At 45.2% G+C, this 142,445-nt stretch overlaps 8 protein-coding genes across 27 annotated transcripts; 4 read left to right on the top strand and 4 right to left on the bottom strand.

Moving 5' to 3' along the window:
* Window positions 1-269: 269 nt before the first annotated feature.
* Window positions 270-8,925, bottom strand: LOC135502654 (uncharacterized). The gene is made up of 9 exons (XM_064795610.1): window positions 8,711-8,925; window positions 8,104-8,295; window positions 6,401-7,638; window positions 5,700-5,867; window positions 4,091-5,295; window positions 3,478-3,745; window positions 3,060-3,160; window positions 1,602-2,552; window positions 270-959 (listed from the first exon to the last, which is right to left on the bottom strand). Exons 4-8 carry the CDS (start codon window positions 5,833-5,835, stop codon window positions 2,331-2,333), a joined length of 1,932 nt encoding a protein of 643 aa, XP_064651680.1. The 5' UTR covers window positions 5,836-5,867; window positions 6,401-7,638; window positions 8,104-8,295; window positions 8,711-8,925; the 3' UTR covers window positions 270-959; window positions 1,602-2,330.
* A 490-nt stretch (window positions 8,926-9,415) lies between these two features.
* On the bottom strand, window positions 9,416-18,498 carry LOC135502502 (ammonium transporter Rh type A-like). 3 transcript variants are annotated; one of them, XM_064795402.1, is made up of 10 exons: window positions 18,305-18,498; window positions 15,799-16,018; window positions 12,972-13,155; window positions 12,546-12,696; window positions 12,209-12,353; window positions 11,853-12,013; window positions 11,326-11,463; window positions 11,044-11,177; window positions 10,425-10,603; window positions 9,416-10,181 (listed from the first exon to the last, which is right to left on the bottom strand). In XM_064795402.1, exons 1-10 carry the CDS (start codon window positions 18,323-18,325, stop codon window positions 10,006-10,008), a joined length of 1,509 nt encoding a protein of 502 aa, XP_064651472.1. In that variant the 5' UTR covers window positions 18,326-18,498; the 3' UTR covers window positions 9,416-10,005. The 3 variants fall into 3 exon arrangements, with proteins under 3 accessions (XP_064651472.1, XP_064651473.1, XP_064651474.1); XM_064795403.1 differs by lacking the exon at window positions 18,305-18,498 and adding an exon at window positions 16,553-16,811; XM_064795404.1 differs by lacking the exon at window positions 18,305-18,498 and adding an exon at window positions 16,339-16,358.
* Window positions 17,549-26,432, top strand: LOC135502501 (ammonium transporter Rh type B-like). Its single transcript, XM_064795401.1, has 10 exons — window positions 17,549-17,889; window positions 20,659-20,842; window positions 21,087-21,237; window positions 22,287-22,431; window positions 22,644-22,807; window positions 23,659-23,796; window positions 24,317-24,450; window positions 24,935-25,116; window positions 25,318-25,555; window positions 26,160-26,432. The coding sequence occupies exons 1-10, from the start codon at window positions 17,688-17,690 to the stop codon at window positions 26,179-26,181; spliced, it is 1,560 nt and encodes a 519-aa protein (XP_064651471.1). The 5' UTR covers window positions 17,549-17,687; the 3' UTR covers window positions 26,182-26,432.
* A 1,902-nt stretch (window positions 26,433-28,334) lies between these two features.
* Window positions 28,335-32,510, top strand: LOC135502503 (palmitoyltransferase ZDHHC23-like). 2 transcript variants are annotated; one of them, XM_064795405.1, is made up of 7 exons: window positions 28,335-28,365; window positions 28,837-28,871; window positions 29,358-29,496; window positions 29,707-30,350; window positions 30,919-31,030; window positions 31,259-31,435; window positions 31,810-32,510. In XM_064795405.1, the coding sequence occupies exons 3-7, from the start codon at window positions 29,375-29,377 to the stop codon at window positions 32,081-32,083; spliced, it is 1,329 nt and encodes a 442-aa protein (XP_064651475.1). In that variant the 5' UTR covers window positions 28,335-28,365; window positions 28,837-28,871; window positions 29,358-29,374; the 3' UTR covers window positions 32,084-32,510. The 2 variants fall into 2 exon arrangements, with proteins under 2 accessions (XP_064651475.1, XP_064651478.1); XM_064795408.1 differs by having other exon boundaries at window positions 28,341-28,365; window positions 28,837-28,849.
* Window positions 32,511-34,430: 1,920 nt separating this feature from the next.
* LOC135502330 (BOS complex subunit TMEM147-like) lies at window positions 34,431-37,094 on the bottom strand. The gene is made up of 5 exons (XM_064795067.1): window positions 36,948-37,094; window positions 36,448-36,583; window positions 36,158-36,294; window positions 35,625-35,831; window positions 34,431-35,148 (listed from the first exon to the last, which is right to left on the bottom strand). Exons 1-5 carry the CDS (start codon window positions 37,022-37,024, stop codon window positions 35,016-35,018), a joined length of 690 nt encoding a protein of 229 aa, XP_064651137.1. The 5' UTR covers window positions 37,025-37,094; the 3' UTR covers window positions 34,431-35,015.
* Window positions 37,095-39,285: 2,191 nt separating this feature from the next.
* LOC135502434 (cilia- and flagella-associated protein 44-like) lies at window positions 39,286-62,279 on the top strand. 5 transcript variants are annotated; one of them, XM_064795266.1, is made up of 31 exons: window positions 39,286-39,329; window positions 42,756-42,812; window positions 43,331-44,245; window positions 45,189-45,371; window positions 45,633-45,948; window positions 46,170-46,332; window positions 46,451-46,590; window positions 47,685-47,864; window positions 48,008-48,287; window positions 48,571-48,732; window positions 48,977-49,219; window positions 49,339-49,545; window positions 49,820-49,942; window positions 50,236-50,388; window positions 51,805-51,928; window positions 52,067-52,343; window positions 52,476-52,758; window positions 52,938-53,153; window positions 53,305-53,626; window positions 53,837-54,000; window positions 54,149-54,337; window positions 54,471-54,655; window positions 54,904-55,027; window positions 57,397-57,542; window positions 57,890-58,133; window positions 58,954-59,140; window positions 59,601-59,899; window positions 60,064-60,260; window positions 60,456-60,681; window positions 60,981-61,115; window positions 61,244-62,279. In XM_064795266.1, the coding sequence occupies exons 1-31, from the start codon at window positions 39,290-39,292 to the stop codon at window positions 61,433-61,435; spliced, it is 6,672 nt and encodes a 2,223-aa protein (XP_064651336.1). In that variant the 5' UTR covers window positions 39,286-39,289; the 3' UTR covers window positions 61,436-62,279. The 5 variants fall into 5 exon arrangements, with proteins under 5 accessions (XP_064651336.1, XP_064651338.1, XP_064651335.1 ...); XM_064795265.1 differs by lacking the exon at window positions 39,286-39,329 and adding an exon at window positions 41,166-41,797 and having other exon boundaries at window positions 52,073-52,343; XM_064795264.1 differs by lacking the exon at window positions 39,286-39,329 and adding an exon at window positions 41,166-41,797.
* An 8,422-nt stretch (window positions 62,280-70,701) lies between these two features.
* Window positions 70,702-135,101, bottom strand: LOC135502535 (uncharacterized). 13 transcript variants are annotated; one of them, XM_064795470.1, is made up of 23 exons: window positions 134,964-135,101; window positions 134,220-134,347; window positions 95,560-95,662; window positions 95,315-95,403; window positions 94,253-94,334; window positions 93,501-93,734; window positions 93,284-93,376; window positions 93,003-93,125; window positions 92,299-92,470; window positions 91,249-91,269; window positions 90,116-90,148; window positions 85,738-85,887; window positions 85,469-85,571; window positions 85,060-85,204; window positions 83,996-84,072; window positions 83,075-83,182; window positions 82,778-82,920; window positions 82,176-82,368; window positions 81,872-81,895; window positions 81,035-81,138; window positions 80,720-80,887; window positions 79,624-79,851; window positions 70,702-78,420 (listed from the first exon to the last, which is right to left on the bottom strand). In XM_064795470.1, exons 2-23 carry the CDS (start codon window positions 134,234-134,236, stop codon window positions 72,458-72,460), a joined length of 8,373 nt encoding a protein of 2,790 aa, XP_064651540.1. In that variant the 5' UTR covers window positions 134,237-134,347; window positions 134,964-135,101; the 3' UTR covers window positions 70,702-72,457. The 13 variants fall into 13 exon arrangements, with proteins under 13 accessions (XP_064651540.1, XP_064651534.1, XP_064651542.1 ...); XM_064795464.1 differs by lacking the exons at window positions 134,220-134,347; window positions 134,964-135,101 and adding exons at window positions 100,031-100,348; window positions 101,520-101,631; XM_064795472.1 differs by lacking the exons at window positions 134,220-134,347; window positions 134,964-135,101 and adding an exon at window positions 126,182-126,290.
* A 432-nt stretch (window positions 135,102-135,533) lies between these two features.
* Window positions 135,534-140,097, top strand: LOC135502439 (coatomer subunit delta-like). The gene is made up of 10 exons (XM_064795274.1): window positions 135,534-135,636; window positions 136,012-136,051; window positions 136,387-136,610; window positions 136,782-136,961; window positions 137,104-137,401; window positions 137,527-137,768; window positions 137,988-138,132; window positions 138,330-138,438; window positions 138,746-138,950; window positions 139,061-140,097. Exons 1-10 carry the CDS (start codon window positions 135,634-135,636, stop codon window positions 139,148-139,150), a joined length of 1,536 nt encoding a protein of 511 aa, XP_064651344.1. The 5' UTR covers window positions 135,534-135,633; the 3' UTR covers window positions 139,151-140,097.
* Window positions 140,098-142,445: the final 2,348 nt, after the last annotated feature.

The raw sequence follows: 142,445 nt of genomic DNA, 5'->3' as shown, positions 1-142,445 counted from the left end.
CGATCGTTTTTCAATAACCGTGACCCGTTTCTAGTTCCAAGCTAACTCAAAACAAGATGAACGTGCATTAAATTGTCTAGTTTCTCTTGTGTCTCGTTCAGGCTGAATGAAACCTCGATGTCGTGACGAAAGTTGGCGGCCATGCCTGATTGGAAATTTCATGTACCTCGTCTTCGGTGTTTTGTGTGTCAAAAGGTTATTTGGAATACAATTCAACGTCTTATATGCAGGATGAGATCTAAATTGAACCCATGCTTCTTCACAATTCTTGATATTTGCCAATGAATAAATTATACTAGGTATAGGTACCAAGACCTAGTTCTTTTATGTCAGATGATATCTCACTGAGCGTAAGACCGATTTGTTTAGCAAGCCGAGGCAAGCGCGTTTAAAGGTAAACATATTTTCGCTGTCATTTCCGTAACCAGAGGTTACACACTAAAATACAGTGCGCAAGACCAGATTGGATAAAAGAAAAATTTGAAATTCAAATTACTGATCACATGTATGGATACATTTTTTCCATTATTTGTAAAAACATATTTTTTATGAATATCCTCTGAATGAAAGAACAACATAATGAAGTATCAGCAGCCTCAATAGGCAGAGGTGTGTGGTCTCGTGAATGAAATTTACCCGGCGCCACGGCCAAAGAGTTGATGCACTGGAACTCTGGGACATTTTGGCCTGGGGGGAGAGACAACTGAGACGAACGAGAGGGGCTCTAGACTTGAATCCGCAAGCAGCCAAAAGCTCACCATCGTCTACACACTCCATCCTCACAAACTCGTCGAGGTGCACAACGCGGCACTCCCCCAGTTCGACATGCCTGATCGGCTTCATCCTTACCTCACGCTGCTTCAAATCGGTCATCAACATGGCCCACTACAGACATGACCTTCCCAGGCATGCCAGCTAGGGCTGATCTCGGCAGTGTTCGAGGCACAGTCTTGCTCACGCTGAAACTCAAGGTGATGAGGAGTTGTAATAAGCAGAAGAGACCATGGATCCGCTACGACGTCGGGAAATTGAAGGAGCCAACAATTTGGTGCAAATGTTGTGGCAAGCGTATTTAGACACGGCTTGGTGGCGAGATCGCAGCTTTGAATCAGTCTCCATCAGGGCGATGTCAATACCCTCACGGAAGAAATCAAAGAAGTCTTGCACAAAACTTCCGCAAAGTTCTTGGACAACAAAGGATGAAACGAAACCCTGGATCCCAGATGACATTCTCGAACTCTGCGACGAGAGACAAAAGCTCGAGAAGGTAAACAAGCTGAATGCAGAGGCCGGAGAACAATACGACACGGCTTCAAAAGTGGAAGTTCCACAAAGGAACAAATCTTCATATCATATTGCAAAAAACACCCCAGACAACCAAAGGGCACTACATCACAGCTTCATCGACTCCAAGAAGGCGTTTGACCGCGTGAGACACGAAGGCCTGTGGAAGGTCGTGAGGGACTACAGTATCGATGAACCTTTGGTCAGAATCACCAAAGCGCTCTATGACAACGCATCTAATCGAGTGTTCCAGAACAACCAAATCGGTGAGTTCTTCAGACCGACTATCGGAGTCAGACAAGGATGCCTTCACTCACCTGCACTCTTCAACGTTTTCCTTGAATGAGGACATCAATCAGGAGGCGCTGATGAACTTCGAAACATCGATCTCCATTGGAGGCAGACCACTGAGCAACCTACGCATGCCAAACACCATCGGCCTGATGATAGGTAACGGAGGAGAACATTAGGATCTGTCTACCCAAATCGAGGGAAGTAGCGGCGCCTATGATATGATAGTTCCGATCGCAACCTATAGAAACATACCGATTCCCTACTCTCGCAGGCCTCGGTCTTCCTCATAGTACCTGGGTCGAGGTGTTTCGTTCCGAATTTCTGAATCCCGAATAGCATCATGGTGATTCTGAATTCATTTGGCCAGTTCATGTACAGCGATTCTGAGATTTGGAATACCCGGTTGAGTTTGACCTTGAGTCGTCGTTGCTGTTGTTTATAAACCAGAATGCGTGCCCTTTGCTGTCGGCAAGTTAAGAAAGCAACTTCTGCTACAGGTAGACGATACTAACATGACTGACAAGGATGAAGGGTCACTTTGTTTATTGCTGGTGCCGATTTGTACAAAACTTGATAACTATTCAACATTTCAAGGCTAACAAACTACAAACCGGTAGTACATATATCTACTCTATATCGACTCACTGGTCGCTCGAGTACAGTTTCCAAGTTCTCAAGTTTAATTCCCATGACCCTCAAATGTCACAAAAAGTAACCAATCAAAGGTTTGTAATTCACTGTTGATTAGCATACTAAAGTTCCTGGCCAATCAGGAAGTCCACAGTGTGTTGCCTCTTTGCGTATTTTGGTGTCTTGTAATGTGCAATCACGATGTCTTCATTCGTTGCCCTTATGAAGTCCTTTAGCCCAAGAAATGACCATTTCTTCAGCTGTATGACCGTCAGTGGACCGAGTTTATCCTTCTCCCTCAGATCATGATAGTCTAAGGATACTTCTCGTAATGCTTCGTCGAACTGAAACAGAACATTAACTGTTACATTACATGCAGTTACATATCCCCTGAACCAGGTTAATCAATAATGGTCACAAGATCAGCACTAACTTTCATCAATGATCCGTCTCAAAAGCATAATACCGTTCCAGTAATGGTTCGGGATGCTTGGAAAGCTCTTGCAAAAAAATACATCTATGCAGACTGGTGTAAATAATGACTCGGCATTTCCTCCTGCGTCCATCCAGAAGAGATGCAGCTGCTTCCGGAAGGTGTTCATCAACACAACGCCTAACCCATAACGATGACATTATTGGACTCCGTGGCATTGCTCTAGAACCTATCGTGTCTCGTGTCTTTAAAGGGTTCGCTCTAGAATCTATGGTGTCTGGTGTCTTTGAAGTGTTCGCACTAGAATCTATGGTGTCTGGTGTCTTTGAAGTGTTCGCTCTAGAATCTATGGTGTCTGGTGTCTTTGAAGTGTTCGCACTAGAATCTGTGGTGTCTGGTGTCTTTGAAGTGTACGTACCATCTGTTTCTCCTGGTCTGTAAGCCTCTCTCGCTTGTCTCCGTGAGGCTGAAGCTGCAGCTCAATCAGGAGGATATAACTCGGTTTAGCATCGTCTTTTTCTGCAATATTCAAAGTCAAACAATAGCTTGACATCACCTTTAAACAAATGAGGTTCAGGAACGGTTTGATTGCGGGTTTTTTTGGCCTTTCTTGTTTCCCTTTAACACAAATATAGGAAATTCGAAAATGTAGTTCCTGAAAAACGAACTCAGCTTGATGTCGTAGGTTAAAGTCGACATAGCAAGACTGCAACAGCTTCTGTGCTACGGATGTGAACAATATGGGCATGTGGACAAGGTATACTGATGGTCAAATGCCCCAACTGTATGTAACCAGGAGAAAAGCTCTACTCATTGGATGGGAAGTCCTTACTTACTCTCCTTTAACCTGGCGTTGTCTGTGACCGTGTAGTCCACCACCGTAAACTGTGGAATATCCTCCAAAACTTTCAAGATGGCATCTTGGATGGCTGATTCTGTTGTTCTTTCACCCGCTAAGCTGATGGTTTGGTCCAACCTATACATGAAATGATACTGGGGTACCTCATCAAAGTATCCGCAGATCTTGATGATGTCACCGGTTCTGTAACGGTAGAGACAGCGGTTTGTGGTGACGACAAGTTCATATTCTTGACCAATCTCAGGCTGAAAGAGGACAGGAAAGAAGCTGATTGACGTTGGCAGGGCTTCTAGAAGTTCATAACCTTTGTCATGATGGCCACAGCGTTGATATATTCTAAATCAAAATATTTTTTTGAATTCTTTGAAGTACCAGACGTACCATACTGCAGGGATTCTATGTACTTGTTACCTCGTCCCCTACTGCTAGATGATCGGATCGTCAAAACGGAACCCACGGTCAAGGATGACTTAAGTAGGCCTGTCTGCCTTGGATGACCTTATTGAGAGATGTGGGTTATTTTGTATCGACCAGGTATGACGTATGGTGTCGTAGACGTCGTGGCTCATTGTTAACGTACTAGAACTCACCTCGTCCTCAATAAGTACCGTCATAGGGTTTTCCTTCATAACCTCGCCTATAGGAATGAATTCATAGAACGTGTGACAAACTAAAGGCGTGTATATTGGATTCTTTTCTCCTGGGTTAAGATTGGTTCCGTAGAAACCTTCAGTTGAGGCATGATAGTTGGAAGCAACGGTCACGTGACCGAAGTACCGTCGCTGCAGGCCAAGGGCAGCACTTTTGAAAGTCCCGGATGTGAAGAGCTCAATGGCGTCGAGTTTCGGCCACAAGCGACGGAATATGTTTGTCTGGCAGCATCTAAGCTCAGCCCTGGCCTCGTTGGCGCGTGCGGGGTCAGGTGTGAGGAGTTCTACTAAAGAATCACGTATTTCTGTGGGTATGTTGAGGTGTTTTCTCAGTGTTCCTTTCTCGATATCCTCGCAGAGTGACTTCCAGTGTTTTTCTAATGTTGCAATGAATCTGTGAGCGACACACGGAAAGAGGAATGATATGATTCTGAGATTACGTTCTCTTAGCCCAAAAAGAGCGTGAATGTAGGTCAAGGACATTTCATCATAGATGTCATTTGCAATAGATGGCGTTGTGAACGTTTCTAACTTTTTGGGTGTGACCGATACAGAATAAGGACCAATCAGGAGTTTGTTTGGACCTTCCTTAGCAACCAGTGTTGGAGTCACGCGCAGTGACTTTTGCAGACGGAAAGCATTTGGAAAGTGTGGTTTGTTTGCGTACGATGTCATGCTCACGACTTCCATCATCTCCTTCACAACAGATCGCAGGATTGGAAACATTTTCCCATGACCCGTCGTACCGGAAGTGACCCCGAGATACCTGACGTGTTCCGATGTCAGGATGTTCTCTTCTCCGTTCATGATCTGATTCACGTACGATTCATATTGCGAGTAATCCGTAAGGGGGTGCTGTGTGACCAAGTCCTCCACGGATTCCATTGATCTAAACACGTGTTCCTTCCCATAGTTCGTGTTCTGATTAACCCTAACAAGACCCAGTAGACATTCCTCTTGTGCTACAGCCGCATGCTGAGCTCGATCCCTGAGTCGACCCCACTGGCGGTATCCAGTGACATAGCGGTACCAACCAATGACGTAATGATCCCACATGGACCTACATGAATGGCTCTCACTTGGATCACATCGCCAGAGGTCAAAGGTCACGATGATGACAGACGGCAGAGCCAGAGAGAGACAACCTGTAGGAAATGAGACATTTTTAAGATGGCCGCCAAATGATCAGTAATGCTATCAATATTACCGTAGAGGTTGCATTGTCGAATTTCTTTTCATCATCATTTTGGTTTTGCGATCGTATTTGTATTATTTGGAGTTGTGAGGACTTAGTCCACACTGACTTACACATTCATCCCCTGCGGGTCCTGAAGTTTGTTCTGATATAGGCTCTACAGAAAATAATAGTTTCATGCCTCGTTCAAAGCACACTGAAGAGCCTGGAATATGACCTCCTCGAAACCCACACCGATTCAGAGAGAGCTATCTAGGCTCTCCCGGGTTTCGAACCGGACCCGATTGCCGAGTAAACCACGGAGGTTAACCCTAAGGCTTTGGGCTAAATGAGGCTCCTCTTGCTTTTACTTACATGTTATGGCCAGGAGAAAACACTCAATCAATGTTGAGACGATCTCGAAGAGATTCAAGAAGGCCAACCAGCTGACTGCCCACGTGATCAGACACGTGATGCCAAACAGCAGCACCTTGCCACGTAATGACGCCATCCTGTTGTGGTCGTCGTTATATTGGACTGTATCTGTAAAAACATGAGAACTGTAGGACTCACAGGGCGGAGCAAGGTTCAAAGCAGTGGACACAACGGGATGCGAGACACCCTATTCCACAAGTACGCGGCACGACAGACAGGCCTACCGACGATGATGACAACGAGTAATGTGCTCTACAGGCGGGCTGTGGAGTCATCAGAAATGACTTCTGGCCATATGTCAGAGAGCGGCTCCTTGGTAGGAATGGTAGCAAACTACACCTGATAGAAAGAGCTAAGAGAGTTCAACAGTGTCTCTCTGAAACCAAACCTCATGGTTGCATGGTTCACGACGAAATTGTAACATCTGTCATACTGTCTCAGTGAATAATGAGACAGACAGACTGTCGCCCTGATTTATACAGACATGTGAAATCACGACTCAGTGATCGGCTGATATAGGCCTATGAATATTCCTGCAATGCTATTCTGATTTAGTGTAGCTGAGCGCTTCCCATTTGGCGGGTGCAATAGCTAACCAGCGAACAGCAAGACAACCTATATGGCGACAATGCAAATCTTACCTCCTTTTTGCAAATTTGCATCCGACCAAGCAGCAACAAATCGAGAAAGTCAGCTTTCTGTTGACCAGACGATAGGAGACATGGTGAATACAGTACAAGCCGTGCACATGCTGTATTCGAGTATAGACCTAAATAGGAACAGCTGCGCCGCTTGTGAACCCATTAGAAACATAACAATACAATTATTGATTGAATCATGATATATCATGCCAGAAAAGAATGTAGGTCGACTTGTTTGTTCGATATGTGGCCGCGTGATGGCACCAATGTCATCTGGGGACATGAAAGATGTGAATATTTTGTTTGCGTTGTGTTGCAAAGCAGACGTGACTGCGAACAAAGAAGTTGGTCTCTTTACAGGCGAGGGTATGGTACCTGAGGGCTATTTAGTGGGTCTAACAGCAAGACATTTTTGCATTTAGCTCCTTTCGCTGAATCCAAGATGGTGGACAAAATCCAACATGGCTGCCACATTAGTTATCCGGAATGTAGCACCGATCGAGTGGTGAAGTCGGTACTGCGAAGAGGTCTACTGACACAAGGTGAACTCTAAGCTAACCAAGCCTACTATACTATTGGTTGTTGGTATTGATCCCTCACAATATGAATAACAGATGCCTGCGAACTGGGCAGAAACTGGCTCTGCCTCGGAGGAAAATATTGGTCTCTGAAGCCGTAACTCCCTCAAAGATCACTGAATGTGGGGGAGAAGACGTGTACAAAGCGACGACACTAATGCCACAACTTGCCATTTTAGTAATGAGGAGAAAGGAACTATGTTTTAAAACTATCTTTGTATTTGAATGTCAATAACATCACAGTAATTTATCACAAAATATGCTATCCTGCGCCACCTATTGGCATTCTTAGCTTTCACTCGCCAGTGGAACGCTGCGAACAATTGAGTTTTGAAATACATATCCGGGACCTACTAGGGTAATGAGAGTCAGGACTGGCAGAGAGAATGTCCTTCAATCTGCTTGGAGTGAGAAAGAGCGATGGTGCTGTTTCGATTCCCAAATCTCTGCCTGGTTTGGCAGTTTTATTTATCCTTGCCCTTGTTTTTGTCCTTGCCGGTAGATGTCGCTTCGACTGCCATGCTCCCTGGCGCCACCCTCCTCTTGCTCCTACCCCAGTCGTGGTTGAGCACCCAACAGAGGATGGCCAGGACCACGATGCCCATGATGAACAGAAAGCAACCAATGCCAGTGAAGACAGCGCCGATGGTCACCTTGTAGCTGAAGGAAATGAGAAACGCTATTACAGGATGGACATCCAAAATCATACTTGACTGACAACTATCAATCTATACAAACCAAGACTAGAGAATGGCCAAGATGAACCTGGCTTTGATAAACATGGAACAATCCGATGAAAAGTGTGCCGATATCTCATGGTAGACTCCTTGGGCAGTCATGTCCTCTTTAGGCCTGGAGAAGCGACTAGGTCGGGCCACTGCGGCTGTAGTGTGCGGTACACGCAGGTGTAAAGGAGTCGTTTGGGCAAAATATTGCAGTATTGTGGACCAACCAACCTCGACAATGAACCTCATCAGCAGACTGCAATATTGGGATAGCAAAGTAGACACTGCGCAACTCAGGCAAAACGCCCATAGTGAGTGTAGATCAAATATTTATCGCCCTGCCCGTAACACTGTGTGGATATGGGTTGCCGATGCAGCAGACAACCGAAATATGACTTACACTTCAGGATCCGACATGAAGAAGAAGAGAAGAGGCCCTCCGATACAAATGAAGGCTATGCCAATCAACATCGTCCCCAGGATACAGAACTTGCATGATTTGTATCTTTTCTTTCCGATGTCTGGATCGTGGATGTCGAACCAGATGCAACACTCGCAGCCTTCGCCGCGACCCATTTGTCTGTTTTGTCGCCTGAAAGGGATTAGTTCGAATCATCGTATTGGACATCACACTGCAGCTGCGTTTGGGGCACAGTAACAAGGGTAGTTTCCCAGAGTAATTTATATGAGATGACAATTCTACACTACCGATTTGAAATCCAGCATGCAGATATGAAGAAATGAATACCATGTGCCCTTAGCAGAACCTTGTGCTGAAACCTTTTGGTGAAACCTTGAGGTGAAACCTTTTGGTGAAACCTTGAGGTGAAACCTTGTGCTGAGAGCAGTAGGTGAAATTGTGGGATCTGTGGGTGACATGCTAACGTAGTTGATATGGTAATGAAGGTATCCTTCACGGGATTGGACTTCATCAGGGGGAACGTCTTATCAAGCCCATATCAACATTAAAAGGGGACAAACGTTGATGATGATAACTAGGTACGTACCTCTGTCTTCGCCTAGAACATATTATAACAACTCCCCAATGGTCGCTATGTCCGTGTGCGAAAGCAAAGCAAAGATATACAACGATATATCACATTTGACTGTCGTGTTGATCTACGCAGTCAGTCAGGGATGACTATGCAAAGATGCCTTTAGAATTTCACCGAGTCTTTTACTGATCGGGGCCCGATATGAAGAAAAATTGAATGACCGTTGACAGTGTTTTTCTTGTTGATAAGCGACCTGATATTGTTGTGGCCATAAAGAATTTTCCTTCCTCTTTGAAGGGAGAGTGAGGGGCACCAGCATGAATGGCCTATGGTGAAATGTGTTGAGTAGCTCGACTGAAGAAGGTCACTCTCTAGTGAATGCTTCCACGATGATAGAACGGGGGAAAACTGAGTAGACACCATGTTCGGCAGCAATGAGTCGGAGGTTTGAGCGAAGACTCTCCGCGCATGCAGTGTCATCTCACGGAGGTCACTGTACGACATGCACATGGGACTACCATGAGGAGATAGTCTACGCCTCGTTGTCGGCCGAAGATAATCGTGAAAGCGAATGAGAACACACTATTACGTTTCAATTCAAAATGTTAAGCGTATTTTGTGTTCAAGATCCGGTGCATTTCTATTGATCTTATCAGATTCACAACGTATACTCAGTGGGGAACACAACAAAGAGAAACATGTTGTCTTCTTTGTAAGATCGTTTTATTTCCTTTACAATTTTTTAAAAAGGTAAAAATGATCGTACATAAAATGTCGGTAACATGTTGAGAATGCTATCAAAAATATATGGTACTACCTAATGATAATAATACTGATAATAAACGTGCAAGTACGTGCGTGTGGTGGTTTATTGAAATGTGTGTAGATCCCACAGCCACAAGGTTAGAACATATATGTCTATCCCTATCCCACCAACCCTTAGGCCTACCCAGCCGACCATGCACCTACCCACTCAGCTTCTCCCCACCCCACCCAGCTGATCACCAACCCACTCAGCTCCCCTACCACCCACCCACCCAGCCGACTACCTACCCACACAGCTCAGGTCTGCTGGACTTGGCTGTCCTTATGCATTTCCCTTTCGACTGATTTGCTAGCCCATTTTCTCCAAATGGTCCTTGACCATCCTTTTGCAGCGGCAGCCGCGCTTGTAAGAAAGTGTTCTTAAACGGACTGATATTTCCAATACAAAGTCCAAAGTTTGTCGCAGTTTTATATTAGAAATATTATTTTAGCTCAAAATAGCCTAGATATCGCCACAACTTGGAGTTTTCGTATCAGATCGTTTATATTCTCGTGTTCTCCTCACCCAAAGGCACCTTCACATGGTTTTCACTGTCATCATGGGACTCCCCTTCTTGGGCCTCTTCAACAAAGTCGTCAGGCAACTCCCAGTATCGTCTGTCTGAGAACATGTCGCCACCGCTTTGGGGCTCGAAAAGGGGGATCTTCATAATGAAGCCTGGAAGACAGTGAATTTGCAATCATGAGAATGATTTGTTACAACCGGACTCAGTCGTGGGCCCCCAAGCTCCATCCTTGTTGACTTGACGCTGGGCTGGCGAGCAAGGACATTACCGAATTTCACTTCAAATTGTTGCCCTCTCTAGAGCATGTATTGAAACCGCCATTTGTCACTCAGTAACCAATGCAATCGAGGTAAACAGAGCAAATAACATTGTAACAAGCGACCTCATTGGCTTACCCGTGAGTATTCCTCCAACGATAGCGAATCCAAGCGAGAGTAACAAAGCGAAGACTTGATTGGCTGCCTGCATTCCAGCGCTGCGTCCAGAGCCGCTGTTGATGCTGAGTACCTTCTGAATCTCGAGGAGTTGTGTGGTGTTGGCGGCGGGGGCTCGGGCGGGGAAGATTTCGTAGAGACTGGAACAAATATGGTGGTAATTACATGAACTGGGGGACGTGTATGGAGAAGGAGGGCTCATTTGAAATAATACATCTGTGTACCTCTAATCCAAATCGCTTTGTGGTGTTTCGTTTGGGCGGGAAAACACTACATGTGCATGTCAACTGAGTATCAAGAAGGTAACGTGCTTGGAGAAGAAGGTGCCATCTGTAGGATTAAGACTGCATTATGAGCGAAAAACAGCAATAAGTCAGCCAGTTTACGTGCCAGTTATGTGAGTGGTGTACTCTTGAATCTATCAAGTGTTTGGATGGCAGGATGACAAATAGACGAGTAGGGTGATTTTCGATGGATGACTTTTGCACTTGGGAACGAATGCAGATGGAACCGCAGTATTAGTTGAGTGCCTGGGATAGAGGGATTACGGTCCACCCTACTTGGTTTGAAGTGAACCAACCTGTATCCATAATTCTTCTCGACAGCGAGGGAAGCGACGATGGTCCCGATGATTCCGGCCAGCAATCCTGGCATGCCGTGAAGGTTGTTAACACCGCACGTGTCATGAAGCTTCAGGCGTCGGGCCATCACAGGCTGAAAATAAGGGACCGCAAAATTACACTTAGGCTACACCTCTGGTAAGCAAAACAGGATGGAGAAATCTTTCTGGAGTGTGGCTCAAGCGCACTTCATATATTGCAGGAAACATGTGATCTACACTTCTAGTTGGAGAACGACTCACCGAGAGGTACTTGTATCCCAGTACAGACAGCGTCCCGGCCAGCATACCGATGATCATAGCACCAAATGGACCGATCATCATGTCAGCAGAGGTACCAACAGCCACGCCCCCAGCCAGGGTGGCATTCTGGATGTGGACCTGGGAGGAGAGAGGTAGAATCATTTGATCATTCAAGGTATTCAATTGATGCAGAATGGCGCCCCGGGCCAGGATGGCATTTTGAGTGTACAGGGAGGAGGAGCTTTATTCAAGGACGAATCGTATAACGTTTTAACGATTAGACCTCGTATGCCACACTGCTGAAAGACGCAATGGACATTGTCGAAGTGACACAGGTGACCCGCTTTGAAGAATCATATCCAAACGGCTTCTATCTTCAATCAGCTTTTACTTCGCAATATGATGAAAGACAAGGTTAGAAGTAATGTTCCGTGGCCACTCTATATGTCTCCATCCGAGACAAAGGACTCTGGGCTTTCCAAGGTTGCAAGAGAACATAAGGATCAAGTGGACCTATCCTCCCTTACCATGTCGAACTTCTCTTTACACACGGCGGCGGAAACTGCGAAGGCAGTGACACAGCAGGCAGCCAGGGCGAAGTAGGTGTTGATGACAGCTCGGTGCTGGTCGTCTCCCGGCGCCAGGGCGCTGTTGAAACTGGGCCAGAACATCCACAGGAACACCGTACCTGCCGAGAGAGAGGGAGGTTATTGCTGATGGAGGGGAGAGGGGGGGGCTAAGGCAGTGACACAACAAGCAGCCGGTCATCTCCCGGCGCCAGGGCGCTGCTGAAACTGAGCCAGAACATCCACAGGCACGCGGTACCTTCCCTCGCCCCATCATGGCCCTCTCGTGCCCCTTGCTGGCCCCTTCAACAACTCACCGATCATGGCGAAGACATCAGAATGGTAGACAGAGCCCTCTTTCTGTGACTTTTCCACATCACCATGATATATCACCCTGGCAACGGCGATGCCGAAGTAAGCTCCGAACACGTGGACATACATGGAACCACCAACATCTACAGCCTGAAACGCAATGGAAATGTCAGCAGTGGTGTCGCCTCCAAAAGAGTCGGAAGAAGATTCTTCCGTGAATATTTCTCAGATTCTTGTTTTGAACCTATATGCCAGCTAATCCGAGCTAGGTTGATAGTTCGGTTTATAACAACCGCCACAATCATCAGTGATTCGAAGGATGCATCTTAAACTCAATCCTACCTTGAACATATAGAGTCCAATATACTCATTGCCAGTGAAGAAGATGATCTCAATGAAGGCCATGATGATGAGCTGCAAAGGACTGGTCTTCCCGAGGACAGCACCAAACGAGATCAGGACGGCGGCTGCGGCAAAGTCAGAGGTGATCAGGCTGCCAGGAAAGTGAAAGAAATATAGCGAGATCACAACAAACGAATCTTGCAGAAGCACAAGCTGTGTTCTATTTCACCATCAGTTCTGTTGATCGGTTTTCGAAAAAAAATTTTCTTGAATATACCAGGTCATCATGTCACAAGCTGGAAACAAGCTCTTCTACATTTCGTGTGTACACCACAGACGTCATCAGGATATGAATTGATTATTGTCAATCGTAGATCTTGCTGAGATCATTTGGATTTTGTTCAGTGGTGAATCGTCTCTACTTACTCTATGATAGTGAGGGCATATCTGCCATGATCGAGGTGGAGGAACGCTGTCAACAGCGTCGCCCACTGGATGACGAACGCAGCTATGAGGAAGTTTAGACCAACACTTCCGAAACCGTATCTCTTCAAGAATGTCATCAGGAAACCAAAACCGACGAACATCATCACGTGGACATCTTGGAACACTGTAGCGAAAGGATGGTTTGGTGGTTCATTATGGGAAAGTGGGGATGCCTTATTTAGACTGAGTAGGGAAAAAGTTATCGTGCAATTGCAGTAATGTAGTGTTTCATCAACTTCTAATGAGAAACCTGGGAGTTCGTACGATGCCTCGAGCGTGGACGATGTTCAATAGTTCTCGTTATGCAATTAGGCCTGGGTCACAAAGGGGCCACTTCACTCAGATTCATTATTCAAGCACCCTTAAATTTTCGCCGCCACCAGCCCTTGCACTTACTGCGAGTTGCTATCTCTAAGGTTACATCGATCATAAACCTGGTAACCAAGGCAGCCTAAGCTACGGTTGCCAAGATACGTAAGTCACGGGCCTGGTTACTTAGATGTCAAGGTAACGTCTGCGCTTGCTTTCAGTTGAGATGTTCCATTTGGTATATCAGCGGTATCGTCCTGATTACATCGCAATAAACCATTCCTTCCCATGCCTTTTTGTTTCCTTGCGAATATTAGGCATTCGCAAGGAGGATGAACTAACCCTGTTTAGTCAGGATGGCCGCACCTCTGCTACTCGCTAATTTGGCATTTCTCCATCTTTAAGTACTGAACATTAACCAATTAGGCCATGTTGACGGTGTCACTCATTGAAACCACTCGAGGGGCTTCCAACGAGACATACGATCGAGTCACGTACTCGAAATCTTTGAATTTGAAATTTGCTAAACCGCACTAGGCTTTGTCAAACCACAAACCCACAATGCGACTTTACAGATATTTCAACATTTATAACTGGAAATTGATGTACGAATTGGCTTATCATCACGATAAAGAAGGCCTATCATACCACCATTGAAAGGTCTATTGATGCTAGTTTGCGGTTGAATCAGTACAATACGTTATCCAATCAACCAACCGTTCAATATTCTTTCTCATTTAATTCGTAACTGACAGCGGCTATACAATCTTTACAAATTGACGCCATCATAATGATGTACGATAGTAATCCGTCCAACTACAGTGGCAATATTCAAATCCGTGATAAATTAACTCGACAATGATGTGAAGATTCAGAGTTGATAAGTATCATGAACAGTAATGTCAGGGGGTGTCAGGGGGTGCCAGGGGGTGTCAGGGGGTGTCAGGGGGTGTCAGGGGGTGTCAGGGGGTGTCAGGGGGTGTCAGGGGGTGTCAGGGGGTGTCAGGGGGTGTCAGGGGGTGTCAGGGGGTGTCAGGGGGTGTCAGGGGGTGTCAAGGGGTGTCAGGGGGTGTCAGGGGGTGTCAGGGGGTGTCAGGGGGTGTCAGGGGGTGTCAGGGGGTGCCAGGGGGTGTCAGGGGGTGTCAGGGGGTGTCAGGGTGTGCCAGGGGGTGTCAGGGGTGCCAGGGGGTGTCAAGGGGTGTCAGGGGGTGTCAGGGTGTGCCAGGGGGTGTCAGGGGTGCCAGGGGGTGTCAAGGGGTGTCAGGGGGTGCCAGGGGGTGTCAGGGGGTGCCAGGGGTGTCAGGGGGTGTCAGGGGGTGTCAGGGGGTGTTAGTCATTTCCCACTCGGGCTGGGTGTGCATGAAGTTTACACTGGCTTTCCAGTTAGAGGCGCCAGATACTAATTGATAATACATCAGAAGCCTTACGTTAGAAGAAAATGTCAGACAGAGTTCTCTCTCTTGACCGGTCAGAATGTACTAAAACATCCTTATCATACCTCGAGTTATGTGTTACCGCGACATTATAAATTTTTTTCTTCATTTCAAATGCGAATCTTAAACATTCCTCTGGGCAGACATTCAAGTGCCATTAACTTACAGTCGTGGAAGACGGTCAGATGAATGATTTAGATTCTTACCAAAACATATTTCAATTTGAATAAACCTGCATGTTTGTATTAACAATGCCTTTCAGACCGCCGATATTTACTGCTTTTATACTGCAATAAACCATATCCGAGAAAAAAAGATATGCCGGGTTCAGTACCTTTGTACCCGAGCTTTTGAGCCCCGAAATCATGCCATGCCGAGACGTGCTGGGCGCAGGGGCAAAGGTGTTCGCGTTCAGTTCAGCCAACCGCGGTGATTTTAAAGTAAATGACTGCTGTTTTACAATCAACAATCAACAGATAAATGGGAGCTGAGACAGATTAACAAAATTATCATTCGTCAGTCCTTTTTCCCACCGAAAAGTTATTCTGTGACGTCATAAAGTCGTCTGCCGGTTTCAGCCAGTTCTCATAGTACTTATGAATTGGGCAATGTGTCTCTTGTTAGCCGTCACTCCAACCAAGCGCAACATTTCTCTCCATGAAACTCGTTAAAAAATTTCAATACATCATGTTTTTTTCTTCCAACGACCGCTTTGTCGCTCTCCGACAAAAAGTGCTCTTGATCAGACTTAGGAAAGAATCGTCGCAAATTGCTATTTTTTTTCAGTGTTAATATACACATTCATCAAAATATCATCTAACAATACGGTACATTTGCGTGGCATTTATCAAGTCCCCTTACCCAACCTTTCTCTGAACTTCCTATACGTCCAAACAGACACTCTATAGCTCTCCAAGCCGTTTCTGGTACCAGTGATGTGACGGCCATGTTGCAGTGAATATACGCGCTTATCCTGTATCTCATTGGTGGTTTGCGAAATGACTGAAAAACATGGCCGCACTTACTTGGGTACAACTCCTTGACGATATTCTTTTTGGGGTCGGATCCGTTCTTGGCCAGGTCCAAGCTGTTGCTGATATGGCGGGCGTTTGCGGTGGGATCATAGTCGATGAAAATGGCGAACAACACGATGAAGATGATCTCAAAGACTATAAGGAAGGCGGTCAGTTTCCCTCGTCGCCAGCCGCAGTCGTTGCCAGACCTCCCCATACTTGATCGCTCTTCCTTAAATGAAAAATAAAGGAACTTTCATTATTGTGTGTGTCTGATTGCATCCTCTGCCATGAATTATGGTAAAAAATTGATTGCGGCTAATTTGTCATGCAGCAGATGAAAAAAATTTCGAGTCCAAATATTTTTTCCCTTGTTTTTTTCTGCTCAAAATGAAGAAACAATCATCAGTCCAAAAAAAATTTTGGCTCTGAAAATTTTTCAGAATTTTGAACTTGTGAACAAATCCAACTCTGAAGGATGAAAAAATTTAGAAACATCATCAGCCCCAAAAGTTTTTTGACTTTAAAAATTTTTCTGAATTTTGAACTTACGAAAATGTTCAACAATTTTGGAAAACTTAATCATGCATTTTGTCCCCGGACTTTGAACTTCACTAACGCGACCATTCAACCTCGATCCCACGACTTGAATGGTCTTGTTACCGGGGTTCCACTGCACATACATGATAAGTCAATAAAAAAGAAATTACATGTATATCAATAAAATCTGAATATAATAAAAATACAGAAAACAGAAAAGGCCTACCTTTTCCGCCTGCATTCGGAGTGTGTTACTCTTACTGTTGTACTGAATGTCCTCCTATATCACTCAAAACAAGTAACGCAACCCAAGGAACGCGCACCTTCCGTATCTAACTGAGCGCCAACGGCTACTGAGACGCCTCGAATATCAGCCCAGGCCAAGCGCGCAACTCGGATCGCCCGGTTTATTCACAGTTCACCAAGTTGGCAGATTTCAGAGAGCTGAAAATCTGGTGTGTTTATGCATTGTTATCTGTGATATATGACTGTCTGAATTCTCCTGGTGACATTTGGCTTTTGATCTAGTTCACTGATATATCGATTCTCTCTCATGATTCGCTGATAACATGATATGGACAGGCACAACTGACCGATCATTTTAAGGTCTCCTCGGTCACACGGGTGATGGCTAGAATATCTAGTTTTCTTTTTAAGCTTTCAAAACACTCTTTTTAAGTCCATTTTTGGAAAACGTGTAATGCACTGTTTAGATAGCCTAGAGTGAAAGGCCCTGGCAATCAGGATGATCAGCTCCCTGGTATCTGCTCTACAGACACATCAACAGATGCGCCGGTTTCCCCTATCGTGACGTCATCGCATACGTCACCACCTTCTCGTTGTTCTTGAACTATCATCATTGCCGTGAGGTGTACTGGTTGTACACGGACTTCACCAAGCAGATTATAAGTCTCATCGGTGGCAAGCTTTCGTTCGTCGACCGGAATTCGGCCAGAAAGATTTCCCTTTCATTTGCACAAAACGGGTTACAATATAGGTATAATCATAATAGTTATACTTGCTTTGTACTGAGCGAATTAGAGCGTTTTAATGTAACGGTATTTGAGTTGTAAGCAGTGTTATGAGCACTGAATCGAGATTGAAAAGAAAAAGCCAGCACGAGAACAAAAAGCGATATAACAATCTTGGCGGTATAAATCTGCGATAAAGCTGGCGCTGGGTGATGAGCGTTGGTTTGTTCTGACAGATGGTTTAGTTAGGCCTATACCCAGGTCTGAACGCACCTTTCTCTGCAGGCCTATTTTGTCGGCGCGCTCGTGGTCGGAGTAGGCACAGCAGGCAGAGACTGTGTGGTTGATTGAACGGTGCACGGTTCCATTGCAACATAGCAGGCCCCCACGATGGCGTTCTCGAAAGAACTTCTCCGGAATCGCGGGAAGTTCACAGGCATCGTGCTCCTACTCCAGGTCGTCTTCGTTGTGTTGTTCGCCATCTTCGTGGAGTATGATGACAGCGCCAACGCCAGTCACGACAAACACAGCAGGGACATCAACCTCGGAGGCTTTGACCCGAGTGACAACCCAGTGTCCGCGCTTTACCCGAGTAAGTACATGTATTGCACTATGGCTCCGCATCGCAAAATGCGTGGTCTCACTGTCCAGTATGGCTATTATCTGTGTAATCAGAGTGTAGTTCCTCAGTCTGATATCATGTAATAAAGCCGTTACTGCTGACCATCGGTGAACTTTGAGCCAGATATGTTCACCGATGTTCAGGCTTTGGGCGGCTTGACACGTGCCATTTTGGGTGTTCTCAATTCAATGGAGGAATATACCGCTTCTTTGCGCCGGGGTTTTTTATTGAAGGTCTGGTCGAGCCTCGCAGTTCTCCGAGTATAAATAAGGACTCACGGCGGTTGCCGAATGACAAAATACAATAGAGCTTCCTTTGGCTATGACAGCAGTATTGAAACTGTCGCACCATAATTTGGTTGATTAACATTGTCACTCATACTTACGAGTGTGTCCTTCCGCACCATCAAACATCTTTGCCAGCTATAATTTCGATGATCAATTTCTCAAAAAGCGCAACAGACCTCTTGGATCATTAACGATTTTTTTCCGAGGTGTTTAGTTCACTTATGCTTCGTTAAAGGGAGCCGATCACGGGCTTCGATTTCAACACATTCTGTCAATCATGTTCCAAAAAGAAGAAAAAAGTAAATCCTGGTCGGTGGACATCTAAGGTTCATCTAGGTTTATGACAGGAAATTGCGCCATCCTACAAAATGTGGTGTCGTGACCTAGTTAATTTGCCATGTCAATCACATTTAAGACCGTGTCTATCGGCTCATCAAACAGATCATCTCGCTTGAGTTCGCCTTGGAGTTCAATTAGACCTACATTCTGATTAAAGTCTTCGCTGCGTTTGGACAAGTAGTCAAAAAACCATTAAAAACGATATGGTGACTTCAAGATTCAATGATGGGGATTGATGTCCACTCCTTCATAGTTTAAGCCTGAACCCAGAATTTCTGATTTATACCTAGTAAAAGCAATGTTGCCTTTTATTATTCCAGCTGTGTTGAATTTCACAGTTCGATCGTCATGTTTTAAGAATTAACCAAGGAAAAAACCCTGAGAGACACTTGTGTCCCGCGTTAAATTAAGAGGAATAATTGCAACGTATTCGATTTTCTATAAACATGTCAATCCTATGTTGACAACCGGAAGGAATTCGTTGATCTTCTCCGCTGGCCATTTGACTTGGCGGCTAACTTGACTGACGAACATCCAAGTAATTTACATGTTTAGCATCGTTTCATATTCGTCATGATAGGCTGCTTGGAGTGAGCAGTACAATGTATATACATAATAGCACCAGTAGGGCTTCTCCAAATCATGTTTGACCTCGCCCGCGCCGTTTTTGCAAGGGATCTGTCACGACGGACTCGGTACTTAGGAAGATGACTGAGATGCTAAGAACCTGGACTTGCTTCGTTGAGTCCGGAGCTCAGGATTCGATTCTCAGGGGCGGTAGGCCCATGAATCCCCTTTAGTGCAGCGTTGTCGATCTGCTAGATTTTTGAGGAGAATTTTAAGTGTTTACTCCGCGTGGTTAAAGTGGCTTGTTTTACCCATATTGTATCGTCACAAGTATTTGATAAGTTACAGCGGAGGTGACATTAATCAACCCTGCAGAGTGAAGTGGTCAATACTCAAATTCTGATAAGAATAAGTTGACAAGATAATAATGCATTTAAAAATACACCAAAGTTGAGGTTCGTCGTGAAATCAAGGTCAGCGGCTCACGAAGAGTGGCACTCACATGTTGGTGACTTTACACATGAAATGCATGTGTTGAACAAAATATCATATTTCATTATCGAACTTCATCTGAAACCTCAAAGTCGAATTATCTCGAAACACTTACTTTGCCAGAATCCGACAAAAAAGCCTAATTGGGAACTAGAATCTGATTTGACAAAGTTATGGAAATACCAACTGAACATAGATTTCGGCAAGAGTGCTGTGTGTCGACTGATCCAATCACTTCAGTACAACGCAAGACAAGTTGAATCGCAGTTGGTCGCATTATACCTGCGGAGTGGCAATGTTTATATCGAATTGCCAGTGTGACAAATGTAATCAATAGTGTCAACGAACGCACCACACCTTTAGCGGGACTAGCATTTCTGCCACACTGCAGAAATAGATTCTTTCGACGCGTTTTGTTTCACCCTCATTAAAATTTGTAAACGGAAAACACTTTAAAAACCAATGCAACAGACATAACATGGCCTACCTTGTTCGGTCCGGGTCGTCCTCGTATTTTCCCCGTGAAGAAGGCTGAAGTCTGACAGCCCGGTCATCAGTTCAGTCTTTTATATCAAGGGTCACAACCCATATGACCAAATATGGTAGCCGCTGCCTTCTTCTAAACGAAGGTGTGTTCAGTGAAAATATGACAGCTTAGGCCTATTTGAACGTAATATTGAATCTTAAGTTGTAGGAAATAACGCTCAAGACCATCTCGGTACCATGCTTGAACCCAATCTTGAATAGGTACTAGATACCACTTAGATAGTGAATATTTAGTTTTAGAATTTCAGGCTCTATGTTTTTTCAAATTCAAATACATGTAGTATCTCATCAAAAACCACAGGCCAATGGGGTGTGTTTGGCAGTCATTGCTTCATATAATCTTCCAGTCTCTCTCTATTGATACCAACTAATAGAGGTCACAAAGGTCAGGGGTTGGTGTCCGATAAGGCGGCAAGGCCAGTGACCTCTTTTCGAACAGGACGGTGACCTGCTTTCGGCAACAATGTCTGGTTGTATAGAACCATGACCAGCCTCCTTTTGCTTGCAGTGTTCCAAGATGTCCACGTGATGATGTTCGTCGGTTTTGGTTTCCTGATGACATTCTTGAAGAGATACGGTTTCGGTAGTGTTGGTCTAAACTTCCTCATAGCTGCGTTCGTCATCCAGTGGGCGACGCTGATGTCAGGCTTTCTCCACCTTCACCATGGGAAGATACTCGTCAATATTGTCAGGTAGGTACCGGTAGTTCTAGAGGTCACCACTAGGGTGCCGTCAGCAGCCAACCTGAGATTCAGGACTCTTAACTTTCACATCATTTCTGGAGTAAATAGGACGCGATTAGAAGATGGCTAGAGAGAACAATAACATGGCTCAGTGGTGGTCTGCATTTCTAGTTAAATATGATAATATGCAACATCGAATATGTACCCAGACTTGATAACATGGCAGTGCTTTCCTTTCCATATTCAATTCCAGCCTCGTCTCTTCCGACTTCGCCGCCGCAGCAGTATTAATCTCATTCGGTGCCGTGCTGGGCAAGACAAGTCCCCTCCAACTCATCACCATGGCATTCATAGAGATCGTATTTTTCCAAGTGAACGAGTTCATTGGACTCAACTACCTCAAGGTCAGTACGCATCACGTGATATAGGTCACGGCCAGTGCATCACGTGATATAGGTCACGGTCAGTGCATCACGTGATACAGGTCAAGGTCAGTGCATCACGTGATACAGGTCAAGGTCAGTGAATCGAATGATGCTGCTCAAGGTCAGAGCATCACGTTCAGGGATCCTTGCCTGACTGGTGAGTGGGCTCTTTCGGGCTCCCACTGGCCGTTTTAGGAACCTTTTCCACTTCAGATGGCTCAGGAATGCAGGCGATTCATCCTATATTAGCTTAAGTCCCGATGGACTGACCCAGAATGATCAGTCCTAATTATTAGACATACTTCCATTTCCTGTGTTTCTGGATCTTATCATTCCCTTCACTGTTAACCCTTTAATGATAGTGACCAATGATTAACCCTTAAAGTATGTAATAGCCCCCACCTGTGTTCATAAATGTTGCGACACTTTACCTTATCAACAATTCATATACAACATGTTGTTTTCCTTCGCAGGTTTTGTATAACATATTAACAACCAGAAGTTAACGCCAGTAGCACGATTATAGTACTGGTAATTAGGCCTTTATTCCTGACCCACCACTAAATGACAAATTATCAAGAAACCGTCAAAGAGAAGTGCTCCTTGATGTCACAATATTATCGGTCATCTTTCTGTCACTCTGCGGGGGGTCGGACGCGGGCAAGGCCAGTGATTTGTGATTTTATCTTTCATCAAAATATGCCAGGGCAAAAGAGTCAAAGGTGTCAGTAACGAGGCGGCTTCGATTAGAGCCAGTTATGTAAAATGTTGAACAGATTTGCAAGTCAGATATCTTAAAACCGGCTGCCTGTTGTTAGAATAGCTGGTCACTCATATGGGCTGGACCTTAATGCCCGGGACCTGATCGATTAGACGTCAATGCAGTCCGTTTCGTCATACTGATCGTCTCTCCCTAGCGACAGGACGAGGCAAGTCCACTTTTTTAGGGACGAAATGGCCCGGACAACTGCAACTGGGACTTTGATCCCTGTCACACCGGTAATCCAACTGAACTCTTCACTCCCCAGGCAGTTGACGTCGGTGGTTCCATGTTCGTACATGTGTTCGGAGCCTACTTTGGTATCACAGTCGCCAGGATTCTGTTCAAGGATGATGTCCACAAGTCAACAAAAGAGGGCTCTGTTTACCACTCGGATGTCTTTGCTATGGTTGGTAGGTATCAGTACCTTGAGCAGCGGTTTGCAGACAATATTGCAAAATATTATAAAACATTGTACTGAACATTGGATGTTCTGGCCCAGTTGCAACAGCGCGTTATCATCAACACCTGCATCGCCCCGCCTGCCTGTTGTCTCACCGTTTAGTGCCTTCGCCCCCGCCCCCGCCCCAACCCCATCATCAAAAACCTCCCTCTCTCTCGGCAGGTACGGTGTTCCTGTGGATGTTCTGGCCCAGTTTCAACAGCGCCCTGGCGCCGGGAGACGACCAGCACCGAGCTGTCATCAACACCTACTTCGCCCTGGCTGCCTGCTGTGTCACTGCCTTCGCAGTTTCATCTGCCTTGGACAAACACGGCAAATTTGACATGGTAGGTAAACTATAGTGAGTAGGGGACTACTTGATTCATGGTAACGAGAGTGTGTCGATTCAGGTTGGCTTCGATGGGCTACAATAAGTGTCGGTATTGGCGGCCATCTTGCGAGTATGATGCCTGCTTTTAAGCATTCTGAACTATCAGAGGTAATCCGTTCATAGCCTCCCATCATACCTCGGAAGAAGTACATGATATTCATCTATATATCGCGCGCCCATGTATACAAATTGATTTTATTCCGCCGTATTTAATGTTCTGTATGTAAGTACGGTAAAAAAAAGACTAACATATGGTGAACCCAGTCTATATCACGTTTACCGCACTTTTTATTACCTCTCCGTGGCTAATGTCTGCTGAATTTCTACATAGCTTTGTTCATTCCTTCATATTTATCTATTTATTTATTCATAGCCTAAATTTTTCAACATCACGAGGATAATAAACTACATAATCATCGATTGCGCTATATATACCAACAACTTTATATTCTATACATGGTTTGCCCTCATTATCTTCTTTGGACACTGCATAAGTTTCAGCGCAAATATTCATATTAAATTTTTATTATTGTGATTTTTAAATGAGACACAAAAACGCACGGTTGCCGCGACAGGCAATAGGTCACCCTTCGTGTGGAGCGAAGCGCTATTAGTGAACATGAGCCGAATGCAAGCTGTCACGGGTTGGTGTCATTGAATCCAGGCATTGGCTGTAGGGGAGTCCAAAACCTGAGTGTCAACATGGCTTTTGAATAGCCCCCTGCAACATTGCATTAGTTAATCTCAGAATGGGAACTGCTCCCGGAAGCAGGAGTGGGGTCTTCTGATTGGAGGTTGTGTTTGCAGGTGCACATCCAGAATGCGACCCTCGCGGGAGGGGTTGCGGTAGGAACCTCCGCCGACATGATGATCGGAATATGGGGTGCCATGGTGATCGGAGCTGTCGCTGGGACTCTATCAGTCTTGGGTTACGTTTACATTACGGTAAGATACGTATAGAGAGGTTTAGCAAGGCCCTAGTGACGCTTCTGTCGGTGGCTAAGTTCGAGTTTCGTTGTCCGTTGCAAGTTTCATATTTCATGATACTGTGATCGAAAGGGACAAACATGTGACTTATTCATCTCATCAATGATGAACTGAGCAGTTTCGAAATCAGAAACACACACCTTGAATTTCTGTAGTACGAAAGGTGACTATCATGGCGAGAACGAGGACAACATTAGAGTAACTAGACCATTCCATGGAAACCGCTTGATTATCACTTGCTGATGGTACCACCATCCTTCGTCACTGGGTGGCTGCAGTAGCTAGTTAGTTTTTGATAGGCAGGTGGCCGGTTTGCTTCCCATCAAAAACCAAGGAGCGACATCAGCGCCCCTGTGGCAGATCTTGGTGGGCCCATTACTTGGCCACTTTACTTGAGCAGCATCCCAAGTCAAAATAGTGAAATCCATTTGGTTTTAACAATCGTTTAACGTCCGTTTGAATGTCACCTCCTTTTCAGCCCTTCCTTGGCGAGCGCCATAAATTCCATGACACGTGCGGCGTCAACAACCTGCATGGAATGCCGGGAGTTCTCGCCGCCATTGCTGGCGCATGCGCTGCAGCTATGGCTAGTGTGGACCAATACGGTCTGAGGTTGGTGCATTCTTTCATTGAAATCATGGTCGTTCTTCCTCCATAGTTCCATCAATACTTCTGCCCACCACAGGATGTTCACTACGAATGTTTGGGACACTGTCGCGGAATACACTAAGATTTTAGGATTTTTATATTTATAAACTTCCGATGGTTTTGGCTAATCAAAGGCCTTCAAACCTGCTTCACCGGTACTGTCTTTAAAATCAAACCAATCACGTTGGAGTATATCTACGAAACTTCCCGTGAGTGTTGTTTCTGAAGGTGCTCAATTCAATCTGATTCAGTAATGTAATCACTAAGATCGAGCACTTGTAGAGTAACCCAGTCTCCTCTAGTCAAGGAGATTTCAGGAAAAACAACGCTTCTACCACGTGATAAGCGTGCACTGGTACAATACCGTGCACTGTGGATGGAAAACCTAAGCAACCGTAGACAATTGCAAGACCTGGCGATTGTTTTCAACTGTGATTCTCCTTTTCAGTTTATACCAGATCTTCCCCGCCCGATCTCCCGGAGACAACTCTACCGCTCTCCGGGAGATCCAGGCTAACTTCTCCGCCATCATCCCGGGCGACAACCGGTCTGCCAGCGTCCAGGCTGGGTTCCAACTGGCAGCATTGGCCTTGACTCTCGCAATTGCTATTGTTGGTGGAATTATCACAGGTAAGGAGGGTTTCATAAAGACGTGGGGGACGTATTCTGACGGAAACCCTGGATAAGGAACTTTGTGCTGGTAAAGTACAACAAGACTGTACGTAGCGTTAACTTAGGTACAGACTAAGATTTCGTGTATGTGCTTCCTTGCGTCGTTGAGTTGTGACATACATGTATTTCGGTAAAAAGACGAAAACTTTGATGTTTCAGGTTTCATCCTGAGACTCGGCATGTGTGACCAACCAGCCGGAGACGACATCTTTGATGACAAGCGTCACTGGGAGGTCCCGGATGAGGAAGAGCACGTATTCACACGAATCTCCATCGGCGAAAACGGAAAGGAGCAGCAGCAGGCGTTGCTTAGCGACAAGGAAACGGAAGCTCGTGTTGCTACTAGCAGCAAGGGAACTGAAATGGCGGATGTCCATGTACAGAGCACTGATGAAGTGTAAGGTCAAGGCCAAATCATCTCCAATCGCATTCTGTTTCCTGAGCTAACATTGTCCATTACCTCGCCAAGGCGTGAAGGTTGATTCGAACGAGGGATGACAACAATATAGATGCCGCTACTTTTGTAACAAAAAGCCTGTTACATGGGGGTACAGGCTGGAGCTAGGAGGGTCACATGGTAATCCTCATTTGACTAGTATACCCAGGTTGAGGTTGATGTCGTATGTCTCGTACATATGTAAATACAATGTAGTTTCAAAGTCTTTTGAGAGAGTAGCGGCCCCTATCGGCGACCAGGTGTAGTTTATTCTGGCCTACCTGGCTTCTGTTTATATGTAGTCTCCCTTTAAAACACGGCAAACGAAGAACAATACCATACAGGCACAGTTGCACTGTTTTTAAATGCATGGCATGACGTTTTAATCAAGTCTGTTTCAAGCTGTATTAAACACTTTACTAGTCTATGTATCCGAGTCTTGGGATAAACCCTACAGTATTTTGTAACTTAACCTTTGTATCGTGAATGGCATCTCGGACATTTGTTGATGAGGCTGATTAAACTGTTAGTTAATCGTCTACATTGAATCTTGGTTCACTTGTAGGTGGCGCCACCGGACGCACTGATGCATGGCCTGTCTTTGCCGACCTTCGATCATCTCACTTGGGGACCTTGCATGTCACTAGAAATGACCCTCCACTACTATTCCAGCAAGCGTGATAAACTGACTACAACATTGGTTGTGGGATTGAAATGGTTACCGCATTGATTATATTGGGGGCTTGACACTGACTTTACATATGGTTGAAATGCCTACAATACAACAGTGTTTGTATGGATGATTGACCTGGCTATGAATACAAAAGCTTTGTTTGAATAGATGATTGGTGTTGGTACGCTAGCAGCTGTTACATGATCAGGGCTCTAACCAGGCCTAACATGCAATTCACTAATGGGTTTGAGCTCCTTCTTACAGATCTCTATATCCTCCCTCATCCTCCCTCATTTGAAGATGCTTAGAAATACATGTAGATATCAAGCTGTCTTTTAGTGGCTTCAGGTCGGCCTTTAGGTCAATGTGAAACCGCCACTGTAAAATTGAGCATGGGAGTCGGTGGCTAAACCTTCAGAAATTGGCCTTCTCTCCGACGACCAACCCAGACAACAACCCTGCCCCTCTCGTGCCCGGTTATCACTAATGTTTCATGCCATCATTCCCGTATTCCTACCAGTCTCTGATTGTCACCACACTCTGTCAATAGACAGTGGTATTCCGACTAGTCTCTGTCCCCACCAGAGTGGAGACAAGATCCAGCTCTCCTCGCCATCTGAATGTGACCGCACTCTGTCAATAGACAGTGGTATTCCTACCAGTCTCTGTCCCCACTAGAGTGTAGGCAAGATCAAGCTCTCCTCGCCACCTGAATGTGACCGCACTCTGTCAATAGACAGTCGTATTCCGACTAGTCTCTGTCCCCACCAGAGTGGAGACAAGATCCAGCTCTCCTCGCCATCTGAATGTGACCGCACTCTGTCAATAGACAGTCGTATTCCGACTAGTCTCTGTCCCCACCAGAGTGGAGACAAGATCCACCTCTCCTCGCCATCTGAATGTGACCGCACTCTGTCAATAGACAGTCGTATTCCGACTAGTCTCTGTCCCCACCAGAGTGGAGACAAGATCCACCTCTCCCCACCATCTGATTGTGACCACTCTCTGTCAATAGACAGTCGTATTCCGACTAGTCTCTGTCCCCACCAGAGTGGAGACAAGATCCAGCACCAGTGTGACCTATCCCACGTGTAGGTCCCCAATGTAAACTCAGTCGGACGGGGACGGCCCTCGTGGCGGATAATTCACGACAACCACAACTACAAAAAAACACGTGGTAATGTTTGTCCGCAATGTATTGTGGGTAAGGAGTTACCATGTGCTTTCCTTAAAATAGCCGATGTCAACAAAGTGAGCCGAGTATATTTGGATCTGGCCCAAAACGGAATCAAAACGCGACACGATATTGATAGCGTACAGCCATTCAGGCCAGAGACCTCTATTAGCCAGCGTGTACATTCTAGGTTGGTGAAAAAAGTACACCAAGAGTGCTTTAATTCCCACCAAATTTTATTTGTGTTATGAAGAGGCTTTTATCAAAGTAATAGTAAAAATTCAAACATTCCAATACCGATTGCCTGAGAAAAAATGATTCGTGTACAGCATTGCCATCAAATCGTCACTCGCGGACTGATATTGGCCTATTAGAATACAAGTTCTAAACTGGCCAGTGACACAATATTTCCTTAAATTAATTATCGAAATGTATATCCCTGTTATGGCCTGGCTCTGTAGATTAAGAATCCACCAAATATTGAAGAATAAATCCACTTTCACCCATCACAGTCATGTATTTACCACAGCTTCACAGTTCAGTACGGACTATGTGTCGGTGGATGAATACATGTCTCTGCCCTACAGTGTATATTCACCGTTCTATGGCCAGGTGGCAGCACCTGCCGGGTGGCAACTCGCCACATACAATACATCCTGCCATCTGTGACCATACCTGTGGAATTCCTACCACTCTCTGCCCGGCCCGACTGGAGACAAGATACGTCATCAGGGGTATAAATATCAAGAGAGCTAGAATATCTTAATTGGCAAACTTTGCAAAAAGACTTATGTTCTCATGTTTCTGTGAAACTCCAACCTGACGATCTCCGTGTCTTCGGCACTCTCTTACGGTCGATGTGGAAGGCGTTACGATGTTTACTAAAATAAAACTAAAGAAAAAAAATTAAGGACCAAAAATATGGCCAGAGTCCTCTATTAAAACATGTGTACATTACGTGTACATTGTTGTGCATAGGTTTTGGTGAAAAAAGTACTCATTGGACCAATCAATCTGCACAAAATTTTATACGTGTCAAGAAGAACCATTTGCCAATAGCATAATAAAGTTTTAAAAAATTCCAATACCGATTGCCTGAGAAAAAAAGATTTCCGTACACCATATCCATCAAAACGTCACTGGCGCATTGATATGGCCCTGTCAAAGTACAAGTTCTAAACTGACCAGTGAGACCACATTTTCTTAAATATATTATCAAAAAGCATATTTCTGTGATGGCCTGACTCTGTAGATTAAGAATCAACCACAGATTGAGAATTAATTCCACTTTGGTCCATCCCAGCCATGTATTTACCACAACTTGACATTTTGATAAGCTCTATGTGACTGTGCCACACTTCCGGTCGTGGATGAATACAGGTCTCTGCCCATATGACGAAAAATATTTGTAAATAAACCATCATTTAGGGGTAAATAAGACTCTAATCTTGTCAATGAATTTGTAAAAATTGAAGTGTACCAAGTGATGGCCTGTCTTAGGCATAGACATTGGTACAGAATGTGCCCATTTCATTGTATTTGGTGGTTCAAGAAGTGGTGATGAAATGGAATGTTGCACATCATCATGGTCACCACGTCTACATAGTCTAACTCTGTGTCATTGTGTGTTGTTACTGTTAGTGTTCGCACGATCAGTACGCGTTGAACTACTCTAAGAGTAGGCCTACCCCTTATTTTGAGAATAGACATCCGCACTGATGTCTGATTCAACACGAAAGATGATACATGGTATTGGTATAGTATAGGCCTTCTCCACGACACGGTGCCTCCACACTACCATGACAGCTGACTCGACTGACAACGTCTGTGTCTCTGACTCACAGTTGTGCTGCGGCTGTGGATGGTGACTGTCAAATTTTTGCTTTTCAAGTCTGGCTGATCTCTTCCACTCACAGGTGTCGATTGATGGATTATGAGGAGATACCCTGGCGATGAGTCTCTCTGCTTCTGTGAATACATCAACGATAAAGGAGACCGCAGTCATCTGCTTGCCTGCTGCTGCGATTGTCAAGCGTTGGATGAAGCAGCCGATAGGTATGCTATCTCATTGTCTGGTGTGACTTTACCTTGTTGCTCCAGTATGCGGCACCATCAGTGAGAACTGCACCTAATATTTTCTAATGTATTATATATTACACTCTCTTTTTAATATCTCTGAGTCTGAAGAGTCTTAATGTCATGACTATCACCTATTTTTCTCAGCAAATCCATGATATTCTGACTTCTGAGTTAACTCTGCTTCAGGGTGCTAACGTGCCGCCGCCTACCTCCGGAACTGCAACAGAAAATCATGACGACTGTCCAGGAACGCTGTCGTATCCCATGGTGCAATGGTAAAGGTGCCATCATGGTGCGTGTAGATATCATCGTCCCCGTCATCATGGTTCCGTTGTGTTTACTCATGGCGACGCTGAGCTGGCAGATGAGTGTCATCATCTTGCCTGGGATGTACCTCTTTATGTATCTGTTCTACCGCTACTGGAGAGACCTGGCTGGTCAGAGATCAGTCTCCAAGTTCTTCTTTTCCTGGGCATTGACATCAGTCGCATTTGCTTTCTACGTTTTTGAAACTATTGTGATATCTTTCCGTGAGGTGTTACTGTGGGAAGATCTGCTCCTAGTCTCCATGGCGATGGCCATGTTTTATATGTTGTGTATATGTAAACGGAGACCGTTACACATCAGGAACGTCCGATCAACCCTCTCCGCACGGAATAGCACCAGTGATATGTGTCGGGATTCGAGTATTAAGGTGACGATCGAGGATAATATAGGTCTGCGCAAACTAACAATAGACGACAGTAGAGAGGGTGGAGATGAGGAGACACCACACATTTCTGTTATATACGAGTCAGATATGACATGGGTGGACTCAAGGCCTGTCAAAGGTGGGTGTGATAAGATTGATGAAATGATAGATGATCTACAGAGGCTGTACCTGCTTCGAGGAGTAATGCCCATTGGAACAGACCTTCTATCTATAAACCCAGCTGTTCTCAGTGCCCATTGGAACAGACCTATCTATAAACCCAGCTGTTCTCAGTGCCCATTGGAACAGACCTTCTATCTATAAACCCAGCTGTTCTCAGTGCCCATTGGAACAGACCTTCTATCTATAAACCCAGCTGTTCTCAGTGCCCATTGGAACAGACCTTCTATCTATAAACCCAGCTGTTCTCAGTGCCCATTGGAACAGACCTTCTATCTATAAACCCAGCTGTTCTCAGTGCCCATTGGAACAGACCTTCTATCTATAAACCCAGCTGTTCTCGGTGCCCATTGGAACAGACCTTCTATCTATAAACCCAGCTGTTCTCAGTGCACCAAATGATGCTTTAGATAATCGCCCAATTGGTGCCAAGAAACCTGTGGAGAAGCAGGTGAGCATGTGTGATAAAGGCATTAAGCTCTTGATACCTGAGATTCCCTGTTAATAAGTTATCCCTTCTCATTCAGATGGACGCCTAGTACAGTGGTGTGAGGAGTGTGCTATCGTGCGGCCCCCACGATCTGGGCATTGTACAGTCTGCAAGATGTGTGTGGAGGGTCGCGATCACCACTGTGTATGGTATGTAGACCAGTGCCAGAGCTTAGAAACCCTGTAACTTGGTAGAGTTTGGAGTTTGAAATCTGAAAAGGGAGGGCAAGAAAGGACACAGTCTGAAAAAGGCTGGGTAGAGTGCCAGTCTCTGCTAAAAAGTCAAATAACTGAAACACTTAATGTACATAGTGTGACCTGATTCGATCCCATCAACCATGGTATTTGCTTTAAAACACTTTGTTGTTTACTTTTCAGGATCAACTCTTGTATAGGTGACCAGAATCATCGTTCCTTCCTGCTTGCATGGTTCATGTTACTCTGTGTTGGTTTCTATGGCAGCCATCTCTCCCTGACGACCATCTGTACCCCAAAGATGTATCTTGACATGTTCCTGTTTGCAAATGATTGTCGCTTCATCTACGCTGATACATAGTAAGCAGATTTGTAGGTTTTCTTGCACTGTCCCGATATTCCTGGCAATCCTGTGGCGTATTCCCAATACTTGACCCAAGGGGGCCTTCATAGCCAAGTGGGTGACTGCAGAATATGGCCTGTGTTCAGATCTGGAAGAAACCAAAATTGTGTCCCGGGATGTTTTGTGGGCTATCCTTTGAAAGAGAATGAGAGGTCTCTGTACCTAAACATGTGAGTGCCTATGCCAGGGTGAGGCAACCATTCCATCTGGGGGGGGGGGGGGGGTGTCTGACCTGATTGAGGTCACAGTCACTGATTGTATAAGGTGCCATGCTAGAAACCACAGTGAATCGTAACTCCATTTAAAACACACTCAATCGTTTATCTTTCAGTAACGCGCTAGCATTTGTGACGACCATCTACATCCTATCAGCTACCGTCCTGCTCACATGCGGCTTCATATTCCAACAATGTCTCCTCATCAGTCAAAACGTGACCAATCAGGAATTCCATCGTGCCAGGATCCTCGGGCGGACCAAGTTTTATTTCTTTGTACAGGGGAACATTAATAATCGAGGCTTCTTTAAGAACTGGTGGGACTTTTGGCTGAATCAACGCCGAATGAGTTACATGTCAGACTCGTCACGGTCAGTGTCGAATATTTGAAACACTTCTCATCGTGGTCTGTAGGTGTCCTTTTACGTTGGCAAGAAGCAAGTTACAAACCTTGAATCAAATACTCTGCTCCCTTCCTTTAGAGAAGCATTCGAGTTCTAGCTGGGCCAGCACTGATAAGTATTCCTTTGTTGAGGGAAGATGACAGCGTCAGGTCTAATCCCTCGGGCCTTTGGTCTAAAAATACTCATATTTAGACCCAAGTTGAGAAAAAACATTGCAAAAACAGAGACATTTGGTGTTATTGCACACGAGTCAACAAAAACAGGTGCCTCTGTCTGGAAAGGTCATTTTTCTCTTCTTGTTTTGGTCAGGTTGACACAAAGCTTGCAGTGATGTTGTATTCCTTTTGGTGAAAGACAGAAAAATTATTTTAAAACTACCTTTACAAATGTGTTAATAATCCAATACTTAATAAACAAAGAAATGAAATGACTGAAATTGTTGATTGAATACGTTGCCTCCTTGCCCTCCATGTTGGGGCAGCGAGGCTCCATTCAGTCTGGTTGTGACTGTCTCAACTCTCTCACCGTGCTGACAAGACAGTGGGGCAGCCAGGCTCCATTCAGTCTGGTTGTGACTGTCTCAACTCTCTCACCGTGCTGACAAGACAGTGGGGCAGCCAGGCTCCATTCAGTCTGGTTGTGACTGTCTCAACTCTCTCACCCCGCTGACAAGACAGTGGGGCAGCCAGGCTCCATTCAGTCTGGTTGTGACCATCTCAACTCTCTCACCCCGCTGACAAGACAGTGGGGCAGCCAGGCTCCATTCAGTCTGGTTGTGACTGTCTCAACTCTCTCACCGTGCTGACAAGACCATGGGGCAGCCAGGCTCCATTCAGTCAGGTTGTGACTGTCTCAACTCTCTCACCGTGCTGACAAGACAGTGGGGCAGCCAGGCTCCATTCAGTCTGGTTGTGACTGTCTCAACTCTCTCACCGTGCTGACAAGACAGTGGGGCAGCCAGGCTCCATTCAGTCAGGTTGTGACTGTCTCAACTCTCTCACCCCGCTGACAAGACAGTGGGGCAGCCAGGCTCCATTCAGTCTGGTTGTGACTGTCTCAACTCTCTCACCGTGCTGACAAGACAGTGGGGCAGCCAGGCTCCATTCAATCAGGTTGTGACTGTCTCAACACTCTCACCCCGCTGACAAGACAGTGGGGCAGCCAGGCTCCATTCAGTCAGGTTGTGACTGTCTCAACTCTCTCACCCCGCTGACAAGACAGTGGGGCAGCCAGGCTCCATTCAGTCTGGTTGTGACTGTCTCAACTCTCTCACCGTGCTGACAAGACAGTGGGGCAGCCAGGCTCCATTCAGTCTGGTTGTGACTGTCTCAACTCTCTCACCGTGCTGACAAGACAGTGGGGCAGCCAGGCTCCATTCAGTCTGGTTGTGACTGTCTCAACTCTCTCACCGTGCTGACATGACAGTGGGGCAGCCAGGCTCCATTCAGTCTGGTTGTGACTGTCTCAACTCTCTCACCGTGCTGACAAGACAGTGGGGCAGCCAGGCTCCATTTGGTCTGGTTGTGACTGTCTCAACTCTCTCACTGTGCTGACTAGACCATGGGGCAGCCAGGCTCCATTCAGTCAGGTTGTGACTGTCTCAACTCTCTCACCCCGCTGACAAGACAGTGGGGCAGCCAGGCTCCATTCAGTCTGGTTGTGACTGTCTCAACTCTCTCACCCCGCTGACAAGACAGTGGGGCAGCCAGGCTCCATTCAGTCTGGTTGTGACTGTCTCAACTCTCTCACCGTGCTGACAAGACCATGGGGCAGCGAGGCTCCATTCAGTCTGGTTGTGACTGTCTCAACTCTCTCACCGTGCTGACAAGACCATGGGGCAGCGAGGCTCCATTCAGTCTGGTTGTGACTGTCTCAACTCTCTCACCGTGCTGACAAGACCATGGGGCAGCGAGGCTCCATTCAGTCTGGTTGTGACTGTCTCAACTCTCTCACCGTGCTGACAAGACCATGGGGCAGCCAGGCTCCATTCAGTCTGGTTGTGACTGTCTCAACTCTCTCACCGTGCTGACAACAAGGGTTAACCATCTCATTGATGCAGAGTACTGGCATGTCGGTCACCAATTGGCTTGCTTTGCTGCCAAACTGGTGGTATCAGAAAATCACAAAGACCAACTCTGGTTAGAAACAGATACACTTTGTTCATAAACAAGACACCTTCTCTAGACATCAGGTTGATATTAATGGACAAGTGTTGGCCAAGAAGTTGTTGACTTCCGTTTACAAAATGTGTCTCAAACGCAATAATTACATTTGATATCTTATGATTCAGACAACAGCATGAAAGGCGAGGAAACACGATTGATCACATTGCGTTTTGTAACCAATTATGTCATTTCAAAAACAAAAAATGCTATTTCACAAAGATTGACTATTCTTTATAGTCAAATGACTCACCAAAGATGTCCACCCCAAATAGGCCTACTATAAAACCAGTTAGGAGACAAGAAATACTTCTCATTGAGAGTACAATACACCTGTAATGACATATTCCAAGGACTCCCGACTGAGTTTACAGTGTACCAGAAGAGTAAAGTCCCCATCTCCTTCAACTTCACAACATCATTCAGAACCACATGATCCGTATTTCAAATTCACTTCTTTCAGGACATTCACATCATTCTCAATTTCCCCATATCACTCTTAACAAGAGGTGAGGAGATAAAGATCAGATGAGCCCCTATCAAAGATCAGACTGTCGCCATGACAATTGACATTCCCCAATGCAACTTCCTGGACACACAGTGATGTATTCATCCCAGTGGACCGCCAGACTTGCTTTCAGAACCCTCCCCCCTCCCCCGTTTCTTTATGTAGATTCTTCTTTAGATTCACCAATGGTTTAGAACAGTCCATTCCGTTGAGCGGGGGTGTGTAAGAGTTCATGTTCCCTGGCGAATTCAGTAGTAAGAGTTAACCGTCTGTGATAACTCGAGATACATGACGAGAGAGGAGGTTCCGACGACCACAGTGAACATCGCTTTCAGGAGGAGAAGCGTCCAGGAGCCGAGTCCCATAGCGTGGATGAGAATCCTGAAAAGGTGGAGAAAAAACTAACAACTCAATGAAATAGACCACCGTTTGAAATGTTCTACTAAATTTCTTGAAAACACAAGGTTTTGTTCAAATCTTTCATATTTTCGTGTAAATCACCAAAAATCAGAGGGCCATTTTTTGTGAAATGGAAAGTAGTCTATAGTTCCTAATATGTCAATTCCTTAATTTGGTGATGTAGACCACTTCTAGACTCAATTACATGTTACTGTATATTGGACTTGTATTGTTAACATCTGAATAGGAATGATACCATCAAGGCAAATCCAGATTACAGGATTGTGGATGAGAGTTGGCCTCAGTCTTTACTGATCCAGTGTGATCACCAACAAATTACTAAGCAGGTCAAGACATCTTCAACTTGCCTTGGCAAGGAATGTAAACACATAACTTCCAAGTCAAGAATCCAACACTGACTTGTCTTCGTCAGACCACATTTCTGCCTCTATACTTACTCTACAATGAGTGGCTTGTAGCAACTCAGCCCCATCAATGACATCACAACGGGGAGCCTTGATCTATTCAAGTCATGCCGGCTGTACAGCCACACTAATACAGCAGTGGCTATATGTTGGACGAGCTGGATGTTGGCCTCGAAACTTAACTGGACGTATTTCCAATCGAACTCGACACCACGTGCTCCAACCCACAATGGAAACAATCTGAAAAGTCATAAGGTTCAGTTAGGCCTAGTATTTAACACTGCAGCTGGCTACCACACAATAGTGCCCGAGTTTGATCCCAGGGAGAACCCAGGATTCTATTTCTGAACAAACTGGTGCGACTTTCAGGGAGCTTGAAGGGTCTTAGCGGTCTTTCAAATGAGACTTAAAACTGAGGTTCCTTGCAAAATACGAAGTGAGAAACGTAGGTAGCCTGCGATGGACCTTTGGCCGAAGACACTAACATGTGGGTCACTAGGCCAATAAACCCAATGACATTTTATAAGGAGTTCAAAGAGTTTACTGCTCATCTCGGCGGCACTTACTTTGTCATGACTAACTCGGCAGTGGCCCATCCCAGTCCAGCAACCATAAACTTCAGTTGGCCTTTCCCTGCTATTTTGGACATGATCAGATGAATTCCGACTAGATCTATGACATCTACTGTTGTTTTTAAGAATTCCTAAAAAAAACATTGAGATAGAATGAGGTGACCATTTAACAGGTTTTCAAATATTTCACAAACATAATATCCCGATATAAAGTATTCATTTTCAGTCATGACTTGAGCTTCAGTTGGCACAGAACATGACGACCACAACCAGATGAGACATACCCCGATCACATCCAGACTGCCAGCAGGAACATCAAACGAGGGGAAGAATGTGGCCAGTATCAACATCTTCACTAACTGTGTGAATAAGTAGGCGGTTCCTGCTTGGGCACATTTCCAGAAAGCGCTGTACTCTGCTCTGTAAGTAAAAAGAGAAGAAAGGATCATAGTTCAGTAATTTCTGGGAAAATGGGTGGTAAATATAGGGCCTTTACTTAAGGCTACACAAAAAGGCAAGCTACACAAGTACACAAGCTACACAACTGACATATTATCGTTCCAGATTTGCACCTGTTGGGCCATATGTGTTGTTGGATACTATGTGTTCTTTTGTCTGGTTAGGTTTTGTAAAGTAAAGTTTATCTTATTCTGGCTTTTAACGACAACCTTCAACTCTTTTAGACAAGTGCGACCTTTTTTATGCGACGTCCTGTAGGCTAGGCCTATTACAAAAATTCCCCGAAAATCACCGGTTCAGAAATCTCCAAAGGTTTACAACTTACAGGCCTGAAAGGCGATACACAATGAAATATGGCACAAAAGCTAATGCTGCACAATTTCCAAAATGAAATAACGTCATGATTGGGAGTTCAAATGAGAAAATGATCAGGAAAGTGTGGCCAAAATGGCAAACGGGTGTATTCAAGTACAGTCACGTACAAAATGTACAGCGGTTGCAAACTGAGATATCTTCGTGTGTTACTTTTATGAAAGGGGTTATTTCCATGACTGCCGTGGATGACCTTGCGTCCACGACATTTTTTTTGTTAGGTCTCGTTAGGGAGTTTTCCCAAATGTACGCGATGATGACGTAACATCTATTTTAAAATGCGTTTCCAAAGTGAATGCATGAGGACAACCCATTTGTGTCGTATATCACTGGAAACGCCCGATTCCCCTGATTCTGCAGGATGTTAAATCGGGCATTTTATTTCTTTAAATAAATCATAAGCATCGCATTTGCTCCTAGCTCTGTTCACCATCCCAAATGGCAATATTGCCAATTGAATTGGGCCGGACAATCACGAAAACGCCCAAATATTATACATTTCTTCCTGAATAATTCTGACAGTGACCTCTGAAGGACAGTTGCTGACGCTACACAAAAATAAAAAAAAATCGAGGGTCAACCATTGAACTTTTGAGATTGGTTGAATTTTGCACAAATCAGCGAAAAACGCACCAACTGGCACTTGACGGCATTTCAACACGGGGCCGACGCACATCCCAAGTGCAGTGTACACATACGTCGGCAACAAAAGTAAATGCGTAGTTTCTTGTTAGCCGCCTGTTGAGTAGCGCTCTTGGTTTCAGAAACTCCACAAAAAACATGTCTTTGCCAAAACAACTGCTAAATCAACACTGACATACTGTGAGGACCGAGATATCAATGATTTTAGGAACTACGGTTAGGGCTTGGCCGCGCATGCTTACAAAAAAAGTCCCTAATGAGACCTTAGTCTGTGTAGGGGGCGTAATCTTCCGGTGTAGATTTTTTTTTAGATTTGGAACTGGAAATGTATAAAGTGACTCAACCACTCTCTTCATTACATTACAGAGAGTGGCCCGGAAGCGAATTTACAATTCCCAAACAGGGTAGTCACAAGATATATTTCGAGCTTTCTGATTGGTCAACAGTACAGCCAATTTACATACGCACATGGCCCAAGTGTACTCCTAGTGTTGTGATGTTGTCAAGTAGTATAGAAGTTTGGGGTTCGAATCCCATGTGGGAAAATAAATTTTAACACATTTTTTTTTCTTTTTTCTAACATTTCGTCTTTTTTAAAAAGTTTTCCCCGTTTCATCTTATTCTAATTTTAATATTGGTAGCATTATAGGCACTTTCAAAGAACTTTTAGACAATCTTTTGGTCCACCAGGGCCAACTGTTCACAGAACACCACTAAACCAGCTTAGAACCTACCGTCAACGTTGATTTACCTATTCCTCCGAGGCCGAGTCTTACTCCATTACCATCCGAGGGCATGTTCCCACCCGAGCAACTCCCTTGTCTCCACTCGGGCGGCTGGTACTGAGACTGGTAGGAATACCACTGTCTATTGATGGAGTGTGGTGACAATCCGACAGCGGGGAGAGCTGGATCTTGTCTCGACTCGGATTGGGACAGAGACTGGTAGGAACAATACCACTGTCTATTGACAGAGTGTGGTCACATTCAGATCCAGGTATGGGCCATGGCCAGGTCATGAATTTATGGAGAAATATTCCTGTGTGACCAGTAACAGAGCTGAGGCATCTGTATTATGATGAAGGCCTAATAGAATAGGCTGAGAAAAGATTTTATTTGAAATTAGTGGTATGAAATTGATACAATCTAAAAATGAAAATACATGTTAAAAAATAATCATACATGATATGAGAATTGAGATATAAATGAAAGCAAAAAAGGAAAAGAAAAAAATATCTTAATGGCGGATTCCAACCCACGCCAAAGGATGCCTCCCGATCTCTGAAGAAGTGTGTGCAGTTAAGGCTACACCACGTGACCATGATCAGCCAATCAAACTCCGATAGTTATTCAAAGTGTCAGTTCAGTTTGGGTATTATAAATTTGCGGCCTGGAACTGGCCAAGAGTGGTTACGCTACACACTGGCCACCTGGCGAGAGCGTGTGGACACTAGTCGTCAGTTGGCTTTCTCAAGGTGATGAATTCAAGTAAGAAAAGCTTTATAATCGCGTCATTTTTGGAGGCAGGTAGGCCTGGCCTCCTCACCGGCTAGTGAGACCTGAAGAAAGACCAATACGAACTGTTCTAGGAACGAGGTTGCAGGTGTCCTCTATGCGCAAGCGCGTTGTCAGCAACAACAAATAAAGTTCCAAAATGGAGGACGACAAGGAGTCTGTCAAGTCGGATAAGTCTGGTGTGTTTTCATCATAAGTTTGTCCTTCGATCGACGCATTTTGAAGTGCAGTTGATTCTCTGTGTTCTAATGAATCAAGCCAGCTAATAAGTACTGTGTAAATCCGTCGGTGAAAAATGCAGCAACGACATTTAGGCCAATAGGACTGAAAACCAAAATAAAATTTTGTTGGCATAGGGGCATAGGCCTAGGCCAGCCTATACATGGCCTATCGGCATAGCCTGCCCTAGGCTAGGCCTAATAAAATTTTATTAGGCTATATCATGCTAGGCCTAGGCCCTAGACCTAGGCTACTATTAGTTCATAAACTTTATTTGGAACAACGTTTACAAAGTGTTGGCTGTCGTCACGTCACGATGCATTGCAGCTCGGACGGTTTTACATTCATTCATGACATTTTCACATTAGATTAGTCATTACTCTGAGTCTGACGTGACGTGATGCGACGTCTTCGTAAACATTGTTCCCAATCAAGTGCATGAATCTATAGACTATAGTATAGTAGGCCTAGTAGGCCTACAGCGCATTCACGCGACACATTAGCCTTGGCCATTGCAATGCATGGTTTGCATAGCCGGCCATAGGCCCTAGGCATATGGGCCTACCCTAAAGTCATGTGAAAGTAAGATACATGTCATTTTGGTCATCACCGCACCAGTCGGAAGTAGTCGTACTATATAATAGGCCAAAACAAATCTAATTAGAGTATTTACCTAGACTTTGATTTGACTGTTGTTGCTGGTTTGTTGTTGCCTTTATGTTCAGCACCCTGCCAGTACCAGTGCCTGGCAGTGGCTCCCTGAGACTGTCTGTAAACCAGTAGTGGTGCTTGGTGTCAGTGGTGTGAAATCTATTGATGTATGTCATATTCTGCATTCAATTCATGGCATTGCATGGCAAATCAAGGCTGTTTTGACCAATATGATTAGTCGTGAGTGCATGGCTCAAGTCCATTAAGCATGGAACTTATGCTGTTTGTTGGCGTTCTTGGGATTTACCTTGGCATTTTAGGCAGAGGAAATGAGATTGCCATGTTGTCTGCATGAGCTTTAACTGGGACTGATTGTCAGCGATGGTGTGCTATGCTACTGTCCTGTTCTGTTCACCAACTGTGACATCCTAAAACCTAACTTCAACTCGGCGCAGGATATTTCCTATTTGCATAGCTATGAGCGCTTGTGTTCAGTTTAAATTGCAAACCCTTTTTTTCTTAAAAACTTTTTTCAGTCTGATCTTCAGGGTTAGAAATCAAAATCATTCATGCAATGCTGCATCTACAATACATCATTGTAAATACAGCAAGCTCTTATGAATCTTTAAAAATAACCAAATGAATTGCTGACTTACAATCTAACCCATTTGACTCACTTTTTGTTGCTTGTTTTACTAACTATTAGCAAAAGAAGATGCAAAGACAGATGAGTCTTCTTCCAAACCCTCAACAAGCGTGACAACAAGTTCAGCCCCTAATTCCCCATCAACTCCACGCAAATCCAAAAACCTCAAAGAAGCGACGAGTCATTTGAAAGAAGAGGCTCTCAGGAGGTATCGACTCAAACACCAGAAGAACTGGAAGAGTTGGAGTCCTCCACATTCAGCAGGCCAGCGAAAAAAATCAGGAAAGAAGAGTCCTGACTCTAAAGGGCAACATTGTCCGACTAAATCTGGGGGAAGAAATTCTGTTGAGAAACAAAAAGGTCCCTTCGCAAAGAAAGGAGAAAAGGCTTCAACTCACACTCCAAATGAGGACAGGTCATTAAATGCACCGATCCCTGGACCATACAAAGACAGCAAAGAAAAATCAGCTGCCAAAGATGATCATCGATGTCGGCATCAAGATGAACAAGTCATATTTCCTCCAATATCTCTGGAGAAATCAGGAAAAATGTCTCCTGAGTTGCAGCAACCTGGGAAACAGGCTAAAGCAGATGATGTTCAACTTCCTGATATCCAGGATACAGGTAATCAGAGGACGGTCACACCCCCGGGGAGAGAAGGTGGTCAGAGGACAGCGGGTCCACCGGCAGGAGCTCCTGTGACACCCGGCCCAAAACAAGCACAAGAAGATAAATGCGACTCTTCTATCATGTCAGCTGACCAAATGGTTGGAGATGACCCAAGAGGGCAGGATGCCGTAGATAGTGCAGGAAAACCATATGATCAGGATCAAAAGAGCACTGGTGGTAGTATTGATTGGCACAGCCAAAAAGATGGCTCTTGCGATGGGGAGTCTCAAAATTTGACTGCTGCCGAGCACTCTGATGAGGAGCTGAGATATCGAACTGTAGGTGGTGAGAAGGATGTGCTGCAACAGAGTCCTTCACTTCCTTTGATCAGCTCGAAACCAACCCGTGCAGCATTCAGCACCACAGACAAAGCTGGAATGGAGACGAAGACACCATTAATGGACAGGCAACAAGAGGCACGAATAGTTCCACAAGAATCGAAAGGGGGCACCTCTGGGGAAGGTATAACAATTTCTGGACCCTGAAACTTCCACCATGCTTGGTTTCCATGGTGACACCTCTGTTGCTCATTTGATTGAAGTGCCTCCCACAGTTGCATGTTGATTTTATCGGACACACCTTCTCCCGCTGATGAATCTTTTATCCTGCATGTCTCCTCATTTCCTGTATTCCTCTTTGAAACAGTATTTGCTTTATTCCAGCGTTTTCTGAATATTGCTGCAGAATTTTCCTGGTTATTATCATTTTAGAACTTTCTACATTCCTGTGATGTGTAATCAGTGGTGGATTCATAATTGTGGGTTCACGGGGACCTCTCCTTCTTGAGGACAAATGGCACATATTTGAGTGAAAAAGACCAGGAGAATCCTGCTTTAAATCTTCTTTGAAATTACTGTGTCTTTCTATTATTGACATAACATACTGTGATGGTTTGTAAGTACCACATCACTCTGAGTATTGATGGTCAAGCTTTTGTCCTCTCCTCATCATTCAGATCGGTTGCATGTAAAGTACCCTGCTCTCAGATCAATCTTGCTTCTTGTGCTTTTCCTACATTATATGTCCATGTGTGGCTTTTGCTGTGGTGTGAAATCTGGACTTTTGATATATTTACACTTTCAGATAGCTTCTCGTGAATTGTCTTTTCTTTTTCAACTTAATTCAAAACTAAACATGACTTCAAGGTTAAGAATCAATCCTTGCAGATCAACTTTTGCATTATAAAACAGCTCATCTACTGTTTTCTACAAACATTTCCTAACAATATAGCAAGAATGATATCATTTCAAAAATAACACCAATGTAAAACTAACACGTTAACTGAAACTAACATTTTACCATCTTCTATAAAACAGCTCAGATGAATTTTTAGCCCAAAAAGCCTAGCATATTTAGTTATTCCTTTGTCTGGTGTTGCTATTTACAAAAAATTAATGAACTCTTCTCATGTGTTTTTCAGACAAGAAGTCAGTCGGTGTAGAGGAGGCTGCAGCCATGGTCGAGGTGCAGGAAACAGGTACGCTCATGAGATTGGTGCGATATTTTGGGATTATGAATTTGCTGGCTCCACCAATCAAGTATTTGAAGCCGAACACTTATTGAGGGGGCTGGAAGTGCACCTCCTTAGCAAACTGCCATAAGTAGGCCTCCTGTCTGTCATATGTTGTCACATGGACCTCTGCACAAATACTTTGCCCTCGCATGAACTAGGTTCCTTCTCTCAAATTAAACCCCAGCTGTCTTGGACTGAGATATACTAAACTCGTCTAAGATCAGACAATTAGTACATTTAGGCTACGTAGTGAATGACCTCAAGGTGAATACAGAAAACTCTCATGTGTAGTCTGTCAAGCCAAGTTCCCCTCTTGGACTCAGAATCAGTGTGCCCATATGATCCATTTCTTGTCAGTTGTTGAATGTGTTTGATTGTTACTATTTGCTGCTGTTTGTGGATGACTCATGTTTTTCATCTTCTTGCTCTTGCCCTTTTTGTTTGTGTTGAATGTTTCATTGTTTTTGTTCCCCTGCTCTCAGTGGCAGACGCCACTCAGGAGGCAGTAGACGTACCTCAAGATGTTGCTGATGCTGACGGAGCACCTGGCCAAGTGACAGAGCACCAAACGGTACAGGGGGAGGAAGCTACTGAAGAACCGTCTGCTGAGGAAGCAGCAGCAGACGTTCAGGGAGAGGCAGTTGAAGATGAAGCCGCAGATGCCACGGAGGCTGAAGTTGATGCAGATGCCACACCTGCAACTGAGGAAGAAGCTGGTGAGACAGGAGAGCCACCTGCTGAATCTGAAGCTGTGTCTGGTGGTCAGCAAGAAGAGGAGACTGCTGGACAAGGTGAGGCAGAGATGGTTTCTGCTGACGTGGAAGAACAGGACACAGAAGGAGAGGCTGCTGAGGGAGAGCAACAGGCTGTAGAGCCTCAGACCGAGGGGGAAGGAGCAGAACAGCAGACTACAGAGGCTGCTCAAGACCATGTTGAGATGACAGAGGCTACTGAAGACCAGGCAGAGACCGCAGAGGCTACAGAAGACCAGGTTGAGGGCACAGAAGACCAGGTAGAGGCAACAGAAGACCAGGCAGAGGCAACAGAAGACCAGGTTGAGGGCACAGAAGACCAGGTAGAGGCAACAGAAGACCAGGCAGAGGCAACAGAAGACCAGGTTGAGGGCACAGAAGACCAGGCAGAGGCAACAGAAGACCAGGCAGAGGCAACAGAAGACCAGGTAGAGGCAACAGAAGACCAGGTAGAGGTGACAGAAGACCAGGTAGAGGTGACAGCAGAGCAGGGAGAGACTGTAGAGAGTGCCGGAGCGCAAGTGGAAGCTACAGAAGACCAGGGGGAAACCGCAGAGGGTGATGCACAACAGGAGACTGCTGAAACTGGTCAAGCTGAGGAAGAGGCTGGGACCAGGTCCAAGCCCTCGTCGCCCACGCAGCAAGGTAGTTGATCTCCGTCCAGCATGTCATATTAACCAGCTTCACCTCAACTGTAACCATGTGACTTCCTGTTGAAACCTCACAAGATGTTATGTTTGTTCCTCCTTGCTAACCATATGATGTGTTACTCACCTTGGCTCACAATTCAACCTCACTGTTCTTACCTCGACATGTAAATGTCCACAATAACCTCCACATCATTGCATCACCCAGTGATCCTTCCTCCACAAGTCAACCTTGTACAGCTATTGCCCAGCTCACAATATTCACTCGTGCCTCACCTCACATCGTGTCGTGGTCTTTGCTCCAGCAAAAGCTACACTACATAATGCCAGGCCTCCCTGTAGTGCTAGGCCAATCAAGGTGTCCGCGCCAAAAGCACGCAGTAGCTATTCATTCTCAACTGGTCAATATGCGACATGGTTGCCTCCATCCACCCACATAATCAGTAAACAATTCACCATTGTTCTCATAGTTCAACCTCACACCCTCCAGTTCACCTGTAGCTCTAACTTGACCATTGTCTAAATGTTTTGTCTCTTTAACCCTATTTCTTTTCAAAGACCGTCTTTATAGCTTCAGTCAGTATCTCTCTCGTGTTGGATGATACTCATCATGATCTTGTGTCAAGTCACACTGATTGTCTGCAATCTCCAAAACTGCCATGGTTTCTGGACATCAGTCATAGTTCTGATAGAGTCAGGATTTGGGCATTTGTCGCGCTGAGATATTTGTCATGAATTTGAAAGGTTTATTAAAGTCATGGTTGGCCTGTAACTGTCATTCCGGTGGTCAGTAACTGACTTTCCAATGATCAGCGACTGACTTTCGTTGGCCTGTGACTGAGATTTCCATTATCAGTAACGGACATTCCAGTTGCTGACTTGCTGGTGTCCTCGGTAACTAACCATGGATCTCGGCTGATGTTTCTCCTTGTTATTTGCAGCAGAAGGTGACAAAGAGGCAGGAGAAGGTGGTGAGGGAGAGACTGATGCACAGCAGGAAGGTGAGACGGGTGAGCAGGAGGTGGCAGCAGACGCACAACATGATGAGGAGAAGTCTGACCCTGAGAAGGGCGCGGCTGAAGTGACAGAGAAAGCAGATACTGAGAAGGGTGAAAAAGAATTAGGTATGGTGTGATGTCAGTATTTGGTGAACTCGTTCAGTGAAGTGAGAAAGTGAACCTTATAGGCTGACATCTCCTGACTTTCAATCTGTGGCTCTGACTAACCAATGCAAGACTTGATGACTTCGGTAATGTTCTGTTCAAGCCGAAGAAATGAAAACTCCTGAGCTAAGTAGGCCACTTACTAATGTTTTGACCAGGAAACTGGGACAAATTGCATCAAGATTTGAGAGGAACATTTCAAATGCCTCTGTCTTATTGCAGTGCAAGAGCAAACTGAAGGAGGAGAGCAGGCTCCTGCAGAGGGAGAGCAGGCCACGGCAGAGAGTGACCAAGCCAAGGCAGAGGGAGAGCAGGCCGAGGTAGCACGCGAAGCTGGCCAGACACCTGGTGGGGAGAGTGAGGAGGAAGAGACGCCGCGACCTGATGAGGAGGAGGACATCGATGCGGATACCGGCATCAAGAAGATTGAAGAGGAAGACAGGATCCCCGAGGATTTCTATTACAACTATGAGGAGCACATGTCAAAGGCTGTCATCTCCGAGGAGTCGGGCCTACCACAGGATATGCTCACTCTAGAGTATCCTTTTTACTCACAAGAAATATCAGTGCTTGTCTTTGCTGACGAGGACAGTTTTAGCAGCAAGAGTCTTTCTTGGGAGGTAAAGAGTCACCACTCAGAGTGTCTCTACACAGAGTGAAGTGGTTTGGAAGAGTGTTAAACTCAAAGTCTTTCCAAAAATGTATGAAGCTGACCTGTATGTGGAACGTGTCTTGTCTCTTTCCTTAACCCTCTGTCAGCCATTCGTTCGGTTACGACTGTCAGAAACGCTCCAATCTTCATCTCCTGGATGAGAACACGGTCAGCTTCGTGGCAGGAAACATGGTGCAGATCCTAAACCTGAAGACGAAGGAACAGACGTACATCAGGAGTACCTCAGGGGGCAGTATCGGTGCCATTGCTGTACGTATTCTTCTTATCTAACCAACCTCGGCGCGTGTAACCAACCTTGTCTGAAAAAGTCTCATGATTTGTTGAGAATTTCATGTTCATCTTTCAAGTATCTACTTCCCACATTCAGGTGCACCCGAGCAGGCAGTTTTTTGCCGTGGCAGAGAAAGGAGAGTGTCCAAACATCAACGTGTATGCATACCCCTCACTCAAGCTCTACAGGATCCTAAGAGGAGGCACAGAGTCTGCATACGCATTCGTCGACTTCAGGTGAGCTCATTATAGAGTTTTGACGAATCATGTAGACAGTTGTGGATGATTATCCTACCAAATATTGTGACAGTCACTTAGAAATCTTGTGACTGCGCAAGTGCTTGTTTCCTTACAAGCTGTGATGATCTGTCACCAACTGGCAAAGTCATACTTCGTATTCAAGGTTCCAACAGAAAGGAGCTACCTTGTGTCTACCAACGTCTCTCCAGTTGAATGAGTCCCCTAGTCTAGACCACATGTGACGGGCAGACGAGTGACTTGTAAGCCACAGTCACATGTCCCAGGTGCCATACATGTACTCCTCATGGGGCAGCATACCTTGCATGTCTGTGGAGTTCAACAGGAGTAATCGACCTCTATACCCTCATTCTAAGTCACCTTCATCCTCTCTGTTCTCTTCCTTAAACTCCCAGTCCAAACGGAAAGTATCTCGTCTCGGTAGGGGACGTCTGTGTTAAAATCAGGGAGGACCCATCCCTCGGGTACATGAAGAGTCGGTCTCGGCACTTTGTCTATTCTCCTGACACAAAACAAAGGTGGTTGTAATTGTATGTTAGCATGCTGGAGACAATCATCACTTGGTTATTTTAGACATGTGCACATAATGAAGTCATGTATTAGCTGCATATAAAGTGTCTTATTTTCATGTTATTTTTGAGTTTTATTGAACTTTAGGTTATTTCTTGTTAGACTCAGCGCTCACATTCAGAGTGAACCCAGTCGCTGCATGAAATTCTTATTACTCAATCACATAGATTACAACACCTTTGTCCTTGAAAGCATTGCTTGTCACTTGTCAGTGCATGTCAGTGGTCATCTGTGTATTGAAGTTTATACCACACACATGACACATACATGTATTGCAGCTCTTATAGTATTTGACATAAATATCTTCCGGGCTTTATCCCGAGGTGCTCTCGCCATCTTGGCAGCAGTTTCCCTGAGGTAGTTTGGTGTAGAGACTTCAGCATCTTTCGAATGAAACCTTTAACCAGCTGTACTTCTGTGATCTATTTCATGATCTTGTTGCTCCAACCATGACAGCTATTGGATATTGTCACAAAAGTATAATAAGCTGTTCATCTTTTCAGTCCTGACGGCAAACTGCTTGCATCAGTAGGAATGGCGCCTGACTTCATGCTGACTATCTGGAACTGGAGACAGGAAGCGATTGTGCTCAGATCGAAGGCATTCTCCCAGGATGTCTTCAGAGTGTCATTCTCTACGGAGCTTGAGGGTCAGCTTACATCATCGGGTACTGGACACATCAGGTGAGAATGGTTTTATAGACTTGTTGACAAGTACTATGCGTACATGAACATTCTGTTTGAATAATTGGTACGATTCCTCTGAAGGCTTCTGCTAGCATTAGCCTGATATTAGTGGTTGTGACATGGTATTGTCTACTTTACAGATTCTGGAAAATGGCTCACACCTTCACCGGCCTCAAACTCCAAGGTCAGATCGGTAAATTTGGTAAGACGGAGATCTCCGACATTGAAGGCTACGTGGAGCTCCCTGACGGTAAAGTGCTGTCGGGATCTGAGTGGGGGAACCTGCTACTGTGGGAGGGCGGACTCATTAAGGTCGAGATCGGCCGGAAGAACAAGAAACCGTGCCATAACGGTGTGATCCAACAGATAGTGATGGATGAGGGAGAGTTGATGACAGTCGGCATTGACGGATGTATCAGGGTAGGTTGAACGACGGAACTCAGGCGACATCTATTAATAACTGGCAGAAAGAGTTGTCCCGAGAATGTGAGCACTCAGTGACTGTAAAAAAAGGCTCGACATGGCCTCATTCATTCAGGTGGATTCATCAGTGTGTGGTGGGAATGATCACTGAATAGCAAGGATCAGTGTCATTAAAGTCTGCCTCTGCTGCTATTCATTGATCATCATCTCTCTTATTCTTGTCCAGAGGCGGACTTGATCATTGACTCCCTTGTCCATTCTGTTGTGATGTGTGTTTCAGGTTTGGGACTTTGAATCAATCGACACGGCTGATGTGACTGATGACTCGCCCATCTTTGAGATGGAACCAATGAATGAGCTGAATGTTGGTACGGGAGACGTCAGGCTCAAGTCCATCATCAAATCAGTTGATGCTGATGAACCGACACTCTGGTATGCCCAGGTAAGTTACAATCAGGTCATTTCTTCTCAAATATAAAGTTGACATGATGACTGTTCATGTTTGAGTCATCAGGTACCTGTCACAATCAGCCAGACATCTTGGCAGCAAATCAGCCTCAACGAAAGTCCCAGAGTCGGGACGTTCAACCCAGTGCGTGGCTTTCAGATCTTAGCTGCTTGTGCCTGATGTCACCTGCTCTTTTGTTCTTTCTTGTGTTCGTTGATCCACTGATTCTTCATTCCAGGATGCCTACGGAGGGATCTGGAAGCTGGACCTGTCCTTCTCTCACACATCCCTCGCCCCGGAGAAGCTCATGTCCTACCACGCCGGTGCCATCTCTGCCTGTGATACGTCACCAACGAGTCATTTAGTCGCCACATGTGGTGCAGATCAGTCCGTCCGCGTTTACGACTACCTCTCAAAGAATTTACTCAGCGAGGCCAAGTACAATGCTGGTGGAACTAGTCTGCTGTGGGCTCCACAGATCGTGAGTCACTTTCTTCAGGCTTGGTGCTCAATTTTCAATTAGAAAGCTTTATATCATCCGTTTCTAATGGTACCATTCTCTCCCCAGATATCAAATGTTACCTTTGCCTTGTTCTCCAGGTTGATCCAAAGGGCAGCACCATCATCTCTGGGTACGAGGATGGTGTTGTGCGAGTCCTACGCTTCCATCGCAAATCGGAAGAAGACACCGGCAAGAAAGTGAAAGATGAAGCGAGTGCCATCATCCTGTTCCAAGCATTCAAACCGCACACGCACAAGGTCTCCGCTCTTGCTATTGACTCGAGGGGCGAGGTGCTGGCCACAGGGGTAAGTCAACGGCTCATCCATCAACAGAGGTCATCAATCTTGCTATTGACTCGAGGGGCGAGGTGCTGGCCACAGGGGTAAGTCAACGGCTCATCCATAAACAGAGGTCATCAATCTTGCTATTGACTCGAGGGGCGAGGTGCTGGCCACAGGGGTAAGTCAACGGCTCATCCATAAACAGAGGTCATCAATCTTGCTTGAAAACTTTGATATTTTACTGAGTCCAGCAACTGCTTTCCACTGCTGAATAAACCCTGTATCTATTTGATTCCAGTCTGACGATTGCACAGTGTTCTTCATGACGGTCGGTAATGAACAGGAGGAGTTCTACAATCCCATCGGGTTTATAAAGGTGGCAGCACCAGTCACACACATGCAATGGTCACCGTCCAAGTTCGTGAGTATCATGTTTTATAAGATATCAGGTGTGCAAGGTTAAGGCGAGATGTTCTGTATTGGTGTAACAAGGCATTCACAACTCCTTTGCTAGGGGGTACAGGAATCATCAACACAAGTCACCATATTCTTACTGTAAGCATAGGGAGCATTCCTGCCTGAGGTAGGCCAAGGTACATGTTGGTCTACTTGTTCTTGCCACTACCTAGGGGGCATTCTAGGGCCTACCTAGGGCTGATGTCAGAGAGGAGAGGGCTTTCTTCCATCTTATTTCATATTCCGTATCTTTTCTAGGATCGTAACACGCTGCTCGTCTTCATGGCAAATGGTCAGGTGACCGAGATTGAATGTCCTGATCTCGACAACCTCGACTCCTCCAAGACGTACCAGATCAGAGGAGTCCACAAACGAGATTACAAATTCGCCAGCGTCAAGTCAAAACTGCGGGTAAGGCATTGGAGAAGGTTTATGTGGAGAAGTTATTGAGATGTTACAGGTCAACATGCTTCTCATCAAGCCTAAAGAATACATTGGCATGAGAAGGCAATGTTGCTATTGATGTAGGACATGATACACATGAGACTAATTTAGAGAATCACTTCTCGTGTAATGTTGACCAACACTGATATGGCCTGCCATGTTGTATAACGTCACATGAATCTGCCAGTGTGCTGATGCCCAAGTCCTTCCCATTCCATTCCAACTTGCAAGTGAGGGAGCTAACTGATTGAGACCCTTTAGTAGCAGTCACAGGCAAGTGAAGTGACCTGGTGAGGGAGCTAACTGATTGAGACCCTTTAGTAGCAGTCACAGGCAAGTGAAGTGACCTCCTGGTGAGGGAGCCAACTGATTGAGACCCTTAAGTAGCAGTCACAGGCAAGTGAAGTGACCTCCTGGTGAGGAAGCTAACTGATTGAGACCCTTTAGTAGCAGTCACAGGCAAGTGAAGTGACCTCCTGGTGAGGGAGCTAACTGATTGAGACCCTTTAGAAGCAGTCACAGGCAAGTGAAGTGACCTCCTGTTGTTAATGCCTCAGTTTTGATGTTGTCGGATTCCGTCTAACATATTTATTTCATCAACCAGCTGGAGTCCACCAAAAAACAACGATATTCCTATTCTAGACGGAAGGTATTGTTCTCTGGTTGCATGTGTCTCTATCACATGCTGTATCACATGTCACAACCTGTTTACTCACACTGTGTATGTCCGAGCGGATTTCAGACTCTCATCTCTTATGTGAAAACGCTTCATCATGTATTTCCAAGTTTATCAATTGTGTCAGTTTAAGATCAAATGTGGTTTGCGCTTGTAGGATTAGAATTGTATGTTTTGATGTCAGAGTGGCTATCTTCATTGTTGATCGGCCCCGGCAACTCGGGGAGTAAAGAGTACAGTATTCATTGTATCACAGATCAGAATCACTCTTCTAATTCACCCAACATTTCTCCACTGCATGCTCAAGGTTTGTGATATGTGACCGTCACACAGTAAGCAAAGGCTTGGTAACCTCATACACACCTGCTCACTGCAGATTTTATAGAAATTGTCAAAAATCACCGAAAAATTTTCTTGGTATCCAAGGTTCATCAGTCTGAAGCTGGGGGACAATGAACCTCAGCAAAACCACTGATTGAAAAAAACACACCCAGCTACTAAATTGAGAGTCAAATTTTCAGTTTCTGTGGAATTGCACATGTATTTTTGTGGTTGACAAGGAAGTTGACGTGAATATATTAGACAGTTGATCAACAAGTAAACAGTATACTGTTCTTCCAAGATCAGTTATCTTGCTAGCGTGGCATATTCATTGTTCCTCTATCAGCTGAGAGTGAATGATAACTATTGCCCCTTTAACACTTCAGCATGAAGAGGAACTCGAGAGGAAGGCAAAGGAAGAGGAGGAGAGGAAGGCTAAGGAAGAGGAGGAGAGGAGGAAGAGGATTGAGAGAGGTTTGGAGACAGAGTCAGAACAGGGAGATGAAGAAGGTGAGTCCTGGGGCTGGAGGGAGTCACAGGGGGAGGTGGGTTTTCGGGCACTATGGATTGCACACACCAGAGTCAATGTAACTTCTCCTTTGATGACTGTTCTCATTTTATCAACTTTTAACCCGATGTTGTCCGAAGTTTCAGAGGAAGAAAAGAAGAAAGAAGAGGAAGAATGGTCACCGTTTATTCCTGAGGAGCCAAGTCCTATCCTTCATGGTTTCTACGGGAAAGAGGAGGGATCGTTCTGGCTGTCGATGGGTGGCTTTGATGCTGGATACCTGTACGAGGGCAAGTTTACAGATGAGCCTGCAGAATCTCCAGCTGAGCCTCCTGCTGAGGTGGCAGAGGAGGAACCGATCCAGTCCATACCGGTCGCAGACTCTGCTGATATCCCTATCACTTGTATCAAATTCAGGTAGGCATGTTTCTAACTTGGGGCAGTTTATACTTACAGAGATGATTTGCCTTCATCAGATTATCAGTACATGATCGAAGAGAAGCTTGTTGAATAACTTGATTGATGTGAATGTTCCTCTCCATTCTACAGCACGTCTGGTCGCCAGGTCATCATGGGATTGGAGAACGGTTCTGTGCGCATCCAGCCCATTGAGCCTGAAGACATGAATGACCTGAGTACGATCGGACCCCACTGGACTCTACCGATGCACGACAACCAGTACGGCCATGTCTCCAGCCTCGCTTTGAGTCACGATAACAAGTACCTCTTCACGGTCGGCGCTGATGGAAACTTCTTCACGTATCAAGTGATTGACGATGCTCAGCTTGAGGAGAGGATCAAACAAGAGAAGGCCAAGCTACCGTCAGCCAGGGTAGGTAGTCCTTCTCTCTTCATTGTTATCATCCCAGTCTCCATGGGAACCTTTCTGGGGTTTCATAGAGCAGTTATATAGCAATCATTCAAACAGTTCTATGCCAGTCATTATCCCGATCTGCGATGATTGTCGTTTTACCTAACAGTATCAGATAGTATTCCCTCCTCCACTTCCAGAGAGACCTAGAAGAGCGCCATGTTGATGACATTGATGACATGAATGCATACAGCATCGAGGACGCGCGTCAGAAGGCCGAGTACGACAGGATGATGAAGGTCGCTGACGAGAAGAAACAGAATGTCCGCAAAACCATTTCTCAGCTTCGGTTGCAGTTCAAGAAGTTAGTCGAATCAAATGATGAACTGCCAAGGAATCTGCAGCTGTTGAGGATGGTGAGTGGCTTGATTAGGCCTACCTAATCTTTACAACTTCCCTCCATTAATGTGTTGACACTTGTGGCAGTGCTGCTCCAGAACCAAGTGTTTCAAGTGAGCCTTTTGTGTGTTTTGTGGTGAAGAAGTAACTCAATGTTTGTCTGTTTAGGAATTTGAAATGGATCCTGAAATCAAGAAAGAGTTGGAGCGTCAGACGCACGACAAGATTGCCTTGGTTGGCAAGGAGATGGCGTGGGAGGCAGAGAAATGTCGCATTGCACTCGAAAAGTTACGACAGAGATTCAAAGATGTTGTAGAGTGTGAACGAATCGTCCTGAAGTGCTTCCAGTCACCACATGAAGTGTGTTCCTTCCGGGCGAGCAATCTCTCCGATGAATTCTACAACCTGAAGGCAGAGATGGAACGCCGTAGGACGACTTTCATGTCGAGGGACGAGGTTAGCCGGGATCCTACAAAAGATTTACTCCGAGGTTTGTCTTTACAGTTGATCATAATCTTCTGAGCCCTTTACCGTAGAAAGTTTGAGCCAGATATTTGATAACTGAACTGGGACAACTTGACAGTTGAACTCTGTTTTACCTAGACCACCTTGCCCTGTGAGACAGACCAGCTCCATCCCCCCAACGTCACTGCCGTCAATCCTGACAATTGATTCCATTGCGGCTTTCTTGTTCCTTCAGGTCAGTCAGGTATGATGGGCGGTGATGACAAGAGCCAGACCAAGGACGACGGCGCTGATTTGAAGGTGAAAACGACACTGAAAGGAAGCATGGGCGAGCGTATCACGAAGGCGCTCAATAAAGTTGAGGAGAAGAAGAGAAAGAGGGCGCAGCGACGAGCCCAGGTTGGTTACATTTCAACAGTTGACTTAAAGCTGTTTTGAGTGTTTCCATTGGCATGGTAACGCGTTTTCCATTCCTGACATGGTCTTAGGATGAAAACTGGAACTTCTCATTTTGACCTATCTAAGTTATAGTCCGTCTGTCTTCCAGTGGAACGAGCTCTACGGCAGCAAACCAGATGATAATTACGAGGATCCCGCCGACGTGGCGGCCATTAGGGAGGCACAGGAGAACATGGGCGACTATAAACTCAAAACAGCTGATGATTACGTCGTACCAGATCATCTCAGGATGAACGCCGAGAAAGCTCGCAACAGATTATTGATCTTGAAAGATCTGGTAAGTTGAAAATGATGGTCCCTCCTTACGCAATGCTTTCTTTAGACTGCAATCATTGTGATATACTTGTTGAGACAGACCAATGTACTTAGTGGGAACAGCAGCTGATGACATGAGTGAATCATTCTTTCAGATTCATCAACATAAATACGACTTCAACCAGAAATTCCTGGCCCTCCGCGACAAGAAGATACAAATCATCGAAGAGATTAAGGAGATTGTTATCAAACTTACTAAAGTCCAGAAGAAACTGTCTGCTGAGTTTACCAAGCCGCTGCCACACATACCAGAGATGCATAAAGATGAGGTGCCTGAGAGGTAAGTGAAGGGGTGCATTGTGGGAGTGTCGTCTGCTCGTGGGGCAGTGGTCCTCTGCAGACCTGTTCACCGATGGTGTTAATCTTGGCCAGATCACAAGTCACAAGGCTAATCACCTTATCCTTGGAATGAATGTTAAGTACAAAATTGATGGATTTTGTTGAAAGATGACATCACTGGCAGAATCTGGGGTCTCCTGTAGTGACCCAAGTAACTCCATCACTTGAATTGACATCTTTGATTTGCAGGAAACTCGAGTATACGAAGGAGATGTTGCTTCGCTTCAAGAAGGAGATGGAGGAGAAGACACTGCAGGCTTTGAAGGGACCCGACACTGGCTTCGGGGGAGCAGGCACATTCGCACCAAAAAAGGTAAAACATCTAGCCAACTCAAGATCACTATTTCAGTTTGTGGATGATCTAAATGTGATGTCAGAATGGTGTCTTTAGCTCTGATGTCATCTGCTCATCCTCAGGCATCGGTCCTTAAAAACAACCTTGCATAATTTGGCAGGGCTCAGGGATAGTTGTTTGGTTTGAAATCTCTCCCATAAACCCGCTTGATAATGTTTGATTTCAGGTAGATACCAGTATTGCTACTCGCCAATGATAACTGAAACCCCGCTTTTAACCTGCTGATAATCTTAGTCTTTCTACATTTCAGAAAAAGAAACAAAATCCGGTACATTCATTTTCTAACAAAGCGTTTTAAGTGTTCAAAGTTAATGTCAAGTTCTCCCCTGTTTGGCTGGTTCACTCTAACAATCATGACACTCTGTGGTCTTGGAGCAGATGGTTTGCCTTGTCTCTTCCATTTCAATGCTTTCCTGGTCTGTGCCCCTAGGTGGAGCTCTTATGACATAATGGGCCGACTTTTGTGGTCTGGCTCTTTTGAAAGTCACAGCACAATGATCAGGCATGATGTGACATCTGTTTTACTGAGCCACAACCTTAGTTCAAAACTGCATTCTTTCTTTACCAGTACTGCTGGTCTGACGAAAAGGTCACCGGACATCAACACAAACACAGCTCCACCTATTGGGCAGGCAATGATCTGGAAGGCTGAGTTCACTGAATCAAGGCCACAAAGTTCTCAACGTTCTCAAATGACCTGCACCATTCCATTCCAGATTGATGATAAGTTTGTTAATGTTCACGTTAATGTTCCAAGTTCACTGATGTCTGCATGCAGTTGTATAACATTCACCAATCATCATCTGATGAATTCACAAGAAGAAGGCTTCTTGTAAACAGAAGTTGATGAGCAGAACAATCAGGTTCACGTCGAGATATTCTGTGCGTCATCGGTTAGATCTTTGGATATGAAACTGTTCTCTCACCATCACGATGGTTCCATATAACTAGCACCCCCTATTGTGTGCTGCGGACTTAGGGCCTGGTTCTTAAAGTAAGTTATGTCATTAACTAGCCTCAACTAGGCATTATCTCCTGGATTCAAGTTAGTGACAAACTTGTTTTAACAACCTGGCCCATGTTGGTTCAATGACACAGTATTCACTGCATGAATTACGGTCGGGCTCTGGTAGAATTGTTTGACATTCACGTCTAACGTCACTTTCATTTCAGGCCTCAAATGTCAAAGTAAGATTATAACAAAATGATTATCAACTGTTGGAAGTGTAGAACAGTTCGTGCCAAGCTGGTTTGATTCTCCTGTACATTGAAAGGAAACTGTAGTAGAGTGTGTACAGTTGATATCAACCAGCTGGTGATGAACTAAGAATAGAATGTTCAATAGTTCACTGCGTATTTTCCATGTGCAATTTCTACTAACGAGACGTCATCCTGAGGAAGTCAGGGGTTTCCCTCGTCTCTGCGGGAATGAGGTAGCGTACGTCAACCCCTGATTTGTTCAGGGTGAACAGATCAGGAACAAGTTAGAATAGGTTTGAGTTGGACCATGGTGGTGTGCTATCCTGTTTTCAAGCTTATTTCCTTCATTTTGCTTGAGATATGTCGCTTCTAGATACAGCTAGGAACCATAGAGTCATCAAGATTGGGATTCTCCTGGTGAGAACTATCAGTTTCAACCTTTGATTTCAATCCATATATCCCACTCAAATCATCAGCTCTTTCTCTGCCCTTGGAGGTGTTGTTATTCTCCAGGGAGTTGTCTCCTCGAAGGCAGGATGAGCGTTGGGCCTCAGCAGTTAGGCACCAGTTGGGTTTACTGACCTAGTGACCAGACTGCACTCACACACACACCACATGTAGTCGCGCATTATACACATTCAGGGCCTAAACTTTTGGTATAAACCTTTCTACAAAGCACGCGTCAGTAGAATACATCACAAGATGCACCATGTCTGCAGACGATAGACTACAATATTCAAACATTGCACCTATTTGCTGTCAACTTGTAGCTGGAGTTACAGTGAAAGAAAAAGCTGCTCTTGGCCCTATCAAACCCCTAAAACTGTGCGACTTATAGATTTCAGATTGTTTGCCCTCTGATGTTTGTCTGAATAATGTCGTCTGCTTTACTGTTGATACTAACCATTTTGAGTGTCTGTGTGTCTTTGTGACTGTTCTAGACTGAGTATGTGTTGAGTGTTGGTGATGACGTTCCTCATCGATCAGGTCGGTTCAGACGAGAGTTTTCTGACTGAGCGTCTTAGTCGATGATGCTTACGTTTCAACTCTGCTTCGTTTTGGAATAGGAATCATTAGCCAACAGCAAAATGTCAACAAGCACTAATATCTCCTCTCATCTGTTGCAGACATCAGTAATGGAAGCACCGACCAAACAGGGCACGGCGTTGTCCACCATCTTGGGTGATGCGAGTGTCGAGGAGGAAGGTGCACCTACACAGGAGGTAGAGTTGACATCGCTCGAGATTAAACTGAGGAAGGTTGAACAAATCAAGTAAGGAGGAGCGTGTGCTTTTTACCAGATCTTTGAAACTGATTGTCTTGGGTCTCATCCTCCTGGACTGGACATGGTATTTAGTAGGCTTGTTGACTGGTATTATTTTCCTATGTTGACCATTTCACTTACCATTTCAACTGCATCAACCTGGGGTCAGTTCTACTACTGTCAGATCAGAATGAGGCTGTCAGATCAGAATGAGGCTGTCAGGTCAGAATGAGGCTGTCAGATCAGAATGAGGCTGCCAGATTAGAATGAGGCTGCCAGATTAGAATGAGGCTGCCAGATCAGAATGAGGCAATGGAATATCTGCTTGAATCAATGGTGTCCCGTTTCTCTTTCAGACTGAAATACGAGCAAGAATCTCTCCTCGATCGAGTTTCCAACCTCCTGCAAACATTCGACGCCGAGCTCCATGTTCTACGTCACGAGAAATTCAAACTGGACGTGATTATGAAGAATGCTGACCTGCGTCATGTGACCTTGTTCGAGGAGTTAGTCCTGCTGAAGGAGTTTGAGAAACGTGAGAACGTCCTGGCAGCGAAGGTGGAGGGCAAACAACAAGAGAAGATGGACATGCAGGCAAAGGTGGGCGACCTCTTCTTCTGCCTTCAGGGTTGTATGCCACACAGTCGGTTTGTTTCCAGTGACGAATTCCTAGAAAGTTCTGTCATAGTACCCTCTAGAGCTTTGTGGGCCGGGTGCTGACGTTTGGCCAGTATTCCTCTCTGTTCTTCATCAGGGAGCAGGTCTGAAGCCCCAGAGCCCCAGAGCTTTGTGGTCAGGGTGGTGTCCTCTGGCCAGTATTCCTCTCTATTCTTCATTAGGGAGCAGGTCTGAAGCCACAGAGCCCCAGAGCTTTGTGGTCAGGGTGGTGTCCTCTGGCCAGTATTCCTCTCTATTCTTCATTAGGGAGCAGGTCTGAAGCCACAGAGCCCCAGAGCTTTGTGGTCAGGGTGGTGTCCTCTGGCCAGTATTCCTCTCTATTCTTCATTAGGGAGCAGGTCTGAAGCTACAGAGACCCAGAGCTTTGTGGTCAGGGTGGTGTCCTCTGGCCAGTATTCCTCTCTATTCTTCATTAGGGAGCAGGTCTGAAGCCACAGAGCCCCAGAGCTTTGTGGTCAGGGTGGTGTCCTTTGGCCAGTATTCCTCTCTATTCTTCATCAGGGAACAGGTGTGAATCACACGAGCTGGAGTCTGGTCTTCAATTCCACATTCACATTGAGCAGGTTCTCATAAGCTTATTCTGTGAAGGTACTCCTCCTGGTGGCAATGCCCTGTTTGTAGGCAGTAGATAGTCACCTGTTTCATCATCTAGTTATCGTCCCGATCGTCTGAGTTGTGGTCTGAGAAGATCTTCATCTATCTTCCTGGCGCACACCGCCTGACCTTGACATTTCTCTTCCAGGTTGTTGACTGCCAGCAGAAGTTGGATGTGAAGCGAAAAGATATAGAAAAATACCAAGAATTGGAGAAGAACCTAACGGCTACATTCCTGCAGACGCTTGGAGATAATAACAAATTCGCCGAATATTTGACGAAAGTTTTTAAGAAGAAAATCAAGAGGGCGAAGAAGAAGACAACCGAGGGAGAAGGTGGGTTGATTTCTCATGCATGAGGACAATAATAAACAGTACTTAATCTTTCCCTTGAAAACAATGGCTCAGCTCCACTGGTTTGTGTAATCCCTCATTTAGCTATTCACAGATCAGCACACTAACCAGGGGTCATTGTGTTTTGAAAACATAGTAATTACTCAAAACTTGTGACATAATGCTGTATTCATCATAGACTGAGTCCATAACTTGGCTATGATTGGGCATTCCAACACTACCTGGACTGATCTGCACAAAGGCAAACTACACACTCTGTTGAGTCCATTAATACCTTTGTTTGAGGACTGAGCAAAGCTTACTAACATGATCAGCTGGACAAAGGTGAGCCTTGGTCCTCTACTTCAGACCTCAAGGAGGTGTGTTGACCTAATGTGGCCTCGTACTCCTCATACCAGTGGATTACAATGATTGTGTGTAATGTATGTTTCCATGGTAACAGATTCCGATGATGAAAGCGACGAAGAGAGCGATGATGAATCTGATTGGTCAGACGAAGATGAGGAATCTGATAGCGAGGCTGGTGGCTACGATCTTGACGTCTGCCCACCGCAGTGTGAACAGTCGCTGTACGACAACACATGCCAGCTGCGCGAGAAACGTTTAGATATCGAGGAGGCGTTGTCAGAGGAGAAGAAGATTAACGAGGCGCTCAAGAAGGAGTTGGAGAGTTTGCAGAAACGTGCCAAGGTCATTGACAGCAATCTGAGGACGGCTGAGGGAGACTTGGAAGCGTTCCAGGTCAGTATTCAATCATTCATCAGAGCCGAGGTTGCAGTCATAGATTCTCACCTGTACTTTAGTTTTGGTGGAAATGTGTGATGTATTTATCGTCTGCTCCATCCTGAGATGGATGAGTTTGGTGTTGTTGGCTTGTTCTCTGAATGCCATTCTTTCCCTTCCAGCTCGAGAAGCAACAGAAACTGAACGAACTTGATGTGGTCGTCACGCTCAAACTCCACCAGATCCAACACATCATCAACGGTGTGCTGCCACAGGACCTCACCACCTGTCTCGTCTTCGAGGCGCCGGGCGTCGTACATCTTCAGCGACGAATCAAAGAATTGGAACACGAGAAAAATCTGCAGAAGAAACAACAAAAGTATGTCCTGTTTTGTAACTAACGTCTTTCTTGGGGAAACATTACCGGGTTGGCACCTTCAAGCTACGATCAAAGCGCACGAGTCAAAGTCTTTTCTGAGAGTAGTCCCTTTCTTTGGAACCAGCCACTGGTACAAAACTTTAGGCCTTGATGATCCTCAGAGAACTGATTCCTCCTTTATCTCCCACTTTCCAGAGAGGCAAAGAAGAAACACGTCCAGCTCATAAAAGATCGCAAACTCTTTGAGAAGCGTATCGGCGAGATGGAGGAGCAGTGTAACCAGATGATGCTGCTCAAGTTTGGCCGCATCGTCGACCTTGAGAAGCTCGAGACGGTGACGGTCAATCGACAGCTGGAAGAGTTGAAAGAGAAGCTGCGTCAGAGCGAGACAGAATGTGCCGCTGAGATGGTACTCTGGGAGGTGAGCATCCATTAACTACCTGTACCTGTGAGCCTCGTCTAATCTATAAAGGTTGTTGACAATCTTGTGATGCAGCCTCCATCAAAGCGAGTGCTGCTCTAGGACTGCCTGGTCGGAGACTCCTATGGACTCCACTGGTGATTCACATTGAAATAGTCTCCAGCAAACTGCCTCACACATCTTAAAGGCACACTGACATGTTAACCTTTGTCGACCATTCAGTCATTGTGTGATGGAACTTGGCTTAGGATGTCAAGTGGTCTAAGAAAGTTGTCTTAATCTGTGTCTTCCATTTGCAGGAGAAGATTGAACGACGAAAGGACAGAATCACGGACCTGATTCGTGAAAACACAAATCGTTTAGAACAACTGAACATGCTGCTCGGGGAGAAGAAAGATTATGAAGGGGAACTGGACTCGAGACAGAAAAATCTGGTGAGTTTGAAATGCATCACTGAACATCTGTTCACATGAACTAAAGTTTGTCTCGCTTGATAAAAAACTTTGTAAAGATCACCATCCTGGCAGCATACCTATTCTTATCGTCTTTGTCACTCTTCCAGGGCACTGAATTCAGCGGCAGCCGTAAAGCGGACATCCACGAGAGACAGCGGCTCATCCAACTCGTCCAGCTGCAGGCCCAGGAGATTGAGGCCCTCAAGGACGAGATCACGCTGCTCTCCCATAAAGGAGGACACATCCTACCACCGGCACAGCCGCCATTGCCCGGAGCACAGAGGCAAATGACGCAGTAAACGGGACGCGACGTTCAAAAACATTTTGGAACTGTTATTTCAAGCCTGGAACAGTGTTGTGCTGGGACTTGTACAAACTATATTCTGGTGTCATTTTGAAACAAGAGGGACAGACTTTGAAACTCACCTCATTCAGCTATTGTGCTCAAGAACCCATTAACTACCATCTCAATATGTTGGTCTAGTTTAAAATGGCCAATGCATTTCTGGCTGTCTACCCAAGAGAGTCTAGATCCATCTCTCTTGCTTCAAAATTTTCCTCCAATCATACTCAAAACTTGCTTTATTCAACTTGCGAGCCAATCACAAGTTTATTATTCACTGAGGCTCGTCACAGGCTGTAGACAGCATGTTTCTGTTCATAATCATCTGGTCAGTCAGACTGATGTCAACTTGTCGCTGTATCAAACACCGTCCTTGAATGGCATCGTTAGACTGCTGAACAGTGGAAAGATGGATAGTTTGTTTTGAAGTCGGCAGTGTTGCTCCAGAGATGACATCTGCCTCATCAAGACATTCATAATCATTCCACCTGATGATGCCGACCGGAGTAGGAACCGTCTGGCCAATCTTAATCATTATCATTCCGTCCAATACAAATTCAATTCAATTCTATTCCAGATTGATCATTACGTTATTTTAAGCTGTTAAGATGCCTAATCCGTCCATATGTAATTATTTGACCCTCTGAAGCCATGCTTCTTCTATCACGATTTTCTATGGTTTTAACTTTGCAAGTTCTCGGTCGATTCTTACCCCACTGTGATACATGTGAATGTGATCATCACGACATCATAATCGTGGTTTGTAATTAAATTATCAATAAATGATTATTTGTTCATTATATGACTATTGTTGTGTTTGTGTCATCTCCATGTTGGCCTTGTCAGACTCGAGCTACGTCCGTGTACCGATGCAACCCTGTGGTGGTGGTCGACTGAGTCTTCTTCCAAGGTTCACAGAGTTTGATCATGTCTCTTCACTGCTTGACCTCCACAGGTTGACCTCTCCTCCTTAGAACCAGGACATTCTTCCTCCATTTGCTACTGTGCTACAAAGATGTGAAAAAGGAACATACCTTTAAAGCACAATTGATAGGCAATGATTCCACACAGAGGGGGTTAATTTTGAGAGAAAAAAGGTACATCCTTTTCATAAGGCAAAAAATTTGCGAAAAAAAAATATTCCCACGGTCCGAGCCAAACGGGATGAGAGGGTTAATGGAAACCTTGTTCCCAGGAAAAAGTTTAAAATTTCTTCATACATTACACCTGCAATTTAAATTCTTCAATCCTGGGTACAAGGTTGTTTATTAACCCTTGCAGCCCGTTCGGCTTGGAGCGTGGGAATATTTTTTTTTTAGGAATTTTCATCGTTTGGGAGAGTATGTCACTTTTCTGGTGATATTAACCCCATCTGGGCTGGTGGTCTCTACCATACTGTCTGTCAAGAAATGCTGTATTGAGTGACACAGCATCCGTCAGGCTGTGAGTGAGAGACTCGATCCTTGTCACACCTGATCATTGCATAGCCGACAGTCACAACTAAGCCAAATGGAGCCTTGCTGCATCGTCTCGCCAGCACGGTGAGAGAGTTGAGACAGTCACAACCAGACTGAATGGAGCCTTGCTGCATCGTCTAGCCAGCACGGTGAGAGAGTTGAGACAGTCACAACCTGACTGAATGGAGCCTGGCTGCCCCACTGTCTTGTCAGCGGGGTGAGAGAGTTGAGACAGTCACAACCTGACTGAATGGAGCCTGGCTGCCCCATCGTCTTGTCAGCGGGGTGAGAGAGTTGAGACAGTCACAACCTGACTGAATGGAGCCTGGCTGCCCCACTGTCTTGTCAGCGGGTTGAGAGAGTTAAGACAGTCACAACCAGACTGAATGGAGCCTGGCTGCCCCACTGTCTTGTCAGCACGGTGAGAGAGTTGAGACAGTCACAACCAGACTGAATGGAGCCTCGCTGCCCCACTGTCTTGTCAGCACGGTGAGAGAGTTGAGACAGTCACAACCTGACTGAATGGAGCCTGGCTGCCTCACTGTCTTGTCAGCACGGTGAGAGAGTTGAGACGGTCACAACCAGACTGAATGGAGCCTGGCTGCCCCATCGTCTTGTCAGCACGGTGAGAGAGTTGAGACAGTCACAACCAGACTGAATGGAGCCTGGCTGCCCCACTGTCTTGTCAGCACGGTGAGAGAGTTGAGACAGTCACAACCAGACTGAATGGAGCCTGGCTGCCCCACTGTCTTGTCAGCACGGTGAGAGAGTTGAGACAGTCACAACCAGACTGAATGGAGCCTGGCTGCCCCACTGTCTTGTCAGCGGGGTGAGAGAGTTGAGACAGTCACAACCAGACTGAATGGAGCCTGGCTGCCCCACTGTCTTGTCAGCACGGTGAGAGAGTTGAGACAGTCACAACCAGACTGAATGGAGCCTCGCTGCCCCACTGTCTTGTCAGCGGGTTGAGAGAGTTGAGATGGTCACAACCAGACTGAATGGAGCCTGGCTGCCCCACTGTCTTGTCAGCGGGTTGAGAGAGTTGAGACAGTCACAACCAGACTGAATGGAGCCTGGCTGCCCCACTGTCTTGTCAGCGGGTTGAGAGAGTTGAGACAGTCACAACCAGACTGAATGGAGCCTGGCTGCCCCACTGTCTTGTCAGCGGGTTGAGAGAGTTGAGACAGTCACAACCAGACTGAATGGAGCCTGGCTGCCCCACTGTCTAGCCAGCACGGTGAGAGAGTTGAGACAGTCACAACCAGACTGAATGGAGCCTGGCTGCCCCACTGTCTTGTCAGCACGGCGAGAGAGTTGAGACAGTCACAACCAGACTGAATGGAGCCTGGCTGCTCCACTGTCTTGTCAGCGGGGTGAGAGAGTTGAGACAGTCACAACCAGACTGAATGGAGCCTGGCTGCCCCACTGTCTTGTCAGCACGGTGAGAGAGTTGAGACAGTCACAACCAGACTGAATGGAGCCTGGCTGCCCCACTGTCTTGTCAGCACGGTGAGAGAGTTGAGACAGTCACAACCAGACTGAATGGAGCCTGGCTGCCCCACTGTCTTGTCAGCACGGTGAGAGAGTTGAGACAGTCACAACCAGACTGAATGGAGCCTCGCTGCCCCATCGTCTTGTCAGCACGGTGAGAGAGTTGAGACAGTCACAACCAGACTGAATGGAGCCTGGCTGCCCCACTGTCTTGTCAGCGGGTTGAGAGAGTTGAGACAGTCACAACCAGACTGAATGGAGCCTGGCTGCCCCATCGTCTTGTCAGCACGGCGAGAGAGTTGAGACAGTCACAACCAGACTGAATGGAGCCTGGCTGCCCCACTGTCTTGTCAGCACGGTGAGAGAGTTGAGACACACAACCAGACTGAATGGAGTCTGGCTGCCCCACTGTCTTGTCAGCACGGTGAGAGAGTTGAGACAGTCACAACCAGACTGAATGGAGCCTGGCTGCCCCACTGTCTTGTCAGCGGGGTGAGAGAGTTGAGACAGTCACAACCTGACTGAATGGAGCCTCGCTGCCCCATCGTCTTGTCAGCACGGTGAGAGAGTTGAGACAGTCACAACCAGACTGAATGGAGTCTGGCTGCCCCACTGTCTAGCCAGCACGGTGAGAGAGTTGAGACACACAACCAGACTGAATGGAGCCTGGCTGCCCCACTGTCTTGTCAGCGGGTTGAGAGAGTTGAGATGGTCACAACCAGACTGAATGGAGCCTGGCTGCCCCACTGTCTTGTCAGCGGGGTGAGAGAGTTGAGACAGTCACAACCTGACTGAATGGAGCCTCGCTGCCCCATCGTCTTGTCAGCACGGTGAGAGAGTTGAGACAGTCACAACCAGACTGAATGGAGTCTGGCTGCCCCACTGTCTAGCCAGCACGGTGAGAGAGTTGAGACACACAACCAGACTGAATGGAGCCTGGCTGCCCCACTGTCTTGTCAGCGGGTTGAGAGAGTTGAGACGGTCACAACCAGACTGAATGGAGCCTGGCTGCCCCATCGTCTTGTCAGCACGGTGAGAGAGTTGAGACAGTCACAACCAGACTGAATGGAGCCTGGCTGCCCCACTGTCTTGTCAGCACGGTGAGAGAGTTGAGACAGTCACAACCAGACTGAATGGAGCCTGGCTGCCCCACTGTCTTGTCAGCACGGTGAGAGAGTTGAGACAGTCACAACCAGACTGAATGGAGCCTGGCTGCCCCACTGTCTTGTCAGCGGGGTGAGAGAGTTGAGACAGTCACAACCAGACTGAATGGAGCCTGGCTGCCCCACTGTCTTGTCAGCACGGTGAGAGAGTTGAGACAGTCACAACCAGACTGAATGGAGCCTCGCTGCCCCACTGTCTTGTCAGCGGGTTGAGAGAGTTGAGATGGTCACAACCAGACTGAATGGAGCCTGGCTGCCCCACTGTCTTGTCAGCGGGTTGAGAGAGTTGAGACAGTCACAACCAGACTGAATGGAGCCTGGCTGCCCCACTGTCTTGTCAGCGGGTTGAGAGAGTTGAGACAGTCACAACCAGACTGAATGGAGCCTGGCTGCCCCACTGTCTTGTCAGCGGGTTGAGAGAGTTGAGACAGTCACAACCAGACTGAATGGAGCCTGGCTGCCCCACTGTCTAGCCAGCACGGTGAGAGAGTTGAGACAGTCACAACCAGACTGAATGGAGCCTGGCTGCCCCACTGTCTTGTCAGCACGGCGAGAGAGTTGAGACAGTCACAACCAGACTGAATGGAGCCTGGCTGCTCCACTGTCTTGTCAGCACGGTGAGAGAGTTGAGACAGTCACAACCAGACTGAATGGAGCCTGGCTGCCCCACTGTCTTGTCAGCACGGTGAGAGAGTTGAGACAGTCACAACCAGACTGAATGGAGCCTGGCTGCCCCACTGTCTTGTCAGCACGGTGAGAGAGTTGAGACACACAACCAGACTGAATGGAGTCTGGCTGCCCCACTGTCTTGTCAGCACGGTGAGAGAGTTGAGACAGTCACAACCAGACTGAATGGAGCCTGGCTGCCCCACTGTCTTGTCAGCGGGTTGAGAGAGTTGAGACAGTCACAACCAGACTGAATGGAGCCTGGCTGCCCCATCGTCTTGTCAGCACGGCGAGAGAGTTGAGACAGTCACAACCAGACTGAATGGAGCCTGGCTGCCCCACTGTCTTGTCAGCACGGTGAGAGAGTTGAGACACACAACCAGACTGAATGGAGTCTGGCTGCCCCACTGTCTTGTCAGCACGGTGAGAGAGTTGAGACAGTCACAACCAGACTGAATGGAGCCTGGCTGCCCCACTGTCTTGTCAGCGGGGTGAGAGAGTTGAGACAGTCACAACCAGACTGAATGGAGCCTGGCTGCCCCACTGTCTTGTCAGCGGGGTGAGAGAGTTGAGACAGTCACAACCAGACTGAATGGAGTCTGGCTGCCCCATCGTCTTGTCAGCACGGTGAGAGAGTTGAGACAGTCACAACCTGACTGAATGGAGCCTCGCTGCCCCATCGTCTTGTCAGCACGGTGAGAGAGTTGAGACAGTCACAACCAGACTGAATGGAGCCTGGCTGCCCCACTGTCTTGTCAGCACGGTGAGAGAGTTGAGACAGTCACAACCAGACTGAATGGAGCCTCGCTGCCCCATCGTCTTGTCAGCACGGTGAGAGAGTTGAGACAGTCACAACCAGACTGAATGGAGCCTGGCTGCCCCACTGTCTTGTCAGCGGGTTGAGAGAGTTGAGACAGTCACAACCAGACTGAATGGAGCCTGGCTGCCCCATCGTCTTGTCAGCACGGCGAGAGAGTTGAGACAGTCACAACCAGACTGAATGGAGCCTGGCTGCCCCACTGTCTTGTCAGCACGGTGAGAGAGTTGAGACACACAACCAGACTGAATGGAGTCTGGCTGCCCCACTGTCTTGTCAGCACGGTGAGAGAGTTGAGACAGTCACAACCAGACTGAATGGAGCCTGGCTGCCCCACTGTCTTGTCAGCGGGTTGAGAGAGTTGAGACAGTCACAACCTGACTGAATGGAGCCTGGCTGCCCCACTGTCTTGTCAGCACGGTGAGAGAGTTGAGACAGTCACAACCAGACTGAATGGAGCCTGGCTGCCCCACTGTCTTGTCAGCACGGTGAGAGAGTTGAGACAGTCACAACCAGACTGAATGGAGCCTGGCTGCCCCACTGTCTTGTCAGCACGGTGAGAGAGTTGAGACAGTCACAACCAGACTGAATGGAGCCTGGCTGCCCCACTGTCTTGTCAGCGGGGTGAGAGAGTTGAGACAGTCACAACCTGACTGAATGGAGCCTCGCTGCCCCATCGTCTTGTCAGCACGGTGAGAGAGTTGAGACAGTCACAACCAGACTGAATGGAGTCTGGCTGCCCCACTGTCTAGCCAGCACGGTGAGAGAGTTGAGACACACAACCAGACTGAATGGAGCCTGGCTGCCCCACTGTCTTGTCAGCGGGTTGAGAGAGTTGAGATGGTCACAACCAGACTGAATGGAGCCTGGCTGCCCCACTGTCTTGTCAGCGGGGTGAGAGAGTTGAGACAGTCACAACCTGACTGAATGGAGCCTCGCTGCCCCATCGTCTTGTCAGCACGGTGAGAGAGTTGAGACAGTCACAACCAGACTGAATGGAGTCTGGCTGCCCCACTGTCTAGCCAGCACGGTGAGAGAGTTGAGACACACAACCAGACTGAATGGAGCCTGGCTGCCCCACTGTCTTGTCAGCGGGTTGAGAGAGTTGAGACGGTCACAACCAGACTGAATGGAGCCTGGCTGCCCCATCGTCTTGTCAGCACGGTGAGAGAGTTGAGACAGTCACAACCAGACTGAATGGAGCCTGGCTGCCCCACTGTCTTGTCAGCACGGTGAGAGAGTTGAGACAGTCACAACCAGACTGAATGGAGCCTGGCTGCCCCATCGTCTTGTCAGCACGGTGAGAGAGTTGAGACAGTCACAACCAGACTGAATGGAGCCTGGCTGCCCCACTGTCTTGTCAGCACGGTGAGAGAGTTGAGACAGTCACAACCAGACTGAATGGAGCCTGGCTGCCCCACTGTCTTGTCAGCGGGGTGAGAGAGTTGAGACAGTCACAACCAGACTGAATGGAGCCTGGCTGCCCCACTGTCTTGTCAGCACGGTGAGAGAGTTGAGACAGTCACAACCAGACTGAATGGAGCCTCGCTGCCCCACTGTCTTGTCAGCGGGTTGAGAGAGTTGAGATGGTCACAACCAGACTGAATGGAGCCTGGCTGCCCCACTGTCTTGTCAGCGGGTTGAGAGAGTTGAGACAGTCACAACCAGACTGAATGGAGCCTGGCTGCCCCACTGTCTTGTCAGCGCGTTGAGAGAGTTGAGACAGTCACAACCAGACTGAATGGAGCCTGGCTGCCCCACTGTCTTGTCAGCGGGGTGAGAGAGTTGAGACAGTCACAACCAGACTGAATGGAGCCTGGCTGCCCCACTGTCTTGTCAGCGGGTTGAGAGAGTTGAGACAGTCACAACCAGACTGAATGGAGCCTGGCTGCCCCACTGTCTTGTCAGCGGGTTGAGAGAGTTGAGACAGTCACAACCAGACTGAATGGAGCCTGGCTGCCCCACTGTCTTGTCAGCGGGTTGAGAGAGTTGAGACAGTCACAACCAGACTGAATGGAGCCTGGCTGCCCCACTGTCTAGCCAGCACGGTGAGAGAGTTGAGACAGTCACAACCAGACTGAATGGAGCCTGGCTGCCCCACTGTCTTGTCAGCACGGCGAGAGAGTTGAGACAGTCACAACCAGACTGAATGGAGCCTGGCTGCTCCACTGTCTTGTCAGCACGGTGAGAGAGTTGAGACAGTCACAACCAGACTGAATGGAGCCTGGCTGCCCCACTGTCTTGTCAGCACGGTGAGAGAGTTGAGACAGTCACAACCAGACTGAATGGAGCCTGGCTGCCCCACTGTCTTGTCAGCACGGTGAGAGAGTTGAGACACACAACCAGACTGAATGGAGTCTGGCTGCCCCACTGTCTTGTCAGCACGGTGAGAGAGTTGAGACAGTCACAACCAGACTGAATGGAGCCTGGCTGCCCCACTGTCTTGTCAGCGGGTTGAGAGAGTTGAGACAGTCACAACCAGACTGAATGGAGCCTGGCTGCCCCACCGTCTTGTCAGCACGGCGAGAGAGTTGAGACAGTCACAACCAGACTGAATGGAGCCTGGCTGCCCCACTGTCTTGTCAGCACGGTGAGAGAGTTGAGACACACAACCAGACTGAATGGAGTCTGGCTGCCCCACTGTCTTGTCAGCACGGTGAGAGAGTTGAGACAGTCACAACCAGACTGAATGGAGCCTGGCTGCCCCACTGTCTTGTCAGCGGGGTGAGAGAGTTGAGACAGTCACAACCAGACTGAATGGAGCCTGGCTGCCCCACTGTCTTGTCAGCGGGGTGAGAGAGTTGAGACAGTCACAACCAGACTGAATGGAGTCTGGCTGCCCCATCGTCTTGTCAGCACGGTGAGAGAGTTGAGACAGTCACAACCTGACTGAATGGAGCCTCGCTGCCCCATCGTCTTGTCAGCACGGTGAGAGAGTTGAGACAGTCACAACCAGACTGAATGGAGTCTGGCTGCCCCATCGTCTAGTCAGCATGGCGAGAGAGTTGAGATGGTCACAACCAGACTGAATGGAGTCTGGCTGCCCCATCGTCTAGTCAGCATGGTGAGAGAGTTGAGATGGTCACAACCAGACTGAATGGAGCCTGGCTGCCCCACTGTCTTGTCAGCGGGTTGAGAGAGTTGAGATGGTCACAACCAGACTGAATGGAGCCTGGCTGCCCCACTGTCTTGTCAGCGGGGTGAGAGAGTTGAGACAGTCACAACCAGACTGAATGGAGCCTGGCTGCCCCACTGTCTAGTCAGCACGGTGAGAGAGTTGAGACAGTCACAACCAGACTGAATGGAGCCTGGCTGCCCCACTGTCTAGTCAGCACGGTGAGAGAGTTGAGACAGTCACAACCAGACTGAATGGAGCCTGGCTGCCCCACTGTCTAGTCAGCACGGTGAGAGAGTTGAGACAGTCACAACCAGACTGAATGGAGCCTGGCTGCATCGTCTAGCCAGCACGGTGAGAGAGTTGAGACAGTCACAATCTGACTGGATGGAGTCTGGTTAAACCGCCGAGACAGGGAGACACGCTGGTGAGTGAGATAACTGTGGTCAATACCAAAGTTGGCGTCCAGAGACAGAATAGGTTGCCAAAACAGAAATTATATGAAAACGCAAATGTTTTTATATCAAATTTGGCTTTATTTCCTCGTTGTAGCTTTACATGACCAGAAATATGAACTCAAATGCTGAAAATAACAGGGCAGATATAACAAATATCGTGGATAAAATGTGACCCAGATATAAATCAAGATTCTGCACCTCAAAAATCAAATCCTAAAAATTCATTAAAATTTTGTTTCCTCATTTCAAGTTTTATGAGAAATCCCCTCACATGGTCGACCTTGATTCTGAACGTCATAATGATATGTTGACCTTGAGAAGTCTGAACACAGGAGGTGGAGGTCTGAAGTTCAACGAGGGTCGGACTGTTTCAGAAAGTTACCCCAGAGATATCTACCGACAGAATTCAACAAAATGCAAATATTTCCTGGTTTACAAGGTCGACTTGATTGCGAAATAAGATGAGAAGTCAAAGCCAGGATTCCTGTTTCCCTGCCCCCCTCCCCCCAACCCACACAATAGCACTTAGAATCGTTGATATCTAAAGTATCTACAAGAAACACGTCTGTGACCTTGAAATCGAGATGAAGGTCGTATCCAAGAAAATAAACCAGTTTAAAATGTATAAATAACCAAAGCGATAAGCACCAAATCAAGAAGCATGCATCGAACCTTTAGTGCCCCATACGACCACAAGGGGGCACTCAATCTACATCAGGTTCGTCTCTATGAATAAATTAAACATTGTACATTTGCACACTTCATACCTCATTTGAATATAACGAGGGAAAACACGCACTGATCCCATAATGCATTGGACATAATTTGCATACACAATGTTCGCCTGCCCGGATATTTATAAAATGAATGACGGATAGGAAGATTGAATACAAGACGTTATTTACATTCAACAGTGAAGAGTCGAGCTCATGTTCATATCTACAATTCATCATCACCAAAACTATTCAACCGTTTTCAAGGCAGTTTGCACAAGGCCATCGTTTTTTTAAAATGGTCCATTGCATAATGAAGACAACAACATATTTCATTGTAATCATAATGTTCATATGGACAACAAGATTTGTGACGACCCTGCACAAACTACATTCAAATCGGTCCAGTACTTTAGAAGATATAAAGGGTCATTGATGTTGACATGAGCTGTACTGTACTTTCTAACCACAAGACCTCAGAGGCATACTGGGATAGATGGCACCTGGGCTCATAATCCTTGTAGGCACATTCACTTCAAGTAGCACAATGATTTAGCTCGACTGGCACTGATGAACACAGAGTCCCTCTTGGCCTTTATCAAGACAGATTTTTGCACGCATCACAAAATATACACCAACTTCGTTTCTACTTCTCGTGTGTATGTAGCAATCCACCACAGGATCTCTGAACCGTACATCAATGTCCAGTCAAACCATTACTACATCTCCTTGGTTACCGGGTATATTTCTTTATGATATAAATGCACTGTTTTCTGTCTTACAATAAAACACTCATAGAAAAATGTCAACAAGTTTGACTAATCTCCCAGGAACGAACGCAGCCCACAATGAACATCTTTACACAGAAAATTGTTTAGCTTTTTGTTGCGTTACATTTTGCTTCAGAATTCATAAACCCCCCCCCCCCCACCACCCTTCCCCAGATGTGTAAAACCATGAAGGCCACATGAACAGGACATTGACTATGCCGTAGTAAACACCCAGCCCCGTATGAAGTTGACATAGTCACAGACATCCTTAGAAACACCCCCCCCCCCATATATACAAAACAAGCCAAGGTCACCAAAGGTCATAAGATTAAGAAGCAGTCTCTGGATCAAGACGTTTGGTTTTGCGCAGCTTGACACCAAACATAGCCGCTGCCGGTTTGTCGTCTGGTGACTTCTTCTGTTGTAGACATTCAGTTACTACGGCAACTGGTGTAACCATAGTAACTGTGTTATTATCCGACTGACCATTGCCTTTCCTCTGCAGGCCGTCACCACTGATGCGGCGAGATGACCATGAATTAGAACTTTCTCGCTTCGCCTGCTCGCCGGGCGCCGTGGCAGGTTTCAGTCGACGCGATTCAATTTGAAACTTTTCTTTCACGTTTTGCGCAGAGTCCGCTTCATTCTCACCGAGACTTCGATTAGAGCCGCGACTTCCTGAACTGGAAACACTTTCGCGACTCGACGTCTTACTCAGACGAGATTCAGTCCGAACTTGCGGCTGCTGTAACCGGCTTTTAAATTCAGCAGAATCGCTGTCACTTTCACTGCGATTTTTGTCATGAGATGCATAAATTGAGTCTTTGTCCGACATGTCACTTTTGTGGCGGAAATGAGATTGTTTTGCGAGCTCCTCCTTTTGGTCCTTTTCAAACTGTTGTGATTGACTCCGTGAAGCAAATGTAGCGCTAGGTTTGGCGATTTTAGATTTTGACAAATCAGCGTCCTTTTCTTCACCATCTTTACTCGTTCGTCGAAAACGTGAGAAGTCGGGACTTATTTTTGAAGTTTCAGTTGAGGATGTATCAAACAACTTGAGGCGGTTACGGATAGAGTTTGGACTTTTATCACTGTCAGTTATGTCAACACCTTCACCTTCACTGCCACGATGACGTGACTTAGCAGCCTCTATTTCACATGGACTTGGTTTCGGGCGAAGTTTTGGACTAACTTTTTCAGTTGAATGTTTTGCATCATCGGAATCACTCCGTGGCGATAACCTTGGACTTCTCTGGCGACCTTGAACGCTAGAGTAAGAGTCACCTTGACTTATCGACCGCTGGAATTTTGGACTCGTATCCATGACTTCATGTTCACCATCTTTTTTATCGCCAATTTCTGGAGATTTCTTACTCGAGAGAAGTGGGCTATCTTTCGACGGAGATAACGACCGAAGTCGTATGATTTTTGGCTTCTGGAAAACTGCAGGCACTGATCTGTGTTTGTCCTCAACGACCTCCTCAGTTGCCATGGCAACCTCACTCTGTTCACCCTCATCTTCACCCCCACTCTCAAACTTGGACAAAAGTTCTCGCACGCTCTTTTTCCGTTTCACTCCAACAGTTTTCTTTTCGGTGTTTTCAGTCTGTGCGTCTTGTGATTTCTCGCCAGGAATGTCACTTTCTAATTCAGATTCATCAATAAACAGTTTTTCCGCTGTTTTCAGTTGTTTCGCATGTAAAGCATTATGAGCATGATCTGACCTTGACTTTGATCCATCTTTACTCCCTAATCTTGGTAACCGCGACGTTTCCATGGCAACAGGTTCAGATTCTTGTCCAAATGATTGAGATTTCTTCCCTTTCCAATCAGAAGCTGGGGCGTCTGCTTTCTCAATAGTTTCATCAGAGGCAGACGACTTTGATCTTCGTATCCTAGCAACACCAGCAGATGGATCAGCAGGGTAGGAAGCAGACATGGAGCCTGACGACAGACGTGCCTGAGCTTGCTCTTCCTTCTCTTCCTTACTCAACATCTTTGGTTCACGCAGTTTATCCAACGTCACACCAGTCAACGACGAACTCAAACTTGAAAATCGTGCTGAGCTCAGCTGCATCCTCTCTCGAGGTTTAAAGCCATCTTTTGGGGAGACCACAGGTTCATGAGAAGTCTCCACTGAACTTGTATCCACCGACAAGGCAGATTCTTGAGGTTTAACCTTTTCCTCTCGTTTTGAAGTCCAACCAGGTTGGATCAACTTGCGTGTGGAATACGGCTCATCAACTCTCTTTGACGGACTCGGAGTTTGGCGTTCACCATCAAAAGATCCACGCGACAGAGGACGACGAGATCCAGAATCTCTTCTTCCAGCAGAGGGTGACACTGAATCATCGGAGTATTTGGATAAAATATCAGACGCTGAGATTTTGTATGTTTTCTCGGTCGGTTGCTGTTTCTCAGTTGGTTGTTTTTCTTGTTTTGGCAGGAAGACGTCATCAGTACTATCATCTTTATCAGCAGTGTCTTGGAAAGGTGCCACGCCCCCTGGTGGTGGTGATGTTATGAGCGGAGCTAACGACTCATGTTCCTCAGGATCGAGGCAGCTCAATAGCGGCTTCACGTTCTTGAACCGGGACGTGGATAACCTGATGGCTTCTCTTGGTTTCCATTCCGGATGTACGGGATCAGTTTTGTCTGTTGGTGATTCTTGCTCTGGTGACCGTTGCTGCTGTACCTTGGGTTCCTGCTCTGGTTCAGGACTTGGCGCCTTCTGCCAAGATGGCCGCACAACTTTCTCAGGTTCTGGGGACTTTTTCCACGATGGCCGCGTCACCTTCTCAGGCTCTGGTGATTTCTGCCAGGAAGGTTTCGACTCAGGATCTGCACATCGTTCCCATGACAACTGTGAGCGTGAATGTCGGCGCTCGCCACTCTCAGAACCCGTCTTCTCCCGGAAACCAAACTTTGACAAACCTTCCACTTTGGTTGGAACTTCCTTCTCTTTCGACTTTGCTCTGTCCCGAGATATCCAATCAATCTGATTAACGATGGAGGTCGGTGACTTGCTACGTTTTGGTATAGATGGCGGTGTTTTGACAGGAACTGGTAGCTTGGACTCCTCCTGTGTTTGTGGCAGACGTGATGATTTCCTTGGCAGTGATTCAGATCTTACCTCAACGTCCTTGACAAACTCAGGCTCAGGTTTTTGAGTTTCATGAGCAGACGTTGTCTTGTTGTCATGGTGATCGTACTCTAAATGCATAGGGGGTAGGCTGGTAGACATAATGTCTGCTTGGTTGAGCATGGGCTGTGTGTCTGATGGTTTGACAGATTCTGCGACATCCTGAGATTTCGGCTGGGTTTCAGTAGTGACCTCTTCATGTTCTATGACCAGAGGCCCAGGAGTGACTTCATATACTTGCTTGGTGGGTGTACCATCTTCAGGAGATTCAGAACTCGGTGTCAAGGAGTCCTCAGGTTCGGCCTTCGGTGCAACAATATCGGGACTTGGTATCGTCGCCATGGACGTCGTCTCAGAGGGCATCATGGGAGCATCTAATTCAAACGAATCAAAACTTGCTGTAAGCGATATGTCCTCAGGTTCAATCAGAGCAGTGATTGTTCCCTTCATCGGTGCGACTGCTGGTTCTGCCGTCGGTGTTTCTACCTCAGACGTCCCGGGACTCGGCGACCCAGGGACCTCAGTCTGTTCTGTGGTGACTGAGACCTCATCCTCAGATACCATCTGAGAAGCAGCTTCGTCCAGAACAGTCTCTGCATGTTCGATGGTTTGGATGATTTTTTCCAGTGCAACCTCGTCATCACGTTTCTCGACCAACATCTGATCCAATTCTGCTGAAAGACGATGCGTAGCCACGTGTTCTGCATGAACTTCTTGACTTCCTGAGCGACGCCACCTATCACTTGTCTCCTCTAACACATCTAACGATTCCTCCAACTGTTCAGCATACTGCGCATCAACTACATCAACTTCACATTCAGGTATCGTCTTTGTTTCCACAGAAACCTCAAGATTCAAACTGCCTTCTTTCAGCTGACCTAGATCTTCCGGGCGCACTTCTACAGCAAAGGGCTCCAAGTCATCCATGGGGGATTCCAAGGAGGCTGTCGTATCTTCATCAGGGATGAGTATAGCCAGCTCAGGTGTTGTTGAGTCTTCCTCGACTGTAGACGTTTCCTCTGATATAGCTTCCACATCTGTGGCCGGGCCCTCCTCAGGCGGGCTATACTCTGACGACAGCTTACCAGCAACTAAAACTCTCACCTCATGTACCGGGCTCTTCACCCCCGGTTTCGAAGGAAGAGTTCGAAAGTCATGTTCAGGGCTGTCATAAGGTGGAGCCACCTCTTCAGTTCTAGTCTCAAACAACCCAGATTGGCGCTTTGTTTGTTCGTATATTTCACAGATCTCATCGACGAGATGTATACTCATGGGATCAGGTGAGATACTTGATGGTGTAGCGCATGACATCTTGGAACCTTTGCGCTCCAACACACCGCGGATAGGTTCAGATTCTGTACTCTTTTGTTTCTCAAGTGGTTTCTTAGCAACCTTCTGTGACGGTGGCAGGTTGTCAACATCACTTTCACCGACATCTGCATTCATCTGAATGCCTTCTTGACCTGGGGGTAAAAGGTCTGCCATCTCAAGTGAGAAGCGATTATCGTGTGGACTCAGGGAGTCGAGAGTCTCTTCAAACGAGCGTTCAAAGTTATCCTTGTGATCAACAGTACCTTCTGCTGCATCCTTACCGGCTGACTGTCTCCGTTCAACCATGTGGAAGTTTCCCGTCTTACACTCAACATATTCAGACCTGGCCTGATCTCCAACGATGGTGCTATCATCCTGATTACCATCTTTAGCTTCACCCTGTAATGGTGGATAATCGATGATGATTTCCTGATCGCTGACAGACGACCTTGAACCTTTCTCCTTCACAAAGATTTTCCCTGAATTGAGACGTTCTGATTCCACACAGACATCTGTGACGGTACTCGAGGAATTCTCTGAAACCTCCTCAACATCCTCGAGCATGCTCGCACGCTTTGACTCAGTGTCACTGAACTCATAATCCAAACCTTCACCGCTTGAGATTGCTTTCTCATAACTGCGACTCTTACGGACGGGGCGAGACTCCATCTCGTTCAAATCACTAGTGATCTGATCACCAATCGAGTCTAACATACCCTCGCCTATATTCATATTGTTTTTTGATTTTTCTGTTTCCAGATCGACTTCCGTATCCGTATCAGGGGTGAACGGCACCAGATGTGTTGACATTGGTAGAGAGGAGGCGTAACCAGAATCTGTCACATGCGAACCAAACGCAGACTCTAAAGTAGTCCTTTGTTCAACACCTTGTGATTCTCTCTCCACAGTGGTCCCATTTGTGTTCTGATGTATTTCACTTCCGTGCGACAGTCCCGAGTCAGCTCCAGGAATATGTGAGTCATACCTGGGCTCGTCCGTTGGTGAGGGTGTATCTATGGCAACGCCCTCATCATGGACGATGGCAGTGACTTGAATTAGATGTTGATCATCGAGAGATTTGGCAAGGGTGCGCTCAGCATCACTTGGCGTACATGAGGACAACACGTCCGACCCAAAGTCTTGATCAACCATAGTCTCAAGTGACCGCTCAATATCTGATGGCAAGCTCAGGTGCCGCGATAACGGTGAGACTGTTTTTTCTGGCGGACATTTCTCTGAATCATCAGTAATATCATCGTCTTTTTGTGCCCAATGTGCGCTCGAGGAGTAACTTCGCACGCGGACATTATGCTGTGCTTGAGACTTAGCAGTTAATACTAAATCATTGTTTGGTTGATCATTATCGTCCATTGTTTCAGTGATTTCCATCGGGAAGATATCATCTGACGGCGATCGTTGTAGTTTCTGATAGCTACCACCAGGGGGCAGACGTAGGTGATCGAGACTTGTCATAGATCCTGATCGTTTGCTTGGTGAGGTCACATGAGTTTCAGCATGTTTATCATGTGTAGCGTCGCCACCGGTTACCGAGCGTAAGAATGATTCAAAGCCATCGCCATCTGGTGAGAGCATGTCCTGCTGACCCGAGAAGTCGCTCCAGGTGAGAGAGAGGTCATCTATGGACATCTCCATGGAGAGGGGGCCCAGGGTAACGGGAGCAGACGCAGACAAGCCTGGCATCTCCGGCGACCCACCATGATCCAACGTATCAATCATCTTCTCCTCATTTGCCGTCATCAGCTGTGTTTTCCCAGCGATCTCCGCGGCAGCTTGTGCGATCATGATGTCACCGAGGTCAGAGGTCAACTTGTCGTCACCTGAAGAGACAAAGAGAGAAACTGTCAGAACAGGATAGGCACCAAGGTCAAACAAAGACTTTCATATCCAGCTTTGCCATTTAAGTTGAGCAAAATGGTTTCAAATTTTGGAATGTAACTGAAAATGGATTAGAAAATTGTGGACATTTTTCATCATAAAGGTTTTACTGCTGGCCCAAATGCTCTACAATGTGGAGGCTCTAGTCATTACAAGGGCAATGCCATTACATGGGCAATGCCATTACATGGGCAATGCCATTACATGGGCAATGCCATTACATGGGCAATGCCATTACATGGGCAATGCCATTACATGGGCAATGCCATTACATGGTAAGTATTATAGCAAAGGAGTCCAACTTGGAGTTAGTTGATTTGTCATTGAGAGCTGGGGCATCTGGCTGCATCTATGGCTAGAATAACACAAACAACAACATCTCCTATTGAGCTCAGCTACCAACTGACAATAGTAATGAGAACTTTACACCAGTCAGGCAATATCTTCATGCAGAGACTTGACCCTCACCCGAAACATGCAGAGTTATCAGACAGTTTGTACGTTAATCTGTTCAGGTTAATATCGTTGAGAATGGACCATTAATTTACAAGGAGAGTTATGTTATATGGGTCAACGACAGATATAGGAAGACAGTAGTCAATCATAAGAAAAGTAGTTTGACTTCGTTTGTTGAATTCACAGAAATGACAGTCGACGGAAGAAAACACCACATTATATCTAAGACTTGGAAGCATATCCCCACAGTAGGTTTTTGAGCAAGCAGGCAGAACATTTCAGAGAAGTTTCTTATCTTTTTGAGATTTGAGCATATTAGACTTGAAGACAGATAGATTTGACCTTTGACACCAGCCCGGAGTGTCTGTACATGTTACTCAACAGTGTTACAATGAGAAAGAGAGGCGTGTTGTCATAGAAACGGTGAGAGTTGATGATACAACACTTGACAGAGAAGTGATTGGCTGAGGCAATGGAACACCATTCAATTCAATTTCAAACTAACAAACTTTGTTAAATGTATTTGACAGAATGACAATTTCATTTTTGTCAATAGAGTTTTCCTGATTGCTGATCCATTGCCTATGGCCAAGTACACAGCAAGACGACTAGTCCTATGAACAGGAAGTCCCACTGTGCCAACAGAAGCAGACGTAAGTTACAGCTGGAAGTCATGTGACCCAACAAACCTTGCGCATGGACGTCAACAAACACAGTGTCGTCGTCAACAAAAACATCGCCATTATGCATGACGTCATTTTCATCATCCGTGTCGTCGATTATCATCGTGATTTTTTTCTCAAAACTACACTCGGGTAACGATCTGGCCCGCTTATGAACCTTACGCCCAGGCGCACTCATCGTTAAGGGCACCTTACGTTCCATTTGGAGCATGTTGACGTTGATGACGCCATTCTCTGAACAACAACAGGAGGAAAGAGAAAGATAGTCGTTTAGGAAAAACAGAAATAATTTCATGACTTCATTCATTTTTCCAAAACGTTCTGTTTTAGACTCGTGGAAATTCTGTGATATAGTGACTCCTCCCCCCAGATATGGAAATCTATTGATATGCCAGACCAGATGAAACCAGAATAGAGGACCATGACTCCACCATGATCAACTATTCCCGACAGATGGACATCCAAATCTGAACCAAAATGAAGAAAGCCCAGCCTTGGAAGCCTGGGAGGCAAGAGAGATGACTCGGCACACCATCCCAATCAATACAGAGCTATATGAAGATGACACGATGAACCGGCAAGTCCCCACAGACAGATGAAAACATGATGACTGCATTATGGTGAGCTGTCCCGGAAAGCAAGATGACAACTTATGATTTGACATGATATGGACGATGACCTAACATGCCAAGAAACCATGGCAACCACCAGAGACCACTCATCCCCATAACAACAAAGGAAACTTTTCCCTGGTAACAAAGTTTTCCTAAGATGCAGAGAGGTCTCAATCAATTATTACCCAGTGCTAGGATCTGACAGCAGACATAGCAGATCGTCTGTTCATGAAGGTAATAAACATATCAATCTATCAAACGTTTGAGACCAGTTTTATCGAATCATCCACTGTGATCATGAAATCATAAATTGTATGTGATTTTGATCATGTCAAATTACCAAAAAGCAGCAAATGAATGAAAACTCAAAATCAACTTTAAAAGAACGAAAGTCAAATTCTACTTAAAGCACACAAAAAACTAAACTTTCCCCAAAAATTAACTGAAACCTGCCATGATATCCCAATTGTTGCCATGGAGATACACACCTGTATATGATATGGCAGAATCTCTTGGTGACATCCTCTCCCGGCCGGACATTGACCCAATCGAGATGATGGAATCAACACTTTTTGTTGTGCGCAGTTTCCGTCTGACTGCGATGTCATCCTCTGTCAGTGCTTTCTCCGTTGTTTGAGCGTAGAATGAGCCGGGATCTGCAGAGGAAGAAAGACGTGGTTGGTGTTGTGATGTTGTTGATGTGGAATCTTACGATGACTGATGAACAACCCTTCTGTCCGTCAACATAGTCAACACTTGAGACACCACTACAGCAGGATGATTTTGATGCCATTAATACTCACTGGGGGCGCTCCCTTTCCGTTTACTCTTGGGGTTCTGTTTCCGCGTGAAGAAGTTCTTCCAGCTTCCCTGGCTTTTCTTCCCCTTCACCGAGCTCGAGCGTTTTCTGAAACACAACAGAAAGTTTTATTGATTTAAGTTACACAAGAATGCCAATAGAGGTCTCACCTATCCACAATACAGTACACCGTAACAGACCCCCAGCCTATTATCCCCGTTCAAAGTGAATATGAACTGAGTGGCCTACTTGTTTTGAACATTCAGGCCGCTGGTGAAACTATCTGACAATCCTCCTCTGTGAGTTCTGCAGGGAGCACCTCGCAGACAAGTGTGGACGATCACACCAGGTTACTGAGCGCTTACAGACCATAGTCAAAGACAACATGGAGAAGACACAGAGATGCATGCAATCCTACATGATGTGGGGGGCGACACCAACAAGGAACCAGCCACAATCAAGAGAACAGGAGGGTGACGAAGACTAGGAGAGAAATCATAAGTGGAACGACCAGAAGGTGCTCAGCATGAGATGTCTGAAGGTTGCAGTGGACAGCATTACTGGGTAGAGTAGTCTTTGTGTTGAAAGGGGTTAGGTCACGACCCCCCCCCCCCCCCCCCCACATAAGGAGGGGGACAACTTGCTACTGACAACTGACCAGTGCCCTTGGTGTTCAGGGTCGGGCTTATAGAGGGCTCTGACAAACATCAACAAAGTAATACAACAGTGAGCAAAAATAAAGGGCCATAACGTAGGACTCTGAGTCCAGAAACAAAAGAAAAGAGCAAGCCATGTCCCAAGATGGCCGACACCGAGATTCATCATGGTGAACTGTTCTCACCTACTGCCCTCTGGTGACGGATCCCTGAAGTAAAATTACGACATCGTCAAATCCAACATCTTGCATTAAGTATTTCGAGCCCCATTTGTAAAATGTGTTCCTTCAGGGCAGAGAGAAGATTGAAGAGAGCTGACCAGAGAATGATCAATAGGTTTAATGTTACCATCAGAGAGGGCTCGGCTCCACAGAATGATCAATAGGTTTAATGTTACCATCAGAGAGGGCTCGGCTCATCAAGAGCTTCCAAATGAGAGGTTATGACTTCAAACTTCTGGTGTACTTCTCACCAGGCAATACAACTCACCTCCCTGGCACCTCAATGACCGTGTGGTATTTCTCCGGCAGATTCGAAGGCCCGCCACCAACTTCTATAAACTTCTGTGAGTTTGGTGGCGAGTTGCCTGTCCCCAGGGCACGTTCCCGGGCCTCCTCCAGCGAGAGAAGTTTGGTTGGTGTGGAGATGGCGAGAGATTTTGGACGTGCTCGCTTCTGGCCGACTGGAAATGGATAGATATCTTATTAGAATGCCATTATACTAGTTTAAAGGGTTAATTGTTGATGCAACTGTGAGTGGGGAGACAGTACAAAAATTTCCAAACATTTCCAAATTTTCAAAAAATTTCAAAAATTTCAAAAATTACAAAATTTCAAAAATTTCAAAAATTTCAAAAATTACAAAATTTCAAAAATTTCAAAAATTACAAAATTTCAAAAATTTCAAAAATTACAAAAAAATCAAAAATTACCAAAAATTTCCAAAATTTCCAAAATTCCAAAAAATCACTTCTTTTTTCGTCACAATAAATGAACACGTTTCCATCAAATTCTGAACTTGAATCAATGTGAACTGGTCAACCATTTGTAGAATTTTAATTCTTGATTCGCCAACTACAGAATGGAACCTACCAGGTTTATCACCGACAGAGAAAGCTGGCATTTTATCACTGAATATCAAGTCAGCGTAACGTATGAGGAACTCAGTCACGACTGCCTGGAGACCAACACCCTGTAGAGCCGCAGCACCACCACCCGATTCCAACTCCTTGGACCTGCAGAGAGAGAAATGTTAGTGGGGATGATCTGTACGAGCTGATTGGTTGTGCTCAACACTCTCTCCCAAGTCACGACAAATTCTTCATTGTCTGAGCAGTGTTCCTGGTCGTAGAGAGGTTGATGCCAGCAGACGACAGGAGTGTGACTTACCGGAGCAGATTTGGTGCCCAAACGATTGCGAGATTTTTAGGATGCATTCCCGTATCAGCACCAGACGCAGCGACAGTGGCAAGATGGCGGAATAAGTATTGACTAGTCCTGAAACGGAGAAAATAACGAGCTTTAAAATGGTTGGCTAACTCAGTATTAAACCCACACTTTCACTGACAGGCTGTGGCCTGACCACTTACATTAGCGAGTACATACCACTCAAACTCAATAGCACTGTGGATTATCTGGTGACTATTAGCCCACTGATTAGCTCTCCAGTGACTTAGACCTGTGGTTCATGAGCCCATGTAGCAAGAGACAGGTTCAGAGGACCTATTGGTCTGAGTATTCAGCTGTTTTCTGCCCAACTTTGGTGTTGGATCATTTCCCTGAAGGAGTTGTTTGAATCAGGAAAGATTGAGTTTGTTATATTTGGAGGTAAAACAAACACTACTAAAAACTCACAAATGTGATGAGCAAGCAATGTCACATAAAATGTATAATAGATGGATATCAAATTCACACCGAGGCAACTAAAGATTGTGGATATGAATGGGGAGCACTTCAGAGTGACCTAAGACTCAAAAATTAAGAAAATCTATTGAACACTACTTTTTTAGACAGAATATGAAGTCAGAGGGCAAGTGTTAAAAAAAAGAAAACATTGAAAATCTACATGTACACCAAACAATCTGAAACATCGCTGTTCTGTAAGTTGTTTAGTTGAACAGTAAGACACCCCACCAAAGAGGCCCTTTGTCTACCGGGGGGGGGGGGTTTGCGTTCGCCAAATATGAGAGATGGCAGCTGCAGCACGCTGCGGTTCCATCGATCAGCAAATTCATAGAAATTATCCGCCAAATTGACAACGTGTACCAGGATGGGTTGATTATCTGTGGAGGGGGTATGGGTTCGTCTCACCTATAATGAGGGGGAGGCAGCTGCTGGACGATGTCATGTATCTTCATCAATCGATCGTCGTGATCTTGGATTGCACTCTACGGATACAAACACGAGGCATTCAACACAACATTAATGATAAACACCCCCATTTCTCTGAATAGACTCTTCTAGATGATGCACAAGAACGGTCCATTTAGGTAACATGGGGTGAAGGCTAATAGAACACAACAAAATCAAGATTGAGTCTTCAGGAGTTTGGCATCAAGTGTCACAGGATATGTTTGATTCGGTTTTCCCAAACCAAGTGTCCCCAGATTCCTCTCACTTTCAGAGATGCTCAATCCTATCCTAACCCAACTGGCCCTTTGGGTTCAAAATTATAACTAATTCTTGCCAAACTCCTGAAGTTCTAAGAAATTCTAACTGGTTGTCTCTGTGCATCAGTGGATGCAAGTATTTCAAAAATCCCACTTTCAAAAATGGCTCATCAACTGAGATCAACCAATCAGCACTCAGATACATTTGTTAAAATAACGCTGACAAAAGAGATGAGACTGCCATGTAACCATTGGTTACCTATAATGAGGCGGAGGCAGTTGTCTGACGACATCGTGGAGTGCCATCACTTTATCTCCCTCATCCTGCACCGCGTTCTGAAAGGGAACACCACCAGAACAAATTTAAGACTCAATTCTTATCATCAAACTATCAGTACTACAAGAGAGAGAGCTTTCCAATGACTGGTCATGGTACCAGGCTATGACAGACCCATCCACGGGATCATGACAGACCTGGACATAAGTCATAACTAAGTCGAATCTGCCGAACACAGTAACTAGATGGAGAGGGTTACTACTCTTTGTGACGTAGATTGGTCATCTTAGACTATGGCACAGACCTGGTCGTTAGTGAGTCTAGTCAGACAAGGTATCAGAAACATATTCTAACTCTTCAGCCACTCGTAATCTTCCAATTCCACGACTGAAAGAGTGTCAAGTAGATAATCTTCCATCAACAAAAGAGGAAGGAGGTCTTGATTAACTTTGCCCTGCACCCTGGTGGTGGCACCTAGTACTACTTACAGCAAATTTATCATACAGTTGATAGGTGAGGAGTGGGTTTGGAAGCTCCCGGAAATACATCTTAAGTAGCGAACTAATACAATGAATGTCTTGCTGGTATTCCTCGGCCGTCAGGTCAGGTTCCCGGTTCTCATCAAACGCTAATCTGAAAGAGAAATTTGGAAGTTTTAGTTTCTTGGCAAAGGTGAATTAGTGGTTACGGTATTTTTGAGACACCTTCTATCTGCACTACACAGGACACAAATTCTGTGTCCTTACAAGAGGAATGGGTTTTTCGACGGCTAGAGGTGCCCACAATCCCCGCAAATAAAGCTAGTTTCTTGTGTCATTTGCTTTCTCACCCAAACGAAGTATGACATGAGCACCCCTTTCAAAACAGATCAAGACAGATTGACCTCTGACCCCTCACCTTAGTCGTTGTATATTAGACGAGACGCCAGACAGCCGGTAGATACCATCGACGACCCCAAACTCCTCGATGGCCTCGGAGCAGCATTTTAGCACCAATGGAACTGAAACAAGATGGAGACATGTCACAGCTCTGGCGTTGTAACATCTGTGTAACGTCAAGTTGTTGTCATGGAAGGACCATGTTACAGTCTCGGAGGCTTTACTGGCCTCAGATCATCACACCATGATACACAAGGCAAGGTCTCACAAGGTCTCACAAGGTCTCACCGTTTTGGCTGGTATTAAGTAAGTGTTCACCAAGGTCGCAGCCAAACACCCTCTCCTTGAATATGCCGCTCTGTTTGAGCAGGTTACGGTTTGGTCGCGTGGAGAAGAACATCCGGAGAAATGAGATCAACTTCCCTCGCTTTCGTAAAACTGGAAGAGAAAAGAACACTATCAGTTACCATGGCAACAAGAAGAAACGTGGCAACCATGGCAACACGAAGAAAACTTGTCCTTAAAAAAAATTGTGTTTTATCAAGTCAATAGTTCATTTTAGCATTTAAATATCAAAATGAAGTTACAATATCAGCTACATGAAAGGTCAACAAAGGTCAAGGTTACAACAAGCAAAGGTCATAAGCCAGGTCATGGTCACAAAGACTGACCTGGGACGAGTGACTCTTCACATCACAGGCAAAAAACAACCACAAAAAGCAATTTGAAGACCAGCAACCTTTGATTAAGTTGACATCACACAAAGAAGCCAAGCTTAACAAGCTTCCTTGACCCTTTTGCTGCATAGGATAAGCGTGGACCCCTTACCCCGAACACAGCAACAGGGTCAAGTCAAGGACATAGAGCCCATTAGATGGAATGATTTGGCTGAAACTTAGACTCCATTATCAAGATAACAATCTGCACGCATCGCATGATGTGTGATAAACCCACCACCTTCTCTCCATGCATCATGCACCTCGCCCTCTCCACCTCTCCCAAACGTCGGCTGTACACTTCATCGTCACCCATCAAGGGTTAACACTACCACCCAGGCCGGCTTAGTTAATCTGCGATAGGCCTACTGGAAGTGAATGATACAATGAGGCCCAACAAACAACGGCCTGAGGCAAGAATACCGCATTGTAACAACCACATTGTGAAATGTACAACATATCAGCTATGATCAATCAGATGTTAGATAGGATGACTGAGCCATGTTATGGTTCATGGGTAGCTTGTACGATCAATGTCAGCTCCCGGGTTTCAAATAGGATGGCTACATGATCATCAGAGCAGTGCCCATCCCCTCCTTGGACACCAGTCATTCCACCGGCCACGTCCCTAGAGAGGTGAACATCCTACAGAGAGCATGGCAACAGGGGGTCCAAGACTTACCTTTCCGTCGTGGTCTCGAGCTATACTTGCGGGAACTCATTACAAGACTGTGAGTTACTCCAAAATGTCAATAACTTTACCCCATTATGGGTTTTTGGTCTCTGCTCAAACTCGACTCAACTGAGAAATGGACTCAACTCCATAATCTGGCCAAACAGTTATCCAAATGTATCCAAGGTTTGTGACCAGTGTTATCCGTCCTACTTCCAGGACAGGACCAGGCAGCTATTAATGTAATCCACTGGGCTAGTTGATTCCAAATCAGAGTAGGATTCACCACAGGTGTTTATCCATGCGGGCCAGTTCATCAGCCGGAGTTGTGGCCAGCTACTCAAAGGCCTGAACTATCAGTTAGTCATGGAGGATAACATGAGTAACTTGAACAAGTTACTGTAGTCACTGAGCTATCCAACTTGTATGAGTAGTTGAATGGTTATCCTGGTGAATTAGTCGTAGTATAGGGTTCTCCTACCACAAGCCAAGGCCAGCTCACCTAACAGTGAATCTGAAAGCTAAATATTCCGGTTTGGCAACTTTCTGGCAGGAAACTCTGTGGCCATCAAAATAATTTGCCAAAATGAGATCTCATCATATCCCATGAACACACTAGGTTCCTGGTAACTATTGCAGTCAGTACCATGAATGAGGCAATCTTTCTCAAACATGGGATCCCAAATTGTAGAGATATTTCCAAGACAAGGCAGGATTCGTGAAACTCCCTGGCCCACTGAGTGCAGGTATTTCCCACCTTGTCTATGGTATAATACACCAGTACATCTGGCTATAGACGGTTCTTAATTCGATGCTTTCATTGCTCAAGTCTATAGACTCCGCTCAGCAGGTGAGCAGGTTGAATGCCTAACACCGATTTCAACACCAGCCATTTATTAGTCAGATTCGGGTTCAGATCAAGAGAGAATCCTACAGTGCTCGTATTTGCTGAATTTGCATAAAATGTACCAGTAACTGTTGACTGTAATTCATTGAGACTTTGAAAAGAGGACCAGGACCAGGACCAGGGCATCTGGGCTCATGATGATGATGATGATGATGATGACAATCAAGCAAGCAAAGTCCAGAGCTATCTCTCCATTTATCGACCGACAACATGTCAACATAAAGAGGAGAACATGTCAGATTTACACCACTCAAAATGATGATGATGAAGGAAAGAATCAAACCTGGACCTACTGATATTGAGAAAGGCCAATGCAGCACTACACCGCGTCTGTAAACCTTACCAAATTCCAAACGAATTAAAATGCACTTATTCTGCTGCTTGCGAAATTTAAGATTTATATTCACTGTACCCAAAATGCAAGAATGTTATCCATTGATGGCGGACAAAGATGTTTGGTCATAATGGGACAGACACTCAGTGGCACAGATTATCTTGAAAGAGGTGTTCTAATTTAACCCTCAGGGGGCCAGATATGGAATGACACAGATCAACTACACAAACCAGATATACCACAGGAGATTTTGACTTTTCAAAGAACTACGGCCGGGATTGGTGTATAATTCAATCTGTGGCCTATGGAACATTTGTCAACAGTTTGTACAGGTTGGACAGGTATGGCTAGGTCGGATTGTCCTTCTGTTGATGGTAGTAGGTCAGTCATTTTGGAACTGGGTCTGGTCATATCCCAGTGATATCTCAATGAAAGGACAGAATTGTGTCCAACATGTTTCCGCCATAATCTGCAAACTTGCATTTTATACTAAATTGATACAACTTCTTGTACCTTTGCAGTGCCTCAGGCCATTCCATCCATTACTTGCCATCAGGTAATAACTCCACAACCAGTGATTCATGTATTCAAGCTTCATTAGAAACGACCACGGAATACTTGCAACGTTTGGTGTTAACGCAAGTTGTAGTGATTCCGTTATGAATAATTTGGTGCAACTTCTCAGCTGGAACCGCCAGGAAGCCTAACCATCGCGTGAAGAACAGACTGAGTATAAAATACATAGTACCTCCACGACCAGCAGGCCTACCTTGTACGAGATAACATTTTGATAGCAGGCCAAGCTAATTGATGATTACTTTTATATGAACTGGTATACACCTGTGCAGACCAGTTAACCCCTTACAGTAGATCAGAGCTATCAAGACATAATTGAATCTGACAGCTGTCTGAAATGTGCAGTTACACACACTCCTCACAGAAGGCAATACTTGGATCTATCAGAAGTCAAGTCAAATTCATGGACCAAGAGTTTCAGATGGAAACCATTATCTCCCTCTATGTAAGAAGTCTGTAAACACACAATGATGACTGTCAGCAATTCACCGGACTCCTCTCAAAGTTGACTGATGACATTTGACCCCATTACCGCTAGACTACTGACTCAGCTCTGTAACCACTACCCCACCATCAAGTACAGACCATCTCACTCTCAGTACATTCTATTTTTAACTCATTCAGCGTGAGATTCTTGGGTTTTTTAATGAACACCACCTCGACTCCCTGCCGAAATGGCATCTGTAATATTTGAACCTCGCTCTCTGTGGTAGCCAATATTTACGCTATGTGTCATCTCCGCAGGTGTACTACACTCTTCTCACCTCCATTCACCTGAATCACCGGAGAGTTCCATTTCCTATTTCTCGTTTCTCGAACTTATCGACTGTTTCAAATTCACAGATGAGTCAAGTACAGATTGAAACTCAAGGCATGGCGGCCAGGATAGCTGCTTATCTGGGGTTTTCTCTCAAGCAGAGCTACCAAGCTGATCAGTGGAGTAGCGCTTAGGGTACTGGGCTCATAACAAGAAGGTCATGGGCACACCTCCTCGAAGAACAACAAATTGATTCCATATGTCTTTGAGCAAGACACTTAACCCTACCCTGCAACTGCTCCTATCAAACCAGGTGTTCTATAAGCAGACCTTTGATTTGATTGAAAAGTTTGTCTCATGCAATTATTCCATCACCATCCAACAAAACATAACACTAACTCAATGACATCATATGCAAAATAGGTTTCATGAATATGCAAATAGCAACTATTGATTATGCAAATTACATCTCATGAATATGCAAAGGTTTATGCAAATTACATGCTTGGGAAAGGAAGACCACCACCTACTTAGGACCAGGGCTTTTTACATGGGATAACGTCAACATCAGGTTTTGTTGGCAAAATCTTTAAGTCCTAAAACTATATCGCCAAGGGTTACATTGCTTGATTTATATACAAGGGTTATGCGTTAGGTTAGCCCATTCTCAATGCAGGCGCCCCCTACAGAACTAAAAACTCACTTCTCTCTTCGTCAAGTTTAGCTCTCTTAGACCCTGTACAAACAAAATCCTGATTTCAATCAATACTTTGGCAAAATACACACTTTTGTTAAAACTTTCAAAACAAGTGAAATTAAGAGTTGTGCACTAATACATTTATTATACGCCACAGCTGGGGAAATGGCTCCCCCTTTTGGGAATGGCTGACGATAGAGTGGTGTGATGTAAAGACAGGACTGACAACATGAATTGTTAGCATGTTGTGCATTGAGTTGTCAGATGTTCAGATAGTTACATGTGGAACAGTCACGGGAAGAGAGAGATTGAAGGGGGAGCACATTCATTTTCAAACCATCATATGTTGCTGATACCCCTTTAATGAATGGACAGGGCTGACATATACTACAAGGAACCACTCATTATAATTTTGAAGGGGTTATAGGTGGTGTTGTCAGAAACATGCTACAAATGCTGAATAACTGTGGAACTATATGCGGTTAAAAAGATTTGCTGCTTTTCAATTCGAAAAATCTTTCAAATTGTCTGCTCAAAAAGTTATAACTTGGATCTGTTTTGAGCAACAACTTTGAATAATTTTGAATGTGAAACAGCAAAGTTTTTTAACACCTAGTATGCAACTACTCTCTGCGGCAAACACACGGGACATGATTTTTCTCCAAATTTTCACTGATTCCACGACAGAGGAAGGGAAGCTATAGACTGAACTCAACAGAGAGCTGTGGGCACATAATGAGCACCGGAGGCAGATTTGACACTGGTGTATCACTGAGATATCGCTGATAGGAACGGAGAAAGCACGATTATAAACTGTGTCATCTTGATTAGGAGCCATCGTAACTGCCGTGCCGTAGAGCACTGAATGCACATACACAGTGCTGCCATCTAGAGACTTTCTATGGCTCAGCCAAGGATCTCTCGCCCTTCTCTGACCACTCCAGTTCTTACAAGCGATATCTCAATTTATCTCACACAGAACCACAACACACAGAAGCCGAGTACAAGTTAGATTTAAAAACACATCCCCAACAGAAATGGAAAATCGGGAGAAAAATATAACTTGTGCAAATAAACGTAGGTGGCGCTAAAGTTGGTGTTAGTAACCGATTCACTACACAAATGAAAATGATGCGAACCTGTAGGTGCGAGGACCTCTCCTAGAAATCGCCAAGGGCAACGAAAAAACACGAGATTAGGTTTGACATTGGTTTGAATGTCACAGCTGTAATACAAAGATCACTACCAGATGTGACAAAATAATGTCAAAGGTCAGTACCAATTGTGACAGCTGTAGTATAAAGGTTTATACCAGATGTGACGAATAGTTTGACACTTGTTTTGAATGTTACAGCTGTAATACAAAAGTTAGTACTCACGACATTGATAATGAGGCCATTAGATCAAGTTACACGACCACAACTGAAACAGCCCACTTGCAATACGACACCATTACAACAACAGTTAACGATTGTAAGCTCTGGTTCACAAGCGCAGTTTTCCAGCTAACTTTCAGCAGTTTGGTGCCCTCTGTTGGTGATTTGATAAACCTCTCCACAATATGTCTCATCTCACTAGACTCAAGACAACAAATACTACGCGACCCTCCGCCACGCTACATGCTAAACGACAAGACACTGAAAACTATCGTGCTTGTAACATGGAGGCAACTATGGAACTAGATCCCCAAAGTCTACGCACTCTGAGAGCCAGTCACTAGGCATGCCTGCATCGACCAAGTGACCTTGCAGAGTCAGCCATGGAAACTGACTGATCAGCTAGTGTTTTAATATGATTTTCCCAGGTGCGCAGCCAAAATATACACCAGTTCAGTTGCCAAGCCATCTAAAGAGGGTAGGGTAAAACACTGACATCTAGTGGCAAGATAGCAAACTGTTGAACAGACAACATGTAACTAGTCACTACACACACAACTGCATGCCTAAAGCTAACCCATACTATTGGAAATCGAGCATGTTTGAGAAATACCCCCCCCTCTCAAGGCTTTAAATGCTCAGGCCAATCATGACCACTTTCCAGCTTGGTTCATCACGGATATATCATATTTTGCCACCCAAGCCAAAGCTTTTGGAAGCCTCAGCGCCAAAAAGCCGAGGCGAAACTCCCCAAGTTTTCTCCAAAACTGATAACTACATGACTGCCACCTATTGTTACATTGAGTGACTCACCTGGCTTTCCTGGCGTCTGTGGGATGCGTGACACCATGGCTTGTGGTACCTGGTCACCAATGATTTCAACACATTCACACGGGAAGAATCCAACCTCAAATCCTCGTTTTCCTCTCCACCACATCGTGTCCTCTGGCGGCGGCATGTCGATCACCGAGATGATGTCACCCACCTGGAAGGAGACATCAAGATGTTACGAGGATACAAGTAAGAGCTCATTACAGCAGAATGCACAAACTGGATGACCTCTTTCTAGTAGAGTTTGTAAACCTATTGACATGACCACTCATTAGGTCTTCATGAGCACTGATGGCACCATTAGTGTCACTATCCAGTCCTTCTTCAGTGACATAACACATTTCCAAATGTTTTCTCAAAATGTCCACCATCTGCAAGGGTTAACCACTAATGGAATGATCCTAGTTGTTACACACTTGATTGACAGCCAATCAGATATGAAACAGACAGCTCGTTAAGAGAGGGAGCATGTTTACAGCCTGACCAGATCATCATCAACCATCAAGCCATGTGGAAGGCACAGAGGAATAGGGTACGGGTCAATAGTTGTTTAATCCCCAAGAAGAAGGATTGTCTGAGAGGCAGACTCCCTAGAGGTGTGTCAGCTGGGGCTGCGTGCAGTTAGTTCATGGGTTGAACAACATGTTTACTTTATAATGAGAAAGTGTGCAATGTGCCATCCGTACCTCAAATGATATTTCATCCTGCGCCCTGGCGTTGTATCGTTTGACCACATGAGCCGCGGCGATGGCTGGCGTGTTGATGGCCGATTCTTGGGTTACCATCAGACGGTTGCCACGGTTATCCATCTGGAGAGAAATACAAACATGTTAGTGAGACTGAAACAAGAGAAAACTTCAATCAGCAGTATTTGTGTGCACCACTTCTCCACTGACACACTGATGTTTTGTTTGATATCAGCTCATGGTCAGTCCTTGGGGGAACGGTGAGGTAATCCTGTACCTACCTCCAGCCAGTTAAGTATTGGTCCACAGTTGATCATGTTCCCAGCAATCGCCGTAAACCGCATCAGGTAGTCGGCAAGCTTCGTTTGTAAACACTGAAAGAATCAAAGAACAGGATGAGAGGAGGGAGTTGGGGTTTGGAGCAGATTTACATTATGAGACAAGACCTAGTCAGTCGTACACTCCCTGCAGAGGATCTCAGTGACAAGAACAACCTACCTCCATCCCCTCAGACACCCAGACGTCCCCTTTAGGAATCTCAGGCAGCTGGCTGAACTTGCGGTCAAAGATACACTTATGGAGCTGCTTGTCGAGTAATCGGAAGTTCTCGTACGTTCTCCGCACCATCCAGAGTTTCCCGCCGGAGCTGACGTTAACATGAAATGTGGGATCATTCTCCGTTTCAGAGGAATGCAGATGAATGTTCTCTTGGTTCTCTGTCGTCAAGGCAACCTGCATGTAAACAAACAAACATGAGAAGGGGCAAGTATTTAGTAAAGTCAACTCATAGAAACAACATCACTCCAGGAAACAGTAACTCTACTACTGTAACAACATCACTCCAGGAAACAGTAACTCTACTACTGTAACAACATCACTCCAGGAAACAGTAACTCTACTACTGTAACAACATCACTCCAGGAAACAGTAACTCTACTACTGTAACAACATCACTCCAGGAAACAGTAACTCTACTACTGTAACAACATCACTCCAGGAAACAGTAACTCTACTACTGTAACAACATCACTCCAGGAAACAGTAACTCTACTACTGTAACAACATCACTCCAGGAAACAGTAACTCTACTGCTGTACTTCTACCAAGTATCAAGCCTACTGCTCCCAAAGAGAGTAGAGGCCAAGCAATCCAACTGACCAGGCTGCCCTGCAGTTCATGGTACAAGGTTGAGCAAGACACCCAGAGCCACGATGACCATGACACAGCACTGAAGTCATACGATTGCTTACCTTGATTTCGAGGAGCTCCACTTGGTCATAGTGGAAGTGGGCACAGTCATCCAGCTTGGGGAACCGGCTCAGATCACATAACCTGCATCACAACCGATGAGAGATTACATCTAATACTTGATAAAACATTTTGCAATGGTAGAGATAAGTCACATCAAATTTGACTGAACTAGAATCCCAAACCCCGGCATCAATTCAAATACCTCACACAGGTTTAATCCCGAGATTTTAGTAGCCAATTTGCTAATGCAGCACAATCGTTACACATCCATCAAACTTAACTACAGACAGTCTATTCAGCTGGCAACGTGGTACATAGTGTAACTTGTGGATGCCGGCAAATGCAGCGCGATCTGGATGAAGCGTTGTCACGGCAATGTGATCAATAATCCAGGGCGATGCATGTATCAGCCATCAGCAGAGTGTGGTACATGTATAGCGAGACAAACATGCATTGTACATGTATCAATAATGTCAATATTGATATCAACCATATCTGTCCGGCTGGCTGCATCAGGTGACTGTGCTGATATGAACCTTCATAATGAGGTATCGAACACGGAGCAGGATGTCGGCATGACTAGCAGTCGATGATGATTCAGTGGTGGCCTTTTTGAAAAGATGACTAAAATGTTGTCATGCACGCTGGTTAAAACCCATTACATAAAGAAATGGCAAAGGATAACGTCATCCATCTAATGTTGCCTTTTTCACTGATCTGTCTCAGTGCACTTAACAAATGGTCCATCTCAAAGCACTTACAGATTGGCGACCAAGAATCGCCGATCCCGACAGGTTTCCTCTCTAATTACCATTACAAGGCCCCGGTAACACGACCACCCCGATACACAGACCATGACCACTGGATTGGGTGGTCCCAATGACCAACTGACCAGTTCAACAATTTTGGCGGGAAAACCTAATCATGCAATTTGTCAGCGGATTTTCAACTTCACTAACGCGACCACCCCGGTAACGTGACAATTCAACCTCGGTCCCATGAGTGGTCACGCTACCAGGGTTCCACTGTAGTGACTTAATCTGCCACCAGGTAGCGCTTACCTGTGTAAGTGTTTGATCTTGATTGTCGCCGATGCTCTTTTGTTTGAGTCCAAGCTCTCCGTGCTGTCGTAGATTGGGAGGATACCCGACTGGAATGTCAAGGTCAAATTGAGAGAAACTGTCATATTTTGTTTACTGGACGATGAGGTTCAGCATGGATATATAATCCTAAAACAAGGCACTTAACTCTACTCCCTATTGTATGCCCATAACTCCTGGCCCCTGCCCTATGACGGCTAGCTTACCTTTGAGTAGAAGGGTGTCTGCCCACTCTCTGGCCTGAGGGGTGCAAGTGCACTCTTCCTTGACACTGCCCCCTCCCCCATCTCGGTTAGCACCCGCGTTTCTCTGCAAATAGAAAATGTTGGCAAAAATGAAACGTTTTGGGAGATGATGCGTTGTTATGTTATTGTTGAAAGTTCTGGATGGATTTAAACCTATTGTTTCTGAAAATGGAAAAAGAAATGAATCATAAAACACAAGAACCAAAAGGAAAGCTTGGAATGTCCACTACCTCTCGTGCTCAGCCCCAGCCACTGGATTTGTGAGGTAAACGTGCTGGGGTCATGTTGGAAGATCAACCAATGTCAATAGGTAGTCTATGAAGATATCCAGAATATGCACACAAAAAGTTACGTGCAAAATAGTCTGATGTTCCGTGCCAACAGACATCCTGGTACTTACGCCAACGTCGGCATAGAATGCCTATAATAGATCGGGACCGCCACTTCACGACGGATCCGTCTGCGAACCTGGACCTTCGATGACATCTTTTTACAATACCTTTCACCAAAGTCAAAACAAGCGAAGCAGGGACTCTTCTCGTCTGCAGATTGAGGTAACATCCGCCCAACACTCAAATGTCAATTATTTGAACCAGCTATCACAGAATCTGGCATGCTCTGAAATGCTTTAGAGGCTGTCAGTCGAAAATAAAACTGTACAGAAGTTCAGAGTCTCACGTAGACAATCTAATGGCTCAGAAACAACGAACAGAATACAGTGCCAAATGAGGACATGACCTGTGTTGACACAGTCTTGTCAATGACAATATTCCATAATTGTATGGGGCAGCATCAGTTATCCAATCACACGATATTGAGAATGCAGAAACAGAGGTCCACGCCCCTTCAAGTCAAAGGGTACAATGCCAAACACACTGTCCTTTTTCCCCGACGAAAGACTAACTTATTGGGAACAAGGCACAGCCAGTAGGCCCACATTGCTGACGGCTTGAAGAATAGATCGTTTATCTTCGACAACCCGTCCACAATGTCCCTCAATCAAATAATCAAATTGTTAGTATAGAATAAAAAAGACCGCAAGAGGGTCTTTAAGGGACAAGGGCCTAAACAGGAACCCCTTCAAGACCTAAAGGGTTTACGCAGGGGGAAGAGTACACGACGATTTGTACGCCCTGTTGGATAAAGCCCAAAAGTCGTTGACAAAGGTTCAGTGCGGCCTGGACAACCAACCTGTGCTTAGTTCTCTACATGTTGTGCATGGCTCTTGGTTCTTGGTTTGGTCGAGCAATGGTTTGTAGAAAGTTTTATCTTGCCTTGGTTCAAAACGTTTACAAAGCCGTGGACAAGATCTACCAATAGCTGAAGTCTATCGAGGGTGAAACAAACAGTTATTGAGATGTACTTTACATGGTACATGAAGCTCATCAAAAATAAAGTCAATCTCATTGTTGCATTTTATCTGAAATCCTGACAGCTGTGTCTTCAAAACTTCTGCTTGCTCCAATGTCGTCAGGCTCAGAAGTCCGGTTAATCCTCTAGTATGTGGGCCAGAGATTGGTTGGCACTCACACACTGGCACAGCGGTGTGTCCACCACATCAAGTCTCTTTAACTGGGCTCGAAGACCACAGTGTCTAGCTTAACAAAGTATAAATCAGCTCATTTATATTCAGACCATGTTTTTGAGTCAGCATCCAATTCTTGGAAAACCGATCAAATTCAAGTTTGCTGACAAAGGTGTCGAATTGACACCATAACATTACGCTCAAAATCAGAACGATATCAAAATATTTTCACTACATAGTTGCCACGAGTTGATATAACAGGCAATTTATCAAGGAAATCCTTCCAACAAATTGTTTAAATTATGTAAATTACCCCACAAAATCAAAACGAAGTGATCGTCTGCTCGCTTTACAAAGGACAACGTCTGTCGAATGTCCCAAACAAGTGGTGGAGAATGACGATGTTGCATCGAGTTAGATAAGACAGCAAACTAGGCAGGCATGTGGTGATAATGATTGCCCAAATCAGTTCAGGCCTGCCCCCTTATTTACTCTTATTATCAGGGCCAGACATGGATCGAGGCTAATGGCCATGGCGGCCTTCATCTTTGGCCTTGAGTTGAAACCTCAATTTGCCCATAGCCCATAGCACCAGCCTTGTATCTGGGAGGAGCGTAACAACAGGGTAAACCTACAACCATCAATCCATCGCCGAGCCTCACCTAAATCCAAAAGTGAAACTGAGGCTGCGTCTTGACATCTTCCTCGGTTTCGGCTGCCGATACTTCTTGAACGAGAACAAACTTGCAACACGATGCATTTTGATTGGCTGAGAAACTAACGAATCATGGAGCTCGTATTCGCTGCATTATGGACCAGTCGTTCCTGCAAACAGACTTCCACTAACTTTTCGTTTGAAATAACTTGATGCATTACAGAAGTCGTCTAATTTCAAGGCATGTTGTCCTCACTGACTTCTATCGAGGAGACAGGTTTACCAAATCGGCTGAGGTTCCTCCACTTTTTCCCAGAATGCTACGCTGCAACATACACATTGCCAACACAAGACCATGTCATCCAATTCAATTTCACATAGAGAATCAAATAATTCCTAGAACAGATTTCTTCAAAATCAATAAATCTATCAGTTTGTATTTGTTTGGAAGTGCAATGGAGACACAACCCGAGGCCAGCTAGTCTATCAGCATAATAGGGCGTATAGAAAGGGTAGACAAGTGCAGTTCACTCTCCTTGCATCATCAATGATTCTGTACTTTCAGCACTGTTCAGTCAGTACCATAATGCAAGACACAGCTGATCCACGGAATCAACAGTCACACCACACTTCCACTGCATGAAGAAGTTTCAGCACAAAATATCAGAGTATCCCGGCAAGATAAGTCATCGCTATATGTCAAAACCATGGCTTTGTCTGTGACAGAATCATGGCACCTTAGATATTCACACGTAATCCTTGTTCCCTGCTGGTGAAAAAGGAGTCACTGGTCGACACGAAGAGTTCTTTCAAGCACAAAGTGAGCTAAAACATGTGAGTTATTACAGCAAGACTCGCTGTGAGATTCCGAGGCATGTTTCCATCTATGAAAGAATAATGATACCTCACATATTCTCCTGGCAAGAATCACCTGTTCCTATTGTTACTAAGATTACATAGGTGTGAGGGCTGAGGTAGAACATCTTGTACAGGCTTCATGCCAGCAAAGGCCTTGCACCGAGAACCCTCACAAGGTCTCAAAGAGACCTCAGAAAGGGTCTGCCGCAAGTTTGTCCACAACTCTTGATGCCAGTCTACACCATGCATTCACATCAGCCGGATAGGTCTGACGCCAGTCAGTACAGCCTTGGACACTCCCGAGGTCAGTCTCTGCAGGTTTTTGCAGGTCAACAAAGGTCTTCCGCCCAGAGTCCTCAGCAGTTTTCTATCAAGCTATCATCGACAGGGAGGCTGGGTTGTGTCTGCTTGGAGGCGTTGGCAGGTCTTCGCAGGGTTGCAAGACTCCAGGCCTGAAGGTATATCAGACCTCGTATCCAGAACTCATCATGGGCACACAAGTCTTGATACTTGCATCTAGGACTTTCATCCAGAGAACCTTTTTTGCAGCTACAGACTTCAACCACAGATCTGGTCTAATTCAAAGAGTTTCAAAGTCCATGCCCCAGTCTGTAAATGAGTTCAAAGAGAACTGGAGCCAACCAGCTTATTCTACATCCAAACTGCAGCTACATTGCGATACTGCCATATTAAACTCATACCCATCCCAACTGTTGCGTGGTTTAAAACTTGCATATATGTAATTCAACAGATGCTTTGTTGTGCCCAATCCATACAAATTCACTTGATGAGCTTGACCTCTATGTCATTAAGGTCAGGGTCACAACAGATGTTGCTTTCATGCTGAGAATCAGATGGCGAAGGAAACAGGTTGAGATTGAGCATACCATTGTTATTTACAGTTAATTGAGGTAAGGAGGGCGAGAGTGATATATTGAATACAGTGTCCACTGTGGTGAAGTCCAAGTCATCAACCTCTATTTCAGTCACCCCTATCAGTACTGCCAGCATCAACACTGAGCAGAAGAGAATCTGCTGCACCCTCGGCCCTCCCACCAAGGAGGTACTGATTCCCAACAACCATAGTGCGCACTGTGTTTGCAAGACAGGTGGCCAAACCAGGTCAGAAGCGAGCTTCAGGTATTCAATGGTTATTGAGTACTATGATTGGGTTCTATGATTTACAAATAAGATCAGGTGAAAGCTGTGTTTGAGCTTGTTCAACTCAACATGTGGTTGCAATAGGTGCTTGTTCTCTGAGATGGTATACTCCTGTAACTGACCCGAAAGAGGTCGTTAATGGTACCATTTGTTTCATCATTATGTTACTGTGGGGACTAATGGTACCATTCGTTTCATCATGATGTTACTCTGAGGCGAAACTCATTACTCACCGTTTCCTTATCCATGGCCGTGTCCCGTACGTAAAACTGTAACTCTTGCGGATCTTTTTCTTGTTCCCACTTCCACATAACAGGACATCCATCATTATATAGAATACTCCACAAGTTTCAGAGTTTAATCAAAGCAATGTTTTATACTCCACAATCTCATGACTAGTTTGTAGAATAGCACCACAAATCCAAAGATTACAGTCTCAATGTCAGAATTCTATTTCACAAGTTGTTCCATTTTGATTCAGTTCTACAATGTTATTTTCAAAGTCTTCACTCCAGGGTCAATGACAGAAGTGCCTCTCCATCTCTGCTTCACTGTGAAATCCTACAAATCAGATGTCAAGGTCAATTCTACCAGAAGTGATCTCGACCTCAAAGTGACCAGAAGCATCAAACTCACAGCATGGTCTCAACCAGAATACACCAGATCTAAGATACAAACTCATCAAATACCAATGAAAACAATCGAAGGTTTTAGATGGGGCATCTCAAGATATTAGCTCCTAATGTAGAGGGAAATTGTATCAATGTATCTGTCTTAAAGAACTGCTCATTTGGTATGAGACTGTTCAACTGGAAACCACAGACATTTGCTGCTTTCACCCTTTGTTTCACAACACCGGCTGCATGCGTACATCCATCAATATATTGGCTCGAGTGTAGCATGAATGAATGAATTATACACACAAGTAACATTACTCATTCAGCCCACACAATGGCCTACAGGAAATATGAAAAGCCAATTAAAATCACTTCAATCGAGACATCTGCACAGACGATCAATACCGCAGATGGAGTAAAGTGTATCAACACAACTCATGGATGTAGGCAGACAAGTGAGTGCCAGACTGTGAGCATACAGCTCCTGTATGTTAGAGACACCTCTGGTATTGAAGACTCGACTCTGTCTGGCAGCCATCTATACTTGTTAATATAGTTTTGTAAAGCTGACAGCCAAAGGCCAAACATAAGCACACAGTTAGGGATTACTGAAGGGGATACGTCCAAAATATGATGAATTTTTGGTTGTCCTGAAAGATTCAATCACCCTCATCCATCAATGAACATGAGTTGTGACCAACTTTGATCCCGAAGCCTCAACAGGATCAAACACAACTCAGAGGGAGCCAGGGTTCCAACTTCTCCCAACGCTGCTAAGCTCTGCCGCAGAAACGTTTGGTGCAGTCTGTCATCTGTGACAGACATTCATGTAAATCGCCGAGTATCCTCACTCCAATTCAGCAATATGATTATTCCTCCAGTCCACAGGGAAAGAAGAACGAGTGTGAACATCAAACAATTAATCCCTGGGCCCCACACACCTTGAATCAGAGAGGTACTAAAACAAGCAATCCTTTAGTCATCGTGCTGAAGAGATCTTCCTTTCTTTTGGAAGACTAGAAGACGGCCCTACAGACGGATAATGATAACCGGAACGACAGTGACCACTCAAACCATATAACCAAGCTAATAACAATCACTTTACCCACAACTCCTCACATTCCAGAACAACCTGTGGTATCTTCCATCACACACACCTTCCTATCAGAAACTGAAACAGAACCTCCTTGTTAAACGTAAACTATCCTGAGTAAAGATGCCTGCTGCATAGAGTGCAGCGTCAGAAATAACATCAGCGATCCCAAACGGAGTCTCAAATAAACAGAATGAGTAGACTGGTAGGGACTGGCATCAACACTTGCCGAGTCAGAAAGATCAAGCTGAGTTCATTTAGCCGAAAAACTTTCCACGAAAAGCAACTGCTTATGTCGACATCTGTTCTGGAAGAGTAGAGTCCAAAGAAGCAGTATAACTTGTAATGGCCTATGCTCTGGGTCACAGTTTCAGTCTGACGCCAATCTGGAGCCTCTGCTCCGCACAGCCTTGAGAATGCTCCACAGTAGCTGCATCCCTGAAGCCAATCCCCACTCTCAGTCAGTACACGCAGCAGACTACCATCCCTGTCACAGGACAAGTCAAGAGTAAGCTCCACTGGAAATCGGAGGAGCAATCTTTGGCAGACCAAGCACACCCCATCAACTACATCTGACTCAATATCAGCCAAAGCTGCCAAGAAAATCGACCACCGAGATTTTTTAACTCAAACCTTGCTATCAAAATGCAATCTCGATATGACCCAATCCATCTTGAAAATCCTGAATTGATTCCCAAAGCAGACATTCAATCCGCAACAAGTGAGTCACAATGATCCAGTTTCTGTGAAAAACGGCTTTTCTGGCAGAGGAGATTCTCTTTTGAACAAAAACGGCTCATCTCCGTTCTTCAGTTACTGAGCTCCCAGATGAGTCAGCAAATTGATAAAGACAGAAAAGTCACAACCAAATCCCTTGTCAGAAACTGTAAGACACTGCATCACTGCGAGCATAAGCTTATAGCATGATGCTGCACAATGACCCTTTTCCCAACACCACAAACACTCTGTACCTTACAGGAGTGCCACCAGTTCATACTCCAAGACCCTGAAGAGTTAGATCAGTTAGATCTGGAGAGTGACATGAATACCATGGGTAACTCTTGGCAGGAACAGGAGAGGATCACCATAGAAAGGTGCTGGAATGTTGGTGGTGACAAAAGTTCTCAGAGGAGCAAAGGACCAGAAGTAAGGTAGTATCCTTGAATGTAAAGCAAAAGATCTTGAATCCCAAGAACACGTCATTTGAAAATGAAACAGCGGTATGCAGCTGAGAAGAGTAGCTGGATCCCGAAATACAAGTCTACTGATCCAAGTAAAGAGACATGCCGAGATGTACACTGAAGTCCAAGTGATTGCTTGACACTTGAGAGTTCCAAATGTTCTCTGCTCTGAAGTAGAAACACATCATGAGTCAGTGCGAGTGATGTTAAACTACTCGTGCGGATACAGACGGGCTCACTCAAAAATGGTAATTCCACCTCAGATATTGACGTCCCCAGATGAGTCAACGTCAGAAATCCACACTCAAGTTATCCTTCTTTGCTGAGAACTCTTCATCAAGACAATGCTGTTCAAGAGCAAAAAATGAAAAGTGTCTCCAATCAGAACATACCATAGTCACAACAAAATGGGCTGCCATACTTGGCCACCAATGGTCTCGAGCTCAGCATTTCTGAACATACTTTCGCTACAACAAAATGGGACACAATACGATAGAGTGTAGAGGGAAGGAAAGGCAACTCCTCATTGGAACGCACTCCGGGGAACTCTCTATCTCTCAATCAACGATGCTGCACCTCAACCACTGAAGTGGAACATCAGCAGAACGCCCCTCATTACTCAAGCACTAATTAACACAAATGTAATTAGTGCACCCAGCAGACTGATCAATTATGCTAACAGATCTTGTCTTGCATGTTGCATCCCATCAGGACAACATCGTTCAGTAAAACACTGTCTTTTTGTATAACGCGTTCTTTGCATGGCAAGTACCAATGCTTTGTGATGGCTTCTCCACTGTCTTGTCAACAGCTGGCATCACTGAGCACTGTGGATGATAAAAGAGGTAACCCAAGTACCTAGAGGGAATGGAAGTTTCAGGCAAGCAGAGCAAACTCTCAATCTCCATTGCTCAGCTGGTGTAATACAACTGAGCTCACCGGAAACCACTTTGAAATGAGCAAGACTGGCACAATTTGAAGAGAAGCCTTGGGGATCAACAGAGGAACCATCAATGGGCAGTTGTTTCGAATAGGTATCAAGAACCAAGAATGAAGTGGATTGCAGAAGAATAAGCAGAGATCAGCTGAGATTTAGAAAGCACAGTTGTACGGCAACCACAGCATTCATGATGTATGCTGCCAACTTGCTAGCAGAACCAATGTCACCAACACTACCAACAGCATTGTACCAGCACGAGAACACAGAAAATCTATAACTTACCACTGCATTCATTGAGAGCTACAGTAGAATGTGCACATGAAACATTGTAAATATCAGATTACAACATCCATATGTCACGAGTTTGGATAAAACTCGAGCATAATCCAATTGAGAATGATGGATTGAATGGCAAGAGACAACACAACTAAGATCAAGAAGATGAATGGATGATGATTCCCAAACTAAAAGAGAACATAGACTGCACAATGCCAACTGCAGTCCTTTCCAAAACAGATTGGGCTCAGAAACTTTCAAACATATTGCCAGCAGATACCTTGAATATCACAGCAAATGACAGGCTACCAAAAAACGTCAGATTCCCAATTCTAATCCAGCAAACCTGACTGAATGAGATCACTCATACCACCAACGCAGAACCATTTGGCCCAAAAAACACTGCTGACATCACAAAGAAGATCACAACACAAAAAATCGGTATCCTCCAGCACAAGTTGGAGATCCTGGACAATACACAAGTGGGTGGGAGATACACAATGTATGGCCTCGTTTTTCTCAAGTGGGATCTCAAACCTGCACGTTTCTATAGCGATCAGCTGTTTTCCTCATGTCGCACACATAACAGCTACAAAGGATTATTTATGTTGACATTTCAAGAACTGAAGTAGCCATGTTTATGAATAGCCAGGTTGCATGACTCTGGTTGTGAGAAAGCCCTGGTGTATGTAGCATCAACACATAATGAAGGGATGATTACAATGTAACAACAGGGAGACACCTCCAATGGTACAGACATGTTGTCTGCCTAGAAGATAGCTGGCTCCGCATCACACAAGAGACCCCAGCAGTACTGGAAGAAGTGTCTGGGGAGCTGAGAGAGTTGGACTGGGATGCAGGACTGTTGGTGTGTCGGTGGAGATCTTGAAGAACCTGCTTTAGCCATCCACAAATTGGTCAAAGGCCTACACAATAACATGTCAGAGAAGGAGATCCCAAGTGCACGGACAGTGAGATGACACGCTTCTCGTGTGATGATGGAACTTTGTTCTGCAGACACCAGTGCCCACCACAACCCATAGATCCATTGCAGTAATGATCCTTTCAGTGGAAGAGGTAGCACCAAACTCACTTTTGATGCTCCAGAATGCAAGCACCTGATCTCAATATCAATTCTCCGGGCAAAGATGTTGAGAAATAATCCACAGGTAGGCTTACTGGGCTCTGATACATCAACATAAACAACAGTGAACTTCAAGCCACAAACTAGGACTTAAGCCGGTTCCAGATGAACATAGTAGGACTAGTGAAAATCCATCAGGCGTCTCAAATGGTACCGGTGTGTGAATTGAACACCGGTATTATCCAGTGTTATCCATGTGCCAAGCACTGTATCCCAAGTTCACGGCCACATGTCTCCTACAGGCCTGACACATTAGTGCCAGCAAAACACTCCCTCCCACTCCAACACATGCTACAGCACACAGGTTCCCATTGATCCCTACTGACCATTACAAAAGCCATCTTGGATTGATTCCAGAATCAGCCAATACCAGTCAGTTCATAAAGCAAACAAGATGTAAAACATAACATTTGTGCCGATTACAAAATGTGAAATCAGAAATCAATATACTAAGCAGTGGATTCGATTTTCTGTGCAATATTGTGATTGGCAATCATTATGTAAGGTACAAATACATTATCAACCTTTTGACCTATTCAGACTGCCATCATTAGTTGCTGAGACCATCTCATCTACACAGACATACTAGATTCAGCAAGCGGTAAGGTTTTTTGCTCAATTCACGCAATAGTGTAATTGACTGGGATGATGTCGACTGTTGTTTCTTTGTGGCAAATACTCGGGTTATTAACCTTCTGACCGAGAATCATGTTGCTTTACACAGAAGTCATCATGATTTTACAATTATTTCTGCTGGACAGAATCTCTAATCCCACTCGTCAGTTACACAGCAACCAGATTGGAAGAGGACACACAGTTTGAAAAATCGTAATATTGAGATTTCAGATGAAGAATTTGTTCGATTTTATCTGCCACAAATGAGATTGGTTGCCATGGTTTTAGCAAATACTGATCAAATACAATTGATTGATGACCCTGGTTCCCCGATGAAAAATGTGCAAGAAGAGTGAGTCTACATGTTCAAGGCGCTGGTGCCATCGGTAATTGGAAAGACGCACTGGGGTTAGATGGGCTTGGAGATCATTGTCAGATCATGTCAATGCCAGCAAGTCCAAATCTAGAGCCACGGTTCCAGGATGGCTGACTACCATATGTCAGCCTAAGGAGTTGATCGTTGGAGAGACTGACCCTACAGCACCTGGGATTTGCCACCAAGGAAATCGCAGACGGTCATGGCAACTATCAACACTATCACCAAATGTCCTGCAATGCAACTCAGTCCCACAGCATAGACTGCTCATAATCAATGCGACCAACTGACAATCGCTGTCGCAGCAGATTTCTCATGACAATGTGGGACATCAACTTGCAGTCAATGACAAAACATATGTTACTTGCTAACTGCCTCAAGAGGTGTTGTGTTATAGCTGCATGAACCTCATCACTTCTCACATGACCCTGAGATGATGAGCCACTTTCACATGTGCAGGGATTCAGTGGAAAATCACATTTGAAGCTCAAACTTTCCATAGATTTGCACAAGCTGAGAGATACACTATGAGCAGTCAATGACGACTCATTCTATTTGCCGAGAGACCCGGGATGTTGTCACTATTTGCTTAATCATGATAACGAGGATAATTGGTATAAATCTCATCACCCGTGGTTCCAGAGATAATGACGGTAATTTCAATCACCCGTGGCTTGCATCCACATTTGCAGTTATCAATTAAGGACTTCTAATCATGTGATCTTAACTAAGGATCATGGCCACAGAGACGGGGTGAACTGTGGCTGAACTTAGGAAAGGGGCACAAGTCAAAGAAGGCAACATCTCCAGCAGTGGTGGAACTTGATTCTGTACACCCAGTTGAAGAAATCTGACAAAACCTGGTGGAGACATGCAAAATATAGTCTCTATATCTTACACACTGAACAAAGAGAACTGAGATCTATCCATTGTATCCAGGAAGTTCAAAGTCACGCAAAGTATGATCCGTGTGTCTGTACGAGAAATTGATAACCCTCCACAAGTATGAATGTCCGTAACTTAACCAGATCATCAAACTGTACCATCAGGCTTTACAAAACATCCTAAATGAACAAATTCATTCCAGATAGTCGCTGTTTAACATCAAGGCATCATAGTCCACGTTGTAGAACCGTGTCCCTCGTGAGACTGTCCATGCATCTGTAGTTGCCACACAATCATGTTTCCCAACATGTGTAACTTACATCAAACTGCTTCAGAAGTGCTGTGTAAACCTAGATATCATAAACGCTATCAAGTCCACTTGATACGCTGATATGAATTGTTGGGTTGCGGACCCAACACAACTGTTAGTCCAGGAGTCAAATTGAGGTCAAGAGTTTGTTTTGAAAACAAAAAGCAGTCAAAACGATTAAAGGGGTTGTTCTCCAAGTGGGGTACCCTGGAACTGAGTTAGTGGAGTGGCCACACATCATCGAGTAATGAGGTCAGGTACTGTTGATTTTGACTTCACGTTGGCCACCACAGGGCTTACCCCATAAACAGCCAACACTTCCCCTATAACACAGCTCCATCACTTGGGGCCCAAGTCAGGAATGTGGTGGAGTATATTGCTGAGATAGAATGCCATCGCAATACTTTGCCATGACGAAAACACTGCAACAGAAACACTTGGTAAATCACGAAGAGTAATTAAATTCTAAAACTGATACTTACAGCGTGAGAAAACAGCCGCCGATGCCGCATCTACATAAAAGATGTAGATGCTCTGTTGACATCGCGGGTAACAAGGACACCTCGTCACCCAGTGCTCCGCCACCCTCGCTCACCGCCACCTTGACACAGGTAATCCACGGCCATAGCGAAAATATTCCAAAGTTTCCGGAATGAAACGAAATGCGGTGGGCAGATGCATGTATTCCCTAAGTTCTAGATGCCACCAAGTCATATTCTGTAACATTCTCCTCAACATGACAAGTCAGAAGTCTTAGGCATCTTTAAATTCCATGTGGTATGTAGTTAATCAAAAATATTCCTCATTTTTTACAACTGATCTAAGATAACGATACACTTCTATTCGTCCCCTTTGATTCGAGTTTAAAAGTGGCTTACATTTTCGAGAAATGAAGCGTTTCCGAAAAAAGCATGTGTCTCCATCAATGCTGTACCAGTCTGAAGTTCATGATATCTTTACATTATTCCACAACTGAATGATCCATGTTTAAGAAACGAAATTCACCTGTAACACAGAAGCCTAATTGAAGGTGGGAATCTCCAGAGACACCTGTTTCTACAACTAGAATGGTTCCAAGATTAGCTCAAGGCGCATCGCATCGAGAGGCCCTGTTTGAACTTTCAACAACTAAGCTCTCAACAGCTTCTGATTAGCTGAACTTACTACAGAAGTGGCTACCAAAGTGGACCACTTGGGATTGATTTAGTATCACTTGGAATGGTGAGAACGTAAGATGATGAATCTCAGCACCTTCCAATGCTGCAATGCTGACCATGATAGTTTTAGCCTGATGCTACGATTGCCAACACCTTGAATAAAACTAGTTTAGAGATGATCAGGAGAAACCGACGTCAAAGACAAGTCAAGGAAACTAGCACTTCAATCCAAGATCACGAAAATCGAAACCACAGTTCCTTCCCCCTCGAAATAGCTACCAAAGATGATTTCTGTAGAACAGTGAGCACCTGTTGAGGAGCCCAGAGCATCCAATGTTGTGTTGTAAGGAATTATCCAATGCTATTCCTTTGAAGAGAGGTCTTGCAATGGCAAGGTGGTTGAAGCGGTCAGCGAAACATCATTCAAACAACCTGACTCTGTAATTTGCCACAGGCACAAGACACCAGAAATGTAAGAGCATGTGGATCCAACTCAGACTAGATATTCTCATCCATTTTCGAGAGTAAAGCTCAACTAGAGTAGCACCGGCAAGTTCAAAGAAGTGTGGAGGGAACATCACAAGACACACCACACCAGAGCAAAGAGTACGTGGAACCACTTCAAGATTAGTTTGAATCCCATCCACTTTTGAAAGAAGCAGCTTGTGTTCTCACCCAGTCGAGCCAAGCTAGGAGAAGTGTAGGGTGGAGTATCCTTCAACTGTGTATCCTGCTGCCGCAAGCACAAGACACCAGAGCACAGAGAATGCAGTATGAACACACACTAGCAATACTATTGAAAAAGATCCAAGTAAATATTTACAATGCTACAGAACAAATAACACATTTTTTTATTATCCGAATCTGACATATCCAGTTAACTATATTGCTATATGATCCCTGCAGCCACATCCATGACATTCCTCTACTCCACTGGCAACCCTCCTCTGACCTTAACTGCTTCCCACCTCATCTCACTCAATAATCCAACAACAAACCCTGGTATTGATAAAACTACCATTTATCCAATCATATTTGTCCCAATCACACGGACATCGAACCCTGTCCCGCTAGCCGATGAAGTCACCGTTTTCAAAAGTACAGCAATTACAGTAGATTGGCTCAAGTGTGGCCGCCACCCGTTGCCGTGGAGTGTACATGTTGTCATGGTGATTACTTCCCTCTTGAGTGTTGAGGGTGCTAGTGGACATCAGTGGGTAGCTATCCCTTGTGGCGTAACATAGTCTGACTACCATCCCAGGTTATTCAAAGGACAGATGGAATCTGCTGGTTCACTTTCACTATAAAACTGAGTGCCATCTCTCATCAGGTTAGCATATAGGAATTGCTTCAAGGAAGATGCTTTTGGGCTTGGAGAAGTAGGTGTGGACCCATAACAACGGCCTCCATCTGATACTCTCCAATCTTTCACCCAATAACCCACCCTTCAATGAGCAAGATTCTTCTTCCAAACTTACAACAGAAGCAGACAATCTGCAGCATCACCATGGAAACTCAGCCCAATGAGAATCCCAAGGTCGATGCTCCATTAGCCGCGGTAACAAATGTCCAATAACAGCAGAAAAACGTTACCAATGTGAGGAGATTAGGAAAGAAGATATATGTGTGACATCCAGGGGGCCCTTTTGGCAACAATGGCTCTTTCAGAAGAAGGAACCAAGGCTTAGAGTTACTGCACACTGGTCTTGTCAACGGCAGCCATTCCATAGGCAGGTAAAGCTGTGAGTCCAATAGTTTGACATGCTGGTCATGTAGCTAATATTACTTACCAGGCTCCTGTGTCGCAAAGCGACCAACAACAGCTCTCTAGATGAGAAAAAGAGTGCCACTGATCGATTTAGAACTCTTGATTGGACTCGAGGGTACTGGAAATTGATAAAGCAAGAGGTGTGGGGAGCTTGACTGGCGGGGAAGATATAGCTAAAGGCTATTGGTTTGATCAACCTCAGCATTTGGTGCAAATGATCCTACCCCTTCCACCAGCAAGGAACGTAGCCTATTAAGAACCTCATCTTCAGATACAAATACATGGCTGCGAGATTGCAACACAACACATGCATCCCACAAGTTGCTTTAGCGTGTGGTTGAATTGTCTTGCCTCTAGAGAAGTCGCCTCCAAGTACAATCACTCAGGAACCACTGCAAAGTAGTCACATCACCTTGGGATGACAATCGCAATGATGAAAGTGACTGCCGCCTTCATGAAGCTGCTTGAAATGCTGTAGGTTCTCAAGAGCCATCTAACACAATGGTCCTTTCCCATTCTATCAGAACTTTGTGATCATTATTCCCGAACAAAATGCTCGCTTCATTCTGCATTCATTGCAACTGACTGCTGTTCAGTATGCTATGCTTACTTCAACAGCCATCAAATGAAACGGACTGCTACTTTCTTTCCCCACTCCCATAGACAACATGCCATCTCGACGAACAAGGCAATATTTCACAGCTTTTGATCAGGGGATACAAATGCCATGTCCAAACGGGTCAGCTTTCCTGAAGCTGTTCTGTCTGCCGTGCAGTCCCTGGACTACAGTGGCTGGATTTGATTCTTGAGGTTTCTTCTCATAGACTGTCTTGCCATCCAAGGCTGACCAGGGACGTCTATCCTGGTTCGTGTTCCGTCTCTAAGACTGGTTGCCTGTCAAGGCTGTGGAGGCCGTCTCCATCACTTTCCAACAGATAATTGAATCTCATATCTAGAGAAGGTACAAATTGAATCCTGTAAACCTGCTTGAAGTTCTCAAATTCTATTTGAGACATATTTGCCAAGCTAACCAAAATATGGTTAGAATTAGAGCGAGGGGGTTTGCCTGGTCCCACAGAAGTTTCGTCATCATCGAAGGTGATTGCGTAAGGACATCACCACTCAAGAGACGACTTCAGGCTAACCTTCTTCCATTGGCGTCATCAAATTGTTCAAATTTGTGTCAGATTTCAAGACATTATGGAACATGTAGACATGAGTTGCAGTTATGGTGTCATGATGAGGGCGAAGTACATCATTTAGATCAGCACCATTCCTCAATGAAGTGGAAAGTTCATGAATAACACAAGTCTTCCACAATTATACAAATTTCACCTGAAAAAACCTATTGACGTCACTTTGTCCCAGACACACTGTATCATGGCAACAAATATCCATTTGCCATGATCGCTGCAAGCGAAACAACAATCTCTTCACTGTGTTCCCACATACAGACACTTTTTACCCTTCCTGGTCATTCCTGACCATCCCTTTCCTTAAAAACAGATAAATGAGATACCCATCCCTTCCTTCCTCCGCTAGTAGACCTGCCAACTTTAAAGAATCAATGTTGACCAACGCTAAGATGACCTGGAGTCCAAACATGGTCATCAACGTAGACAGCCCACACACTCCCAAAGGAGTGCTGCGGCAAACAGAGGATAAACATCCACTCACTAAGCTTTGAACAGTGTCTTTGATCTCTAACAAGATAAATAAGCCAAACATCACAGAGGTAAGCTACATCGGATGTACTTCTATTTCCCGTTCTTCTATTGACACTTTCTTCAAGGTCTTCTAGATGTTTTCCCCCTCAGTACCAAACGTCATCTCCACATCACCTGTGCTTGCTGTTCTCTTGATAATACCACTTATTATGGACCTGTCCATTTCCTCCCCACTCGGCACCCCCATCAGTGTTGTTTTTTCTTTTATCACTTATATCCACAGTAATATCAACTACTAACACTGAGTGACCAGTGACCTTTTCAGCGGCTTCTTGCATAAAGGTTTCAGAAGAAAGGCTTCTTTATATAATCTGAACCCTTTCTTCAGGGTGAGGTTTCTTCATGAAACCAGCCTCTTTTCCGAGGTCATCGACAGCCATAAGGCATTAAGCTCACATTTTTGCTTTCAACTTGTTCAAGATTTTGAAAGTACCACTTACTGAAGGAACTGCTTTTGAACCTTGACCATCTAGGATAGAGAACTGTAACTGACAACTGATGGAATCCATCCATCCACTTTAGAATAATGTTAGAGATTTCGGTCATTACGGAAATGAGAATCTTTACCTATTTCCGAACCACCACAGTTTACAATGTCCATTACCATGATAATGGTGTGGTTTGTTGGCGGACAGAGCAGCAGCTAATGTCCCCTGGTGATGTAGCTTTATTGATGCCCCATTTGTGGCAACACGTTGCTTGTTATGGATAATTCATTCCAATTTATCTTGTTTTGTCTTTGCCACGGTTAATAAAGGGCAGCCTTCCATCATCTGTCCATGAACTTCTGAGAGTGGATTATTTTGCTGCCAAGAATCAACTGTGCCATGTATGTTTACTGCCCATTTGTGAGAACACGTATCAGATCATTTTTCCAATCGCGTTTCGTCTTTGGCACCAATTACGAAGGATAGACATCCATGGTAGGTGGGCACAGAGTGGCCTCTTCTTTACCAGGGGATTCAAATGACAGGTAGCTTTATTAGTGGAGCAGTTGCGGTCACACCCTGCTTGTTATGGATGATTTGTACAATTTATGGTGTTTTGTCTTCAGCACCAGTTACGAAGGATCGACTTCCACGCTTGGTGAACAGAAACACATCAAGCAACTGATGCAGGTCAGTGGCTTACTAAGGGCAACACATGTTGGACAGGAAATACAGGATGCCAGGGCCTGTCACCTCCAGTGATATCAAGGAAACATGCAATGAGAACACCAAGACGCTAGACCAAACTATACAAAAGTAAAACAACCTGAGAGCTGTCGGAGAATTTCGAACGACTCGGAGTCCAATCTAGAGAGAACATCACTGTTCTCCAACAGAACAACCACGCTAAGGATTCATCAATGCTCCCTTTTCAGAGACAAAACTACCAGAAGAACACCCTCAAAGAAACCACTGTTTGCCTCAAACAAAACACTCACCACAAGCAGGAGCCTCTCAACGATCTGAAAGAATTACCTCGGCTGCTCCGAGCTACATCATCCAGCATCATGTACAGCACATCATAACGATCCTGGCCTCTCCTCCATCGTTGCAACAACTGGCTTAGGAGGATTCCCACCGAGCACAGGCAACCCTTCCAAGCCCTTCCACAGCCAGCAAATCCTCTCAATAATCTGAAAGCACAACCTCAGCTGCCCCGAGCATCTTGATCCAGTCTCATGTACAGTATATCATAACGATCCTTGCCTCCGGCAACAACTGGCTTAGGAGATGAGCAGTCAATGACTTCGTTTCACATCGAGCACTTTTACAGATAATCCTTCAAGCACAGCCACTGAATTGTCATCAATACTGCTACTACACAGCCACAGACCTTTGCTATTAAAGCACATCCATCGCATCCGTACTGCTTCTCTGTCACAGCTGTATTTGTATGAGCCTTCGGAGCACAATGATTCGATCGTCGTGTAACGTTGATAGCGGATCTTTCCACACCGTACATGTAGCTCACAGTACATGAGAATGAGAATCACTGCTACTCCATAACTGTAGTTACTGTCCAAACAGATCTAGCAAGACAGATCCTTTGAAGCACAACAACTAAATCATTTACTGCTCCAATGTCACAGCTGTGGTCCTTCATCCAGTGTTCTTGTACTGTGCATCATAGCCATCTTCACTGCCACTCCATCTGCAACGACGGTCCCCCAGCGAACGACAGCAGGGATAGCCGTGTAGTGTCTTCTAACATAACAAATGACCTTGCGTAAATCCCGTAACTCATACTGACAAATCAGATAAAACTGCTAATTTATCGACAAACAAGCAGAATTAAAATCATATGGTTGAGACTGAAATTAAGGCAGATCAGATCATAGCAAGATTTGATTCATGATTGTCGGGCTAATCAGCATATGAAACAATATCGATATGTGATGAAAACATTTTGATGATGAAAATGTATGTGTAATTTCACACTTCCACAATATTAACACCAATTGGGAAGATTTTGCGAGTCTGTGATCAATTCTGGGGAGATAGTTATAAGCGAATATTGCCAAGCGGGTCTCCGCCGAGACTGATACTATGTTGCTATGGCAACCATGGAAGCTGACTCTCATTCCGAATTTCCCCCAATCTACATATATACATGTACATGGTAGTGATAGAATGCTGATAGTGAGGGTAACGAAGGACTTGTATAAGTAATGTGTGTCCTTTACTGAGAGGTAAAACATGTACAGTGGAACGCCAGGTAACGCGACCACCCCGCTATGGCGACCAAGAATGGCCAGGTAACACGACCATTCAACCTCAGTCCCATGAGTGGTCGTGTTATTGGGGTTCCACTGTATAACAATCACTTCGGAGAAATATCCATTTGTTGATCGGTTTTCTTGGCCGTGTCAAGTGATCTGTAGGTTCATCCACATTCATGGGTATCAAGGGGCTGCTCCTAATGCACTTGAATCTGACTGCCAACACATTGCAGCGACAAGACCAAGGTCCACCCCCACCCCCCAAACCACAAGTCAACTACTCTCCATTCATTCAAGGCACCAATGGCTCAATGCTATTGAGTGACACTGACATGCACACTAAATCAATATTGGCTGTCAACGAAAAGTAATTTCCGCCGAACGTGCAAAACACATCAGACGGAAAATTGTTGCGTTGCCATCAATGCGTTGTTCGTAACCTGGATCAACAGATTAACTGATTTGGTCATCAGGAAAACTGATGTCAGGGGTCACACTAACCAATGAAAACTGAGCAACCAAAAAGATCTGGGATGGCGGAAGTTGTTCTGCGATAATAAATGAATAGCAAAATGAAAATCGAACAGCTTTTCTATGGACTGGTCATCAGAAAATTGATGTCAGGGGTCACAAAAGCCGATAAAAACTGAGCAAGGAAAGAAGCGGAAGGGCGCTTGATGATGAGAGAAGAACCAAGTGGCAATCTAATATAATGGATATGGGCTGGTAGGCGGATAGAGAAGAGTCATTGCAACTAGGACAACTTGAAATTAAGTTTTAAGATGTTGCCCAGCTTTCTGGTCATGGCGGCAGGGGGGTTGGGGGGATATCCTGTTTGTCCTCTACAGCATGTCTGTTGCCGACCCTTGGTGGCCCTGTGATAATCCCACACATTCAAAAGGAATGCTCATTGATATGGAAAGGGTTAAGACCAATGAGAACCAGTCTGAATGTAAATACATCTGTACATACACTTCCATCCACCCTATTGATCGGATTGCTTCAATCAACAGAGGCCGTCTGCTCCACAGGTCACATGACCTGGCCTCAATGACGCCATCTGCAAAGCAAGATCTCTAACCATCCAACCTACTGCCAATGTTGGTATCGTAATCCTTGTTTGGTGTCCATATGGAACCAGGATTGTTGAACTCGAGAAACAATGCAAAACCTGAAGGCCTCAGTGCCGGGAAATGGGTTTCCTGAGCCACTTTGATGAAGTTGTGATGGTCTAATGGTAGGTCCTGAATTCTCACCTGGGCCATTCGGGCTAAACACCCAGGCTCTCTAGGTCCGATGGATGGGACAGTAAGCCTTGGTCTCCAGGTCCGATGGATGGGACAGTAAGCCTTCGTCTCCAGGTCCGATGGATTGGACAGTAAGCCTTCGTCTCAAGGTCCGATGGATTGGACAGTAAGCCTTCGTCTCTAGGTCTGATGGATTGGACAGTAAGCCTTGGTCTCTAGGTCCGATGGATTGGACAGTAAGCCTTGGTCTCTAGGTCCGATGGATTGGACAGCAAGCCTTGGTCTCTAGGTCCGATGGATTGGACAGTAAGCCTTGGTCTCTAGGTCCGATGGATTGGACAGTAAGCCTTCGTCTCTAGGTCCGATGGATTGGACAGTAAGCCTTGGTCTCTAGGTCCGATGGATTGGACAGCAAGCCTTGGTCTCTAGGTCCGATGGATTGGACAGTAAGCCTTGGTCTCTAGGTCCGATGGATGGGACAGTAAGCCTTGGTCTCTAGGTCCGATGGATTGGACAGTAAGCCTTCGTCTCTAGGTCCGATGGATTGGACAGTAAGCCTTGGTCTCTAGGTCCGATGGATTGGACAGTAAGCCTTGGTCTCTAGGTCCGATGGATTGGACAGTAAGCCTTGGTCTCTAGGTCCGATGGATTGGACAGTAAGCCTTGGTCTCTAGGTCCGATGGATTGGACAGTAAGCCTTGGTCTCTAGGTCCGATGGATGGGACAGTAAGCCTTGGTCTCTAGGTCCGATGGATTGGACAGTAAGCCTTCGTCTCTAGGTCCGATGGATTGGACAGTAAGCCTTGGTCTCTAGGTCCGATGGATTGGACAGTAAGCCTTGGTCTCTAGGTCCGATGGATTGGACAGTAAGCCTTGGTCTCTAGGTCCGATGGATTGGACAGTAAGCCTTGGTCTCTAGGTCCGATGGATTGGACAGTAAGCCTTCGTCTCCAGGTCCGATGGATGGGACAGTAAGCCTTCGTCTCCAGGTCCGATGGATTGGACAGTAAGCCTTCGTCTCCAGGTCCGATGGATTGGACAGTAAGCCTTGGTCTCTAGGTCCGATGGATTGGACAGTAAGCCTTGGTCTCTAGGTCCGATGGATTGGACAGTAAGCCTTGGTCTCTAGGTCCGATGGATTGGACAGTAAGCCTTGGTCTCTAGGTCCGATGGATTGGACAGTAAGCCTTGGTCTCTAGGTCCGATGGATTGGACAGTAAGCCTTGGTCTCTAGGTCCGATGGATGGGACAGTAAGCCTTGGTCTCTAGGTCCGATGGATTGGACAGTAAGCCTTGGTCTCTAGGTCCGATGGATGGGACAGTAAGCCTTGGTCTCTAGGTCCGATGGATTGGACAGTAAGCCTTGGTCTATTGGTCTGATGGATTGGACAGTAAGCCTTGGTCTCTAGGTCCGATGGATTGGACAGTAAGCCTTGGTCTATTGGTCTGATGGATTGGACAGTAAGCCTTGGTCTCTAGGTCCGATGGATTGGACAGTAAGCCTTGGTCTATTGGTCTGATGGATTGGACAGTAAGCCTTGGTCTCTAGGTCCGATGGATGGGACAGTAAGCCTTGGTCTATTGGTCTGATGGATTGGACAGTAAGCCTTGGTCTCTAGGTCCGATGGATTGGACAGTAAGCCTTGGTCTCTAGGTCCGATGGATTGGACAGTAAGCCTTGGTCTCCAGGTCCGATGGATTGGACAGTAAGCCTTGGTCTCTAGGTCCGATGGATTGGACAGTAAGCCTTCGTCTCCAGGTCCGATGGATTGGACAGTAAGCCTTGGTCTATTGGTCCGATGGATTGGACAGTAAGCCTTGGTCTCTAGGTCCGATGGATTGGACAGTAAGCCTTGGTCTCTAGGTCCGATGGATTGGACAGTAAGCCTTGGTCTCTAGGTCCGATGGATTGGACAGTAAGCCTTGGTCTCTAGGTCCGATGGATTGGACAGTAAGCCTTGGTCTCTAGGTCCGATGGATGGGACAGTAAGCCTTGGTCTCTAGGTCCGATGGATTGGACAGTAAGCCTTGGTCTCTAGGTCCGATGGATGGGACAGTAAGCCTTGGTCTCTAGGTCCGATGGATTGGACAGTAAGCCTTGGTCTCTAGGTCCGATGGATGGGACAGTAAGCCTTGGTCTCTAGGTCCGATGGATTGGACAGTAAGCCTTGGTCTCTAGGTCCGATGGATTGGACAGTAAGCCTTGGTCTCTAGGTCCGATGGATGGGACAGTAAGCCTTGGTCTCTAGGTCCGATGGATGGGACAGTAAGCCTTGGTCTCTAGGTCCGATGGATTGGAGAGTAAACCTTCGTCTCTAGGTCCGATGGATTGGACAGTAAGCCTTGGTCTCTAGGTCCGATGGATTGGAGAGTAAACCTTCGTCTCTAGGTCCGATGGATTGGACAGTAAGCCTTCGTCTCTAGGTCCGATGGATTGGACAGCAAGCCTTCATCTCTAGGTCCGATGGATTGGACAGTAAGCCTTCGTCTCTAGGTCCGATGGATGGGACAGTAAGCCTTGGTCTCTAGGTCCGATGGATGGGACAGTAAGCCTTCGTCTCTAGGTCCGATGGATGGGACAGTAAGCCTTCGTCTCTAGGTCCGATGGATGGGACAGTAAGCCTTGGCCTTTGCATCTGGTGCCTATGCCAGGGCAACTAAAAGACCTCGCACTGGTGGACAGTAGCCCATAGAGGACCCCCACTTCTAACAAACGCACAGGCCAACAGGCTAACTAATGCCTCTCCTCTACCATAACCACTCACCTGACAGCGCCAGCTCCTGTGATACAATCTGAGCAGATGATGAACGCCACAATGCATGGCATGATGGGATACGTGATGAGAGCTTGGTGACCGCAAGTCGACCTCAATCAGTCATCACATCCATTGGTGTTAATCCTGGTGATAATCCTCATTAATCCCCATTGAGCAATTAATCCAAGAAACGAGAGTAAGTCAGTGATTCATTGAACTGATGTTAAAACGCTGATAATATCTGTGATAACTGCGGTCTAGTAAACGACCTGAGATAATGAATGAAGGCTCCCAACTAGATTGGCGTAAAACACTGGATTGGCGTAAAAACTCTTAATGATGATGATGAGACCCTAACCATCTCAACCGGGAAAGCATTGAGATTTCTGTTGAGGATAGACCCAGGATGAGGAGGAATTCTACTCTGTATGACAGTCAATCAGTGAATCACAAATCACTTGGTGGTAAATGTGAAGCGTTCAGCACCGACAGAGTGAGAGACAAACTGACCACCTCTCCTTGAGAAGTTCTAGCTGCGCGTGTATGGAAAGTTACAATTAAACACTGTCCGTTTTAGAAAATTATTTACTGGTAATGGCAACGTATCCTAATTGGTTATCGCATTGATTCTACCATAGTCCACACACAACCTGATCTATACACTGCCTCTGCCAACCAAATCTCGTCCATCCTCGTGTACAGATACCAACGCATCAATCCTTGCCTCCACTGATGCCACAAGGGACCATGATTATCTATCTACCACTGTCTCATCTACACAGCTAGCGTTAAAGCATTAACTCCCTCAAACTTTGATGCAGCTTTCTATCTTGACGATTAAATCGGCGTCTTTGTCGATGAGACTTTCATACCAACACAATCCTTGCCTCCACTGATACAACAAGGAACCACACGACGACTGTCTCCACATGTGTACAGCTATCGTTAAATCAGCATTAACTCCCTCGCAGTTGGTATCGAAGTAGCTGGAAGGTTCGGGGAGGAGTTGACCCAAATCGATAGTATTTGTCCTTGAGAAGAGGTTTTCTTCAGAAAGCAGAAGTATCAATCAGTAGAATGTTGTCTTTCACACTTTGACATCCATCAAACAGTAAAACATCTACAAGGCCCATATGTTGACGGCAGCTGACTCCTACTTCCACCGTGTTTCCTTCCTGCCACTGTTCTCGATGACCACAAGTCCTTGGGTATTCAACATGCATACACTGACATCTCACAACCTTCACCAAGTTTCAGCGCACCCATGAATACTAAGTTGGTAATTCAAGTAACTCTTGACATGGAAATTTACATAGTGTCCAACAGTGCTGGACAGTTTTTGATACAGAGGTCGGCAGGCAGCCGTTAATAAACTGCTGTAGTTGGCAATTATAGATATCAATGACCGACAAAGATTCCGAGTATCCCGTTCCTTACCGAATTGTAATTGTAACTGTACAGCATCACTGTGTATATTTTCCTCTCAAATGTAATGAATGAAATCAAGCCTCTTTCCAATAAATCTCCGACAAGCTGTCACTAAAGGTCCTCCTTGTATGTCATGCACATCCAATAGAACAAACAATCACAGGTTATCACCAGAACTATGGAGCTATTATATGGTACCATCAGATAGTGATCATCAAGATCTTCCTAATGAATGGTCATGTCAATAGGTTTACTAATGGTACCATCTGAAAGTACCTTTACAGAATGGTCAGATGGAGAGATTTGGACACATCAGCCATCCATTCATTCGTTTCCTGACTTGAGTTCTACACCGTACAGAAATGAGAAAACACAAGCACATCAAACCATCCTCTGTATTCCTGATGTGATATTTGAAGATTTAACATACATGAATCACTGAGGCAAAATCAATAGAAAAGAAGGCTCCATCTCTGTCTTAAACTCCCGGCTGATTCCTTGACATTTGATGACAAACACTTTGCCCGTTTGACGTCACTGCCACTGAGCCTCCGACGTGGACCTGCTCTACAAGGTCACCATTGATTTTTGAAGTCTTTACCGAGATAACTATCCTTCAGCTTCATGTTACCATTGATGGCATGTTTGGTGTAGTCAGCATGGCAAATACCTAGCAGTAGCGGAACCCAAACCATCTTCAGTCAATCCTCTTAGTTCCCTTCCTATACTACTCACTCTTTATACGTCAATTATACCCAAATATTCCTCCTTCGAATGAGACACGTCAAACAAATCTGTCAACCCTGCATCGTTTACTATGTTTGTGGTACACGACCAAAATACACCATCAATCTGCCGCATCTTGGGATTTCTGTCTGTCTATTAATCAGCCATGTTCAGGTCCCTCCTGATGAGTAATCATGTCCCTTGTGAGACCGTATCATGTGTGTCCTTGAAAATCAATCAATCCCGTCTTCTAGGTTGTCCGGATATATCACAGAGGAACTAGCTTGATTTGATTACATAATCAACCCGGACGAGTTATCGATGTAGGATCAGCATATTTGGGACAAGAGGTTTCAAGAAGCAGCGAGCCACAGTCCAGCCAGTCATCAACCAGTATACTCATGATCCTTGTCCTCAAGGACACAGGGTATAACACACAGGAACTAGCTTGATGTAATTATGTATCAACTCGTGTGGGTCACAGGAGGAAGAGAGGGAGGATGATAAGATTATCTTACAAGGGTTGCCATTTATTCCAGATAAATCGCCATAGGGATGACTTATTCTTAAGTTCAAAATTCTGAAAAATTTTCAGAGCCAAAATTTTTTTCGGCTGATGATGTTAAAAATTCCACGCTACCGGGGTGGTCGCTGACCGGGGTTCCACTGTAACTGTTTTATCTTACATTCAACAGCAGTGTATTACCACCAGTCACACACTGCTACTCTCAGTGGAAACCTCACATCAGCATGTATCGGGTAGATTTTCGATGGAACATCATCTCCATCTATCTGGAATGGCTGAAACTGAAATCCTAGTGTAGCCGTGCATGCAGCCTCAATCCTGGTAGACAAAGACATACAGATACAAAGCCGTTTTAACCCTTTCAGCTCAAGGGGGAGTGTGACCTAAAATCACCCCAATATTTTTAAAAATTAGATTAAAAAGAACTACCATATTTCATTGTCGAATGATCTAAGCTGGAGTATTCAAGCAATATTTGAGGCAGAAAACACACTGAATGTTTTTGAGTTTATATTTTTTATTCATTACTCAGGATGTTCTGATCATGGTATCAGTGTCCACTCCCCCTCAAATTTGAAAATGCATTTAGTCTCATCATCAAATACCTCAAAAGTGATGCTTATTCATGGAACTATCCATACTTTAAAGGGAGGCTATGACTACTATGAGGGGCAGGGGCCAGGTGGGCCAGATGAGTGTTCACAAAGTGGTCAATAGGTGTTTCTCCTCTCTCACAGTATTTCACCTCACTTCAGGCTTGTGTGACAACTCTTTCTATCTAACTTAGCCAAACAAGAGCCAGCTCCCTCAAGGGGCATGTCATGCGGTCACCATCTGCAGGTCACTAATAGGACCCCGTAGCACCTGCCTTTAGTTCCCGCCCGCTATGTGATACCCTTGTCTTGTTGATCTTGGTGAGATGATGCAGACCTTATCTAACACTGGCCACATGTTTACAATGTAATTGTCATAGTATTTACTTGCCCCTGGCATGCCTCCCACTGTTAACTATCGATCTGATTTCCCTCGATGTTTTTTATTCAACGGCATGAATACTAGAGGACAGCTCAAGTTGGATGCACTGTATATTGAATTTCAGTTGGAACAAAAAAGCTGAGTGAAGTAGGCCAATGTTTTGCCAACTAACAATTTCGTTATTTTCCTTGTCATGATTGTGGGTCAGGCCTATTTCTGGTTCACTGTTTTACAGCGTCAGTACACTGACCACAAATTGCAGCTTTTGAAATGTGTCATCATTACACTCTCAATTGTGCAGCAGTCACGAGGGCAAGTTCTTGAGGTTCAGCACCTCACATCTTTTCCATACAGTAGCTGCCCTCCCTGATTGTGCTAATAAATGTCACAATGCAAGTCAGTGTGCATGTATCATACAACAGCAACAAATGCTCTACTGGACTAATGCCCCATGATTCAGCATCAACCACCATCGCTTCATTACACAACCTAACCTCCAAGCTTAATCGGAACATCATGCCATCGTACCCAGATTTTTTCAACCAATCAGACGGACAAGATTCTGCTGGCGGTCTCGTGAGATTCAGAGTCAGTTTCTCATGATTCATCGTTATTGATCGGGATATAAATCATAGCGGTCACGGCCATGGTGGTACGGATTGTTGCCCATTCCTTCAGTGAATCAAGATCACTAGATGAGTAAATCCCAGCCCAATGATCGTGGCAATTATAGCGGGATTAACAACGATCGAATCTGATGGCAAAATAGCAGCCTGTTGTAGCTAAAAGGCCGAGTACTGTTGACTGGTAGAAACTCTGTCTGTTGTTTGCTCCCTGAATGTCTGCGCATGTTGTAGAGCAGAGTCCAAGGCCCTTGCTCACTCCGTCTGTTAAGGACTATCTCGGTCATTCATCAACAAGTAACTACTGGTCCGGTAGGGGAATGTCGTTGTCTCCGATGAGACACAATCACAATCGATCGGCAAAATAGCAACATGTGACTCTGATAGGAGAATGAGGACTTTGGTTATTTTGCCCATCTAAGAGAGAAGGTCACTGGTCCATTTCTGCACAGAGGCTGTACGATGAGATTTCCACCATCTTTTAGCAGTTGGCTGTTAGTATTGGGCCAAGGGTGTTATCAGATGACAAGGGGTTAATATAGCCTATTGGCTCATGTTCCATAGTAATGCATGCTTTCGCTGCCAGGCCATAACATGTAGAACTCTAGAGACATATTGATCCATCGTAATAAAGACAACCATTATACAGTTATTGAAACAATGAGATGGGCCGGTGGGATAGCTGTGACAGATGGGGGGAGGGGAGGCGTTACATCATGTAATGTAATCTCTATAGGATAGCTCTAATCTATCCTTGACTGCATGCAAGTCAGCATGAGCATCACCCAACAATTAAGTATGTATAATATCGATGGCGTCTCTGATGTGGGCACCCTGCTTGTTGACTTTATCCATCCATTATACATGACAAGTTATGGACGATTACTGAGTCAGAATCCTGGTTATATGTTATGAGAGTTACATGTACGGTCAAAAAATTGTCGATTAGAGGTCAGTTGTTGCAATTGGCACTTGTAATTATACCAGGGAGAGAAAGAAATAGTGTTGGTATGATAAGGGTCACAGAGGCATGTGTTTGGATGAAGGTTAGCCATGTGAATCAAGTTCTTCCTCTAAAAAAACGAAAGGAATCATTTCTTCCTCGAAACCAAAGAAAGGCTGTCCCTTCTTCCTCTATACGAAAGGAACACCATCACTTCTTCCTCAACACCCAAGAATGGTCCCTTCTTCCTCTAAATCAAAGCAATGCTGTCATTTCTTCCTCAAAGCCAAAGAAAGGCTGTCAGATGTCTTCCAAACCAAAGAAAGATTCTCCCGTCTTCCTCTAAACCAGAGAAACAGTGTCATTTCTTCCTGAATGCCAGAGAATGGCTGTCCCATGGCACTCAAATGAAATCTCTCGGGCTCTTCACATTTGGTGGCAGTTCACAAAGTACACTACAATTATCAAAGATTTACAACAACCAGGCACTTGTTTCACAAACATGAGATCTAATCATTTATACAACTTTGCCAGAAAAAAATCGCATGTTTGCTTTTGATGGCAACAATTTGTTTGAAATGTTAGTTAATGATGGATGAGAATGATGCCAAACATTTAATCTCCAACGATAAATCATGGTGGTTTTCGATCCCAAATGTACAGGAGGCATCAGCAGTGTAATGTGTGTTAGGGCTCTCGAGAGAAATACAGTTCACGTTATAGATTCTGCTCTTGATGAGATCTCCAACACGGCATCAACTCCAACATGGCGTTACCTAACCAGGCGTCAAGTCCAAGGTCTCAACTGAAGGAGAGAATGCCAAGTCAACCAGGTCAAGGTCCCACAAACGTCCCTAAGACTACGCTCTTATCCGAGCCTGATCGATATCTTTAAGTTGCATCGAAAGGCGAAGATCACTTCGATGACAAACTGCCTTGAAAACAGCTCAAGAAGTATCAAGACATGAGCATCAGATACGAGGGCACATGCATGCAGCCGAAGCTGGCTGCTCAGAAGATTATCTCGGACGTATTGGAGAGGGAGAAGGAGGTTTTCATGTGGTGAACTTGTGTTTTGACTGGCAGAGATGTTCAGGTGATATGAATCAGGGTCCAATGTCATCATGGCCATGTTTTTATATACCTGTCAGTGAGCTTTCAGCACATAGGATGTCTCATCACAGACCATTCAGACCATTCGTATAGGCGAATACATGTTTTGTATCATGAGTGCTGATCGTGATCATTCGTCTGTTTTTCTTTGCATACCTTTCCCAATGGTAGAGCACAACAACATACCACTAGACATCTCCAGCAACAGTTTACCTTTTCATCAAGTACACTTTGTGCAGAAACTGGCACTGAGCGGAGTTTACCATGAATGACTAACCCAGCATCACAAGCCTTGCTTAGATTGCCACAATTTCCTGGAAGACAAAATAACGAGCCTCAAATCGCCAACAGCTGTGTTTACTGTGCTTCTTTTTTGGTGGGAGAAGAATGCCAGGTTTTTCTGGCAAGATGAATATCATACTGTACTTGAGTACTGCGTAGCTTGTGGGTAAATCAAGTAGCCAACTTGGGCATCGTGAACATAGCGTTGTTTATAGCACATTCCTATCATCGTGTTCTATCTTCGATAACGATCTCATCGTGCTACCCCTCCGCATCTGATCAACTGTTCCGTTGACATTCTCGTTAATCCCAGATTAGACCCTCGATGCCGGAAACTATAGTAACTGTCATTTCTTGTCTTAGTGGAGCGAACTATTAAGACGCTGTCACGATAAGACGCTGACCATGTTCCTATACTAAGGTCAAGGTCACATCCTGGGATATCTCAATCTACAGATTAACCATCATGCATCAGTGTTGGATCTCCAGGCCTGGTGCCATAAAGGACTCCATACCATTGCTCAAATCGGCACACAGAGATTACGGCTACATTTTGTGGTTTTGAGATCACCTCCCTTGTAAGGTTTGTTCAGCAGGCGGAGTAGCAAACCAGTGGGATCCAGCGGTAAGAAGACCCCAGTGAATGCAACATGAGAGGTACTAGTGACCCATAATGAACTAAGTGGCCAAGCGATGAGCCTCCAGCAGGGTAAAGCCTTAGTTGCCAGGAGAAGGTGAAGACTGATACATCTAGTATTGCATGGAGGAGATCAACTGGAAGGTAGTGAACTCACCCATGGGAGAATGAATGAGGCCTAAGGGTCTGATAATCAGCGGACATTCTCTGAGACAAATGTAGTCAGAGCTCTGTTCATGTGGGAAGCCACGCTCCCTATTGGCATTCGTCATCACCAGTTGTCAATATGAAAGCATTAAAAAGGACATCACCACAAACTTCACAACACTTACCTCATTTTTCAAGGAGATTCGTTTGCATTCCAACGATCAGCAGACGTCACTCTATAGCCAGCAGACGTCAGAGGACTTCCACACAATCAATTGCCCTCCAATTAGTTGAGGAAGAGCCACTTCAAAATCTAGGCAGTTAGACACTATCGTCATGTATTCACAATCTCTATCCCGCGTTTAATGAAACTATCGCTCCCACATACATAGTAAATATACACTTGGTGTGGTCAACTTTTCTGCCCTGTTCGCTGTACCCTAAACGCAGGATCATCAGGACTGCAAAATGACAAGTCTATAAAATGGTCATTCCTGTTCCAGAGGCCATCACAATTCTGAATGCAAAAATTGCCAAGTCACAGAGAGGCAATTTGAAATAAACAAGCCAAGCCTATAAAAAGTCCTGCCCTGGGACAGCTCCTTGCTCCAACGTAGCACTGGGCTTGCTGCACAAATAAGGTCAAACTGTCTGCTTCCTCGAATATCAGGGTCATCCACACACGGTCATCTCTGGAATCTGGCAGGTTCGAGTGAAAAGGCCTGTAGAGATCAGGATGAACGGTCTGCTTCCTTTCTAGTCCAATGAGCGAGCCTCAATGCCTGGGAGACAGGCCGATTGACATCCCAGGTCAGGCCTATGTCCAAAGATGAAAGTCACAACTCTGGTGCAGGCCGTAGATCATCTCAGCTGGATAAACTGATATTCCTGGATGATGTGGCTGAACTGAACTCACAACTGCATCATTCTCCTCAGTAACCTCCACCTTTTAATCCAGGAGCCATGCTCCTGTTACACCAACTCTTATCAGAGTCGAATCATCCACATATACAGGACAGATGTGACTGTAACCTACACGTTGAGGGAGACATTCAACACCAATGGAGCTGTAGGAAGCCGTCAGCCTGGCGATGGCTGGGGAGCATCAACATTTCTACCAGTCTGTCAACTATCTGATCTTTTTCAACAATAAAGCCGGGCGCAAAGGAGATCCCTGTCTTTTACATGGAAAGAAACACACAAATGTTTTTGAAGTTTCCTGTCTCTCTGGATTTACAACTCCCAATTCAGTCAGCAGGTCTTCTAATCAACTTCAGATTTGAGGAGTAAATATCGCAATAGAGTAGAACCTTTCCATCATAATGACACCCTTGGGACTGGCTAATGCTGCCCTTGATAGAGAGATGTCTTGATGACAGAGGTCAAACTCACAACGTCCTTATAAGAGACTTGGGTGTCCTGCCAACAGTGGGATCTGCAAAGGGAGGTTCCACTGTATTGTCAACGCAAAAGCTGCAAATAAACCTAATCTCAACGCAGTCTTCCTGCAACTGCCACAAGATTCTGTCTGTCCATTGATGTGTAGGGTACAAGTATCGGTAACGTCTCATTCAAGCCTACATGATTAGAAGACAATGTGACATTGTTATCCTCGCATGCCTTTCCTGTAACTTCAAAGTTCAAGTGGGCCACAATCTGATTCAAGCCCACACAATTTGCAAAGAGGTGTCTGGGAAATACCATCAAATGATACATGCCTTTTTAGATTCGATGCAAACTGGCAGAGAGACAAAGCATACACTCTTGCTTCTTCCATAACAGCAGCATGAGCAGTAACGCATTTTGTAAAACCATCTACTGCGTTTGATTGATGGATGTTGGAACTTGGCCCAGTTGTTTCTCATTTTACTCCTGGCACACTCCTACACCTGATGATTTGGTTAACTTTTCGTCCTGTTTATCCTGTTTACAAACAGAGACAAGTAGGTCCTACTCCAGAGAGGCAAAAAAACCTATCACACTGTAACTAAATGTCAAGCATTTCCTCTCATACGTTATTCGATGCAGCTGTACTTTAAGAGCAGCACATAATAATTGTCACAGTTGAGCAACAGGATCCAGTCATCACCAAATTAGGTTTATTGCACATTGCATCAGGACAGGTTCTTGTTGCAGGCAACTGTGATGACCCACCACACAAGCACTTCTTGCCACATCTGTTGTCAGCTAAACTGCTTGTCTGAATGTGCTTCAGCAACAAGATTTGATCAATTTAAATCACCTAAACTTTCACGGTAAAGCTTTCTCATAACTTTGTTCTTAGTTGAATCAAGAGCGGCATGGTGAGCTGGGCACACATGACTCAATGCTGACAAAGAAGACTTCTTGAATAAGCTCTCTCTTTCACAACACACTCAGCCAACAAAAAATGTTTTTTACCTGATGGTGAGCAGGCGGCACATATCTCTTGTTTCTCATATCAAGTTAAAAAAGAACAGGCATGATGAAACAAGGTCAGATTACTACAGAGCAACACACCATCACCAGGTCTTACACTCATTCACTTTCTGAAACTCCACTTCAACAATGTCGAGACTCTGTGCATTGCACCCTCTAAAACAACTGGCAAGTTCAGAGAAACAAGCAGCTGGTAGTATTCAAGATGAACAGCCTACTCTGAATAGAGGTTGGTTCCTCATTCCTTACCAACTACCAACTGGCGAGTGCGAAACTCAAGATTCTGAGAAGCCAGCAGCTGTAAATCTCTCTGTATCAAAGTCACTTTATCAAACCGAAGATGGACGATTGCGGCCTTTTTATTAGAGATCCTGGTTTCTTATTCCAGCTTCTACAAAGAACAACAGACTCCCAATCAAATAAATCTTGCTTGACGCTTGCCAGTGTGCTGAAGGCAATGGGATATGGACAGACAACCAGGCCTCTCTATTTGTGAGATGCCCCCACACACCTGGCCTGCCAACTCCCCAGGCAATGGACAGACAACCAGTCTTCTCCATTTGTCTCGGCATTGATTGGTTGTTTCTCGATGGATGTACTGAATGGCTTCAGGTCAAACTACTGAAGTACATTTGGAATGCAGGCCAACAGCTCTCAACAAAGAGCAGTGATTGATCGAGAGTTAAATGTACACAAGCAACAGGATCACTGTCTGTCTCTGCTCCTGGGTATGCCTAGTTTCTCTTGAGGCTAAACCTGAAGCACTTGATAAAACAAAAGATCATGTCAAAGTACAACGATCAAATTTGTATAGCAGAGGCAATCAGCAGACGCATGATGAGGACGATTATCATGTATGTCTGAGTGCTCTACTCGCATCACTCGGCTCATTGTGGTAACACTCCACCGCACGTGCCTCAACAATCTACGAAACAAATGGTCCTATTGTCGCATACAAATGAATCAACATACAAGATATAATGGTGCAAATTACACACCGTAATTTCCCTCGTTTTTCACACTGACCATTTCTGTTGGAATTACTCGCAAAATTATGATTTACCTCATTATTTTATTATGCATGTCAAGTTGTTATACGACCGGAGTTGACCTTTTATATGAACCCCTGTAATTAGGAAATGTGAATCAAACGTCGAGGACCATGAACCCTCTTGAATGTCTGCAAGGCCTTTCACCTGAAGGCTTAACTGTGCACCGCTGGGGGAGCTCATCCTGGAGGCTAAACGCTCCAGATGAAGATGACCACAATGATGGGTTATACATCAACATTTCCCCACCAAACAGACACCTCAGCCTCCACCCTGAAAACCCTGGGGGCATGTCTTCTAAATTGGGAAGGCCACATCTGAAGGCAGACACGGCCAGGGCCATGTTACATGTGTTACGCACAGCATCTGATTACCATGGCAACCAGATACCTGTTCCTCATTGACTCTTTTGGGTCTACTCTGGGTATGACATAAAGTACATGTGTGAGTCTCTGGATCATGGCAACCAGATACCTGTTCCTCATTGACTCTTTAGGGTCTACTCTGGGTATGACATAAAGTACATGTGTGAGTCTCTGGATCATGGCAACCAGATACCTGTTCCTCATTGACTCTTTAGGGTCTACTCTGGGTATGACATAAAGTACATGTGTGAGTCTCTCGATCATGGCAACCAGATACCTGTTCCTCATTGACTCTTTAGGGTCTACTCTGGGTATGACATAAAGTACATGTGTGAGTCTCTCGATCATGGCAACCAACCTGTTCCTCATTGACTCTTTAGGGTCTACTCTGGGTATGACATAAAGTACATGTGTGAGTCTCTCGATCATGGCAACCAACCTGTTCCTCATTGACTCTTTAGGGTCTTCTCTGGGTATGACATAAAGTACATGTGTGAGTCTCTCGATCATGGCAACCAACCTGTTCCTCATTGACTCTTTAGGGTCTTCTCTGGGTATGACATAAAGTACATGTGTGAGTCTCTCGATCATGGCAACCAACCTGTTCCTCATTGACTCTTTAGGGTCTTCTCTGGGTATGACATAAAGTACATGTGTGAGTCTCTCGATCATGGCAACCAACCTGTTCCTCATTGACTCTTTTGGGTCTACTCTGGGTATGACATAAAGTACATGTGTGAGTCTCTCGATCATGGCAACCAACCTGTTCCTCATTGACTCTTTAGGGTCTTCTCTGGGTATGACATAAAGTACATGTGTGAGTCTCTCGATCATGGCAACCAACCTGTTCCTCATTGACTCTTTAGGGTCTACTCTGGGTATGATATAAAGTGCATGTGTGAGACATCAGATATATATGGGGCAGATCACTGGATCTTGGAGAGCTGGCTTGATAAGACCATGCCCAACCTGTCATGACTAGTCTGGCCTATTCTAGCTTTATTACATTAATATTGCCAGGACTCTGTCTGTCTCCGAGTTCCCTGTAAGCTTACTCGTCAAATTGATCTTTTGTTAATGTGGTAGTTAGAGCCTGGAGACCAAGACAAAGCATGTATTCCATATCTCTGAGCTCCAGTCCACACACTCCATTCTGCAAACTGTAAGAACAGGTTTGGGTACCAGTCTAGATTGGCTTACATTCTCGCTGCCGATGCAGTGTGTGAAATGTACACAAAGTAGTGATTCGCTGATCAACCAAGACATGAGAAATCAATCAATCCCAGACCATCACAAGCAAAGAATCTGCACGCATGGTCTAATACAAATGTACACTTTTGTCTGTCATGTTAGGTAGATGAAGTAGATCGACTAGATTCGCAACCTCACCAAAAAAAACACAGAGTATTGATGCAGCGTTCATGAGTACTTTCATGTGGGAGCTGCAAAAAGAGGTGGGGAATGCAGCGTTTCATTTCATTGCCTGTTCTGACAGCTGATAAAGACTACAGACTTGACTCTAAAGAGGTGGGGAATGCAGCGTTTCATTTCATTGCCTGTTCTGACAGCTGATAAAGACTACAGACTTGACTCTAAAGAGGTGGGGAATTCATTTCATTGCCTGTTCTGACAGCTGATAAAGACTACAGACTTGACTCTAAAGAGGTGGGGAATTCATTTCATTGCCTGTTTTGACAGCTGATAAAGACTACAGACTTGACTCTAAAGAGGTGGGGAATTCATTTCATTGCCTGTTCTGACAGCTGATAAAGACTATAGACTTGACTCTTGGACTGTCAGTGGTAGGCCTATGTTCCATATCATAATAAGTTACCCCAAACGAGATTAACAAGACACAAAAATATTTGTTCAGATTGACACAGACATCAACCTATTGTGACAGATTTGGTCAAGTATTCTGTAAGTTTTTATCAAATCTTATTCAATAAGTCTTGTTCAAACTAACTGAGTAAATATGTACTGTGTCTTTTTATAAGTGCATGAAGTGTAGTAAACCAACACTTTATTGACCGGATATAAAGTTTCTTTTTGACTCATTTTCAACCGCCTAGACTAAGTTGAAGGAAGCTGATCCTTGGTGACTCTGAGGCTGCCCGAGGAGATGTGAGGACCTATCACGGATGGTTATGGTGTAGAGCTCGACACCCTTGCACTTTCCCTTCTTTTTGGTTTTATCTCAAGTTTTATCTCATCTCAATCATGTCAAACAAAGAAGGACGGGTGTAGCCTCCTGGACAGTCTTGTGAGTTTGGGCCTTGGGAAATCCAAGCTCAATATCATTCATAAAACAAGAAGGCAATGTTGCTATGGTGATGGATGCTTGCTTCCTGACTCTGCCTCACACATACACATGAATATTGCTTCACTTCTCAATGGATGAATCATAGTCAGACCTTGTGATTGTAGGCCTGTACAAGGCCTTGACCAGGCAACAATTACATGCCCATTGTTTTATAGGTCACCTAAACGCTGAACTCACAAATTATTCTTAATAAGACTTCCTGCTTCCAGTCATTGAGAAATGTGGGCTGATGGGCAGGGGGCTGATGGGCTGAGAGCAAGGGCTGATGGGCCACGGGTCAGGGAGCTGACACTGATAGGCCGCGGGCAGGGGGCTGATGGGCCATGGGTCAGGGGGCTGATGGGCCACGGGTCAGGGAGCTGACACTGATAGGCCGCGGGCAGGGGGCTGATGGGCCATGGGTCAGGGGGCTGATGGGCCACGGGTCAGGGAGCTGACACTGATAGGCCGCGGGCAGGGGGCTGATGGGCCATGGGTCAGGGGGCTGATGGGCCACGGGTCAGGGAGCTGACACTGATAGGCCGCGGGCAGGGGGCTGATGGGCCATGGGTCAGGGGGCTGATGGGCCACGGGTCAGGGAGCTGACACTGATAGGCCGCGGGCAGGGGGTTGATGGTATTGAGCAAATATCAATTACATGTTACACCTCCTCATTCCAGTAGACTTATGTAATCAAAATTGACTGTACCCATTTTGACATTTCACAATTCACGGACCTGTCATAAAGCCAAAGAAGGCAAAGGTCTGAATACTCTGATCATAAGTCAGACCAGTTTGACATAATTAGGCGGACATGAAACGGTCATTTTCGCCACTTTCCGTCAGACAATTCACCCAGTGTATGACAAAACAGGATACATAAAAAATGATATCATATATATGTGGGTCACGTTCAACAATGGATGAAAATCAACCGGATTAGGCTGGAAGCTAAGGTCAAGTCTTCCATTGAGGCAAATGTATACAGGCAGTAGAATTAGGCGTTATTTAGATGCTTCCTGCTGTATAAACACTCCCGAGGACTGGGTTGTACATTACTTGAATAACTCATAAGGGTCTTGACGTCATGCCAAGTCAGTCTACAGGGGTCGAAAATCGTTGTCAAGTTGACTAGTCCCAAGCTATGAATTTCAAAGTCTGGGCTTGCTCTTTCAGTAATTCCTTATAGTATGCCTGACGGTAGGCTAGCCCAGCTATCGAAGTCACAAGTCCCGGCTAGGGACTAGTGGATTTTTCGACCCCTATTCTACTGTCCTAGTCTTTAGCTTTTTCCATTTAACTGTAACCCCATGCATGAAGTTCTCTTTACATTTTGTACATAAACTTTTATAAACGTTTAATTCAAACTGGTACACTCACTCAAGGAGTGACATAAAATCATAAATGTTCTCCCTCAATGCTAAACTACTGTTGACAAGATGTGCTTTAACCTGGATAATGGGTTATTTGTTGGTTAATTCAATCAAACTCACAAACACAAGGGTTTATACACTGAAACACATGCATGTGTGTACAACAAAACCCCAATTGATTATCATTGTTATGTTGCCATTGTTGAGTCTTGAATGAAACATTCAAGTCCACTCAAGCACAGCTTGCATGACACATGGACACCTCCACAATCATTTAAAAAAACAAAGACAGGACTTGGGGTCTGATTACATAAGACCTGGACTCACTCAATCAGGTTCAAACTGCTTTTGGCAGTTGCTTGACAGATGTGTATGAAGGAGGTGTGTTCTATGTAGACTGGTGGTGTAGGGCCTGGTCAGCGCATGCAGTTGGTTGCTGACTGAAAGTCAGTGGTGGGTATTCAGGGTTCATAGTGGTTTACCTTGTGGTTATCATTGTGCCTATTTTCTTTAGGTTTATCTAGTCTCTGAACAACCACAGGCCTTCCATAAACCTATTTGGGGGTTTCAGGCATTGATTTGTGGAGATAAGGAGCAGAATTGAGAATTTTATGAATGCTTCAGCCAGGGATTCAGTTATTACACCTAAAATAAAAATTCTTTGCATGATTTTTTGGTAATTTTTTTTCTCGATTTATTTATATCTCGATTCTTACCTTGAAGCAACAGCCATCGTTGCAGATTGTCCTTCAGATAAAGTCAAGTCAATCCAGCAAGGATAAGAGATTATCCCTCAACAGCAATAATCCATGCATGGTCAATCCTGATTAAGTCACAGTTATTCCTGAAATAGAGAGAAATTCGGTCAGGTTTTCAAATGCAGTGCAATGCATACATGCAATGAATTTAACATTTCTTTGATTTTTCTCTCCACTTTTATGTTGCAGTCGCACACATCAAACATGGATTTATGGAACTGATAATTGGATTATAACAAAAAACGTCTTCCTCCGGGATCACCTCAAATGATGAATGAAAAACAACTTTACGGAGTACAAGACAAGAGAGCAGATTGACTGATATCGCTCGCCAGTGGATTATTCATACCTTGACATATTGTTTCGAACAACATTTCAGCCCCAACATTATCTGTGGTTGGGACGGGTATACAATCCACCCTTTCCAGTGGTTTAGTCCTATGCCATGACTATGAACTGCTAGTACAGCTTTGAATCACTAAAGCCTTAAAGGATGTGCACTGTAAGTATCGATCAGCTTCTTTCTAGGATTTTAAGAGTTTAATGCATGCTTAAAATAGGCCTAGTTGTTCGTCTACAGCATAGCCCTACTCAGACATACACAGAGAGATGCATGCAAAAATGATATTTGATTTTTTTTCATGATAACATTTTCGGTGTCTCTTTGAGGAAAAATTATAAGGGTGAGGATGCAACACATACCTTGAATCAATAGAATAACAATAGTTTAATTGATCTTTGTAACAATTACGGCAATTATCCAAACAAATTGGGAGTTTATTCGAGCTGATTACAGGAGACTTTGAAACTCACAGGAACAAAACATTGACTTCACCGCCATGTTGATTGACTCAAAGTCACGTGACCTGTCAATTAGCATGCTGATTAGAAATCAGAATCAGGCAACAATTAAGGCGTGTCAACTGAAGTGGATTAGTTGAACAGAAAGATAATCTCTTACTTGACGAGGTGGGGATCTTTGAAGATAAAGGGGTGGGGCAGAATTTAGCTTTTTCGATAGGTGCTAGTGCCACAAAGTCACACCAGAGTGCAGCAAAATCCGGATATCCGGACTACTTAAAATGTCTGAAAATAGTGCACATTTAACCTTGATAAAGCTTATGTTTCAGTAGATATTTGGCACTTTGTCTCTCCCAGTTTGATAAGGATTTGTGAAACCTTGAACGGTCTAAGAAATCATTAATGAAAAGCGAGAAAAGTCCATTGACTTTCGTCACTGCGTATTGATACACCAAAATTGACGTGGCCGCTGCCATTTTCGGTGAATGAGCTGGAACTTGTGATTTTCTGAGCAAATAGAAAGCCAAATTTCACCACGTAACATTCATAAATAATCTGTAATACTTGCACGATGGTAAGTGTAAACAATCAAGCTTCAGACGACACCAAAAATATACAGAAACAACCCGCAAAAAGAAACCGAAAACAGTATTTGAAATGAGAAAAATTCCTCAACTAAAGCCAGCAGCTGCAAAGTGCAGTGCCTTGCAATGCATTGTGATGCACTGCCACTGGTGTCACTTTTCGACTGTGTTGTGTACTTGTTTGTAGTGGCAAATAACCTAGACTTGAGTCCTGGACCATTGACAATGTTTCAAGAGTTCAAGGAAAGGTCACGATCAGCGGATCAAGTAAACTTTTGCATATGAGATATGGCTGACGTACGTAGTCGACTCGTAGGTGTTCTCTCAAAACTCCTCTCAACTGATTATCTTTTCAATTTTTTCAGGTGCTGTTAGCAGCAGCAGTGTGTAACAAGGCTGGAAAAGGTACAGACTTCATAACAGAGAAAACTTTCGTACCAGTTGGATGGGGGACAGCCAGAGTTGACAGCATACCAGGGGAAGATGGCAGTTCAGTGCCAAAACAAAACAAAATTGGGCACAGCGAACATACAGTATGCAACCACTCAGTCTCCTGTTTGCTGCTGGTTTGTTGTGGCTCACCATGGCCTCCGCTGACTGATACAAAGCTAAACTATTTGTCCCGTCTCTTTGATTTAGTTACAATTATAACCTGGACAACAGATTCACAGCACAAAGACATGTTTGCAGTAACACCTTGTAAGCCCATATCAATAACAGAATTAATGTGTTTATTTCAGCCATTGTTTCGAGACAGTTTGTAGACATGACACGCTCTAGGATCGAAGGACTTCTTGCAGCGTTTCCAAAACTGATGAGCTCTGGCAAGCAGCACACTTTTGTTGAGACAGAGAGTGTGCGCTACGTCTATCAGCCACTTGAGAAGTTATACATGCTGCTGATTACAACTAAAGCCAGTAATATCCTGGAGGACTTGGAAACACTTCGCTTGTTTGCCAGAGTGGTGAGTGTCAAGCTGTCGTCATAGTCTGCAAATGATAGTTTGACCATTGAACAATTCATATCCATAATTTTCTAAGAAATAGCAATGTAATGATTTGATTATAAGATCTGAAACTTCTGTGGCTAACCTTATTGCTGGTTTCTTAACTTATACGTAACCTACTTCTTTCAGATTCCTGAATACTGCCGCAGCATGGAAGAAAGTGAGATCGTTGATAATGCCTTTCCCCTCATCTTCGCATTTGATGAAATTGTTGCCCTTGGTTACCGTGAAAACGTCAACTTGGCACAGATTCGAACATTCACAGAAATGGATTCTCATGAGGAGAAGGTGTTCCAGGCTATCAGACAGGTGCGTCTTATTCTCTGGCTTAATTTCACTGAACTGAGCATGCTTTGACAGATGAGAAGTTAATGTCAGAGTGGTTAAAAAAGGTTGGATTCCTTGTTATGATTGTACCATCCCTCTTACTGTTGTGTTCATTACAATTCAGACCCAAGAGCGTGAAGCCAAAGAGAACATGCGAAGAAAGGCAAAGGAACTGACACAGGCTCGCAAAGAAGCAAATCGACGTGGCGGCAAGCCAACATCAGGCGGCTATGGTGGTTTCGGTGGTGGTTCCTCGAGTCGTGACTACGGTGGTTCAGTTGAATCGGCTATAATGGAGCCGGTCTCCAAGCCTTCCTACACCACCCCAAGTAAACCATCTGGACCAAGCAAAGCCATGAAGTTAGGCAGCAAGACCAAGGATGTGGACAGTTTCATTGATACATTGAAGTCGGAGGGAGAACGTGAGTTCATTTCTCTAGATAATTGCAGTTCCCTTCCGTTTGTCTACGGCAAACGTGTCTTTAGTGCCTCTTCTGCATCTTACACTTGAGAGTTACAATTATTATCCTTTCTTTGCTCTCGACAGATGTGACCAACCCAAGCGCACCCTCGCAACCTTCCGCCATCACCAAATCTGCCACGCCTGCTGTCAACCAAGAGAGCATCCACCTGCGCATGGAGGAGAAGATCACATTGATTGCAGGTCGTGATGGCGGCTTACAGAATCTAGAGATCAATGGGCTGGTGACGCTGCGGATTACTGATGAGGCGGTTGCTCGGGTCAGGGTGGCCGTCAACAATAGAGACACAAAAGGAATGCTGCTGCAGGTCGGTAGCCAACTTCAATTAATCCAATCCTATATCAGAAGCAATTTACTGAAATTGGCATGTATCACAACAGTGATGTGTTGGCCTTGGCGCATTTTAGTTTATTGAGAACTGACTTGATCTTCCAAAGCAAGTTCCACATCGACCTCTATCGTTCTATTGCCTTGTAGAAAAGGTGAAGAGATGTTTGTGATCTCATGTTTTCCTCTCCAATTGCAGACACATCCAAACGTAGATAAAAACTTATTCAAGGAAGGTTTTATTGGTTTGAAAAACCCGGCCAAACCATTCCCACTGAATCAAGACGTGGGCGTATTGAAGTGGAAATTCCAGACGCAGGATTCAAACTTAATGCCTTTGTCAAGTAAGTGAGGAGACCCTGGGAGGTCAGTAGCTCAAGAGTGTCAGGCAGATAACCTGCAACAGACCAGCATCCTCCAATCCAGGGGAGTCATCATTGTGACCCAGTGGGAAGAAGCCCTCGTTGACATTTTCAACTGCTGTTCAACCTTTGTCTGAGTGTCAGTCTTGTTGCTGACATTTTCATCTTGTTTATTTCAGTAAATTGTTGGCCAACAGAAAGTGGAAATGGTTGTGATATCAATATAGAATATGAACTGGAAGATGAAGACCTTGAGTTGAATGATGTTATCATTTCAATACCAACACCGTAAGTTTGGGGAAAATCCCGCTTGGTCTTTAGAACTTTCTCTGCTGACACACACAAGTTCATCATCAGTGATGGCATAACATTCATTGACAAAGAAGCTACATTTGGACAATCTCTCTTTACGACAGCCAGGCAATAGCCTGTGTCTTGATAACAACAACCTTTGTATGGTGATGGAAACTAGGGATCATCTTTTGTCAGCCTTCAGTTGAACTTGCCAAACTTACAAAGAGAACTGCCTGTTAATCATGAAAGATAAACTGACTGATGAAAGCAACATGTATGCGATATGTTGATTCTCGTTCAGGTCTGGTGTCGGCAGTCCCGTCGTGAACGAATGTGATGGAGAGTATCAATACGAGAGTCGGAAAAACCTGCTTGAGTGGCGACACGCTGTGATCGATGGATCAAACAAGACGGGAGCAATGGAGTTCTCGATGGGTGGACATCCCGATGATTTCTACCCTATCAATGTCACTTTCTATTCCAAGAAGTCATACTGCGACATGGAAGTAAGTAGCTCTTCTCCAATATTTCAATTGCTTGCTGCATCTCTTACTTTCGATTCAACTGAATGGATAAATTCCATTGTTTAACATGTATGATTCTTCTTTGTCTCCAGATTCAAGACGTGCTAATGGTTGATGATAAATCCCCAGTCCGGTATTCATCCGAGACCGTCTTCTACGTGGCAAAATACGAAATCTTATAGGATATTTCTATTTATTACATCGGGACTACAAAATGTTTCATTTCATAGTTTTGGAAATCAGACTGGAATGATAGTGAACAAGTCATGGCACCTTCTCTTTACCATTTGCAACAAGACATAAACCTTCTTAAAAATGGCTTGAAATTCTGGTGATTTCAAACAATTTTTCAATGTTGACGAGCAGTTGCTCTACTCTCCCAGTAATGACGAGACAAATTGATACAAACTATTTCCCTATTTATTTTAAAGAGGCCTTTTCCCAGCACTGGTTTGAGTGCTAGTCAATTATTTATTCAGGGACTTCTCGCTCCAGCAACCAATGAAATTGGGATGATTACTGTTAGTAGAACTGGCCATATAACATTGTCCTCCACTGTTGATGGACATGGGTGTTTTTTCATCCTCCACATGTCCTAGTGAATGTTCTACGATCTCGACAGAGAGAGAAGACTTCGCAGTTCTTTTGATTGATCATGAGCTTTAGTTCAGGTTAAGGGTAACTCCTCACTTGTTTCCAATGCACCTTTCAACATAAGAGGCAGAGGACAAGTCACATGTGAATACCTCAACTCAAAATCCTAAATATGGGTGTGTACAATCAATTGAATACTTTGATGTTTTGTCCATTGAACTTGTTCCCTCTGCCTTGCTGGTTGACATGGTGGTCTTTACACTGTTGGGCTGTACCTGCTATTGTCTCCTCATGTACATGCTATTTATTCAGACTCCAAGATTGTTCAGAGAGTCCTACAAATGTTAATTCCTGTGTGACATTACTGTGATGTATGATTCATGCAACAAGAGGCATAAACAAGTGGGGACAACAGAATGCCAGGACTCGGGGTTCCTCCTGTGAACCTAGTCTACATGTAAACGTTTATCTTTATTTCACTGTAAATGTCAGTAACTATACAAAATTAATAAGATATATGTATATTGTAAAACCAGACTTTCTTGTGCTCGTTCCTATTTTCATAAGTCCTGTCGCCACCTTCTTAAGACATCACCTGTCCAAGCTGACCAAATGACGTACTGTCTTGTCCATCTTCCAACATCCAATCCCATGTACACTGACAACATTGTCATGGACTAGTGAGATTTGAAGTCCGAGGCAAGATGTAATGCAGCAAGTACTTGTGAAGACATGCACAACCTGTCTGCCTCTTCTATCCCAGATTGTGACTGAGACAGAATGGTCAGGTAGTGCACCGAGGGTCCGAGCTAGGCATCACGGAGCGAGTAAGTCCAAGGTTGTGACAGAAGTGTGTCTTTGAACAATACATGTCCTGATCCCAGATTGTGACTGAGACAGAATGGTCAGGTAGTGCACCAAGGGTCCGAGCTAGGCATTCCTGAGCGAGTTAGTCCAAGGTTGTGACAGAAGTGTGTCTTTGACCAAAACATGTCCTGGTCCCAGACTGTGTCTGAGACAGAATGGTCAGGTAGTGCACCAAGGGTCCGAGCTAGGCATTCCGGAGCGAGTTAGTCCAAGGTTGTGACAGAGGTGTGTCTTTGACCAATACATGTCCTGATCCCAGACTGTGACTGAGACAGAATGGTCAGGTAGTGCACCATGGGTCCAAGCTAGGCATCACGGAGTGAGTTAGTCCAAGGTTGTGACAGAAGTGTGTCTTTGACCAATACATGTCCTGATCCCAGACTGTGACTGAGACAGAATGGTCAGGTAGTGCACCAAGTCCGAGCTAGGCATCGCGGAGTGAGTTAGTCCAAAGTTGTGACAGAAGTGTGTCTTTGACCAATACATGGGCTGGTCCCAGACTGTGACTGACAGTGCACCAAAGGTCCGAGCTAGGCATCACGGAGAGAGTTAGTCCAAGGTTGTGACAGTAGTGTGTCTTTGACCAATACATGTCCTGGTCCCAGACTGTGACTGAGACAGAATGGTCAGGTAGTGCACCATGGGTCCAAGCTAGGCATCACGGAGTGAGTTAGTCCAAGGTTGTGACAGAAGTGTGTCTTTGACCAATACATGTCCTGATCCCAGACTGTGACTGAGACAGAATGGTCAGGTAGTGCACCAAGTCCGAGCTAGGCATCGCGGAGTGAGTTAGTCCAAAGTTGTGACAGAAGTGTGTCTTTGACCAATACATGGGCTGGTCCCAGACTGTGACTGACAGTGCACCAAAGGTCCGAGCTAGGCATCACGGAGAGAGTTAGTCCAAGGTTGTGACAGAAGTGTGTCTTTGACCAATACATGTCCTGGTCCCAGACTGTGACTGACAGTGCACCAAAGGTCCGAGCTAGGCATCACGGAGAGAGTTAGTCCAAGGTTGTGACAGTAGTGTGTCTTTGACCAATACATGTCCTGGTCCCAGACTGTGACTGACAGTGCACCAAAGGTCAGAGATAGGCATCACGGAGTTGGTGCGGGGTATGATAATGATAATAATGAAAATTTTGTCATTTGTACATGGATGATTAGATAACAAGATAAGGAAGAAGAAAAAAAAAGAAAATTGCGGCAAACCCACCGGGAGTCGAACCCGTGACCAGCCGGCCACAGTCAAACATTCTTTGCGCTGAACCATCAAGGCTTTCATGCTATAATGAGGATTATATTCGCCCCTTATATGCGGTATGCAAACGAGCGCGCCGCAATTGTGACAAGGTCGCGCAGGTGGCAAAGTGATTGTCCGAAATAGATCCAAGTAATCGTATATTTCGATAGTTGTACAGATTTCTATCAACATATCGTATTCATATACCTCAGTGATATAAAAGATTATCTTTGCAGTTGATTTAACGTTTGAATAGCCTTTTTTTTAAGTTTTTAAAAATCGAGGTCAGCAGGGTCAGAGTCAATCAATCAGTTGTTTTGAAAGACTCGGGCAGGGTCAAAAAAATAGTTGTTGGCGCCGATAATGTCAGAAATATGGCGTATTTCCGCCCCACCCGTAAGATTTGCTCTCGTCAGTCACATCATGAGCACAAGTCATTGACCAATACATGTCCTGATCCCAGACTGTGACTGAGACAGAATGGTCAGGTAGTGCACAAAGGGTCCGAGCTAGGCATCACGGAGCGAGTTAGTCCAAGGTTGTGACAGAGGTGTGTCTTTGACCAATACATGGCCTGGTCCCAGACTGTGACTGAGACAGAATGGTCAGGTAGTGCACCAAGGGTCCGAGCTAGGCATAACAGAGCGAGTTAGTCAAAGGTTGTGACAGAGGTGTGTCTTTGTCCAAAACATGTCCTGATCCCAGACTGTGACTGAGACAGAATGGTCAGGTAGTGCACCAAAGGTCAGAGCTAGGCATCACGAAGCGAGTTAGTC

This window comes from Lineus longissimus, chromosome 18 (genome assembly GCF_910592395.1).
Source record: "Lineus longissimus chromosome 18, tnLinLong1.2, whole genome shotgun sequence".
Classification (NCBI taxonomy): domain Eukaryota; kingdom Metazoa; phylum Nemertea; class Pilidiophora; order Heteronemertea; family Lineidae; genus Lineus; species Lineus longissimus.
Note: the sequence above shows the minus strand (reverse complement) of the source record. Positions and strands in the feature narration are given on the sequence as shown.

Coding starts and splice junctions, on each gene's coding strand:
- LOC135502535 (XM_064795463.1), bottom strand. CDS start 97,883: ATGCATCGTGTTGCAAGTTTGTTCTCGTTCAAGAAGTATCGGCAGCCG. Junction 90,149..91,248: donor AGAGGTCCTCGCACCTACAG/GTTCGCATCATT, acceptor TTGTTTGTACAG/GGTCTAAGAGAGCTAAACTT. Junction 83,183..84,553: donor CTGCCTCCGCCTCATTATAG/GTAACCAATGGT, acceptor TCTCCGTTTCAG/GACTAGTCAATACTTATTCC.
- LOC135502330 (XM_064795067.1), bottom strand. CDS start 37,024: ATGACGTTATTTCATTTTGGAAATTGTGCAGCATTAGCTTTTGTGCCA. Junction 36,295..36,447: donor GCAGTCTGGATGTGATCGGG/GTATGTCTCATC, acceptor TGTTTTTTTTAG/GAATTCTTAAAAACAACAGT. Junction 35,832..36,157: donor GCCGAGTTAGTCATGACAAA/GTAAGTGCCGCC, acceptor ATGACTTTTCAG/ATTGTTTCCATTGTGGGTTG.
- LOC135502502 (XM_064795402.1), bottom strand. CDS start 18,325: ATGGTGCGGAAGGACACACTC. Junction 11,464..11,852: donor GTAAAGAGAAGTTCGACATG/GTAAGGGAGGAT, acceptor CTCTCCTCCCAG/GTCCACATCCAGAATGCCAC. Junction 10,182..10,424: donor CGTTGGAGGAATACTCACGG/GTAAGCCAATGA, acceptor ACTGTCTTCCAG/GCTTCATTATGAAGATCCCC.
- LOC135502434 (XM_064795264.1), top strand. CDS start 41,215: ATGTCTCCTGAGTTGCAGCAACCTGGGAAACAGGCTAAAGCAGATGAT. Junction 48,288..48,570: donor GCATTGACGGATGTATCAGG/GTAGGTTGAACG, acceptor TGTGTGTTTCAG/GTTTGGGACTTTGAATCAAT. Junction 53,154..53,304: donor ATCTGCAGCTGTTGAGGATG/GTGAGTGGCTTG, acceptor TTGTCTGTTTAG/GAATTTGAAATGGATCCTGA.
- LOC135502654 (XM_064795610.1), bottom strand. CDS start 5,835: ATGGCGTCATTACGTGGCAAGGTGCTGCTGTTTGGCATCACGTGTCTG. Junction 5,296..5,699: donor TTTTCTCCTGGCCATAACAT/GTAAGTAAAAGC, acceptor CATTTCCTACAG/GTTGTCTCTCTCTGGCTCTG. Junction 2,553..3,059: donor CAGACCAGGAGAAACAGATG/GTACGTACACTT, acceptor GTTCTGTTTCAG/TTCGACGAAGCATTACGAGA.
- LOC135502439 (XM_064795274.1), top strand. Junction 136,052..136,386: donor GTGTAACAAGGCTGGAAAAG/GTACAGACTTCA, acceptor TGTTTATTTCAG/CCATTGTTTCGAGACAGTTT. Junction 138,439..138,745: donor ATCATTTCAATACCAACACC/GTAAGTTTGGGG, acceptor ATTCTCGTTCAG/GTCTGGTGTCGGCAGTCCCG.
- LOC135502503 (XM_064795405.1), top strand. CDS start 29,375: ATGAGGAGATACCCTGGCGATGAGTCTCTCTGCTTCTGTGAATACATC. Junction 30,351..30,918: donor GGACTCAAGGCCTGTCAAAG/GTGGGTGTGATA, acceptor CTTCTCATTCAG/ATGGACGCCTAGTACAGTGG. Junction 31,031..31,258: donor CGCGATCACCACTGTGTATG/GTATGTAGACCA, acceptor TTTACTTTTCAG/GATCAACTCTTGTATAGGTG.
- LOC135502501 (XM_064795401.1), top strand. CDS start 17,688: ATGGCGTTCTCGAAAGAACTTCTCCGGAATCGCGGGAAGTTCACAGGC. Junction 20,843..21,086: donor ATACTCGTCAATATTGTCAG/GTAGGTACCGGT, acceptor ATTCAATTCCAG/CCTCGTCTCTTCCGACTTCG. Junction 25,556..26,159: donor GTACAGAGCACTGATGAAGT/GTAAGGTCAAGG, acceptor GTTCACTTGTAG/GTGGCGCCACCGGACGCACT.